We start from the raw sequence: 140,101 nt of genomic DNA on the forward strand, positions 1-140,101 counted from the left end.
TGGCGAGGAGAGGGTGCAAGGTGGGACTCTGCCAGTTCATTGCACGGAAGGAGGTTTCTGGGTCTCCTCTTCTTTCCAGGACAGGGGTGAGGTAAAAAGCATCCTTCCCTGTTCTGCTGTGACTTGTAGCTGAGCTCGCAGATGCCACAGACTGGTGAAAGTGGTCCAGGTGGGACCAGGAAAGGCTGGAAAGTGCATCATCCATGCAGTGAGGGCTCTTTTCCATGTGGTCCTGTCCCGGATCATCCTCGCTTGTGCTCCTTCTTTCTTTTCACCCCTGCACATTCCCAGGGGAAGCTGTGGACAGAGTCCCTAAAAGGCCTTTCATTTTTCACATCCCAAAATAGCCTACACTGTTCCCAGCTACCCCTGGTTTAGTGGTGCATGTCTCCAAGAGATACGCAGAGACTACCATGCTCCTGGCTGAAGGCCTCTGCTGATAATGGATGCCCTTGCATTTGATTTTCAGACAGTCCCAGAGGAAGTTGCACATCATACGCCACTGACACAGAGCGGGCGAGAGAGTGAGCACAGGGATTTTGACTGGTCCCTTCCTAGCCGTGGGCCCTTGACTGCCCCACTCAGCTGTGGGTCCCTCTGAAAGTCCATTATCTGGGGCAACACAAGGCCTTCGTAGCTGTGCCTCTGCTAACCCGGCAGCTGGTACAGTAATTCACACTGGCAGCTGCTGTTCCCACTATCAGCACTGCGATAATTGTCCCCTCCAGGCTGGTCCCGCTCAGGGCCATTAGCAGCAATATCGTTCTTTTATCATAATATATCTCATTCACATCTTGACAGCTACAGTAAATGTCTGTCTGTTACTGCCTGTGAGGACGCAAGGTCAAGTCGCCCTGTGGCGGGGGATAATTTAGACATGCTCACAGGTTGCTTGGAGTGTGGAGAGGGAGCGTATGTCTCCCATAGCGTATTGCAGACATGGGCCAGGGTCCCTCGTGGCAATGCTGGGGGGGGATGACATCCCTGCATCTTGCCTCCATCCCTGCCCACCCTTTCCTGCAGCTGTGCCACCCGTTCAGCAATGGAGCTTGTCTCTCTATGGTCTGTGTGTGTGCTGGGATGGGGGGAGTGGAGACATGGGTGATCCCTCCTTGATGCTGGAGATGCTGCTGATTTCCATTTAGATAGAGGAATTTCAATCTAAGCTTGATGTCTCTTTGCCACAGTGGAACTAGAGACCCAAATTTCCAATTTTCTTTCCCACACAAAGCCAGATGCTCTCTGTTGACTTGTGAACTGAAGTGCATTACAGATGCTACAGCACAGGCAGACAGTCAAGAGCATGAATGCAACTGATTATTCATGTGTAGCTCCATGGGGCAGCTGGCATGCAGGTGGCTGCATGGGTCCTTCCCTACACCCAAAGCTGCTGCACTTCCTAGGGCCCACAGGGCTTTTACCACCCCTCATTAACCCCTCTCTCTGCTACCCTCTGGGGCAAGGAGATAAATATCCAGGTAAAAGCACCCGGGGCTGGCCCCCAGCAATGCAGGAGCTAGATGACTTGGAGGACAAAGCATAGCCACACAAAGAGAAGTCACCCAGACAATCCTGACACAAAGGCAATGAAAACAACCAGCTTCTTTTCTCTTTCATCAGGAAAAATGCAAGAAGAAATTCAGCAAGGGGGTGGGGATGCCCCCATTTATTGCCTGTACCAGGTACATGTTTGAATGATCAGGGGTAGGCAGCTTAAAAGGAAGCTTGTGATCCTTGACATGGTCACCTTCATTGTGTATTTAGGTTCTCTATTCCTGTAGGAAGAGAAAAACACCCCACATCCACCACATTTTTGCTCAGCTAAAAATATGAAAGTTTGTGAAAAAGAAGCTAGAGAGGATTGCTGGGGGAGTTACAACCTTGCAGGCAGAACAGTGATGACCAACAACCCCAGTCTGGAGGTTCAGGAAAGGTGTCTACCACCAATGAAGAAAGCCTTGAGGAAGGAAGTTAAGGAAGCTAAACAGAAATGTAAGAGAGATCACCAAGAGTAAAAAGGCATCTTTCAATGAGCTGAGGTTGTATCCAAATGAAGAAAGTAAAAAGGAACATAAACTTGGGGAAGTTACATGTATGCACAGAGTAAGACAGGTCAAAAAAAATTTGAGGGACAACTTGAGGAAGACATCCAAAGTCATCATAAAGGTTGCTTTAGAGACGTGAGGAGCAGGAAAGCTGCTGGAGAGTCTGCAGACCACCAAAATATAAAAGCAGCACTCAGAGAAGACAAGGCTACAGTAGACTACTGCTAGTTCTCACTAAAAAGGGGGTGTAGGAAACCTGAGGAACCAAATAATTCCTGGGAGCCACGAATGAAAGCAAGGGGTGAGGAGAAGAAACAAAGATCAGACACTTCAAATAAGGATGCTGGAGGAAGAGATGGGGCAGAGTATTCCTGATAGCACCCTGACGGAGCCCAGGGGCCCATGGGCTATCAGTGCCTGTCTAGAGATGTGGATGAAAGAGCTGGAAGCAGGTCCTGGGGTGCCAGGTCCCCAGTGAGTGCACTTTCACCAGTGTTGGGAGTGGCCAGCTGAGCCTGGGCTAATGAGAGGGTCCCATGGTGTGGCGGGGCCTGGGACGGAGAAGCAAATGGGAAGGCTGGGGGGGAAATTGCAGCCAGAATGCAGGAGGTGGGTGTGGAGGAGAAGGAAAAGGGACCATCCCTGTGCAGGTGAGATGGATGAAGTGTGTGCCTCAGATCATCTCCTGAAGAACCTGGATCTGCTATCGAACAAAGGCACCTCAAGCCAGGCTCTCTGTGTCCTGCTCAGAGCTCATCCTGTGTCTGCTGACATTCTCTTGGAAAGACCCAGACCCCTGGGACAGCCAGCCAGGCTCCTTCAGCTCTCAGTTCTCTGCCTCAGTCTCCCTGACGCTGTGTTTCTAAGCTAGCTGGTCCTCCATATGCTGCCACAGCCCCTTCTCCATGCTTCTCTCCCTCTGGGCTGTGAGAGACACACCTCACTTTCTGCTGGGTATGCCACGGTCTCCCAAGGCCACTGTGAAGGTCATGTCTGCCGATAGGCTGTACTTGAAGGCACGGCAGCACCAGTTGCTGAAAAATAACAGCAATTGTCGTATGCATCAGGTGTTAAGGAAAGAGGTGGTCTGATGGTTGAGGAGTGAGCCTGTGGTAGGTTTGGGTTCAAAGGATGTGTGCTGCTGTGACCTGTTCTTCTCCCCAGTGTTGTTACCTCTTTCCCAGCTGAAAGCTCTTGGGTGTAATCCCCTGACTGGGGTCTACACGTGGTGGAAAGAGAAGGGGACTGGTGACCTCAAGGACAGGGATGGAGCTTGGAGCATTGGGTTGGGCAGATACCATGGTTGCAGGTGTGAGGGATGAGAGCTGAGAAGATCTCAGTCTCTTTGTCTCCATGGTCAGAGAAGAGCTTCTGTGCTGATGGGGACCAGGGAGATGCAGTGAGGGGAGCCATGGGGAAGCAATGCTGGGAGGGCTGGAGGGGTGCATCTGTGTGTGTGTTTTGTTTCAGCTCACAAGAAGCCAGGGGAGGTGGATGCTCTGTGAGGTAAGGCAAAAACAAAGGGGAATCCTAAAGGCTTTGCTCAGAGTCCCCCTCCCTCTATGTACCTCTTGGTGAGGACCTGTTTCTGCGGGCTGAGGGTAGCCAGATTGCCCAAAGGGTGGACTGTGAGAGGTTGAATGAAGAGTTGGTGTCCAGATGACTTCTTCCTCATGAGGTATGGGAGAAAGATATCTACTCAACCTAGATGAAATATGCTCCCCTCCATGAGGTTTGGGGGCAAAGAAAATAGGTACAGGCGTGCAAGTAAAGATGGCGCAGGCTCTGCATGCTCTGCAGCATGTCCAGGTGACCCATGAAGCAGTCCCATGAGCCTGAACCCACACTGCATGACAAACTCGGGAGGGAGCAAGTACTGCATGCTGCGGCCAGTCAGTTTTGGGCTGACTTTGAAATACTGAAAGAAATTGTTTGGCAAGGATTCCAGTGATGAACAAAACAGTAAAGGATTAAGACAAATATCAAAGCATTTGTGAAATGTTGTTGCCATCTACTGGACTTTGGTGAAAGGACTGGAGGAGCTTAGCCAAAATCAGGCCCAACAAGGTCTTGGTGGTTTCTGTACTGTCTCAGGCTCTGCTTTCGTACCCATCCCTCCCGATCTAGTTCTAGCTCTGCAACAAATAAGGAGTGGCACTGAGATGCGCTCTTTTGACAGCAACAAACTGTTGGAGCTGCTCAGCTTGTTCTGCACAACTTTGACACCTGGGGCTGCATGCCGGCACGTAGGGTCTCAGCTGGAGTGTGCAACAGCTGGTCAAAAGGAGATTCTGAGAACTGCCTTAGCATGGAGCTTCCTTTGCTTGCTCTTGGAGCACCTGCCAGGTCCTGACTGCTGACAATTGGAAAAATATCTATGTGATACCTGGTAAACATGCGCAATGCCATTAAAAATATTCAGGCACACAATCATGAGATGAAGGCACACAACAGCAAAGCATGGAGATGCACAGCTAATTTAATGCAAATGTCATGAGTTAATAAAGCGTAAAAAGATGTAACTTGTCCAGAAGCAGAACCTGTTAGTGAAATGCATGTGACAAAAAGGGAAATTACACCATTTTTAGCAATTTGGGAGTAGACATATCCTCCTCCTAGCCTGCAGTCTGTCTGAAGCCTGGTCTAGGTTATACATCTTTATATTCTTTATATATTTCTTTACGGAAGCCCCAAGTCAGCTTAGCAAAGGTGTATGTTGAAGCTAGTAAGATTTTAACTTGTATTATTCCATGACTATTACGAAACACCTCTTGAGTTAGTTTTGCTCCAGATGTTCAAGTCCATATGATTTTGCAAACCTTACAGTTTGCTCTATTTCCATGAGTTTCCTTATTTCCTTCCTGAGAGCATTACAATATTCAGCACCCCCTAAAACACCGATATGTGTATATCAGGCTGACTGAACACCTGCGTTATTTGCAATAAATTAAAAGATATGTTTGACAAGAGTAACTACAGATCCTGATTTGAGATATGCTTTTTTCTGGATGGGCTGCCCCGGTGTTGCCACTGTCATAGCTACAGGTACCTGAGGAGGCAGACATCAGCAGGATGTGAACCCCATGGCCCTCCGTATTGTCCCTGGGTGTCACGCCAGGTCCAGCCGCCCCAGCGTGGGGTGCCTTTAGTGAGCATGGTGATGACTGTCCCTGCTTTGGGATCTGGGAGCACAGGCTGCCCCCAGGGCACTGCCTCCCCAGGCGCTTGGCAAAGCACCACTGGGACAGGGGATGCACCTAACCACATCCCTTCGCACCCTGCTGCAGCCTGCCAGCATGGCATGGGGGGCCACGCGGGGGCATGGGGCAGGGCATGGAGGGGAGCAGGACTGGCCTGCCCTGGGCCTGCCCAGAGGCCCTGGGAGCATGGCCTGGGGCTGGGGTGTGAGGGGGCTGTGCAGGGGCCATGTGGGGGTGTGTGGGGCCTGATGGAGGGTGTGTGGGAGACAAGTGGGGGCTGTGTAGGGGCTGAGCGGGATCTGTGTGGGAGCACTGAGGGGGACTGAGTGGGGGCTGTGAAGGGACTTTGGGGGGGGCCTGTGGGACTCAAGTAGTGTTGTGTGGGGCTGAGGTGGCCATGTGGGTGCCATGTGGGGCTGAGCAGGGGCTGCGTGGGGCTGCATGGGGCCTGTGCGGAGCCATGTGTGGGGCAGCGTGGGGCCGCGTGCGGAGCCGTAAGGGAGGCTGTGTAGGGGTCTGTGTGTCGGCCCCCACCCGGCTTCCGCGCGCCCAGGGCGGGGGAGGAGCACGCAGACGGCAGGCCCAGAGCGGGGGCCGGGGCGAGCTCCGCGAGGGGCGGGGCCGGAGCGCAGGCTGTTGGGGGACGGGGTCAGGGTGCGAGGCGGGGCGGGGCTGGAGCTGTGGGGCGGGGCGAGCTCTGCGGGGGCGGGGATAAGGCAGCGCGGGGTAGCATGGCCGCCATTTCGGGGGTGGCGATGTCGGGCGCGGCTCTAGACGGGGCGCTGGGGAAGGCGGCGACGGCGACGGCGGCGGCGGCGCGGCCGCGGCGGAAGCTCCTAAGCGCGGAGGAGGCGGAGCTGTTCGATCTGGCGCAGGCGGCGGGTAGTGGGCTGGACCCGGAGGTGTTCAAGTGAGCGGCGGGGCGGGCGGGCGAGCGGCGACTCCGGCGGCGCCCCGGCGCCCGCCGCTCAGCGCCGTGTCCCCGCAGGGTGCTGCTGGACCTGCTGCGCATGAACGTGGCGCCGCTCGCCGTCTTCCAGATGCTCAAGTCCATGTGCGCCGGGCAGCGGCTGCCGGCGGGCGCGGAGGGCGGCCCCGCCGCGGCGCCGGCGCCGCTCCCCGCCGACACGCGAGGTAGGCGGCGGCGGGCGGGGGGCCCGGGCGGGGCCGGCGGCGCGGGCGGGCCCTAACGTGTCTGTGTCTCTCTTTGCCCCAGAGGCCCCCGCGGACAGTAAAATCCCCGCGCCGCTCGCCTTCGCCTCCGCCCTGCGGCCTCCGCGGCTCGGCGGCGCGAAGCTGGTGGTCTGCAGCCCCGCCGACGGCCGCCCGCCTCTCTCGCAAGGTCCCCCCGCGTCCTGCCCGCTTCCCCGCTGCCTGTCCGCTCCTCCCGCCGGTCGCGGTGCTCGCTGCACTCCGGGCTTGGCGCAGGCCGCGGCGGCGCCGGGGGCACGCGTGGGCGGGCCGGGGCTGGGGGCCGGGGGCGCTGCGGGGAGGGGGCCGCGGCCCGGGCGGCAGGGCCTGCGGGCGCTCGGGGGGCGCTGGGCCGCCGGCGGCGCCCGGGGGCCCCCTCCGCGGTCGGCGGCGGGGGGCGGTGGTGAGCGCGGGGCCCGCTCCGTGTGAGCCGCCGGCGAGGCCGCCCGCCCCGGCACCTGCCGGTGGCCCGGAGGAAGTGGTCAGGTTCAGCTCGTGTTTCAGCGAGGTTACCCTGGAGAACGCGTTGCTCCCCGCCAGGGTTTGAAACTGCTGCGGGTCAGCTGCTTTGTGGGCGTTACCTCTTCCCCCCCCCCCTTTTTTTGTTGTTTTCCCTTTTTTCTTAAGGCAGCACAGGTAGTAGCTTGTGGAGGAACCCGTGTGATGCGATCTGTCAGGAAAAGGAGGTTCTTAAAATCACTGCTGTTAGGTTTTGTACCTGGATGTGTTAAACCCCTGGCTCTGCCTTTCGAGTCTTTAAAAAACAAAACAAAAAACCCCCCTTTAATATCTAATATTAGCTAATGCTGCTTCAGTTGTATCTAACTTAAGAAAATAAAGTTTCTGAGATGTCAGGAATCACTAAAAGTAAGGGGAATTGTGATGCTTCGTCCGCTCCATCTGCAGGTAGCGTGGTAGCTTCGGCTGCTCATCTTACTGCTCTTCCAGTGGATTACTGTGTCTGGATGAATGGTATTTAGTGGGAACATGAGCACTCAGGGTCTTTTTCCATTTTCTGCCTGTTGCTCTAAAGCGCTCAGTGCACCTTGGATGAAATGGTATTGGAAAGCTCTGTGGAGCTGGCAGCTAAAATAGCGACTGCTTTTGAATATTTTTTCTTTAGTCCTCTAACCTCAGTGGACAGTAGCCAATTTAGCCCTGAAGTTGTGCCATTTTTTTTCCCAGTCCAGTTCTAATAAACCTTTTACTTGTTCTCTGAATCTTCCTGAAGTGACTTTTGGCTGGTAGCCTGCAACTTCTGGATATCTGTGGATTACGTCTAAAAGGTTTAAAAGAGGTAATTAAAATACACCCGTTGTCACTAAGCTTAAATTCACCGTAAAGGGCTTCTCATTTCTCTTCTGCTTAAAAATATAGTAAAAAGGCATAATAGTCAAAGCAATCAGATCTTGTGGTCATTGTTTGTGGTTGCAGAGAACGAAATTGCATGCCTAACAACACGTTTTCTGCACATCTTGACACTGCTATACCAGTAATGTGGGAATGCTTGTTCAACCAGTGGGAGCATTGAAATGAATGAGGTCAAGTTGAGTTTTATTGTTGTTTTGTTCTTCTATCCACAAAGAATTTTGTCACAAAACTGAAAAAGTAAACTTTGGTCAGCCAGGACTGTGCTGACAGCATGAGACAAGTGGGGGATGGGGGGAAGCTTTGCCAGCACACAACTGGGGAAAAACAGTAAGCTTTACTTGTCACGCTAGCATACTAGCACTTAGTCTAGTCCCATTGCCTGGACTGGCTTGGTGATGGGGAGCGTTTCCTCTGTATGGCAACTGCCTGTGCTTGTAAGCTTTTATATCTGATGGTGAGTCCTATAGATAGTGAAGTTCAAAGCATGATTCATTTGACCACGTACAGGGTTTTAGAATGAGATGACTTATACCATGATCCAAGGCGCCTTTACAGTAATGGAGCCTGCTAGCCCTGGTGGAGATTCCCACACAGTAAATGGGTGAGATTCACCTCACTGAGCGGCTGAGGGTGGCTGTACAGGGACTTGGGAAATCTGCTAACGCTTTAACGGAAATTAGGTGTAGAGTGTGCCGATAGTGTCTTGCACTTCACCTTGAACAGTTTCTTCTTTCTTGCTGAGTGAAAGAGGTGCTTTGGGTTAAGAATTCCCTGATGAGAGGTCATTTGTGGTAAAGAGAACAGCCAGACGTATGATTAAGAAGTGACTCTAAAGATGTACGGGGGAAAAAGAAGACACCTGGCTGACTATTTTCCTGAGCTAAGAAAGAGATACAGCACTTGCACATTTTAAGTAACAAGCAACATGCTGCTCCTGTAGTACATTGAGAGGAAATGTCCTCAAAAGAAAACAGGAGTTTTGAACAGAAGATGCTGTTAAATTTTGCTTTTTCTTCTCTCTTGATGCTTCAGGCGTGGTGGGACACTCAAAAACTGTGAACGAACTTTGGTAAGGTTTTTGTTCCTGTCTGTTTTCTAATCTGGAGTAGCTCTTGTTCCCTCACGTATGCTGGTTGTGTAGCACTTCCTGTCAAAATGAGATTTTTCTAGCACTGGGCTGCTGCTGTGATTCCAGTTTTGGCTGCTGGTAGGCTGACTCAGATTTGAAATTGCCAGATGGCCGCTTGTTTGATAACCATCGTTACATTTCTCAAGAGGAAAATCCAGAAACCTTTTGCTAGAGCTGCCCTGCCCTGAGCAGTTGCCTTCTACTGGCTTGCATTGGTACAAGTACCTTAGAAAGGCTGAGTTTCCAGGAATTGTTATGCTGTTTTGGGGGCTTAATTCAGTTGTCAGCTGAACCAACGGAGGTATGTAGTGAAGCTCAGAGAAAGATAGCATTAGTACTATTTTGCTTGTACTAAATGTTCACAGTATTAGTCTGGCCTTCTGTGTCTCTCATTGCTGCTTTATTTCACAAGGCTGAAGTGTGCCTGAAGTACCTTCAGGGCTAGTTGATGCACTGCGATTGCTGAGTGGACCATCCAGGCTTACGGGAGGATCTTGCCTGTCAAGCCACAGTTTTAATGTTTTACTGTATGTCTGCAGTGAATGTTGAACTTAGATCTCCATTTTTTTGCAGGGTGGTGCTTAGTACTGGTGATAGAGATGCGTGCTGGCCTCCTCTCTGTCATCAGGTTAAATCCTAACCAAATTCTGATAGGCAGCACTTGCCTGGTCTTGCTAGAAGGTTTGGTCTTCCCAGTTGTGTCGGTTTTCTTGTTTTCTGGAAGCTTCTGCTATGTTAGAGCAGCATCTCACTTAGGAACTAAAAAGAGAAGTTTTCATTCAATCAGCTCAAGTGACTTTGCTGTCATCTGGGGCCCACTGAAGTTAAACAGCAGCTGATCTTTATGTGAATGCAATCATTATTGAAAACCCAACTCTCTCAGAAAATTCTTTGGGCGGAACATATGCCCAGCAGTGGTTTATCACAATCTTAGTCCTGTACTCTCCTCTCTGTGAGTGTAAGGAGTGCCAGTCAGCTCTCGCTAGCATCAAGAAGAGCACTCACTTTCTCTGGATCAGCTTGTGAGGATGTATCTCTATAGCCTCTGGGCTGGTGGGGAGTCTCGTGCCTGCTTTTGCTGAATTAGTTAAAGAAATGGGTATATTAGCATAGTGCCCAGTCTGACCTAAAATGGGCATCAAGTGCAAGCTAACAAGTTGTGCCACTTTAATTGCAGCTGTACAGCTTTTGGCTAGCTTGTATCTGGCAGCACAGTGCAGTGTTGGTGCTTGGAGGGATGTGCCTGGCATGTCCAAGGGAAGATGTGTAGGATTGCTGGTTGAAAATCATGAAAACAAACTTCCTGAGAGATCTCCCAATTCGTGAGCTGGTAATGATGATGTAAAGCAGAACTGGATCATCAGTACCAGCCGTATCTGTGCTTTACTGGACCACCTGAGGCTCAACTAGGATTTGCACTATCTGTACCTCAAGACAGCAGCTTGTTTTACTAGAGCCCTTGGGGGAAATTGTGTAGCTGATGTAAAGATCCCATTAAATCGGCATATCTTCAACAGAGTAAGTTTCTCCTGTTAAATTGGGGAAATACCCAGTTAGCTCAAATTGAAGAGGAGGAGAAAGAATCAGTTTAGGTTTACTCCTCTTTCACTGAACTTTCTAGTTCTGCGCACAGTTCAAGTCCGTTATCAGTGCCTCAGTTCAGGAGTTGGAGACTAAGTGTTAATAGGCTGACTGGGGCTGTCTTCTGGGCTGGATCTGTTCTGCAGGAGTGTTCGCTTTGCCTTGCCTCCTTTCCCTCTAGGACCTGCTGCAGAGAAGGGGAACCAAAGCTGTATCTGCTATTGGCCCTGCCACCTCTTGTTGGAAGATGCCTCTTCTGTTTAAGAAGAGGATGGTGCCACTTCTGCATGGGACCAGGCATTTGGAGATGGGAGATGCTGCCTCTGTGTAACCAGGACTTGTTTGCTGATAAAGCCAGAACTCGCTGCATGAAGACAAAGAACAGTGATTGCCCTATATAAGCTTGCCTGCCTGCTTTGCACAGTGTCCTTCAGCTCTGCATATCTGCTCTTTCTCCTATGTTTCTTCCTTTGTCAGAAGACAGACAAATGGCTGAAGGAATCCAAGTTTGTCCTAAAGATTAGCCAACAAGACTGCTTCGCTCAAGTTCTGTCAGTAACAACGAGATACCAGTTTAGGCTTCTGAACTCATTGTGATGCAGGGAGGTTTGTTTGAAGCAGTTAATGACTGTTACAGCATTTCTGGTCAACAATATGAGGAAAAAAAACCCCAAACAAACCCAAAGTCACCCTTCTTTTCCCCTCTCCCCCCCCCCCCCCCCCAAAAAAAAAAAGTACAGTTATTTCGGCTTTTTAAAACTAAAGCTCTTAAGAAGCAGGGAATCTAATTTGAATGGCTTTGTTCTCTGTTTTCCCAGAGAATATAACCATGGTGTTCAGCCTGCAGCAGTGTTCGCTGGTGACTGAATTTCTGATAACTGGCTCAAAATTAGCTGGTTTTGAGCATTAGAGCATCCATGTGGCGTATATAGCTAGAAACAACTGCATGTAAGCTGTGCACAAACTGTTCATCACCAGTAATTGATTTGAGAGGAAAAGAGTTGATTTTTAAAGGCAAAGTATATCCTTTTGGCAACTTCCTTCTGTGGATGTGAGGGAGAGGTGCGTGAACCCCTTGGGACAGTGGTGCTGGTTTTAGTCTAGACTACTATGTACAGGCATACCTCGGAGATATTGCGGGTTCAGTTCCAGACCACTGCAATAAAGCAAATATCAAAATAAAGTGAGTCACATGAATTTTTTGGTTTTCCAGTGGATATAAAAGTTATGTTTACATCGTACTGTAGTCTATTAAGTATGCAATAGCATTATGTCTAAAAAACCAATGTACATACCTTAATTTAAAAATACTTTATTGCTAAAAAATGCTAACCGTCATCTGAGCCTTCAGCGAGTCGTAATCTTTTTGCTGATGGAGGGTCTTGCCTCGATGTTGATGGCTGCTGACTGATCAGGGTGGTGGTTGCTGAAGGTTGGGGTGGCTGTGGCAGTTTCTTAAAATAAGACAGCAGTGAAGTTTGCCGTATCAACTGACTCTTCCTTTCGCCAAGGATTTCTCTGTAGCATGCAATGCTGTTTGATAGGATTTTACCCACAATAGAACTTCTTTCAAAATTGGAGTCAATCCTCTCAAACCCTGCCGCTGCTTTATCAACTAAGTTTATGCAGTATTCTAAATCCTTTGTTATCATTTCAACAATGTTCACAGCGTCTTCACCAGGAGTAGATTCCATCTCAAGAAACCACTTTCTTCATCCTTAAGAAGCAACTCCTCATCTGCTAAAGTTTTATCATGAGATTGCAGCAATTCAGTCACATCATCAGGCTTTACTTCTAATTCTAGTTTTCTTGCTATTTCCACCACCTCTGCAGTTACTTCCTCCTGTGCTGAAGTCTTGAACCCCTCAAAGTCATTCATGAGGGTTGGAATGAACTTCTTCCAAACTCCTGTTAATGTTGATATTTTGACTGCCTCCTGTGAATCACGAATGTTCTTAATGGCGTCTAGAATGGTGAATCCTTTTCAGAAGGTTTTCAATTTACTTTGCCCACATCCATCAGAGGAATCGCTCTCTATGGCAGCTCTAGCCTTATGAAATGTATTTCTTAAATAATAAGACTTGAAAGTCAAAGTTACTCCTGTTAATGTTGATATTTTGACTGCCTCCTGTGAATCACGAATGTTCTTAATGGCGTCTAGAATGGTGAATCCTTTTCAGAAGGTTTTCAATTTACTTTGCCCACATCCATCAGAGGAATCGCTCTCTATGGCAGCTCTAGCCTTATGAAATGTATTTCTTAAATAATAAGACTTGAAAGTCAAAGTTACTCCTTGATCTATGGGCTGCAGAATGGATGTTGTATTAGCAGGCATGAAAACAACATTAATCCCATTGTACATCTCCATCAGAGCTCTTGCATGACCAGGTGCATTGTCAATAAGCACTAATATTTTGAAAGGAATCTCTTTTCTTCTGAGCAGTAGGTCTCAACAGTGGGCTTAAAATAGTCAGTAAACCATGTTGTAAACAGATGTGCTGTTATCCAGGCTTTGCTCTATTTATAGAGCATAGGCAGAGTAGATTTAGCATAATTTTTAAGGGCCCTAGGATTTTCGGCATGGTAAATGAGCATTGGCTTCAACTTAAAGTCACCAGCTGCATTAGCCCCTAATAAGAGAGTCGGCCTGTCCTTTGAAGCCAGCCACTGACTTCTCTCTAGCTGTGAAAGTCCTAGATGGCATCTTCTTCCAATATAAGGCTGTTTTGTCTGCATTGAAAATCTGTTGTTTAGTGTAGCCACCTTCATCAGTTCTCTTAGCTAGATCTTCTGGATAAATTGCTGCAGCTTCTGCATCAGCACTTATTGCTTCACCATGCGCTTTTGTGTTATGGAGATGGCTTCTTTCCCTAAACCTCATGAACCAACCTCTGCCAGCTTCAAACTTTTCTTTTGCAGCTTCCTCACCTCTCTCAGCCTTAATAGAATTGAAGAGAGTTAGGGCCTTGCTCTGGATTAGACTTTGGCTTAAGGGAATGTTGTGGCTGGTTTGCTCTTCTATCCAGACCACTAAAACTTTCTCCGTATCAGCAATAAGGCTGTTTTGCTTTCTTATCATTCGTGTCTTCACTGGGGTAGCGCTTTGAATTTCCTTCAAGACCTTTTCCTTTGCATTCACAACTTGGCTAACTGCTTGGCGCAAGAGGCCTAGTTTTTGGCGCCTCTCAGCTTTCGGCATGCCTTCCTCGCTAAGCTTCATCATTTCTAGCTTTTGATTTAAAGTGAGACATGTGCGGTGCTTCCTTTCACTTGAACACTTAGAGGCTGTTGTAGGGTTATTAATTGGCCTAATTTTAATATTGTTGTGCCTCAGGGAGTAGGGAGGCCTGAGGAGAGGAAGAGAGATGGGAAAGGCCAGTTAGTGGAGCAGTCAGAACACACACAACATTTATTAAGTTTGCTGTCTTATATGGGCGCGGTTCGTCATGCCCCAAAACAATTGCAATAGTAATATCAAAGATTGCAGATCACCCTAACAGATATAATAATGATGAAAAAGTTTGAAATATTGTGAGAATTACCAAAATGTGACACAGAGGCAGGAAGTGAGCACATGCTGTTGGAAAAATGGTGCCAAAAGGCTTGCTTGATGCAGGGTTGCCACAAACCTTCAATTCGGGGGGGGGGGGAACACAGTATCTGTGAAGTGCGGTAAAACGAGGTATGCCTGCATATAGTTTATGGCTGTTAAATATGCCATTTTCCTACCCATGGTTTCCTGTCAGCCCACCAACAAGCTGCTGGTGCTTCCCCTGCAGTTTTCTACTTCTACTGCATGTGCCAAAGCCTTGCCCTTTCTTTCCAGGCTAATGAATGCCCTGTCATGCTCCTCTTGCCCTCCGCACTTCCACTATTCTTTTCTTCACGTTTCCCTTCTTCCCCATCCCATGTGTATTCCATAACTTTATTTCCCAGAGCTTCCTCCCCAGCTACCTCTTTATACCCCATGAGTTGCTGATGTGACCTTGCTTTTCAGAATCCTGTCCCCATTTCGGGTTTCTCACTTGACTTATTAATTTTAAGGCTACCATGGACCATTGCAGCCTTCTAGTCTGCTCTGCACAGCAGAGATCAGAGCACTTTCCTTCCCCATGAAATTCTATGTCATGCTTGGGTGCCTGTTTGAAATGCCACGGAGTCCACCCCCAGCTGTGGGCTCAGTGAAGGGTTTGGTGGGTGAGTTTTCCTTGTCTGAATGTAAAATTGTGCTTCTGAGATTCATAAGTTCTTTTTCTGCCTCTGCATTTGTAAGTACTTTCTTGTGTAAATATTTAAGATATGGTGATCGAGTTCTCTTCTGAGCATCGATATTCAATTATTTCCTAAATATCCCTCTACCTACTCCGTTGTTTGTTGCCAGCTTTGTCCTCTTTATCTGTTCTACCTGCCGTCCTTGTATTTTACCACCATCTCTATTCATCCTTTGTCCCACTTTTTATTTCTTGCGCTTTCTCTATGTTGTCTGCCTTCAGCTGTGGTCAGCATTTCATGGTGACAGGTACTACTGCAAGGACCCCAAGTAACTATTACTGCTCTGGGGTATAGCTGGCTGGCCATGCTAGCTGCACTGCAGTCTTTTTGTACCCACCTTCTACTTATCCAGCCTTGCATTATCTCAGGATTCATCTTGATGCTGGATTTGTAATGCAGGCTTCTCTATTAAGGAGATATAGCAGTTGGCAAGGATAATGCTGTGTGGAGCTCAGACATGATGCAGGGAATGCCCCCACAGATACTAAGGACTTCCCTTTAAATGCACTTAATCTCTTTTGTATTCACTATACAGTGTATTTTCATATTGGTTATGCTGGCTATTGTGCTTTGGATATATGGTATATTGTTATTTTTAGGTTAAATATATCCAGGAGGTTTAACCATTAGCAACACATTCTTAATTCATGCTATGTACCTGCAAATACTGTATTCAAACATTTGATGCATATCTTCCTTGAAAAATTCTGTAGGACGTCCTATAGATAATCCGGAGGACTGATCAAAGGACTAATGTACTTCTGATCATGATTTTCTCATGTAGTGGCTTCACTCACTCAAGTTTTCCAGCACTTCATCAGTACCATTCCAATAGCTGGATTTCCTTTGACTTACATTCGTTAAAGAGCAGTCAGGTTGCACTCCAAAACAGATCTTTAACTTGTAACTCTCACACCTCTCTCTTGTAATGCTTTCTACCAAAACAGTGCAATTTAAGCTCTTTGGAATTAGAGGCCTCTATTCTTATTTTGTGAAGTGTGGTGAATGTGATAATTCTACAGGGCAAGAAGTTTTGTTTTTGGCACTTTACTGCTGTGGAGTTGCTGTATCTTTTTTTTTCCCCCCGAGGTCCCATTCCAGCATGTACTTTTTGTTTTTACTTTTTTGGATTGTAGGCATTTCGGTATTCTATCAGCAACTGAATAGCTTCAGTTTATAGAAGATAAGTAGACCACCTTGTTCATCTTGTGGGACAAGGGTTACAAAATAGTGTTGTCTGGATTTCAGATGTTGATATCGGTTGTTTTGTAACTGACTAAATTTGAAAACTTTCTCAGTAAGCTGTGCCATACTTTGTTGGATGGTTTTAGGCCCCTTAGTTAAAAATTCTAGCTTCTTTCCCCTCCCAGGAGGTGTGTGTGTATGTGTGCACGCCAGAACAAACATGCAAAAAGTTTGGGCTGGAGCACTGAAACCTTTCATGGACCTAGTCCTAAAAGAATAGGTGGCTTCGTTGTTCCCCTGAAAATATATTTTGCTCCAAGTAATGCACTTTGAAAGCTGAAGTCTAGATATACTTGTCTTTTAGTGAATCTTTAACTTTTTGGATGGAAAGAGCTATACTGGATGCTGTGACTCAGTCTGCACTACTGTATTTTGGGGAGGAATCTGTTAAAGACTCCTTCCCATTTCAGTAACTCTTAAGGAAAGATAATTGCCTAATCTGGGATGTACAGGCTTCTTCCATTCTTCTGTTCTTTTAAGTGTGCTATATTCTTTGCAGTGCTACATATATAGTAGGAGTCTGATATATAAACTTGCCAAATAATTTGGTCACAAGTATTGCGGCTATGTCTGCTGAAGAAGCTAGGCCACAATTCAGTAGGAGAGCCAGTCTAAAACTGTATTCCCTGAAAGTATTGGGGTCCCCTGAGTAGCCTGGGCTGCACTGTGTAACGTTTTTACATATACTCTAGGTATGATGGACATGGGTGGATGGCTAAAACCAGGAATTTTCTGGAACTGACAATGTTGTCAACATGGAAAAGATAGCAGAGACAGTTGGCAATCTCTGGTCAGTATGGATGTGTCTGTCCTCAGTCACAGTTTTGGCACAGAAGGTTTTCAGTTTTACATGAGGCTGTAAGGCTTTCTCTGTGCTGGGTATTTGAGCTAATTCCCTGCTGTACTGGGAGTTAGCTAAACACTACACTGGGATCATTTTTAATATCTTTTTCAGGATTATTTTCAAGCTTTTTTTCTTTTCTTTTTTTTTCTTTTTTTTCTTCTCTCTTGCTCTATGAGGCAAGACTCCAAAAACTAACAGAGAGATGGGATTTAGAGGAGTACTCTAAATGCCAGGCTTGTCATGCATGGCTTTGTGGAAAAGTAATGAGATGTGAGTACATCATGAGCAGCAACTAATTTTCTTTCTCTCTCTCTCTCTCTGTCCAAAAAAAATCCAGAAAATCTTGTGTGTAATGGAATGTAGCCACAGTAGGAGCCAGGAAAACAGACTGAGAAAAGCTCCCTGAGAAAGATGAGGAACATCTCCATCTTTCTATGTAATCTACATGCAAGAGAGGAGGAGGAGGAGGAAGAAATTAGGTTATCCCAGGTGTGGGGAGGAAAACCAATCAAATGAGAAACAAACAGCACATGAGTCTGGGGTAGATTTGTAGAAAAAGACTGGTGGTTTTATGTTGATTAGTAGATGGGCAATGATCTCCAGTGGCTCAGCTGAGCAGTGTCAAAGGGAGCCGTCTCAAGAGTGGGAGATATGGATGAAAACCTTTTCTAAGGTAAACCAGGTACTGTTTGGGTGGTTAAGTTGGTAGCCTCCCAAGGTAACATAGATACTAGAGTGGTAAGGGAGAAATTCATCATGCAGATAGAAATGGAGGAAGTACCGTTTCAGAGCTTTTTAGAGAGTCTGCTTGGAAAAGGGATGTTGTATTCATCAGACTAAGGCAGACCTCTGCTCTCGGACCTGGGGAGTTGCTTCATACCTTAACCCACCTTCAGATGTCTGAAATTTAGGGGATTCTTACTGCATGTGTTAAACTGAGTTGCTTGAGCAACTAAGGAGGCTTGTCAGTGTGCTGAAAAGGATCTGAGAGTTATTTTGTTAACTTACTCTTCTTCTGTAATCTCTTCTAGTGATGTAGTTGAATACATAACCTTTTTTAAGTAAACAGGATGTTTGAGAATAAAGGAGGATAAAAGTTTTCTGCAGGTGACTTACGGGCCTGTGTAGGTCTCAACTCTTTTGTGTTCTCTTCTTTCTTCAAATTCTTTTCTTCAGATAAGTGCATGTAAAAGAAAACGCACATACTTTGCCTTAGTGCATAGTTAAGGTCTTAGTTAACTGCTTTGGACGGTGCATTTAAAAACCATCCCCCTATTTTGCCTCTTCCTGTGTTTGAAAACTGTTCAGCTGGATTTGGTGAGACATGTTCTGCCATTCTTAACAGGCCTTCTTACTGGGTCCTCTCAGGGAAGCTGCTTTAGCAAGGGTTGTGTTTAGCTCTGGGAGGAGCCTGACGTGTCATACTTGTGTGTATTAGCTGTTAAGAATATCTCAGCAGCTTTGGAAACCTGAGAGCCTACCAGTTTGTGTTGCAGAAGAGGACTGCTTATGATATTTGTATAGGGATGTGAGCAAGACTTTCTGCAGAGCAAAGCTGGGAATCCAGCAAAGCATTGATTATAGCAAGCCACAATCACATCTTTGGGTTGCTTTTGAAAGTGAGATCTAGCTGTGGCTGTTTGAGATTTTTCCACGGCTGGGAAGTGAGGAAATTTGAAGCGAGTCCCATCACTGTGCCATCTTCAATGGGTGGTTAAAAATGTCTGTCTTTTAAACCTTGTAGATAACACGTAGTGATTGTAAGAAGGAGAGACTTCTGCTATTGCAATTTATTTTCCTTTCAGGCCTACAATTGAGTCTCTGCCCTTTTAGAAAGGCCAGCTGGTTTATTGTGCCCAGTGTAAGACTTCTTGTGAGACAAACAGGAGCAGGGTGTGAGAGAACTGAAATAAACTCACTGTTGCTCTAGCCCTTCAGCCCTGCCAATACTTATTTTGAGAGATGTTTCAAAACTGTTGCAGTCCTGATATCCCAGGCCTCCCTGACTGTGTTCCAAGTAATAATATCAGCAGCTGAAGGCCTCTTTTTTTTTTTTTTTTAAACCCTATGAGAAAAGAAAAATGCTCCAGATGCAGGAGGATCTGCAGTTCCTGTTACTGCTCAGAAACAGTAAAGGATCCCCTGGAGAAGGCTGTAGGTTGAGCAGAAAGGAGGCTGAAAGAGACGGGCTTAGGATTTCCACTTCTACAAGGATGTCTGGGGTGGGGGTGCTTTTTCTAAATCTGATATGATCTGCAGGCTGCAGTCTCTGAATCTGGTGAAGACTCCTTCTGTCTCCTTCTAGAGGTGGCAGTAGCTCTTCAGTCTTCAGTTCTGTCAGAGATGATCAGCATTAATGTGTCCAGCAAGTAGCCAGAGAAGAGATGTGCTGGTACTTTAGATGGGGAGAACTAACAATCAGAGGAAGAAAGGGCATGCTGCCGCCACTGCTTGCATGCATATACCCATTCTTTTCAAACTTTGTCAGGTGCTTGAGCAGATCTGCATGTAACTGCTGGTTTTTGAGTCATCTTTGGGCTGGGAGGTACTTGATTCGGTTCCCTTTTGACATGACTCTTAGGTTTGCATCCGTAACTATTTGGCCTGCAACTGTATTGTGGCAGCCAGACACATCCAAGATAAGGGCATCTCGTGTCACCAAGACAAGTATCAGTAGAATCCTTTTGCTAGTCTCTACTACTTGAATTGCAGAAAAGCTGTGGTAGCTTAACTTCTGTGCTTTGCTCTTGTGGACCCTGATATCTCTGATACTCAGACTTGCAGACATGCACAACCTGTACCTGTCCTTGCACATTTTGTGAGCTATTCTTGATTGATTCATGGGTCTAGATATGATGCTTCCAAAAGCATGGTTGGATCTCATGCTGTTGAAATGACTGGTTTGTTTTACTGTGACTTACTGTGGAGGGCATTTGTTTTATCTGAATATGGCTTCTTTTTACAAAGTGATTCTCTTTTCCCAAGTAGTTTCAGGTAGGTCAGAAGATCAAGGGCCTGACTCCCTGTAGCACTTAATGGTACAGTTGTTTTGTATGTGCACATGGTTAGAGTCATGTTGTACACAGGTTGGGGACCTGTACTATTACTGGATATGTGCATGTAAGGAAGGGGAGGTCATTCACCTATATAGATGTAATGGGTTGCTAAAAGCATCATGGTGAACTCTAATGCTCTGTTCCTGCCAATTTTTCACTTAAATGGTGTGAGATCATGTATTGCCATTGTGCAATTTGTTTGTTTTTCATGGACAACACTTGCATTAATAAAAATTGCTTAAGTGCTTACGAGCTTGAGCTAAGAAGAAAAATTGCAAGGCTGGCTGGCTGGCTTGGGCTGATAACTGCTGGCAGATCACTGGTGTGGTTTACAATAATAGACTTTAAGCACACCTGACTTAGCTGGGATAAGTGAATTTATTTCTTTTGCCACCTTAGTCTGTCAAATGTTACAGATATGAAGCGGGCCACATATGCTTATTTGGAAGCTCTCAGGGTGTCTTTCCAGTGCTGCAAGGTGTTAATTTATGGTTTTGACATGAGTCCTATTGTCAGACAGTGCTTCAAGGAGGGAGGATAGTTTGGTAAGTAAAACAGACATATATCTATGGTCTGCTGTCCTGTCAGTAGCACAAATGATCCAAGACGATGATTTCCAAACCAGGCCCATGGAGAGTCCCCCATGTGGAGTAGCTACTGGTATTCTGGAAGTTGCTCTGATACAATTACCAACGTGTCACTCTCCATTTTAATTGCATTCCTGTAACTACAGATATTCAGGAAAAAACAACTTACTGGATCCCTGGTTTTGCTTCCTCCTTACTGGTATTCATTTTTTTGTGATTCTTCGTGGAACTTGCTGTCTTTTGTAAAAGCTGTGGCCATTTCACCTTTCTGCTTCGAGCTTCTTTGTCCTTTTATTTCTGTTTTCTTTCCCAAAGCAAGTGCTATTTTTCATCTGAAGTAGTTCTCTCCAGTGCCAGGAAAAGTCAGACTTGCTCACTTCACCTCTTGCTCAGTTTTCCCCACCTACCTTTTGTTTGCAGCACAGCTTACTCTGTCCCTTTTTCTCTTCAGGCTGAATATGGCAGGATGGGTGGATGCCCCTTGCCTCCCCCAGTTTGCGCCTCTCTACCCATTGCTTCTCTCTGCTGTCATATTTCATTATAGAGATGGTCAGCTGTGCCTACAGAAAGGCAACTCTATCACATTCTGAGCACAGTAAGGAAATCTGTGAGTAGCTGGTCCTGTATGGGATTTGGAGCTGTTGGGAAACTGCAGAAAATGATAGGAAACCCAGACTTGCTCATCAGGTTGCAAAAGTGACTTGAACAGATGGGTTTCTGATGTGACTGCAGGCTTCAGAAAGAAGTGGACACTGGCACATCAGTTCACTTATCCCAGCTACGAGGTGTTAGATGCTCTTCCTTTTCTTCTTGAATTGCTGTCTGCAGTGCTGGTGTTCCTGTGCAAAATGAAAGCAATTGTATTTAAAGAACAAAGTGGCTGGTTACTTTGTGGATTAAAATTGATGACAATTAATAATGTTCATACCGCAATGCGTTTTGACTTCGTGGCCCTGATATCTGTTGAGCTGAATCCACAAATTTGCTTTGTGTTGGATGCTGGATAAATTTGCGACATCTAATAAAACTTTGCCTTTTGCATGAGTTCTCAAGGAACACTTGCAGCTTAGATGCAGTGTCATTGACATATGGGGCTGGGATTTCAAAATTAATGTGTGTATTTGTTCATTCAGGGAGAAATAAAACCAGTTCTGCGGTCAGCGGGACCCAGGTTCTAGCCGAAAGGAGCAGCCGGGAAGGATCTGCCCAGAGGATGCCTCGACAACCAAGTGCTAGCCGGCTGCAGAAAGCAGGAGCTTCTGGAAAGAACAGTGGAGGCAACAGTACCTAAATAAGACACTAGCTCTGATGTATTTTGGTGCTTGAAAATGTATATAATCTATTCTGTAAAACTGCATGTTTTGTATGTATTTGTCTTACAAATAATATTTGTAATATCTGGAACTGAGCTGTTTCTTATTTCCAAAACTTCCTTTGGCAACTCAGATTATGAGGAGTTGCCTAAAGACACCTGGGACAAAGAAAGAGGTGTGAAGACTAGAAGGACTTGCAGTAGTGCTCAGTTTTCTCTGGGGAGGTCAAGACTCATATTGCAAGGCAATGCTCCATGCTTCTTCCTTCCCTGAAATCCAGTTTGACACATTCACAGCAGCTGGAGCAAAATAGCTGAATTATGGGAGATGGATAGTGTTGATACAGGTCTCATATTGGTAAAGGAAGAGCCTTGCAGTGATGGTATTTTGCACTGGAAACTTGAATGTCTGATAGGGGGTGTCTTTGTACTTGGAGATTGCCCTGTCCCCTTCACATGCATGGTCAGGTAGGGCGTTAACACCCTAATCTGAAAACCAGTTTGACCTAATTGTGTAACATCTAGTCCTTCTGGTGCTGATTCTAATATGTGATTTTTTCATTTATAAAGGGTTGCAGAGCCTTTTGTGTAATGAGCCAGGTTAAATGAGAAATTATACCAGATAAGGGAGAGAATAGCTTCATCACTTTGTGTAAGATACAAGCAAGTAGCTGAAATGGATAAATGGATTTGTTAGAGCTGTAGTATTGTCATTCATCATGCTGTAGTGTCTCCAAGCAATGGGCTTACTTGCTCTGTCCTCTCTAGCTCAGGAGCTCTTAGTGAAATCCATTTCTCTGAATTAGGAGAAAGTACCTGCTCCTGTTAGCTGCCTCTGTTCTTTGAGGGGGATTAATAGCATTTCCTAGACTCTGGGAGATTTCACAAGCCTGGTGAAACAGGTGCTAAAATCTTTTTCTGAGCAAGATGAAAAATGCTGGAGAGGAAAACTTGTGCGAAATCTTAATGATGGTCAGATACTTCTTCCTTATTTGATTCTTCTCTAACAATATTGCAGATTAATTTACTCTTAATATATTAAGTCATTTTCCTTTTTCTCTGCCTAGGCCTGAGACTGTTCTTAGTAGGAAGTTGACATGCTCACAGCATATGGCAGCTGCTGACCTAATTGTGGGCTGACACTTTAGATTACCTTCAGCCCAGTCTAGTTCAGGGATTTTGTTAGTGTTGGTGAATGTATGAAACTCATGCTTGAAGAACTAGCTGTGGGGGCTGGAGGACTGCAACCCCATCTATGGCGATCAGAATTTTTTAAGGGTGGGAGTTAGAAAATGGAAATGAGGTAGTTCATGGCTTGCAATCATACACCCTGGAGCTCTGCTGTTGGAAAGGCATTCAAATGAGAGTTTGAGCTTAACAGCATCAGCAAAGTCTAGCTATCTCCTACTCTGATACCTGTGCAGGAAAGTGTACAAGTTTGTCTTTAAAAACAAACAAAAAAACAAAAACCCAACTAGGATGCCTAGGAGAGGGAAATGTTTTATTTGCTGTAAGAGTTGTATTTGTTGGTGAAAAGGAGCAGCTCAAGGTCTACTGTTCTTAGAAGAATCAGTAGTGCTCTTTGCCCTGGAACAGGAGTGAGTAGGCTTGAGATGTAGCTGAAACAATCTGTGAGGGATATTGAGCTTTACTGAGAATAAACAGTACCTAACAAAGATGGTTCTTGCCTGCCTGCTTGCCTCCCCCTCTTTCTTCAGCTAGTTCCACATCTGCATTTCTTTTGCCATTTATCCTTCTACGTTTCTAGCTTGGAATACCTCCTACATTGCACCTACCCATCCATCTCCAAGTCCAGATCTTCCCCCACCATGTTCTCTTGAGCTCTGCTGCACACTCCACAATCTGCAGCTCTGCATTTCTCCCTTCCTGGTATCCAGTTTTCTTGGACCTACTGTCCTGTACTTCCTTCTGTTCCATTTGGATGAATAAAAGTGCTCAGCGCGTGCTTTTGTATCCTGTTCCTTCAAAACATTTGCTGTTTTGAACATGTGTGTGGGGAGGTGGTGGTGCCCAGCAGGTGAGGCACCCCCAGACCTGGTGTTGCTTTTGTGTTCCTGGAGCACCTTGATGGAAGAGGGGTTCTCTGCTCTTCCCTTCTGCCCGCCCTGCTTGCTTTCTGTGGTGTGATGACTGCCTTGGTGGATGATGTGAGAACAGTGGATGTAATTTTCCTTGACTTTAGGAAGGCTTTTCAGTATGGTCTCCCATGGTGTCCTTGCAGCCATGTGGGGGAGATATGTCTGAATGGGTGGACTACAAGATGGGTGGAAAACTGGCTGGACTGCTGTCCTCACATGTAGTGGTCAGAAGTTGGAAGTCCACCTAGCTGACAGTTGCATATGGCTTTCCTCACAGTTGGTGCTGCTTAACACCATCAGTAAGGGGCTGCTTGGTGGAATTGAATGTGGTATGAGGTCGGATGGTCATGGATTAGTGTCATGAGGCCTGTACTGACAGACCACAGCCTAGGCTGTGGTGCGGGAAAGGTCACCAGAACGGTGTGAGATCTGTGGTGTTTCCCTGGCATGGTGGGAAGGGCAGACAACCTTCTGTGATCACAGTTGTCCCTGTTGGGGTTTCTCTGGAAGTGGGGAGCAGCTTCTTCCCAGATCATCGTTGAAATGCCTGGGCCTCAGCCCAGTAGCACATAGCCCTTTTACCTCCAAGTCCTTTCCAGTTGCCCTGCTCCTGCCCCATTCATGGAAAAGGAGCACTCAGCAACTGGGGAGAGTGACACAGATCTTTGGTTCTTCAGTTTTTTGTTTAAAAAAAATAGTGGGGAGGTCTTGGACAAAGTGGTGCAAATGCTGAGGTCTGCTCTCTGCTGGCTCAATTTTTATCACCAAGGGCCTATGACCTTTATGCTGAAGAGCCACAAAAAGAGTGGTTCTTCTGTAAGATCACCAAGAGGGGAATCTGGCATCTTCCTGGATCACAGGTTAGGATTGGTAGGCAGAGTTTTGTTTGCTTGACTCATTTCTCTCCCTGGATGGCCCTAAATCTCAGACAGCATCTGCAAAATAACCATCAAATGTTTCTCCAACTTGATGAACAAGTAATGAAGCCTTCTCGCTGCTTGTGGGCCCCCTTGAAGTGCTTCAGGCTTTGCAGGCACAAATGAGGATGACGTAAGTTTGCTTGATGTAAGAGAACTGCATTGCAGGTGTGTGGACATACAGAAATTCCCCTGTTCTCTGTGATGGTTATAGTGACCTTTTTTGCGAAAATGCAGGGCTGGCAGGGTTGGCTGCTGAGCAGTTGGATTAGCAACAGCACTCAACATTAAACCATGCTAGCATAATCATGGTACTATGGGGGAATGAGTTTAATGCATGGATTTGGGTATCTAGCAGAAATTATAAGTTTAATTAACAGTCAAATGTTTGGGGAATGAGTAAGCATGAAGAATACTTTATTGTTTCAGGGTGGCTCCTTCAGACTTGTTTTCCAGGAATGATGTGCTGAGACACTTGGATTTTAGCAATACTGATAGTTAACCCTGTCTCTTCTGACCAAAACCATTGTTTTGCAATAATTTTGACAGGGTTCCTCAGAAAGGACCGTGGCAAAGGAACGAGCAGGTCTGCATCTTGATCCAGCATGAACAAGCAAGCCCCTTTAGCAGTGGGGGTGCATGTGCAGCCCAGCCCTGCTGTATCCTGGCCCCAATGCTTCCCCACTCCCAGTGCTAGGGTGCCCCAGGGCCCTGGGATGGCAGCGCTGGGTCCTAGTGGGGATGCAGCATCATGGGTTGTCACTGGTAGGCAATGAGGCTGCTCTGTGCTGTGGCTGGGCCAGTATTGCTGCAGGGGAAAGTCCTTCAATAATTTTTCCCAGTGTCCCCAGCATGATGGCCTTGGGTGTGTGGGAGGTGGGTGAACTATGTTACCCTAACCCATCCCAGCCTCTTGCCCAGGAGCGTTCAAGCCTCCCTGCCTCTTTCCAGCCTGCCTTAGGGCTGGGCAGCTGAAAACCATGCCGGATCCTTGGCCCCGGGATCTGTGGTCTGGGGAAGGTAGAGGGAGCTGCAGGGATCGGTTATCTTTGGGGACCCTCTCAGAGACAATGGGGATATCTACAGCTGTCCTCCCGGCCTTGTCTGGGGCAGGGAGGTGATGGGTGATTTCCTCCCTACTCCATTCCCATGTCTGACCCATGGGACTGACTCCCAGACCTGTGTCTGACCTTCAGCTGCACATCTGACCCCAGTTGTGGCTGCATGTCCACATCTGGCCCCCAGCCCCATCCGTGACTGACTTCCAACCACATCCCTGAACCCCTCAGAGCTGTGTGCCCATGTCCGACCCCCAGCTCCATTTCTGACTCACAGCGCCATGCCTGACCACTCTCACAACCCCATCCCCATTTCCTCCTGGGCCTGTGGAGCTGCGGGGGCTCCCTGTTTGTGGCGAGGCCTCAGTGCCAGCGTGCTGGAGCTACGGGTGCTGGTGTTGCTGTGAGAGGCGCTCTGGCAGGGACAGGGCAGGATACGGGATCGGAGTGTCGGGGTCCATCCTGGCCGGCAGAGAGCAGGGCAAGAGGGGTGTGTAGGGGCAGGCCAGTGCTGGTCCGTCCAGTTCCCTCCCAGAGCTGCCACTGTGGAGCACCACGTGGGGGAGAGGCAGGGCTCAGGTTTTGTTGCAGAAGGTGCCAGGGGCTGCTCCCCTCCCCGCCGGCTGTCGGGGGCTGTCTGTAGGTCGCTGCGGGGGTGGCTCCTGCGGGGCCTCTGCAGGAATCGCTCACAGAAGCGGGGGGGGGGGGGGGGTGTGCAGAGGGCATGTGCACCACTTTCTCTATAGTAGGCGGTGGAAAAACGTATTATAAGTCAAGCAGAGTGGCGCAGCGGAAGCGTGCTGGGCCCATAACCCAGAGGTCGATGGATCGAAACCATCCTCTGCTAGTAATTTTTTTTTCTTTTTTCCTCCTGCCCTGCTGCTTCCGCGCCGCTCTTACCGCACACCCCAGGGTTGCGGGGCGTCGGTGAGGGTCGTGCGGACCACTGCACTACGGCGGTCGGCAGTGGCTGCGCGAAGCGGAGGAACGGTCGTGAGGAGAGGAAAAAAAACAAAAGTACAAGTGGCCCGTACGGGGATCGAACCCGCGACCTTGGCGTTATTAGCACCACGCTCTAACCGACTGAGCTAACCGGCCCTCTTAAGGTTTTTTTCTTCAGCCCACCCTGCAGTGCTGTCCGGGTGCGGCGCTGCGCAGTCAGGGCGTGAGAGCGGAGTAGCGGCGCCCTCAGCTGTAAAAGCGACGTGGGGTGGGGTGGGGGGTGGGGGGGAAACCCCGCTTAGCGGAGGATGATTTTGATTCATTGACCTCTGGGTTATGGGCCCAGCACACTTCCACTGCACCACTCTGCTACCTTTCCACCCCCTACTAGAAGTTTGCCCTCCCCACCTACACCCCCAACCTAGGACTTGCATGGGGGTGTGGTGAGGCTGGGTGAACAGTGGTGACACCATAACAGCCCTGGTGTCTCCCCAGCAGGCCATAGGCAATCACATGAGCATGCAAGTGGGTAAGTGGCTACCTTGGGTGGCTGCCCATCTGCTGGGAGTAACAGCTCTGAACTCCTCCCAGAGAAGGGAAACAAAGGGTCCCTGTGTCCCTGAAAGCCAAATCCAGAAGATGCCTTTCTGGGATGTTGTCCTGTGGTAGCTGTCATTTGCCTGTTGGATACAACTACCTCTGTATAGGCTTGTAGGAAAATGAACAAGTTCCTGGTGGGGAGTGTAAAAGAATGACAGTGGGTATGTTTTTGTGCAGGTGTCTTTCAAATTCTAGGACCTGGTTTGCAAATGCCAAAAATGCTGGCAGTTGGCAGAGTTAAAGATTTTTTTGGGGAAAAAAAAACAAAACAAAAGAAAATGAAAAACCTGGGGAACCGCACTGCTCATCACCTCACACACTTCAAATCCACCTCAAAGTGCATCAGCTAATTCACACCAGTTCCATGGAGCAAGACTTGGTTGTGGAAGGAGGACACCCTGCTGGTGCAGAGGTTTGGCTTCCTTTCTGGAGAAGAAGCTAAGACTGTCACCTGTGCAGCTTTTTCAGTGCAGAGCCCGTTTGGCCTTGCAAAGAGTGTGCAGCAATGACTGCCCTTCTTCCTCTGTTCTCACTCCCAAAGCTTTGGTTTCAAATGGGTGCAAGGAAGTGTGGGGGGACCTCCTCGAGACTGGTGTTACGCCACATCAGTAGTCCACAGATCTTTTGACTAAGCCCTTTCCTCTTCTTGTCTCCTGGGATAGCTGTCCCCAAGAATTGCTGACTTTGTTGAGATGTTCCTGCCTTGTAGCATGTCTCTGCTTGAGGCATCTTGACAGACTTTGCTGCTAGCATAGCATCATGCCAGTGGTGTAACAGCCAGAGCTTGTCCTGAAGCCAGTCAGGCCCATCACCAGCCACTTTTGTGCCCCCCTTGTCCTGCCTGCTTAAGCCACCTGGGAGTGCAGGACCTGCTAGGGCTCTGCACCAAGCTCCTCTTCAGCTAAGCATCATGTCACACATGCTTTGCCCTGGACACCCAGAGACATGGAAGGCAGCCAGTCAAGGACCTGAGAAGGGCTTGACAGGGCTTATACCTAGTCCAGGTCATGGGGCTCTTGATGCCTGTGTGGGGAGAGTCTGGACCTTGTCCCATGTTGGCATACTAAGGTTCTGGGCATGTACTGGGGCCCTGCTCAGAGAATGTGGCTTTTCGTGCTCCACTGCTGCATCCTGGCATGCTGTTTTTCTTTGTACCCATGGTCCATACTGCCAGATGGGTCTGGCATTGCACCTGCCCTTGCTCTCTGATTTGCTTTTGAGCTGTTTTTGTGCAATTCTTCCTGGTGTTGTTTTGCAGTTCAGTAGAGCAGCAATATTCAGTTCTGGCAGCATGTGGAAACATCTCATGCAGCACAGTTCCTAAACATTCCCCATGCAGCAGGGTATGTATCATGCTCATCTCTCCAAAAGAATGATGGATAAGGGACACGGAGACTGGATGCAATTTCCTAACACTTGGCAACTGGAGGCCTTTTGGGTTACCCACACAGTGCCTAAACATCCCTGTGGGGTTTGCTGTGGTGAAATAAGTGACTTGTTGATGAACTATGTTGTGAGACAATGACTGTGATAAACGACGAAAAGTCCAGAAGGACTTGAAAGACGTAGTAAATTTTAACCTGAACCTTGAAGGAAGAACACCAAGGACGGATGGTGAACCTTGAAGGAAGAACGCCAAGGATGGATGGTAAAGGAAGAACGCCAAGGACGACTGGATTGTTTATCCAGGATGTAGAGCATCGCCAAAAGATAAATGGACTGAGAGTTCGGGATGTAAATAGCATTAAAGACCAGCTGGATTATATTAAATGTCATATTGATAAGCAAATAGCGAACTAGGTAATTAGTAAACAATGAATCAGCATATGGAGTCAGAATACAAAAGTGTGATTCTGCTTACAATAAAGTGGACATGCGTAGCATTCATATTGAGTGTATTGCCGTGTCTCGTCTTCACTGCAACACATCCCCTGATTAAATTGCCCACATAGGCATGACTTGAAATATCCTTGGGTGTCTGCAATCCCCATGGTTATTTCTTTTACATTTGGGCTGGCAGATATAACACAGACTTACGGGAAACACACCTTTTTTGCACTGAAAGCTGGAACTAGAATAGGATGACCTAGAATGTTTCTAGCAGCGCTAGATACCTATGTTCAAGCAACCAAATCAAGCTCCTCTCAGCTATCAGCTGAATCACTCCTTAAATGCTACTGATTGTATTGACTAAATTGTGATTGACTTTGATGGGCATGTAGGCACTAACTTACATATAGATACCTACAGTTAGATGTTTTAATCTTGAACTGAGTCCTATCCCTATACTCAGTCAATTAAATCTCTCTCCTTACTCTTTACTGTCTGGCAGGAGGAACTAATTACCATGGGATGAGTTGTACTGATATGCCAGCAGTCACTTAGCATATTTTCCATGAAAATATTCATGACCTTTTTTTCCAGACTTTTCTGGAATTTTGCTGCATATTAGATTTTTTTTGTATGCTGGAGCCATGTTTTCTTATGACAATAATTAATTTTATACACTCTTGAAAGTTAATCATTGAGTAGAAAAAGGGCAAAAGGTTTAAAGACACTGTAATTAATGTACAGAGTTTATGGCTCAGTTTTGTAGCCTATGTAATATTTTGGAAACTTACATTAAGTATACTTATTAATTCAATACATAGATGATTTACATTTCTTAGTATTTTCCAATAAAAGTTAAAATGACCAAACTCTTTAAAGGCTTTGAGGAACACTAATTCATTGATATTTAATGTTTCAAGTGTGAACAATTGTCAGAAAATCAGTGATACTATCTGGTCAGAGACATCTTGCTGAAGAACTGTCTCCTTCCAAATGTCTTCCTCAGAGCATTTTTTACTTCTTTGTTTCGTAAGCTGTAGATGATTGGGTTCAGCATAGGCGTTACTACTGTGTAAGAAAGAGCCACAAATTTCTTGCTGTTTAGCGAAAGACTGGACTTTGGCTTTAAATGGATCAGGCCAGCTGTGCAATAGAACAGTGTCACCACCACGAGGTGAGCAATGCAGGTGGAGAAAGCTTTGCGCCTTCCTTCAGCGGATGGCATTTGGAGGATGGCACAGATTATCTGGATGTAAGATGCTGCTATCAAGATAAATGGGATCAAAACAATTATAACAGTGGTGATGAACACAACAAGCTCGAACAAGTATGTGTCTGAACAAACCAGGTCCAGAATGGGGGAAATATCACAGAAGAAGTGCTCAATCTCCTTTGAGCTGCAGAAAGGGTAGCTGAACAGCCAACCAGTAAGTCCTACAGCGAATGGAATACCAGAAACCCAACATGCAATGACCATATGAAGACACACTCTCCTGTTCATTGTGGTGGCATAATGCAAGGGATGGCATATAGCCACGCATCGGTCATATGCCATGGCACCCAAGAGAAAACACTCAGAAGTGGCAAAGAATATGACAAAGTAAAGCTGTAGGGCACAGGCAGAAAAGGAGATGACCCTCCTCTCCAACAACAAATCTACAAGCATCTTGGGCACTATGTTTAATGAAAAGCAAATTTCAATCAAAGACAAGTTTTTGAGAAAATAGTACATAGGAGTGTGCAAGGCAGGGTCAGTGGTTGTAATTACAACGATGAGAACGTTCCCTGTCATTGTGATCAAGAACATCAAAAGGATTCCCTCAAAGAGGAAGACCTGAAGGGTGGCAAGGTGGGAGAACCCTTGCAAGGTGAAATAGGTCCAGTTTCTGAGCCATGGTGCTTCGGCAGCTTCCATCTGAAAGAGGTGTTCCTCAGAGGGTTCCCAACTCAGCCTGCATGACCCAACATGGAAGAAATAAAGAAGAAAATGTTTATAGGGATGAAGATATAATAGTTGCTGTGAAAACAGTTCCATTATTTCAGTAGGCTGGGTGATCAACTATAGATGGGCAAATAACACCCATCTATAATAAACTCAATAAAAATCCTTATGATAAAAACAAGGAAATAAGAAAAACAGTCATATTAAATGCAGAAGAACTAGGCTTTGCCCCCTTTGTTTTGCTTATAATTTGCTTGTTTTCCTTTTAATTAAGCTATGATGTTGCATGTCTAGTTGGCATTTCAGGTCAACTGATTTTTTTGGAAAAAATATTTTCATCAACAATGTATGTGTTTTACTTTGTGTGTGCAAAATGTGGGTTTATTTCCTACAGAACTGTAATTTAATTATTTGCTTTATTTTTAAAAACAAATATTTTCCCTTGTTTTCACACACATATACACACATGTATGTATGTATGTATATATATATATATATATATATCTTAAATTAAACATGGAAAATAAATTTGTTGATGGTACATTTGTATTTTTGACAGTTTGAAGAGTGGACAAGCATATATTTGGCTATTTGGTCTAATCGCTACTAAAATATAATGACATGCTAAATTTATGTTTTTTAGTTATCATCATTCTTTATTCAGCTCCCTGAACAATTGCTTATTGATTCCAGGTTTAAGAAACCTTCTTCCTGTAGACCTCTACAATCTACCTGTCCATATTTAAATGTTTGCAATGTAGATAGCCATATCTGAGGTAAATGTTTAAATTACCTTTGTAGCTGGTGTAAAGACAAGTAGATTGAGATGGTAAGTCAGAAACCTAGATTGTAGTTCTCACTTTATCCAGGTATCTGCATGGTTATCACTGCCTGGAAGAACCTATTTCCCTCTATTCCTTATCACAGAAAGGAGCAGCCACATGCATTGCAGAGAGCAATATTAGCTGAGAAAGGTTTTGCCTGACAGTTTGCAGTTAAGGGACCCTCCAACTTGCATTTTGATCACCAGCACTAGTTGACTTTTCTATGTTTTCTCATAGTAAAACAAAGCTCTAAGTCTGCATTCTTATACAACATAACCCCTTTCATTATGTTTTTCCAACACACTTGTTTTCTAGAATGTGTCTTGCCACCACCTGCAAGGCAGGAATGAAATTATAAAATTAAACAAGCCATCACATCAGTTGTTTTTAAAAATACAAATGAGATATTTCCATTCTGATGTTTTTGCAATTCCAGTTCCATCAGCTGAATAATTGAAACATGGTTCACTTAATACACCACTTCTTAATTTGATGTATTCTTTTTCTAAATGTTTTTGTTTAATTACTTGAATGAGGTATATGCAATTCCTACTTCAAAAATGAGTATGAGAGTAAGATGGTGTTTGAAATATGCTACATAAAACAATATAATCTGAAATGTGAGAGCTTAGGTTAGGTGAGCTGAATCCTTCCATTGAGACGTGAAAATTTGTATTCAGTGTAAAATGACAATGCTAATTCTTGGTGATGTTTTCTTGTCTTCCAGTGAGGTGAAGATTTTCACAGGCACATACACAGTCAAACATACAGCTTAGAGTGAAATTCAAAGAGATCACCTCCTAAACTTCCTTCAGCAAGTTTGAATAGTCTAATGTATAACTGTAAAGAAATTATGAAATGGGATTTTTTTTTCTCCAAATTACATGGATTAAGTACTAAAAAATATGTACTTTTGAATCGTAATGTATCAATTATTCTCAAATTTGAAGAAGTGTATAAAATTATATGAAATCAATGACTTCTAAAATAACAATATCTCAATGAAATTTCTATTAAAGGGGAAGGTAATACAAACTTGGACACTTTAGGGATATTACTATTATGAGTAGCCATAGTACTATTATTAGGACAACTGTAGTAAATAGTATTCTGAATATTTTGCAATAATAAAAGGATAACTAAAAAATCTAATATGTGATGGTCCATCATATGATGGCATGGCTCTGAGAGATCATATGCAATTATTACAGTTGCATGTGAATTTTTTCTTTCCTCCTTGAAAAAGAAAAAAGAAATGGGAAAGTAATTCAAAGAAAAGCCATAGTTTGGAGTAGAAGTGCTTTTGTATTGTCCATGGCTTAAAACTCATTTGAAGCCTTTCAAAAATTTCAAGAATTGTAGAATCATAGAAAAACTTGGGCTGGAAGTGAATCCTGGAGGTCTGTAATTCAATCTCCTGTTCAAAGCAGGGCTAATTTCAAATGTATATGGAATTGTTCAAGACCTTGTCCAGCTGAATTTTGAAATCCCCAAAGCTGGGGACTCCACAGCCTCCCTGGGCCCTGGTTCCAGTTCTTAACCTCTCTCTCTTTTTCAATTTTTTTAGTGCCCAGGTAGAATTTCCTTAGCTGCAACTTCTGCCCATTGACTTTCTTTTCACTGTGCACTGTTCAGTAGATCTGGCTCCATGTCTTTTATAGCCAGCCTTTATGCTGAAGGCAGCAATGGGATCCCCCCTTTTGCCTTCCCTTTGGCAGAAACCCCGTTCTTTTTACCTCTTCTCGCATGTCCTATGCTCCATCTGACCATCCTAGCAGCCCTCTTCTGAACGCTCTTCAGTTTCTCAATCTTTCACTTGTATGGGGAACCCTGAAATTGGATGCTGTTCTCCATAGGCGGCCTCACAAGCACCAAGCAGAGGGGAGTGGGTGCTTCCCTCAGCTTGCTGGCTAGCTCTTGCTAGATGGTTATCCCTCACCACCTCACGAATGCACTGCTGGCTCATGTTTGACTTGCCCTCCCCCAGGACACACACATCCTTTTCTGCAGAACTGCTCCCCAGATGGCCAGTCCTCAATCTGTACCGATGCATCTTTTGTCCCAGGGTCAGGCTTTGGCATTTGTGTCGGCTGAACTTTATGACGTTCCCGCTGACCCATTCCTCCAGCTTCCTGAGGTTCCTTTGAAAGGCAAACCTGCTCTTCAGTATATGGACCTCCATCCCTGTTCCCAAATCACTGTCATCTAGAAACTTCTGAGGAGGTTCTCCATTCTATCATTCCAGTCACTGATGAAGATGTGAAACAGTATCAGTCCCAGTAACGGACTCTGAGGAATGCCTCTCTTAGCCAACTGCCAGCTAGATTTCAGACTGTTGACCACTACTCTTTAAAGTCTGATGGTCCAGATAATTTCTTTGCCTACCTATTAGTATTCTCATCCAGTCTATATCTTTACAATATATCTACATGGCTACTACAGGAGACTGTCAAAAACTCTGCTGAAGTCAAGATGAATGACACTCTCTCCTCACTCACTGAACCAGTCATCTCAGCACAGAAAGGTATCAAGTTGGTCAGGTATGACTTGTTTTGGTAAATCTGTGTTGATACACACCCCTTCTTGTCCTTCATGTGCCTGGACATGATGATTTGATCCATATTCTTCCTAGAGGCTGAGGTGAGGCTGACTAGTCTGTCATCCATCTTCTTTCTTGGCCTTCTTGAAGATAAGTGCAATATTTGCTTTTTTTCTGTCATCAGGAACCTCCTCAGTGGCCATAGCCTGACAAAGATGGCAAATAGCAGTCTCACAATGGCATCAGCCAGTTCCTTCAGCACCCTCTGCCTCATCATGTCCAGTCCCTATGGATTTGTGTGAGTTCAGTTTACTGAAGTACTCTGTAACTTGACTGCACTGCTTTGGGTAGCGCTTCTCGCTCCCAAACTGTGCGGCTACTTTGTTACTTTACAAAAAGGTTCATTTCAGACCATGGAGGAGGTTTTTCTAAAGAAATCCATATTTTTAGCAAATAAAGATGTTTTCCTGAATGATAAAAGCTTTTGTGTTGTTATCTGCAAACACCCATATGGTAAGCATCAGCAGCTGAGCTACTCATTTACATTTCCCTTAGAGCCTGGAAAGAAATAAACGCTTTTAGATGTTATTTGTGTCATCCTTCAGAAGTAATATAAAATAGGCTAAATGCCAGAGTGCTTGATTTTCTTCCATCTCAAAGGAGTCTTAACATTTAGCTCAGACATGAATGTGTCCATTGCAGATGTCTAGAGTTCTCACATGCATTCTGTCCTGCCCTATAAAAGTACAAATACATTTTTTCTTGAGCCATCTATACTAACACACATTTTTCTTGCCAATTTCTGTTACCATAAAGTCTAGAAAATAATGGTATACCTCAATTTTCATGAGAAGCAATCGAGAGTTTTTGATATGATGCCTTTGTTCCTTATTTCAGATACTAGGATATCTTTTTCCCCTTTCACGCAACACTTCACATCTGAGAAGAGAGCTTCATGCAGGATCCTGAAGAGTCAGTGAGGTTTGCCTGTTTTTCCTGACCTGTATTTTATCTTACATGTCCTTCTGAGTTGGGAAGCCCTCTCTGTGTTCATTACCAAGTATACTCAGAAGACAAAACATCTCCCTTGGTATTGTAGCAGACAGTGAACAACTTAAATTAGTGAAAGTCAACTATTCTTTTTTTTTCTTACACGAGTACAAACAATAAAATTAAGAATAATTAAGTTAAAAGTTAAAGTTAAAATAGGGAAAAGTGTGATTTTCCATTGGAATGTAACGGGATGAGGGAAACACCTGTAGCTAGATGCCTTTTTTGAATTGTTAATGAAGTCTGTCTTGATGGAGAGAAACAAAATCCCAAACAAATCAAACCATTTGTTTTAGACAGTGATCTGAGGATGGGTAAATTGCCTTCTGGAAACAACTCTCTCTTTATTAACATGAAGGTAGCAGAGCATGTCATTTAGTGAAAATGTCTACATTTGAATGGACAAGCTTAGGTGAAATGGTTCCTACAGCCGTTCAGAAAATTATAAATTCATGCTTCCAAAACTAAATTTTGAAAAGTGTCTGAGATCCACATTGAAAATAATATTCTGTGAAAACTTAGGAAACCCATTAGCAAGTAAAAGAGGAATTCACCATACCTAACTTCAGACATTCGTAATCCAGTGTTTTGATTGTTGCTCACACACCTAGTGGTGTTTGAAATGCTCTGGAGTATCCAAGACATCCACATAAAGCTAGCAAATATGATACTGATTTGTCTTATAGGTCTCCTGTAGGAGACCTGTCCCCTTCTGGAACATTACTGGAGGCCAGCTAAGATACTCCCAGGTATTTCAAAGGGCACTGAAGGTCTGTGTTTGGCAAATGATTTGACCTCTAAATATTGACAGCTGAGCCTGTCATAGAATCACTCCCTCCATAGTCAATAGAGAGGAACAGACACTTCTAAGACAATCCATCATATGCTAAGTCCAAAATGTCATAGTATAGAAATGTCTTTTTTTTCTCCAGTGAGTATGCTGGGAAACTAGGCGACTAGCACATATGGAGAATTTCTATTGCAAGTATCTAAGTGTTAACTAGTTTTCTACACATCCATTATAGTAAATGAAAAGATACAGACATTTCTTGATCTGGTAAATTTGACCTACTGTAGATATGTGCTACATTAAGATGAATGCTCTCCTGTGTTCTTAAGCTAGGTACTAAGTGCCTAAAATTAGCCAAGGCATGGGAAGGCTCTTTCAGTCTCATACAGCTTTAGTTGTCATATGGTACCATTTCTTCCTATTTCTGCTAACCACCTCTCCAGCTGTTCCTTCCTCCAGACCCCAGGGGTGTTCCCACTAGCCTTTTCTTGCTTTGCCCTGCTAACTGCTCTCAAGAGACACATTTCCGTGCCATGATGGCCACCCCTGCTCCTATGCTTCACTTCTTACTTCACTCTCTTCTCCTGCTGACTGTTCTCTATTGCTCATTTCACTGATACACACTATAGAGAAATGTGAAGCTTTTCTAGCCATAATATTTCTTTACTTTTTTAACCATGTTAAATCTTAGTAAGAACACACATAGCAATCACAATTCTATAACCTATAGAAGATCCCTAAACTGCTCTTCCTATTTCACAGCTCACAGAAAACTCTTCCTCTAGGTTTTTGGCCCTTCTTATTTTTCAACGTTTCTGCTGTTTGCATCCTAGCCTTGGAAACAACTGCTTTAGATTAGGGTGGTCACTTGAATCTCATTCACTTAGTTATTTACCTTAGACTTCTGTATACTGCTACACTAGAAAAGGTTTTCCTAACTAATGCTTTGACTCCTGTTCCAACAGAAATTGTTCTCAAGGAGAATAAAGCAACATATAAAAAATGAACTAAGTTCAAGTTGGTGAAAATGGTCCTTTCTATTTAACTCCTCTCCTCTCCACTAAACTTCAACAGGGCATGCATTCCTTTTTGGAAGTTGTTGTGATGATGTGGGAGTTTTTCTTTCACTTTAAGGTTTCAATCACCAATCCAAATATGGGTAGGATTTAAGTAATTTTAGATTGTCTACATTGTATGTTCTCCCATATGAGTTGGCTGTCTAAACGCCCTTAATTCTTCAGTGGAATGAATTGAGCCCTTCAAGAACATTGTTTATACTACCTCAAAACAGACATTCAAAACAGATCAGATGAATCAAGTTCAAGAAAATGTTCCTCTCTCTCTTCATTTGCAATGAAGGGAGTCCAGATAACTAGCTCGAACACAGACGTCTACACTGTAGATGTAAAAACTAAGATTAATCCAGAACATAACATTATAAAGAATGGTCTACCCACTCTAAATTACGTTTCAACTCATTCTGAACTGAATTTCAGTTGTAGTGAGAAGAAAAAATGGAAAGAAGGCAGCCAGGCAGGCAAGAAGATATAATATGCAATAATGCATTTACAATAATAAGTATGGATTTATTTTGCTTAATTTGTGATGTTGATTACATTGCTTAATTTCCAATGTTTACTACATTCATTGTCTTTCTCCATACGCCCCAAACTGATAGTGATGTTATGTTACTTATTTCTTTCTTTGCTTATTTATTTTTAAGATGCATAGCTATGCATTCCCAAGTTTTATTCAAATTAACTATATTCACATGCCATGTAGTTGTGTCTGAACCTTTAACTCACTATGGATTATTTCCCCTTTTTTAAAATACAAAGCAATTCTCTGAAATTCAGTAATTTACTTGTCTGTTTTTGCAGAGCTTCCTTTACTTCTTTGTTTCTCAAACTGTAGATGAGAGGATTGACCAAGGGAGTGAGAATGGTGTAAAAGGCAGAGAAGACTTTGTTCAGAGATATTTGAGTATTGTAATGAGGAAATACATAGACAGTTAATATTGACCAGTAAAAAAGTATTACCACAATAAGGTGTGAGGAGCAAGTCGAAAAGGCCTTTTTCCTTCCAGTGGCAGAAGGAATCCTCATGACTATGACAATGATGGACAAATAGGATGAGAAGGTCAACAGAAATGGAGGCAGTGAGCATATGCCTGCCACAACAGAAGTGACAAGTCTTGCCACATGAGTGTCACTACAGGAGAGTTTTATGATTGGGAAGGAATCACAGAAAAAATGTTCAATTTCATTGGGACCACAGAAATCTAAATTTGAGATCAGGAACGTCAATATAGAATTAGACAGAAAGCCACTTATCCAAGATGCAGCGCCAAGCTGTAGACAGAGCTTGCCATTCATACAGATTGGATAGTGCAGGGGTCTGCACACTGCTAGGTACCTATCATAGGACATCACTGCTAAGAGATAACACTCTGCAGCTGCTAAGCAACCAAAGAAATAGTATTGTGTAAAACATCCATTGACTGAAATACTTCTGTCTCCACCCAGATAACTAAACAGCATCCTCGGCAAGATGTTTGAACTGTAGCAGATTTCCAAGCAGGACAAATTGCCCAGGAAAAAGTACATTGGGGTGTGAAGGTGCCGATTAGCCATGACCAGCAAAATGATGGAGATGTTCCCGGTTATGGTCACAATATAGATTGCCAGGAACATCAGGAAGAGAAGAGAATGTAGTTCAGGACCATTCCCGAATCCCAGGAGGATGAATTCTGTAACAGCTGTTTTGTTCTTCCACTCTAGCTGTGACATAACTTTCATTCTAGTGAAAAAAGGAGCTGTTAGCACCAATGAAGACCTTGACAGTTAAGACAGAAGAAAGGCACGCTCAAGCAATGAATATTTCTTAATAGAAGAGAGGAGCAAAGAGAAAAAAAAGTCCTTGCATTATGAGACATGTCCTCTGATATCTATGCAGATTTCTCATTCACTAGGACTCACAGGGTCAATCTTTTTATTGCAGGTACTGAAAAGAGCACTTAAAACTGAAGTAATGCACCCATGCTTCTCCTGTGGGGCAAGGAGTATTTCTGACAAGTTTTCAACCTGTGTAAGCAAATTAAAAATTAACTTCTTTTTACATTAGAAACCATCACAGATTTTGCCATATTCCATTCTGGTGTGAAAAAAAAAGCATTTGGTCTGATTGCTCTAATAGGAATAGAGCCATATTTCTATTGCTAATATGCATAGATGCATATTGTATGGTCATTATATGTAACTATGTAACCATCTTTTAATGTGTTGATTTTTCTTATTTGAAGGAGGCTAAAAGAGAATAGAAGTTGTAGAATCATGAACTAATGTGGATGGCAGGGAATTTAAGAAATTGTGAAATCCAACGGCCTCCAATGGAAAAAAGTACGAAGAACATCTATACCCTCATCAGCATATGTTCTTCTACCTATCAAAAAAAACCAAGACACACAAACACCTTCCAGTTGTCTCAGCATCCAGTATTGTCAGTGGGTGGAATGAAGGACTCCAGACTAAAGGAGTCGCATTCACCCTACTATGAACAGGATGAATCATCTTCTGAAAGTAATGTCTCTTTTCACTCATACCAGAGAGAGTTTAGCGGACTAATTTTTATCAGACACTTAATTGAAAAAGTATAGTTTAGTTGAATCCTATTGTTTGTCATAGTGCCCTTCTTGATTTTCTCTCATATGTACCGAATTACCTCAGTCCCTCTAAATTTCCTTAAAAAATTCCATTTTCCAAAACTCTTGTGGTTTTGGCTGGTCTTTTCTGCATTTTTTAAAGTATATTCTTAAAATTCAGTGGCCAAAACCGGACACAGTACTGTGATTAAGGTCATACTAGCAAAGGAATTGAACAGAAAAGTTACTTCTCTTTTCTTCTGTATAGACTCTTCTTGTCACCTCTGCTTTTACCCATATAGGTGTGGAGTTGGAAGAGGTATTAACAACCTTATAGCATTAATGGGGTGTGTTTTTTAAATCCATGCGGCTGGCAACACAAATTCCAACCATGACCCTCTGTAGACTGGAAGGAACAATCTTCCACCCTGGGGCTCCCTAAACACATCCACTGTTAGATACACAACCTAGGTTTTTTTCCACCCCACTGTCTTCCCAGATACAGCATTCCAATTTAGCAGTGTCTGTTTGAGTCTTCTTCAGTAGTATCACAGTCACCTAACTCGAAATATCTGCAGTGTAGACATCTGCATCTAAACTACTCACCTCAGACTCCTTTTATAGTCTACATAGCACTTTAGATTAATTCACCCAGTGTTTTAGATATCTACATTGTAAGAGCTTAATCATCCAAGGAAATTATCTATTTCCTTCCATTAACAAGAGCAGGAGTTCAGATATAGACGTTGACTGCTGCAATGCAGGCTGCACTCCCATTTAGATATTATTCACCACATGTGTGCACTGTAGGGAGGTGACCAGACACTATAATAGTGAATGCCATATAAAGGCAGTCATCCAATCACTTGTAACAGGACCACTTTTGGTAGCATAACTCTGTAAGATTTTCACAGTTCTTTCCATAGATGTAATTTAAAATTTTGCATTAAATCTTATTTGTTCAAAACTCCAATGCTGAGCTGATTTACCAGCATCTGACAACTGAAATCACTGAAAGTGTGTTCCATTTCTGTGCCAATTAACAAACTTTTTAGAGCAACACTATTTCTTACCTGAAACCACAGGAGCATTGAAACCTGATCCAACAATCTTTCATTTCTCAAGGTTTGGTACCCCGCTTTATTTTCTTTAGAAATTGGATTTTCTCATGGAAAAAAAAAAAGTTACAGCACTTTTCTTGGCAAAGAAATCCCATAAAATCGTTCTCATCTTTTTCTTTTGTTACCAGCTGAATATATCAACTCCCCTTTTCTGTTCTGACAGACAGAGTGTTCCTCCCTTCACCTCCTCCTTAAAAACATTTTCAGAGCTGAGTCTGGTGAACCACCCTAGGGGATAATCGAGCAAACAAAAGCCTAAGAGATGTTGATTCATCAGCCTCATATGCACATAAATAGCTATTCTCTTCATGCACATTCAAGTTGTAATGCATTTTTTAGTCTGAATTTTGATTACTTTGGTGACTGGATGGAATCATATTGATAGATACCATGACAGTTGAGTAAAAGATTACTATGGTGGTCATCGTTGCTATCAGTTCAGCACTCCCTTTGGATTCTACAGAAGTTCCTAAGTCTAAAACTCACTAGGGCCTGGATTCAATATCAGGCAGTTATCTGAGTGCCAGCTATTTCAGTCAGCCTCTGAAGATGCTGCTCTATCTACTCGTAATGTAAGGTGACTGTGCTCCTAACTTTGGTATCACAGATAAGTAAGATTGTTCCATGGCCCCGGTCTTTAACCTCAGCTTCTCAGCTTGCATTAGAAGGCCAGGTGGACTGCAGCTCATCTGTTAGTCAAGGCTCAGACTGCTTAGTCTCCAAGGCCAGACAGAAACAGGCTCTTGAATAAACATCGCTTGGCTTTGTTGTTATTTACCTCTGTACATGCATTCTCTGGAAAACAGTGGCCTAAATCAAATTTAGTTTAATATTCACTTTATCAGGCACAATGATGAAATGAGTTTCTTCCAGTGAATACTATCTTAAAACAGAAGCAACATTCACATATTGGAAAAAAATGTAATAAGGGAAACACAGTCAGAAGGCAGCTAAAAACATGCACCCAGTCCATGGTGGACCACCTCCAGGTGGGAGGGAAGGACCCATATTGTTCAGGGCTAGGACCCTTTAAAAGGCAACATACAACTCCACACAGGGTAACACCTGGTTCAAGTCTCTTTTGGGCCCTGTTTGGTGCCCTGTGGTGTTAAAATGTGTGAGTATGCACATGCACACGTGCTTGTGTATAAGTGTATACTTTCAGTTCACAGTATGTTAAATAGTGGGGAGCCCATGAGGGCGCAATCTGACAGAATAAAAGTCTTAATAACGCCAGAGAGTATGAGCTCCACGTTCTGCGGCCTGGTGTGAGGGATTTGTGTCTTGGATACCAACACACACAATAACTGCTGTTATAGTGTTAGAGGTCAGTATGGGGTGGAGGAAGCCCTGGTGCAATTTCATTGAGCCAGCTAACCGGAAGAGGTTACTGGAGCAGCGGCAACAAGAACCATGCCTTAGCTTTGTCTTGGTGGGTATTATTGGATTAACTCCAAAGCAGAGCCCAGGAACAAGCAAACCTGCAAACGGTGTGGGAGTTTTGGCACCAGCATCCAAGGATAAGCTGGAAGCTAAATTATTTAAAAACACACATGAATCCACTATGAATGTGCAGAGTGGCAAGTTTAGTTCCCTAACTAAGAGAGACTTCTGACACATCTTCAGGTATCTTTGTACTGTCAAAGACCTTCGGGGCATGTCCCAGGCATATGGCATGCCTCATGTCATGCTATGAAACTTTACTCTGACAGATTGTGACATAGCCCTCTTATTTCAAGCACTTTGAAAAAAAAAATCACACGAAGTAACTGTGGTTCACATCCATAAGGATACCAAAGATGGATAAGAGCAGATCTAGGCCAAAGGATGTAGTGTTGGTGTGGCAAATCCACTTGGGGAGCAGCCCAGAGAACTCTGTGGAACAGCTCTGAGAACTGTAAACACAGCCCTGTCCATATCAATTGTTCGTCAGTCAGATTTCTCTCCCTGGCATGACAAGACAGACATAATGGTGGTTGCAAGAAATAAGAGACAAGGACTGTTTTGAGTCAGCTTGATAAGCCTGGAAAAGACAAAACATAAAAGCATGGCGCAATTCAAAGACCACAGGGTCCAATAAAGAGGAAAGGAGAGTTGTATTACATGCCACTAGATGGGAGTGTAGTCAATCCAAAACACCAATTTCTATCCCAATAACTTCTGCTTTCAGCAGGTGCAGAGAGGGTGCTAACTGAACAGCAGGGACTGAATGCCATACATTTTGACTGCTCATGTGAGATGAAATAAATTTGCCTCAAACATCCAAAAATCTACCTGTTGACTTTCACATGGGATACCCTTGGATTCCTGCCGAACGTTGGCTCTGTCAATGACAAGACAGAGTTAAAAAAATGCCTGTGTTCAGCCAACAAAAGTCTCAACCACATCGTTGCCATGATCTGTGTATGGGCATGCCCTTTAGAGGCTCTAGTTTGGAGGACAAGGCACATCAGAAGACAAATCTCTGTTCTTGGTGCCAGAAGACCTCCATATAATCAATTCAAAAATTATTAATTTATACCTAGCCTAGGATGGCTATTTACAGACTCCATCTGGAAAGTGAAGGGAGAATAGCTACTGAGTAGTGTGAGTCATCCAATCCCCAAACTGTCATCTGAAGAGGCTATGGAAACTCTCAGAAGTGTCTCTCTCTCTTCACTGATCATATTGAGAATCTAACTGACTCCTTAAAATAGTCAAATATTCAGGGGACTAAATTTGAGTGAGATGACTCCAGCTTCAATGTGTCTAATGAGATTTCTATCCTCCTTTTCTAAATTTAGAGAATCATTACAGTATTTGCTCATTAAGTAAAATAACTGAGTCCTAACTGTCATGTAGCTCAAAGGGTTATTACTCACAACTCCCTTAACTACCAGAGGGCATCCTAATGCCTAGGCTACAGGATGGCTCGTAATAGGTTTTCCTCCATCTGCCTTACTGTATTTTGCAGTGGGGTGGAAAGTAATGCAAGGTTCATGAGTGGCGAGAGGGACTCAGCTAGGGACTGTCCCACAGTGATATTACAGTGATATTTTATGTATATTGTCTTCAATGCAAAATGCATTATCTGCTGCTAGGGGAAAAAAGCAGGCCAGCAGAAGAGAATTCTGCACATCTCAGATCAGTACCAACATCTGTGTACATAGAAGGCTTTTAGCGGATGCTCTTGTGAATTAAAGAAGAAAGAACAAGATGAAGATTTTATGAATGATGATTTGTCAGACACATTCATATTCTAATCAGATAATCCTAACTCTGAATAGTTATTGTAAATCATTTAAATAGGTGGCCCTCCAGCATTTAAGCCAAGGAGCATCTTGCAAAAACAGGTGACATCTTTCTTGTGGATTCATTCCAGAAATTTCAGTTTGCTTTTGGCTAGACAATCACTTGAAGTACAGAGAAGCCACATTGGCCATTAGCAATAAGTAGGCACTGGAGACATGGAATAATAGTGAATGCTTTTAGGCTGTACAGAAAAGGGGTCTCAGAGAGAGGTAGAAAAGCTTTTCACTCTACCTTTTGGAAATGGGTGGAAATATTTGCAGAGATAAACTCAAAGAAAAGCATATAACCACAAACAGGATTACTGCTCACCTAAACCTGAAGATTATGGCTCCATCTGGACAAATCTGACACTATCAGGGGGTTCAAATAAACTTTGCTCTACACAGTGCTTTTTCTCTTCCTTGAGAGTGAACGTATAATATGCATATTGAAAATAAGATTCATTTGCCTAAACCTATGTGTCCAATGCCATTTTAGGTGGATTTGAATTTCTTATCTTGTCTCTAGCTGCTGCTTAAGAAGGGTGCAGGTCTACCATAGGTATTGTGTCATATCTGCCAGCACCCTACAGATGTCTCAGAGAGAGTAAGATCTGTGTTGAAGCAGCTGAACCCTGCACTCAGCTCCAAAATGAAACACTTACATTGCAGCGCCTACCATGTAGGTCTCTACACATGATTGGGATGTCTAAGCTTCCATTATAGTCAGTGGATATTTGGTCAATACAGCCTGGGGAGCTATTCAGCTCATGAACTTACAGCAGGATTCAAGTGCATAAATATAGGAGCCAAGTACCAGTTCAGATACTCTAGAGTATCTTAGACATCCTTACAAAAATGGCAGATGTGGCATAGGGTCTGTGAGAGACCCTTCTGGAGTGATGGGTGGATGCTGGATATTGTTGGGTATCTAAATTAGTACTAGATGAGTATGTTTAGGCAGTTAAATGAATCTCCTTACTCACAGGGAGACACCTGAATTAGAGATATCTAGAATTAGATATTTGAATTTGAGTTTCAGTTCTACCCCAGCAGATTTTTTTTCCCCAGGGCTATGTGCACATATTATCATCCCTGGAGGAAAAATGGAGCTGCAGAGATGTGAAAGAAATCCTCTCCAAAGATGAGGACTTAATCAATAGTCTGTCTTTAAAAGCTGGAATACACAAAGACAGTGCTGAAACTGCAGTGATGTGCCATTCATACTTGGAAAACAAGTATAGGAATGAGCTACCTTGTTTTAGACAGCTAGTGCTAGACAGCTAAATGGAGATCTTCACTGTAGGTCCCCTTCGCATCCTGGAGAGAGAAAGAGAAAACATGCTGAGAAAATATGTGATTCCTCCACCCTCTGGAACTGCCTCTTTCCCTTCAGTGACTATGGTGGGAACCCAGAATTACTATTTTGGATTCCTGACTGGAAAGAAATCAGTCTCTGTTTGGGACTGCATCACCCAATATTATTTCTTTGGCTCTGTGGCAGTAGAGGGATGTCATGTTCTAGCAGCAATGTCTTATGACTGGTATTTAGCCATATGTAAACCTCTCCGCTGTCCATCCCTTATGAATGGCAGAATTTGCACCCTGTTAGTCACTTGATCTTGGGCTGCTGGCCTTTTGACTAATACTGTACTAATACCTTTCCTTTCACCACTGACATTTTGTGCCCACCTCAAAACTGATCATTTCTTTTGGGATTTTACTCAAGTGATCCTAGTCTACTGCAGTGACCCTCACCAGATGGAACTTGTACTTTCTACTCTGGCCTCTTTCTGTATCCTGCTCCCATTTGTATTCATGGCAACATCATATATGTCCATCATTTTCACCATCCTGAAAATGCCTTCTACCACTTGAAGGCAAAAGGCATTTTCTACCTGTTCCTTCCACCTCAATGTGATTATCATTTTCTATGAAACCATTATGATTTTGTAAATATTACCAAGCACAGATTCATGGTGAACAGTGAATAATATTGTTTTCTACACACTTTAGAATCCCATGATGAGCAATCTTATTTATTAATTGAGAAACAAAGAGGTGAATGAAACTGCAAGAACTTTTACAAAAATGCTGAAGTATGAAATGAAACATCAGTAAAAAAAAAACCTAATTAGGGAGAAAAAAAACAGGAAAGTAATAGGAATTCAAGATGGAATTTCTTGCAGCCTACAGAATAACCACCTAAATATGAACCAGATTTCTAAGTAAGCTTTATGGCCAGTGGAGATCTGTATTTCTACAACATTGATCCTGAAGGCAGCATCTTAAACTTATAAGGTGGAACACACTTTAGAAATGTGTGCTTCTTCCCTTTGACTGTAATGGCAGTCTGGACAATTAGTTCAGATGTTGCTGAAGATAGCTAAAGTTCATGGACTGAATCACACCTGAAATGTGTGTCATTTGTAAGAGTCAAGACAGTGCTTTTGTGTGAATTATCATCACAATTACAGGTTAATAAATGAGTTCCCTGAGTTATGAGGAGCACTCTCATCTCTGCAGATGCATGTGGACCTATTTATCTAGTCAAGAGGTCTGCAGTAAGGATAAGCTGGTATTTTGATACAGTTCCCTGAGGACGGGTACACACTCAAAACCAGATCATGCTCCCATAATCACGAACACCAGAGACTGCCTGGCTCTGTTCCTCTTCAGCTGGTCAGGGTTGATATGTGCTGCGTTTCACACACACATACATGCATGCACCAGCTAGTCCAGCTTGAAGTTTGCTTAGAATGGGAAGAACACTCATGCAGAAGATAGTTAGAAATAGGATTTAATAAGTATTATGGAAAATCAGGCTCGCCGGCCTCCATAACAGGGTCTGACCCTAGGTTCCTGCTGAGGCAGAAGTTCAATGCAGAAATTTAAGACTCACCCTCTCGGTGCCTCCCGTTGCCAAAGATCCCAGGTGAACTCACCCGATGGCGCCAGATGATTGTTTGGAGACGAGAGGCCCCAACGGTGATCGCCTAGGGTCTCATCTGGGTTGCCAAACTGTTATGGAAAATCAGGCTCGCCAGCCTCCATAACAGGGTCCGACCCTAGGTTCCTGCTGAGGCAGAAGTTCAAAGTCAGATTGAAGGGAAATAAAATTTAATGATACAAGTGCGGTAATTACAGCTCGAGCTGGGTGCCTCCGAAGAGGGACTCCAAACAAAGAAATCCCTGGGCAATTATACCCTTACAATCTAAATTCCCCACCCCTTAAGCGATAGTTTGGACCAATAGTAATAGTTAGGTCTGGGTTCTTCCCCTTCTTCCTTGGGCCCCTTCATTGTCTCTAGGCAGGCTGCTTCTTATCTTCAAGGTTGGCTACTCCTGCTGTCTGTGTAACTTCTTTATCTCTCCAGCTTGAACCGGCTCTGGGGCCCCCTTTTACTTATCTAAGTAAAAGTTCACAGCCTGAGGCCTAAGGCTTCAGCAAATTTAGCTACTAATGCTAAGCAAGTTATGCTAAGCAATTAATTCTAGACAGCTTCAGTCCGATATTCTCTAACAATAAGAATACAGGATCAGCTAAGGTGATCAAGAATAGGGCCCAGTCAGACAGGTGTACTGACCAGCGCCTTGCTTGCACACGACTGACTCCTTTAACCCCTTTTCTATTTTCCCATGTTTTTTCCTTCTCAGTCCACTTTGATCCCTCCCTTTCCCCACCTTTTGTCCTCCTCCTAAACAAACCATAATAAATTTTTCACTATCCCCCACTCCCCTTAAGACATCCCATAAGATATTTTACACAGTCCCCAAATTCTCTCTGCTCTGGCCCAAACGTCTCTTCTTCCTGTGTACAGTAATAGGCCCTATACCCTTTTAAGCCATATGCTCCTTAATTTGCATGGCATTTTGGAGAAAAAGTTCCTTTCTTTTGCTCATCTTGGTGGGTTTGTACCAAGGACAATGGCCTAGTGGGTCTCCTTCAGTGGTCTTAGAAGTAGCCAATTCTGTGCCATATTTGAAAACCTAGGACATCCTGCCTAGCCTCCAGTGCTGCCTCAGGAGGGTGTGGGTGTCCCAGGGACCCCAGGAGATACCTGCTGCTCCTGTGTGGATGTCTCAGATACTCCAGAGCATCTAACAGGACACTAGATGCCCCCCTTTAGGTGTTGGAATCTCACTGCTAACTCTTAGCACATCAATGCTACGTGCAGAAAACACAGCCACTGCTAAAACGATGCACTTTGGGTGTCTCATGGGAACAGCTGAATAATTGGATTCATTTCAGCTTGTTGGCAGGCAAAAACTGAAGACTGAAGTATAGGAAAAAATATGGCACTTCAAATTTTTCAAGTTTCTGCCCCATTTTTAATTCTATGCCTGATATTTGGCATGCGTTTGACACTGAAGCCAAGTGGGAAAAGCACTCAAGAGAGCTGGACTATAGCCCAGACTGTGCGATACCCTCTGTCCAGCTTGGCCTGTAGACTAAGCAGGGAGCACTCATGGTTTGGAGTCAGCCAGGACCCATGCTAGGAGTTAGTGCGTTTACAGTGTTGATTTGGTTTACTCTGTCTTTCATCCCGGGGTGTCAGTGCTTCTTATAATCCTCACTGCCCACCTATTTCTATGTTTTTGTCTTCTTTCTGGAGCTATCCATCTATTCCCCTCGCCCAGAGAGAACTCAGGCAGAATTGATAGGGTGCTTTTCTCAATGGTTTACTCTAGATTGGGAATCTGACTGTGGAAAGCACCAGTTGTGATTTGATGCAGAAGCAACTGTTCTCTGAAATGTTACTGCATGCCCTCATGCCATACATGAGTGGCTGCATCAAAGGCCTTTAGTGTCACCCTATAAAGTCATCTTTCAGCTGGGTTGTGATACAGTCCCCTCTTATTTGGCATAACAGGCACCCAGCTCACATCAAGTTCATGGGATATCTAGGTGCTTTTGGAAAATGGAATATAATTGCAGATAATATGTGTGGGAGAGGGAGAAATAAATTTTTATTATTAAATGTAAGTGTAGTGTTAACATATAAGCTTTCTGTGAGAATGTTATTGAGAGGTTTTCAATCAATCTATAAATTAAAATATTTATAATTCCCATTAGTAAAACTGTCAAAAGAGATTTTGCATTCATATTAGAGACCATATAATGAGTCACAGGGGCCTTCTGGAGTTTGTTTTGGCTCTAGTAAATACAGAGATTTATTAAGGGCAAATTTAGAAGATGAAATTCTTGGCTTTCATGTAAAGATGATGAGAAGAGAAGACAGCCTGCAGAATCCACACTGCATCCCACAAATGGTGACTGGGGATGGTGTATGAGAAATCCCAACTAATAACTGGCTTGCCATGTAGATAGTGCTGTCAAAGGAAAGTGTTCAGATTTGGGGAGAAGCGGAATGAAGAACTGATGAAAAGATTGATTTGCTACTGTCCATGGAAAGCTTTTCGCTCAGTGGAAATAACCAATGTACTGAGCTGTAAAGCTCAGCAGTGACTGACATGATTTTATTATGCCAGTCACAGCTTTGTCTGAATGCCCCAATATTTTTCAAATGATTTCTTTGAACAAACTGGTCTGGAGAGGAAGGGTTTTTTTGTTTTTTGTTTTGTTTTATTTTGCTTTGTGTGAGTGTGTCTGCATAAGTTTGTGTGTGTTTTTAAGATAAAACCCAATTACATTATGCTCTTCTCCCCATCAAGATCTGTTTCTGGATCACTTAGACTACATTTCTGTTGCTTTCAGTAGCTGTACTCAGTATTGCATTCAAACGTAAGTCAAATGGCTTCCAAGATTTGAACTCACTTTGTCTGTAGAGCATAGCCCTAATGTGAGACAGTCCTTCCCCATATCTGAATTCTACCTACCTTGTAAGTCAATCAGGTCGCCCAAGATCCAGAATATGAGAAAGTTTGTGTGCAGGATGGCTGGCTGGAGAAGCTGATCTGATGTGACCACAAGCTTATATGACAGCTCAGATGTAGAGAGATGTGAATATCTTTCACCACTTTGGCATAGTTGGGTGATGTACAAAGAAGCATGAGTATGTTAAAGCATATCCAGAGCACAAAAAATAAGAACTGGGGTATGTATATTCAAGAAAAGGAAATAGGCCAAGACACAGAGCCAAAAAATGGCATGTGATCATCCTTACTTCTTAGAAAAGAAGAAAAAAAAATTTAAACTCCTGTTTCCTCTTGTCCCTAAGGCATACCAACTGTGAATGAGAAAAAGTGAAATAAGGCAATTTGTTTTTTCATAGCAAATATTGATGAAACATTTTCAGAGCTGGAGTGTTAGTTAAGTTACCAGGACATAGAGATTGGATCAAAGAATGAATTTGAAAAGTGTATTTTTACAGACATGCTTTGAAAATAGCTTTATTATTTTTCACATTACATTTTAGTGTTTGCTCTCCTCAAGATTCAGCACAATGTCAGCTATAGGAAAGCAAAACCAAAGCTACCTTACGGAATTCATCCTCCTGGGATTTGGGAATTTCCTTGATCTTCAGCCTGCTCTGTTCCTGTTCTTCTTGGTGGTCTACATGGTGACAATGACAGGGAACATCCTCGTCTTTGTGCTGGTGGTGGCTAACCAGCATCTCCACAAGCTGATGTACTTCTTCCTCGGCAACTTGTCTTGCTTGAAGACTTGCTACACCTCTACCATCCTGCCCAGGTTTCTGGCCAGCTTCCTGACAGGGGACAGAAGTATTTCTTACAGCAGCTGCATGACACAGTTTTTCATATTTGCTTTTCTCGTTGGTGTAGAGTGTTATCTCCTGGCAGTGATATCTTATGATCGATACTTAGCAGTATGCAAACCTTTGCATTATGTCATTTTAATGAATCATAAGTGTTGCATAGCACTAGCTGCTGGGGCCTGGGTAAGTGGTTTTATGATTAGCTTTGTCATCATATTGTTGATGTTGCAAATTACTTTTTTTGATTGCAATGAGCTTGACCATTTCTTCTGTGATTTCACACCTATGATAAAATGCTCCTGCAGTAACACATTCTTGATAGAAATTGTAACTTCTTTGATGTCTGCTGCATGTACTGTGCTGCCATTTCTTTTCACTGTAGCATCCTATATTTTAATTGGCATTGCCATCTTAAGAATTCCTTTGGCTACAGAGAAGAAAAAGGCGTTTTCCACATGCTCCTCTCACCTCATTGTGGTCACTATTTACTATATAACTCTCATCCTTGTCTATATGTTACCAAAAACTTACAATCTCACAGCTTTTAACAAGTTTTTCTCTGTCTTCCACACTGTCGTGACACCCATGGTGAATCCACTTATCTACACCTTAAGGAATGAGAAGGTCAGAGAAGCCCTGGGGAAAGCACTCTAGGCATTTATGGATTTATATAAATGACATATCAAGAGCTATGCTTTGTGGGGCTTTTTTGGCCAGACTGTAAAAATATAAACTATTGAGGATGGCTTCCAAAGCAAGTGTATGGTTGCTGGTGTGGTGATTTGCCTAGTCACAAGTGAAAATAAATTAAATTGCTTTCTTTGGCTGTGTGGTTCTTTGAGAAAAAAGAAGAGAGAAATACATTTTTGGTTAAACTGAAATGGGCTTCTTTTAGAAAGAATGGTAAAACCAAAATGTAAATACATCCCTTCCCCCCAATTTTTGATTGAACTCAAAACATTTTTGTCATGTTTTCATATTATTTCAGTCACTTAGGAATCAAAAGCCACAAGAAGAAAAAGTATTTCTTATGGCTACAGGCACTCTCCATGGGGCATAGACGAGGACCCTGGCCAAGTGCCATGCCGTGTGTAAAAGAAAGGTAGGATTCATCTGTCCAGATGTAAATATACATTATCCTTTTAGATGCTGTGGGAATGCCTTCCTGGACTGTGTCTACTGCTCTAAAAGCACACAGGTCTATCCTAAGGCACAGGTCGTATCTGTCAACCTTGCGAAGATGTCACATATATCCCAGGGCTTCTGCTGTGACACTGGATGCCTTTGTTCAGCCCACCTGTGCCAGAGGGGGCTTGCAGCAATGTGGATGAGAGCCAGGCTGCACTATCTGTCCAGAGGTCAGGTATCATTTCCTGAGGAGCTACCTTTAGCAGTGTAGATGCTGTCAATGCTTCCCAAAGGACAAAAATGATAAAGACATCTGTATAGCTTTAGTAACGCTATAAACAGGAATCTAAAAATTAAAGATCTATGTCTGTTCTCATCTTGGTAGCTAGGGCTACCGTTGAAGTTCATGGAAAGAAATAGGCATTGCCAAGAAAAGAACATTCATCTCATCTGAAGATTGATGATATGAATTGCACCTTTAGGCATCATTTAGATGTCTAAAGTAAAGAGACAGGAATCTTTTCTCGCTGTGACACTACCACGTGGGTCAAACCTCACCTAAATTTAACAGCCGAAAATTTGCAACATAATCTGTGTTAGGTGTTTTGGTTCCCTCACGGAGAGAGAGAGGGAGCTCCCCATTCCATAACCCCAGTAGTGCCAGTCTCTCTTCACCAATTATTTGGGGACTGTGAGGGAGCTGAGCATTGTAGTTGCCAGGGATGGCTGCCTTTTCTACTAAGTTTAGCCTCTTGATAAAGAAGAGCCATGCCAATGCGGGGAATGCAGGGTCCCTCAGGAGTCAATGGGAAGCCACAAACACCCCTCCAGCATGATTCCTCATGTTCTCAGGTATGCATCTTGGTCAGAAGGGACTAGTCATCCTCCGGAGGTGCTTATTTCTTTTCCCCTGACTGTAAAAAGATATAAGGTATGAATCTTAAACTTAGAGAGCTAACCTGTGATCTTCTTAGGTATGGTAAAATTAATATGAGAAATATTCATTTAAGCTCTTTTCCCTTTGGATCACCATTCTTTCTAGTATTCCCCATCACTTACTGTGCCACCTAGTAATCCTTCCTCCAAGGTCAACACACTGTTGTTTTCTGAAGGCCACTCTACAGAAGAGGTGTCCATTCTGTCCTTCTCAGCTGCTCCTGCGCTGAAATGCCAACTATATATTACAATTGCATCTTTCTCACACCTTACTGCACTCCTTTTGTTCCAATGTTACATTATATCAGTTCTTACTCCTCCCTACCTCCTTTATATTCCTAAAGAGGTGTGAGAGAGTCAGTCCAATTCATTGTCTTCCAATGTTAACAGAAAGGTGACTGTAATCTGGGTTCATCTCACCTAGCTCTGTGTCTAAAAATTCAGGCTCTGAGCTAAGCAAGTTCCCTAGGTTCCTTTTATGGCCAATGTTGAGAACCAGTTACTTCCAGAAGAAAGATGATCTATTCTAATGGTCTGCCCATCAGGTAGGTCAGAGCTACTTTTTCTATCCAGTGACTCCAAAGGGAGTCAAGATGACTAGCTCAGAACTTAGGTGTCCAATTTTTGTGTCTAAGAGCACAATCAATGAAGCTTATACCCGTGAACAGCTTATATTTAAACCATTAAGTTTCAGCCACCCCTTGTGAAATTCTTGCCATCTAGACTGTAGGCATTTCTAATGAAAGTGAGAAATAATTGTCTAAACATAGATATCTGGTGCTATTTTAGCTACCTTAAAGTATCCTGTAGCTCTCTTGTCTTGGTCATATCTATCAACCCTGTGCTGACATCAGTGCTACCCTAGGTCACCCCAAATGGCACAAGATGCCTATGTTTGGGTATGTGTTCTTTTATCATGAATGGAGAGGCATTTCTAATGAATTTCTGTTCTCCCTTACCTTAAAATGAGTTGGGTCAAGGCAGAAGCTGTATGCTTAGTTTAGACTAATGCAGGGTTCATTTGGGCTGGCTTTAGCTATCTGAAAATTAGTATTGGAACTGATCTCAAAAAACTTTAAACATCTGCTATATAGGTGTTTACATCTAAGTTAGTTGCTTTTGGCTCTCTTAATATCCAATAATCAGAAAAAGGTACTTTTAGGGTGAAAATCAGCTGACCAAATGATGTCTTCTCTAGGAGAAGTTGAATCTTATTCCAGGCTGTGTTCACTGTACTGACTTTATCTTATCTGACCTAAAAGGGGCCTGAGGGCCTGATACAGACACCTATGCCATAGATACCCATAGTGTATTAAATAAATCTTTCTAAATTAGTCAGCTAGACTTCATCCCTTGTCCCTTTGATAAGCAATAGCCATGACAACAGAGACTGATCCCATTGCAACTTTCAGGCAGCCTAAAGGAGTTGATAAGCAATCCAATTTCACTTTCCATTTCTGGAAATGTAGGAGAATGGTGTTGGGGGTGTGTGTGTGTGGAAGCTCAGGGATGATAGGGGCAGGTATTAAGTACTGCTGCCTGTGATTTGTGACTGAGAGGCACCACTCAAACAGTGGGGTTTGGTGGGGCAGGGAATAGGTCTGGGTCTGGAGTGGCTCTGTGTGGAGAAGCTGGCTACAATCTCTATGGGGTCAGACTGCTGGGGGCCTGCAGGCTAGGCTTGAGGGGTATCAGGTAAACTGAGGTAGCGAGGGCTATATTTCAGATCTGAGCTACAGTCCTTGAGCCTGGGGAGGCTGGGGGAGGAGGGTAGCCCCAGGGTGATGTGTGGGCCAGACTGATATGAACGTGTGTGCTTGTGTGTGTCAGAGATGTAATAAGAGTCACAGGGGGTGTTGTGGGGGTATCATCAGGCTGTACCGTGACAGGGAGGTCTGTCCTGTTCACTGCCCCTTGGCTGATTTCTGCCACGGTGACCTGGAAAGCAGGAAGAGGTGTCTGTTCAGACGCCTTTGCTGTGCTGCCTCTGCTCCCTCCCAGGAGCCTGGATATGCAGAAGTGCTGTGTTGCTGCAGCCCCTCTGCATGCCCCACAAATCACATCAAGCAGAGAGAAACCTCAGGCAGGTGAGGGCTGAAAGCATCATCTTCAGATGGACTGAAAAGAGCTACTTGATAAGAAAGTTTGTTACTTCTTTTGTCTTCCTGCAACCATGTCTCCGGTTTTCTGGTCTAATCAGCCTCTTGGGAGGGACACTTGCATTTCCTGTTGCTGCTCCACCTCTAACACCTCTCAGCAGGCCCCATTAAAACTCCAGGAAACTTTACTTCTTTGTCTGCCCTTCACACTGCATCACTCTTCTCCAGGGGCTTGTTAGAGTGAGGAAACTATAATGAGCTTTTTGTTGCCTCTAATTCTCTGTGCACTCATCGGGTGACTAATAGGAGAAATTGGCTTTCGGGAAGAGTTTTGCTAAACTTCAGGATTTTTAATGAGCACATGACATAAGAGAGGATTTTTTTGTTTCTTATTTTTAAGCCTAACAATGTTAAATTAATATGCTCCAAATGAACTTAATGAATGCCTGTTTCCAGTAGGAGCTGACAATGTCAGACAAAAATGAGCATTATCTTTGTTGTCAAGCATCTTGTGGACTGTCTGTCTCTGGCTATTTTTCTCATGAGTGCCAAAGGACTAAGCTGTCACTGATAAAATCTTCCCTCTTACCAGCCCCTTCCACAGCAGAAATAGCACTGCCTTACAGTCCTTCAAGAGCTCCAGTTCCCTCTGGAGCTGTTCTTGTAAAATTACCTGCACACTCGGTTGGGTTGTATAATCCTCTAGTTACAAAAAATCATGGCATGTATAAAATTATTAAAAAGCTGAGTAACATTTTTTAACATTTTGAATATGTTTTTTTTAAACTCTTTCACTTGACTGTAAGATGTACCAACGGAACCAAGCCTTGCCCCATTGCTAGAGACAGGCATATGATCAGGAGACGCAAACGAATACGTAGACATGAGCACAATAAGATGACAGAAGGAAGAGCAGAGAATTAGCGGGAATTAGTGATGAGAGTCTTTATTGGTATTTGTCCAAGAATTAGACAGATAAATATAAGGTAGAACCAATAAATATCAGACTGATGGAAAAAATGCTTGATAAGTAGACAGGCGGGCAAATAGGCAGCTGGACATATTAGTGTATAAATGAAGAAAAAGGCAGAAGAAAACTTAGTTGTATATTTAGGTAACTAAAGTATTAAGAATACAAGTGTGTCTCATGCAGACCCAGACTTTTTTTTTCTTTCAACAAATGAAAAATATAATTATAGAACATTATAGAAGTGGGGGGAATATTTGCAAGGTGTGGATCAATTTTAGAGAATGATTTTGTGCAACAAAATTAATTGATTAAAACTTGTGGAAATTGTTGACATTTGTGGAGTTCGTATATATTTGTAATTTCCCAACAGCAGCTTTTGTTTAAGAAGTGGGCCAGATTTATTTTTTGGAAAAAAAAAAAAGTCTTAAAAAGTTAAGCAGGTATAACCAAGACAAAACATTTTGTTTCAGGATGAATGACAGCAGCTGCTCTTAGTCCAAAATTAAACTGGTGAATGATATGATTTGTCAAAAAAGACACAGAGGAATGGGTGGACAGACTAGATTTCCTCTTGAGGCCACTTCCATGCTGTTTTCTCTAACATGGCTTCAATTGTAGCCCATAGGACATATAGACATAAGTAACTGGGGTGCTTCCCACAAAGTGAAATGGGGGTAAGACAATTTTGTGGGACAGGAAATCACTTGTTTACTCAGATACGCATTTAAAAATGCAGATAGTCAAAATCTGAATGGTGATATATAGTTAGGTGAATTGATCCTCCTGTGTCCAGAAGTGAGGTGGGTGGAAAAACACTTGATTGCTACAGAGGAAAATGCTATTCTGGTCAAAATGATGTAAATCAGGTATTAATCACACAAACTGAAAGGGAAAATGCTGCTCAGATACAAGCAAGACCAGGTCTGGGGTTGAAATTAGAAGGAATAAGAGAGAAAATAAAAGCACAAGCCACACTTCACTTTAATGAACACTCCTTCTGACAGGCCGGAAAAAGGATCAGACAGAAAGGGTTAGGTTCAAATGAGTTAAAAATAAATCCCCTCCCATAGCTTTCTTTCAGCATACCTGAACAGGGAAGTACTTCCTAGAAAGCTACTGCAGCTGGCTGGAAATGTTTCAGTTTACCATTTCTGTTTAAAAATGAGCAAGTCACCTGCTACATTGGGAATGAGATCTTTGTTTTGAGAGAAAAAAATCAGATCAAGTCTAGACTTGAACCGGGTCTCTCTCATCAACGGGAAGGACACTTTCAGGAGTTACAGCTCTCTTCTTGCAATCATAAGATACTAATTTGTTTCTCATCTCATTATTGAGGTTTTTTTTTTAATGTGAAAAAGGTTCCAGGCTTTCACTTTTACTCTGATGGAGGAGTAAAACATTTTTTTTCAAGCAAGATGCTTTTTGTACTTATGGACATACAGGCATAATCATGGGAGATGATTCATCTCATTGAATTAGAATTTTATAATGAAGACATTCACATTTTAAATATTTCAACACTGAGTCAGGTTTGCTTATTTGATTGCAAGGCCAGAGGTACAATCACAATAATTCATTCTAATATGCCAAGTAAAAAAAGGTCAGATATTTTATGTTTTTAGTAACAAAGGACTGCTAAAAGGGCACAGATATTTTTGAAAGGTATTCCACTTTATTTAAAAATTCCATTAAAAATTTGTTATTAGGGGACCAATTATTTCTAAATCTACAAGGAATCCCTCATCCAGATAGAAGAAAAATGGCAAGCTGCTTCATAACTAATCTTCTGTCAAAGCATCTCCTCAGGCTTTGCTTGACTTCCTGATTTCTCAGGCTGTAAATGATGGGGTTCAGCATGGGGGTGACAACTGTGTAAGAGAGGGAAACCATTTTCTTCATGTTGGATGAGAGGTTGGATTTGGGTCGCAGGTGAATGATGCCAGCTGTGCTGTAGAAAAGAGTTACTACCACGAGGTGGGCTGCACAGGTGGAAAAGGCCCGCTTCTGGCCCACACCTGAGGGTATCTGAAGCACAGCATGGATAATGCAAAGGTAAGAGATGGCTATTAGTGAAAAAGGGATCATCACTATTATGACAATAGCAATAAAAATCAGTAGTTCAAACAAGGCTGTATCTGCACATACCAGCTTCAGAACAGGAGAAACATCACAGAAGAAGTGATCAACCTTGTTTCCTCCACAAAAAGGCAAGGTAAATAACCATGTGGTGAAGCCCACAGCCCCAGGGACACCAGAGAGCCAAGACCCAATAGCCATCTTGACACAGAGGTTCCTGTTCATCATTGTGCTGTAGTGCAATGGATGGCATATTGCCACTTGCCGGTCATAAGCCATTGCGCCTAACAGGAAACACTCACAGGTGACAAAAAGTACAACACAGTTGAGCTGCAGGGCACAAGCTGTGAAGGAAATAGTTTTTCTTTCCACCAGCAGAGTCATAAGCATCTTGGGGACAATGCTCAAGCTGTAACAGATCTCCGCCAAGGCGAGATTCTTTAGGAAGTAGTACATGGGCGTGTGTAGGGCAGGGTCAATGGCTGTGATCACAACAATAAGAGAGTTGCCTATCATGGTGGCCAGGAACATGAAGAAAATTGCTGTGAAAAATAGAAGCTGCATCTTGCCATGGAAGGCAAACCCCAAAAGTATGAAGTGGGCAATGATGGTTTGGTTTCCTGGCTTCATTTCCTCAACAAGTTGCATCCTAAGACAGAAAAAACACACTACAAAAGGATTAGTAGCTTGGGACAGACTTGTGGTCTCAGAAATAGCTACAGCTGCAGATAAATTGGGGTTTAAGATACAAGATGAGGCATGGATATGGCAGTGACCCCAGAGTAAAAGAGCTCAGCTGGGGAACCTGTACAAGATGATTTTTAACAGTCACAGGCTGAGATTTATCTTCTCTAAATTAGATGAACAGAAGATAGACATACAAATTTGAAATAGCCTTCCTGTGTTAATTTTATATAGAAAAAAATGGACATCTTCAAAGGACAGGTTATCTTATCATAAGAGGCATCTATGATGAGCCAGAAGAATTTCACTTTTGATAGGTTGGATGTCTCTCACTTAACTTCAGCATCTAGATACAGACATTTACAGGTGAGGCAGTCATCTTAGAAACACTCTGTATTTAAGGAATAGATCACAGTACAGAAGCACAATTTGTTCCCATTTAAGACAGATGTCAAAGGAATGCCAGTATTGACTAATAATGAAGTGAGTATATGATTACCAATTTTTAGATAGCTGAAATTAACTGAAATTAATTTCACTCTTGGTGCTTAAAGCTAGGTGATATGAAAATCCTTGTGGCTCCCCACCTACTGGTTTGATTTGTGGGCAGAGATGACCTACCTATGTTAGAATTATTTTCATTAGTTAACCTTACCTGCAAAAGTACAGTCCAAATCTAGCAAAGATGAAATTAATGAAAGTGTTATGCACTTACACATATTTCATCAAATCTTACAAAATTTGTATCCTAAATTTTAATTTAAGTTTTGAGAAGTAAGAAGATGTTTACTATACAGATAGCTGCCCACATAAAAGAGGTCACCAACATCTGCATCTTGCTGCCATTTTGTGGGAATTTATCCCTCATGAGCTCTACTAATGGAATTATTTGTCTGGGAATCTTCTTGGACTGTTTTAGCCAAAATATACTTGGCTGAGTTTGAGTGTGCTGGATTGAGAAATGATCACTAGTTTCATTTCATCAGCTGTTGCATGGAAGGTAAATCTCCAGAAGTTAACATCAAACTGCTGGAAAAAGTAACATCCTGAAAGGCTGTATTGATTTGCTAAAGGTCTCGGGGTGGGATTCAACTGTTAATTCCAGCTTTGTAAAAGTAAGGTATCTGGGCAAGATAGTTATGCTCCTTTGGTTATGAGGAAATAACAAATAACAAATGGAAATAGCCTGCACAAGAATGTGCTTCATTTGAATTGATTTACCTGTCTTATGATTTAATGAATCACTTTTTCTGTGAATTTTTAATAAAGAGAAAGTTTTACTAACTTAAACTAAGAGACCTAACAGCTATGCACTGGAAACTAGGTAAGATCAATGCCATTCCTTACAAGTACAACACCGTGCAGAGTAGAGCAATGAAGAGAGATGGCAAAAAGACAGCAAGGCCAGATCATAGAGTCTCACTAAATGTGGATGATTACAATGCACATATCTGTTCTAATTTTCATTTTATTATTAGGAAGAAAGAGGTGCTTTTAAGGCATGAGTAACCTGTTAAATTTTAAAGAAGACTTTAAAATTATATTAATTTTGCCAAACTGTCTGTTTCTTTCCACTTACAAAGAAAAGATAGCTTAGATATAGATGTCTATACTGTAGAAATTTAAGATTAAGCAGGATAAATCCCAGCTTGCAAATTAGGAAAGTCACAGCCATACTGTGACAAAAAGAGAATAATACAAAACATTTTTCCTATATTTACAACATTGCTATTGAGATCAGAATCTGGCCCACAGGATCTGGACTGCAGCTTTGCAAAATGGAACTAAGAATTAGCATTTCTTCTTCAGGATTTACATGCATGAGATCAGGATATACAAGTGCAACAAAAATTCCAAACTAATAATGGGAAACAGATTGCTTCGACTACCATGAAGATATCTGTATGTCTGGTGGGAATTTGGCTTCAACCTATAGATTAAGAAAGACTCTTGCTACTGACACAATAGTGAAACTGTATCATTAATAACCATTTCAATTATACAAAATGGCTTAAGATTTTGGGGGCTTTGAGTTTTCAGAATTTCTGAAAACGCTTTTTTTTTTTTTTAACCTTAGCAATGATGAAAGAGAAAATGAGTAGATCAGAAGGCTAGAAAGAAATAGATAGATAGAAAGAAACAGTGTATTTCATATGTTCAATATAATTACGATCAATATAGGTAGCTACAATTGCCAATTATAGATGATAGAAATAAGGAAGGATTTTCTGGGTACAGTTAATCTTTCTCCTCCATAGACATCTAAAATAGTACAAATTGCTCATGCTGTGGAGGTTCCTATTTCTCTCAGATGACCAAGTGAATAATTCAGAAGTAAAAATCTGCATTGCCAATGTGTAAAGCTAGGCGGGATGGACACCACTTGTATATCCTAATAGTAACTCTGGGTTCCAGTTGGAAAAATAAACTATGGAAACACACTTATGTTTTGTTTTTGTCTTAGAAATCCACTAACTATGAAGAACAGAAATTGAAATATTACCTTATGTTACTAAAACAGATAGAATTTTATCTCTTTCTTCAGTAGGGGCAGAAAGGAGGAGAAATTGTGAATACAGAGTTGAAAGAAAACAATCCCTTTTTTTCCCTCTGTAAGAAGCAACATCTCCCCTCTGACTTCAAAGGCTCCTAGAGCTTGTGGGTGGAGGTATTTGAATTTTCTTGTGCTCCCAGTAGGACAGGGTCTCCAGATAGTGATTTGCTGTTATGATGAAATCATAAGTTAAAATGACCTTTTTTTAAATCCATGGACTATATAACTATGCAGTATATTTTAAGAGATACTAGAAGTCTAAATATACTATAAGTAATGTTTCTTTCCACATATTCAGAGTTGCACAAGTAACTGATCTAATTGATATCAGTAATTATACCACTAATAAAAATATAATTTCTTTTTCTTATTCTTATTCAGTTTACTAATACTAGACAAAATGGAATTTAGCATGTGTTGGTTTCCAGTAGTTATATTTTCAAGAGATTATAGAAACAAATGCTTGGATAAACAGTGGTATTGTGAATATGGAATATTGCAATATGAGACCAATGTAACACATAGCACTAAACAGTACAAGAATAACAGCTATTCTGATAACATTTGTTTATTGTTTTTGTCCACCTAAGTCTGGAAATGACAGATTGTTATCATTTGATGGATGTCCGCTTCAGTCATCTGAAGCACTTTTGATGAGGGTGTGGTAACTCAGTGTAAGGCAGAGGTGAAGGATTAGGTGATAAGAATTCAGGACCAAAGGACTTAACAGCTGATCAATTCCAGTAAAATTTGGGTTTGTATCCTGAAAAAGCTAGAAATGCAAGTTGTTGTACCAGTGCATCACAAATGGGAACCATCACAGAGGATTCATTAATACTCTCCTGTTGCAGAAGGGCTCAGACTTGGGCCCTGACTCCCTGACTACACAGAGCATGCTAGGACTCATCCTGCTTCTGGCCTGGAATGAGTTAGGTGGCTCTCTTGGCATTAGTGTGAATGCAAATGTCTTTGGCATGTCATACGGCAAGCGTAAGTTCACCTGAAGATACAGCCAAAACAAACAGTACAGCCACAGCTAGTGCGATGCTTCCTTCTTTGTACAGAAGGATTGTGATAGAATAAGGAAGTTCTCTCATTTAACTCTCATTAAATGTGTCTGTAGGGATTTTTGATGACTGATTTTCAGTTATGACTGATTTTTAATACTATCCAAGTTTCTTTTGATTTTTTCCAAAAAAAAATCTCACTATTAAGATTTTCAAAAGAAAATTATTTGTCTGCCAAGGTCCTCGCATGACTTCATAGTCATCACAGTAAAGTAATTTACAGCTAGGTATACTTTAGTCATCACAGCACCCTCATGAATAGGAAGGAGACAGTTCCATATAAAAACAATGAGGACACTACACAAACTCACAGTCTCCAGTGCATCAGGAAGCTGACGACTGAACCAGGAGTAGCAGCCCTTCTCAGCACTGTTTCCAGAGGACTAGGTGTCTTCTGCTACTGTCTTTCTACCTCTGTCTCCTTGGCCTATGTACTTGTTAAACAGTGTGCAGAGAAGTCTGTGCCTATGGTCTTCCTCAGAATGTCTTTCACCTCCTTATTCCTCAGACAACAGGTCACAGGGTTCAATGCTGGAGTCAACACAGAATGAAAAAAAGATTACCATATTGAAGTTGAATGGATGGGTCCTCTTGGGCTTGGTGTACATGAAGATATTGATGGAGAAGCCAATGACCTCAGTGAGATGGGAGTACAAGTGGAGCATGCTTTGCTCCTTCTCTGGGCGGAGGACATACCCAAGATGGTGGACATGATACAGCTGTAGGAGATGACAATGAGGAAGAGGGGAATCAACAGGACAACCAGGACCAGTGCAAAGCTTGCTGTCTCTACCAGAGATATGTCAGTACAAGAAAAGTTCAGCACTGGAGAGATGTCACAAAAAAAATGGTTGATGACCATTGATGGTTGATTCCCCCTCAGTCTTCTCTTCTCCAGGCTAAACAGCCCCAGGGCTCTCAGCCTCTCCTTGTATAAGAGATGCTCCAGTCCTTCATCATCTTTGAGGCCCTTCACAGGGCTCACTCCAGGATGTCCATGTCTTTTTTGTACTGTGGAGCCCAGAACTAGACACAGCACTCTAGGTGTGGCTTCTCCAGGGCTGAGTAGAGGACAGGGATCACCTCTCTCAACCTGCCGACAATGGTCTTCATAATGCAACCCAGCATACCATTGGCCTTCTTTGCCATAAGGGCACATTGCTGGCTCATGTTCACCTTAGAGTACGGCAGGACTCCCAGGTCCTTCTCTGCAGAGCTGCTTTCCAGCAGGTCAGCCCCCAGCCTGTACTGGTGCATGGGGTTATTCCTCCCTAGGTGCAGGACTCTGCCCTTCCCTTTGTTGAACTTCATGACGTTCCCTTCTGCCCATCTCTCCAGACTGTGGAGGTCCCTCTGAATGGCAGCACAGCCCTCTGGGGTATCAACCACTCCTCACAGTTTTGTGTCATCTGCATTTCATTTTTATCTGTCAATTTTGACTGTACAACCTGTGACACTGGGTAAGTCCAGTCATATTGTTTTTGCACTCCTCTATCTCTGCCAGTGACAAACACTGTATTAGGCAAGAATTTTCATGTTCATATAGCTTAGGGCAGAACGGAAAGGACAGAAGGGATGTTATGACTTTAGTCATTGCACTTACCCCTAGAGAACTATTGGAATATCCTTAAAATGTCATCTAGTTATCTAGGCTCCTCCTGTAGTCAAAGGAGGAAAAAATAAAGGAAGATTACTAATCCAGATGGAAAAGATTTCATGCCTAGAGAAGATATGTGTGTGTGATTCATCTAGTGTAATTTAGCCATGTAAAAAACCATGACATAGCTCACACTCTGGAAGTGCCTGCTTCTCTCTAGTGTCTATAAAGGGAGCTTGGGCTTCTGAGTTAAGATGTAGATATAGCTATTACATTTTATATGGGACACAGGCTAGTACAAATACCATGTGGGAAGCACAAGGAACACCCCTTCAGCTGGTACTTTTTTTCTCTCACCCAAGACCAATAACAGCTAAGGAAGTCCTTCCTTTCCTGTCTGGAGCAACATTGGGTCAAAGAAGTTAATTTAAATCACAGTTGATTGATTTTAACTAGGAAGAGGAGAAGACCTCACACAGCTAGACATCTCTCCTGTTCAGGAGGTGATGAGCAGCAGCCCTGCTTCCCAGCCTCCTATCAGGTCCAGGTACCTCTGCTGAGAGCAATGCTTCTTCACACAAGCCCGTCTCTTCTGCCCTGCTCCCATGGTGGTTTAAACTAATCTCTCTGACTTCCCGGCAGTGCACTAGGATGAAGGAGAACTGATAGCATCCCAGATACTGGTCTCAACTGGGAGGTGAAAAATTTGCCATGCTCAGTAGAGAATGGTATGTATTGTTGGACATGGACAACAGATGAAGCAGAGCAAAGAAGCAGCTATGCAGTGTAATGAGCACTGTGGGCTGCAGGTGATGGAAAGGGAGGTAACACAGTCTGTTATACAGAATGGGAAGTGGAGAAGAAGGGTTTAGAAGGAGAAAGGATGTCTACATTAAGGAAGATTGATGCCTGCCTAAATCCTAATGAGAAACCAGAACTCAGAAAAGTAGGATTCATTACACCTTCCTGACTGTCTGAAAGCATAAAGGTTTAAGCAATTATCTAGTCATAGGTAAATCCAGAGATCAATGCTACTTAGTAAAAGTAAAGGTTTCTAAGGTATCTAAGATGACTTTTTCCCCTGGTGCTATCCGCTTTTCATTATTGACTATAGATTTCAGATGACCAGCTTAGAGCTGGTAAATTTTTCTGGGGTATTTAAATATGAGATGGACTACAGAAATGAAGTTGCTGCAGAATTATATGTTTATAACAGGATTATATGACATAATTCCTATAGTATCAGAGCAGTGGACATAACAACCTAGTTATTTTCACCCAAGCCTTTGCTTTCTGAACTGAAGTGCAGGAGTTGGTTTGATTACCTTTTTGTTTAATTTTTGGTGGATTATTACTATTATGCAACATGTTTGGAGACATCTCTTGTCTTTGCTAGGGCAGTCCTGAAAACCTCATGAACTTTCCTGTTTCTCAGGCTGTAAATGAAAGGATTCAGGAATGGAGTTACTACACAGTAGGAAACAGACACTACTTTGTCAGACCTAAAGGTATAACTCACTGATGGCCTCACGTACATATAAATGGTGGACCCATAGCGTACAGCCACCCCAACAGGTGAGCTGTGCAAGTGGAGAAGGCTTTGTATTGCCCTGCAATGGATGGCATCCTCAGGACAGCATAGATAATATGTACACAGGACGCCATTATGAGCATGAAGCAGCCCAACACCACAGTCCATGTGCATGAAAGGAAGCTGATTTCATTAATGGAAGTATCTGTGCATGAGAGCTGCAAAACAGGAGCCAAGTCACAAAAGAAATGATCTATCTTATTGGGGCCACAAAAAGACAGTTGGTAGAGAAAGACTGAGGGGAAAAGGGGAACAAGGAATCCACTCATCCAGCAACCAAAAGCCAGGTGGCCACAGACTCTGGCATTCATGACAGTTGCATAGTTCAATGGGTGGCAGATGGCTAAGTAATGGTCATAGGCCATGGCCACCAAAAGGAAGTTCTCAGTAGCCCCAAGGAAGATGTTGAAGTAGAGCTGTGTAATGCAGCCTAATGCACTGATGGACTTCCTCTCCGCCAGGAAGTCCACTAGCATTTTGGGAATAGTGTTGCTCATATGCCCAGTCTCCATCATGGCTAGGTGGCTTAGAAATAGATACATGGGGGTGTGAAGCTGCTGGCTTGTCTGAACTATGACAATAAAAGCAATGTTCCCTGTAATGGTGAGCATGTATACCAGTGAGAGGAGGACGAAGAGAAAGAGCTGGGTTCCATGGGAATTGGAGAAGCCTAAGAATATAAATTCAGTCACAGAGGTCTGGTTCCCTGAGAACATCTCTTCCTCTTCCTCCAAGATACTGAAAAAAAAAAAAAGATGGAATTATATGCAGGAAATTAGGCTTACTATGGCGTAGGAAAATGTTCCTTATATGTTAAAGGAGACAAAAACAGGAACATGTAGTCATGGGACTGGATGCTGAGAAAAGAATTATAGGAATAGCTGGACTGGGTTTTCTGGGGTTTATTGTTCATCTTAAAAAGTGTAGAAGTCAAGAGGATTCTGTCTACACCCCAATAATTTCCACAACCAAATCTAGAGAGTTAAACAAAAGGCATATGTTTTGGGTGTGAAGTAAAACCTTATGTCAGTTATTAAATAAAAACAATTAGAAATTATGAATGAAATAATTACAAAAATTATGGAGTTGCAAAAATATACTTTTAAAAATAACCTGGATATAAATGCTATTCCAAAAAGACAAAATTCTGTTCTGAACTGAGTGATCATAGGAAAGAGCTACTCCATGCCTCATATATGAATATTATTGCAAACTAAATGATAGGTGGGCTTCATTTTGACATTAAGATAGCTGCATTTTGGTGTTTTCCATCTAGACGTCGACATGTAACTATCATTACAGGCAGATATGGAATGAGATTTTTTTCAATGCCCAAGTATTACCAAAACATCCACATGAGTCTGAAATATAGGATTTAGGAAAATACAACATTTTTGATCTAGAGATCAAGTGAGATGCTCCACATAATCCAAAATAACAAGAGATGACAATGTTTAGTCAACAAAATCCCACTGTAACAGCATGATCCAAAGAGATATTTAGGACATCACTGCTGGAATGTGGGTTAGATCAGTTTAGAGGCGCAAGTTCTTGACTGCAGTAGAAAATGTCTCACCAGTCTGAACTCACCTTGCTGCAAGTGTAGCATACCAATTTTTTTACTCTTATAAGGCAACATTGCTATCATTCCCAAGCCACAGTGAAATCCACAGTGACATTAAAAGAATAAAAATCAGGCGTACTGCCTTGAACTGATTCCAGAGTGCTAAACTAACTGTTTATAGCTACCAAATTCAATGGATTTTTCAAGTGTTGCATTTACCATCAGCTAGCTGGGACTTAATCTATTACTGGTACAATTTCCAGCTATTTCATCAGAGTATTTAACTCTGCAAAATCCTGAACATAAAAGGATGAAGGGCAGTCCTCCAAATATTTCTGCATGGAGATGCTCCACTCACATGAGTTTTCATCCTGAAGTCACATAGTTTATAAATGTGATTATCTACTTGAAAGATAAGGGATGCCATTATTAGTGGTACCATTTTAGCTATCACTGTTATTATGAGAAGTATTACTGTATGTTCATCATTAGAGTTTTAAATAAATATCTAAATAAATAGATTCATATTTTGAAATATGCATATGTGTTTCTATTATGAGGAAAACAATGGAAAAAAAAGATAACATGAGGAGGAAGAATCCAAGCTGACATGTACATCAAACTTCTATTTACTTACAAAGAATGAGATTTTAAAAAACAGGGATAAGAACTAGGTTATGAAGTTATGCAGATTTTTTAAACAACTATTCTTGACCCTTGATAAACTGCATGTGTCTTTGAAAATCTTGCCTTTATTTAAGAAAAATGTACCCAGTGGGAAATCATTCTGGGTTCAGAACTGGACCCTTGTCTATCTCTGATTTTTGGAGTTCTGGTGTCTCTCTTACCTTCCTTTCTTGCCAAACATTCTCCTACCTTGAGTGATATTCAGTTAAATTCTATTATTTCCAGGCATTACAAGTTTTTTAGAAGTTGCAGACTGTATTTCATACTGGTTTTTACCAGAATAAATTTCCATTACTTTCTGACTGTTCCTGCTCGAGAAGAGTTGACTATCTTATCTCATCTTCTTTTTCAATGATCCTTTACTATTTGCTCTCCATTTTCACATCAAGCAGAATTTATGTTTACATTCTTGGATCTCTTTCAAAAACTAGCTTATTTTTGACTCTCTTGACCCTAACTTACTGCTTTTATGTAAGCACCAAGTAAACATTTCTATGATCACTTTTTGTAGCCTACCCATGGGCTTATAAGAAATAACCCACAAGAGGTTCAGACTACCTCTGGGATGCCATTTATTATCTATTTAAAACCATCTCATTATATTTTCTCTGATGCTGCTAGTTATGCTTAGCCATTACTTAATGATTATGGGATTGGATAACCCCATAACTATGATAAGTGCAGCTAACAGAGGCAGGCAACAGATGCATCAATTTGTACAGCAGTCTCTAGGCTCTGCTTAGATCTTCTGGGGACTTTGTTGGAGATTGTGGGGGATTCCGGGGAACCCTGTGAGGAGCTAGATGGTGCTTGCTGCTGACAGGTAAGGAGACCCAGGCAAGGACAGCCATAGGAGGCCTTAATTTCTGAGAAGCTCTAACAAGCTCTAGAAGCTGCTAAAGAGCTCAGTGGGTTGCCCCCCAACTGGAGGGAGCTGGGGCCTTTGTTCCAGCTGACACCTGACTAGGTAGGGTCAAGCACCCTTTTAGCCAGCGTTACGGAGAGGCCTATAAAAGATCCAGGTCCAGAGTGCAGCTAGCAGATGCAGTAGTTTGCACGGCAGTTAGTGCAGAAGGGTGAAAAGAAGAGGTCCTCATTTCAGTTCAGATCATCACGCATGTCCTCAGGTATGGTGCTGACATGTCACAGGGCATGTTCCCCAGCAGCTGTTGCAGCAGCTGCCCCTGCCATGTCAGAGGCTTTGACCCAGACAGAACTTCAGATGGAGGATGCAACTCTGCAAGTCTCAGGCTGAAGAGTGTCTGGAGCCTCTTTCTGAGGCTGGGGCAGATGGCCCTCTTTCCTGCTGGAGGTCTGCCGTTGTTGAAGAGCTGTGTTGCCAAGTGAAGACTGGGTATGCATGTGTGGTTGCAAGCGAATATGAGACCAGGCTAGCGGTGAATAGGTGAAGTGGTTTGGAAATCAGGGGGGTGTGGGGTGTGTGTGTGTGTGTGTGTGTGTGTGTGTGTGTGTGTATTTCTGAGGGTGAGGCACCTGGAGGAGCTGGCTACCGGAAGGACCGGGGATCCCAGGTAACCGTGGAAGAGACTGTAAGGTCTGGGGGTTGACTGAGAGATCCACTTGTATATGTGTCTGTGTGTGTGTCTCTGTGCAGGAGGCAACTGGGGACAAGAGGATCCACGGGCCATCTCTGGGGAGACTGAGTGTCTAAGCCCACCTACTGTGGGATCCTCCCTGCATGTGTAGGTGGGTGATAAGTGAAGGGGGCAGGGAGGGGTGTGTTTGTGCATGTGTGTGTGTGTGTGTGTACCAGGAGCAGGAGAGGGGCTGCAGGCCCTGGGGGCTCACGTGCCCAGGTTACCAGCAACTGGGGAGAGTGAGGATCTGGGACAAGTTACTGGGAGACTTCAGTGTCTAAGCCCAGGAACTGAAGGGATCCACATTGTATAAATGAATATATTTCCCACTAATGGACCTTTCTTCTGATAAGCCAGAGGAGGGAAGAGAGGGGGGCTGTTGGTGCTATTTGTGCCTTGTGTGCGTGCTGAGTGTGTGTCACAGAATCAGAGAATCACAGAATGGTTGAGGTTGGAAGGGACGTCTGGAGATCATCTGGAAGAATCCCCCTGCTCAAGCAGGGTCACCTCGAGCACGTTTCCAAGGATTGTGTCCAGACGGCTTTGAATATCTGCAAGGATGGGGACACCACAACCTCTCTGGGCAACCTGTTCCAGTGCTCTGTCCCCCTCAAAGGAAAGAATTTTTTTCCTTAGCTTCAGATGGAACTTTCTGTGTTTCAGTTTGTGCCCGTTGCCCCTCCCTTCAGATATTTATACGCATTGATAAGATGCCCCCTCAGCCTTCCAAGAGCCCTCCGCTGGACTTGCTCCAGGAGCTCCATGTCTCTCTTGTACTGGGGAGCCCAGAACTGGATGCAGTACTCCAGATGCGGCCTCACCAGGGTTGAGTAGAGGGGGAGGATCACCTCCCTCGACCTGCTGCCAATGTTCTTCCTCATGCAGCCCAGGATACCATTGGCCTTCTTGGCCACAAGGGCACATTGCTGGCTCATGCTTAACTTCGCGTCCACCAGCACTCCCAGGTCCTCCTCTGCAGAGCTGCTTCCCAGCAAGTCAGCCCCCAGCCTGTACTGGTGCATGGGGTTATTCCTCCCTAGGTGCAGGACTCTGCCCTTCCCTTTGTTGAACTTCACGACGTTCCTCTCTGCCCTTCTCTCCAGCCTGTTGAGGTCCCTCTGAATGGCAGCACAGCCCTCTGGTGTATTGGCCACTCCTCCCAGTTTTGTATCCCCAGCAAACTTGCTGAGGGTGCACTCTTGGTCACTGACATCCAGGTCATTGACAAATAAGTTGAACAAATACTGGATGCAGTACTGACCCCTGGGGAACACCACTACCTGCAGGCCTCCAAATAGACTTTGCACCACTGAGCACGACCCTCTGAGCTCGGCCATTCATCCAGTTCTCAATCCACCTCACTGTCCACTCATCTAGCACACACTTCCTGAGCTTGCCTATGAGGACGTTATGGGAGACAGTGTGAAAAGCCTTGCTGAAGTCAAGGTAGACAACATCCACTGCTCTCCCCTCATCTACGCAGCTAGTCATCCCATCACAGAAGGCTATCAGATTGGTTAAGCAAGCTTGATTTCCCCTTGGTGAATCCATACTGACTATTCCTGATCATCTTCTTATGCGTCCAGGACGGGTCCATGTGCCTGGCTGTGTGTACATGCACACATGCACTGTGTGCATGCTGACTATGGAGCATGCATGTCCGTGTGCCCAGCCTTGTGTACGTGCATGTGCATGTCTGTGCAGGACTGTGGGCTTGGTTGTGTGTCTGTGCATGCACACACTGTTCATCCATGAGTGCCCCTATGGGCACAGCACTCCCCCTGCTGCTGTGGGACCCAGGCACTGCAGCAGCAGCTGCTCCTGCCAGCAGGACTGGGCTGGGCTGGGCACCTCCCAGACCCTCGAGTCCACCAAAGTCCCTCACCGAGGTGCCATCGGCTCTGCATCAGGTGGCCTCTGGATCCCGGAGGCCCCCGCAAAGGCTGTCCTGCACGCAGTGCTCCTAGCCAGAGGCGTCCCCCCAGCACATGGGCTTCAAACTGTGGGAGCCCAAAGATCGGCTGGGCTGCAACCTGCCTTGATTCACTGGCCCACCTTGCTTGTGAGGAAGCAGACAAAGAGGTCCGTGGGCTCTACGCGTACTGCTGCCCCTGTGTGGAGACATTTCATTTCTCAGCTCTGGCGGTGGCAATGGCAGAATCCCTTCTACATACTCTGCTACTACAGTCACCCCCTCTAATCCTTCACAGGAGCAGGACATCTCTTGAGGTTCTCCTCAACCCGACACTTCTTCCGTAACACAAGCATCAGCTTTTGCCCTCTCCTTCCTACAACGGAAGGACATTTGTTCCAGTCTGCCATCATTCCAAGTTAGGCTGCCCAGTCAGTCTCCAAGGCAGCTTACATGCAGCCGTGCAACCATGGGATTCTTGCGTATGTGTTAGACTTCTGCATGTCCTTAAAAACAGAGACAGCTCAGTAAGAGTGCAGTTTAACCATGCACTTTCTTAGGAAAGGAGCAAAAAACAAAAGAGAGGATAACTCTGCATTGCATTTGTGCCGTTCATGACAACTCCTTGACTTCAATCCCCAAAACAATAGCCATGAGGAAAACTAACTTTGTAACAGATGTCACTGCAGCTGCTGAATGTATCCGTTCAGGGAGCTGCACCCAAGCTTGGCAATGCCCCATGCTTACAGGTAGACTCGCTGCGATGGGAGAGGGGAGGTTTTTCCCTCCTCAGCTTCCAGCACAGAGAGGTAAGCTCAGGACAGAGGGGAATGCTTTTCCACACAGAGCGGGCAGCTAACGGAGGCTGCAGGAGAAAGAAGCACCACAAGTCTCCAGCTATGCTGCACAAGGTCTTTTTAGAGAAAGAAGGAAAATAGGTAGTGAAACAGTACGGAGACCAAGACACACGTTTCCAGGGTTCAGTGAGACACAGAGAATTGCCCATTTCCACAGGACAAGTGCCATGCAAAGCGCTTGCCTTTTCCCGTTCCAAATCTGCATTGTGGCAATCACATCCCCCCAAGAGCAATTCCTAACCCTGATACCCACCCTCCCCCCGGCGTGCAGGCTCTGTAGGACAGCTTTTGACACGGTCTCCTGTAACGTCCTCATCAACAAGCTGATGAAGTGCTGGTAGATTAGTGGACAGTGAGCTGGACTGAAAACTGGCTGACCATCTGGCTGAGTCTCAGATGGTTTTGATCAGTGGCATAAAGTCCAGCTGGAGGCCAGTCACTAGCAGTGTACGCTAGGGGTGGATACTGGGTCCAGTGCTGTTCAGCCTGCTGGCTGCACTCTTGCCAGTGCAGCCCAGGATGCAGCTGGCCTTCCTCGCAGCAAGGGCACACGGCTGACTCACATTTGACTTCTTGTTTGCAGATGATACAAAACTGGGATTTGGGGTAGCAACAGCATTGCGGTGTTAAAAGCCCCCCTCCCCTTCCCCCCCCCCCTTGGTGTCCCTTGCCAGCCCCAACACAAGTCCAGCTTTGCCTTTCTTAACACCATTGCAGCATGCCCTGGCAACGTGGCTCTGTTCCTGCTTTCTCGCCTATCCCTGTTCTCACCTCCTGCGTCCTTCCTGTCTGCTTTGGAGCTCCCTCACGAGTTCCCCTTTTAGCCAAGCCTGTCACCTGGAACGTCTGCTCTTTTACTGAGTATCAGGGTGGACTGTGCTCCTGCTTGGGGGAGGTGGTCCTTAAAGACCTGCCAGCTCTCCCCAGGTCCTTAGCCTGTCAGAGCTGCTTCCCATGAGGCCCCACCCACCTGTTCCCCGAATACGCTGGCGTCGGCTCTCCTGAAGCCTGGGCTCCGTACTCTCTTACTTGCCTTCCACTCTCCTGTCTCCACAACTAGACAATTTCATGGTCGCTCCAGCCAAGGCTGCCATTGATTATTATGTCCCCAGCCAAGTTTTCCTAGTTCATGAGGAGCAGAACCAGCCTTGGCCCTCCTTGGCACATCCAGAGGACGTGCTAAGAAGTTATCCCCAACTCCGCAAGCCCCCAGGGTTACCTGAGTCCCAACGTGTTGCTCTCCTGGCAGGGGCTGGAGAGTGGAAAGTCCCCGTTATAAGAACTGACTGCAACCCGGAAACCACCTTGAGCTTTTACAGAAGATTTTGCCCCCTTCTCATCATGAGTGGGTGGACCGTGACAAGCTCCCACCACAGCACGACTTCCTGCTGCACCAAGCAGGAGGAAGAGAGACAAGGGGTGCCAGGGCAGAAACGCAAGAGGGCTACCGCTCTCGAGACACCGATGTCTAGAAGAACGGGGCCCTGCCTGTGTCAGCCACAAAGGCCCCCAGGGCCAGCCTGGTGCCCAGGGAGCTGGCCACCGGTGCCAGGCAAGGATGGAGACTGAGCGCTGCTGCAGCACAACAGCCCTTCCCGGGGAGAGAAATACAGACCTGACGGTCTCTGGGGGCCCTCCTCCCCTTTCTGTAAGGGAGCACCGTAAGGACATGTGAAATGTAAAGTATGCATGGGATGAGGTCCTGCAGATGCCTGCAGCATAAGGACATTGCTGTCAGGGGAAAGAGCAACTTTGTATGGGACTTTGGAGGGGGCTTGTGGGATAATGTTAAACAACTTCTGAGCTGTTTTGATGGGAGTGTGGGGGTGTGCATGCAAAACTTATAATGGGATAGTTCAGGGAAGGCCCAAAGATGGGGAAAAAGAGGGATGGAGGTGGACTGGGGTGGGGCAAACGTGGGAAACTGACCCTGCTGGTCAGTACGCTTGTCTGGACAACTCCAGTGCCTGATCACTGCAGTGTCCGCTATCTTTTTGTTAAACTCTACTCTGAATTTTTTCCTGTCTGACCTTTCTCTCTGTTCTCTGTGTGTGTGCGCAGGTGTATGTCATATGGTCCAAGAAACCTCAAGCTGGACTGGCTGATGACTAGGGGGGACCAGCATCAGGGAAGACCCAGCGTCAGAGAAAGAGACTAGATGAACAGAGATAGTCAAAACCTGACAGGACACGGTCCAATGCAGTCAGACCTGCTTTGGCTGACACTGCTTTGAGTGGGGGGGTTGGACTAGATGATCTCCAGAGGTTCCTTCCAATCTCAATGGTTTTGTGATACTGTGCTTCTGTGACTTGCCTTTGCCTTTGTCAGACTCCAGGCGGTTCCTGTCAGCCCCTTTCTCCCGCCTGTCGAGGTTTTCCTAATACCAGCGCTGCCCTCCAGTCTCTCGGCTGCATTGCCGCAGACTGGTCTCTCCTACAAAAGTGCTGAAAGTTCCCTCCGTCCCACTGTCCAGGTTGCCCATTAAGACATTAAAGCCTGTTGGTACCCAGAGCGATCCCTCAGGGATGCCACTGGTAAGCAGCCACCAGCTGGTCTTTGTACCGCTGAGCACAAGCCTTTGAACCCAACAGCCCGGCTTGTTTTCCACCCATGGTAGCATCCAGGTCTCCTCTCCATTCCTCGCCAAACTTTCTTTAAGGATACTATGAGATCATGCCAAAGGCTTTGCTGCAGTCAAGGTAGCCTTGCTGAAGTCAAGGTAGCCTTGCTGCAGTCAAGGTAAGTTAGGGTAGCAACAGTGTTCCAGTGGTAAAAAGCTCTTCTTTTTGCCCTTGATGTCCCTTGCCAGTCCCGACACAAGTCAAGCTTTGCCTTTCCTAAGACTATCGTGGCATGCCCAAGCAATGTGGCTGTATTCTTGCCATTGATTATTAAGTCTCCGGCCAAGTCTTCCTTGTTCATGAGGAGCAGGTCCAGCCTTGACCTTCTTCGGCATATCAAGGGGATGTGATAAGAAATTAACCCCTGGCTTCCTAAGCTGGTCAGAGCAAGAGCCTGAACAAACAGGGCCCACACCTCTGACTCTGGTCAGACCTATGGTCTGGGCTACGATTGAGAGTCCTGTGGGTGTGCATGTGAATCTGGATCAAGAGAGGAGGGCGTGCCTCTGTTCACGGTGGAACTCCATTTCTGACCAGCCCGAAGGAAGAAAAGCATTGGGCCATTTGTGGTGGTGACGCCAGTGTGAGTGCCACCGGTGTATCTACAAGTGCTTGCAAAAGCACTGCTCTGTCTGCATTCATACATGTGGCCAGGTCATGGGTGTGTATTCTGTGTGTGTGTGTGTGTGTGTGTGTGTACGTGTGCCCATTGTGAAAGCTTGCTCAGCCTTGCCCCTGGCTGGACCTACAAAAGAGAGTGGCAGCCAAGAGATCAGGAAGGAGAAATCCCCCAGGTGTTCCAGGCCGCTGGATTTGTCTTCCCTGAACAAGCACCAGCCTTCACCTCCTCCCCACCTGCAGAGCGGTGAAGGTGCCTGCTTGCCACCAGGAAGCTGGGGATTTAGCTCCCTGAAGGGAAGGAAGAAACAGCTTTGTCCCCAGGACACACACACTCTTGTGGGGGGACCTCTCTGCGGTCTGCTGCCTGGTGATCCACAGCCTTCTCTGCTCCTCAGGCGCACTTTGGGAGGTCTGGATGCTAAGAAAGCAAAGGAGAAGGTGGGGGAAGATGCTAAGAAAGCAAAAGAGAGGGCAGGAGCAGCACAGGCAAGGGGCTGAGGAGCAGGACAGCCACCACCACCCCTGGCCAGAGACCTGGAGCACAGCACTGTGGGGAGTGCTGGTGGAAGTGTCCAAAGCGAGAGGCCCCAGCTGGGAGGGGAGTGGGAAAAAAAGGGCCTTAGCAGAGGATGGTTTCGATCCATCGACCTCTGGGTTATGGGCCCAGCACGCTTCCGCTGCGCCACTCTGCTCCCCCCCAGCAGCTCTGTGGAGAGCTTGTGGAGCCCTCCCTGCCGCTCCCAGGCACTGACAACACCAGTGCTTGGGCTCGGGGGGAAGCCCAAAACCTGGGCTGAAGCCCCCTTGGTTTGCCCTCCTGACCTCAACTCCTGCCCATCACACACAGCGGGGAAAGGAGGGGTGCTTGTGTTTGCCCAGCTGAGCCGCCTCTGCAGGGGAGGACAGAAAGCCCAGAGTGAGGGGGGAGCCTGCCTGCCTGTGTTGTGCTCAGAGCACCTGCTTCCCAACGAGCTGATGAGAGTCTGCTGCACTCAGGGCCAGGAAAAGAAAGGCTTTTACTCCCCTCCACCTGGAGTCACATGCATCTCCTGCATGCAGTGCTTTCCTTGTGCAGGCTTGGCAAGCCCTGGGAGCCCGGGGCTCCCGGTGGCTTTCGGCCCCGGAGAGGCGGCTTCCACTTCTGCTGCTGACCAGCTGCTGAAACACTTCCTCAGAGCAGCTGCCCGGGCCAGCCCTGGACAGCTGGGCTAGAGTGACCCCTGAGTCCAGTGGATGCTCTCTTGCTGCCATCCCGTGGACATTTGGGGCACCTCCATTTCGGTCTGCAGCAAGGGAAGGAGGAAGGCCCAAACCAACTCAATCCCGCTGGCCCCTTGCTGCTCCACATGCTTGTGTTGTGGCACGGCATGCTGCCAAGGGGGAATGCCCCATCACCTGGAAGGACTCAGGGAATGGCTCTGTCTCTTGCAAACTGCCATGTGCTCACCAAACACAGGAGCTGCAGCGGTTTACTACAAACCAGTGCTGGAAGTAGGAGCAGGGAGGGGAGAGGAAGGGAGGAGTTAAGTGATGTTAGGGAGGAAATGGAGCAGGCTAGAACAATGATTCCCAGGCACTTTCCTGGCAGTCCCCTCTTTCCCAGGGCCCCGGACTTTTCTCCCTTGACAAAGCTCTGCTTCAGATGTGCCTTCCAGGCCTGCCAGCCTTGGAGGAGTGGCAGGGCTCCGTGGCCTTGCTGGTGAGCTGACTCGCAACTGTGTTCGACACGGTGTCCCCACAGCTGTATCCAGCAGAGTGTCCAGGCACTCTGGACTGGGGCCCAGAGGTGTGCCCCCACCCCATGGAGCCCGTAGTCTTCCTGGGTGGGAAGGAAACCCTGGCCTCCTTGCAGGACATGTAGTGGGGCAAGAATGAGAGGATCTTATGGTCATCATCCAGACAAAACTGTGCGCAGGCAGACCTCTACAGTGGTTCATACTCAGCCATAAAACTTTCTCTTTCCCCCCAGTTATCTCCATCCCTCCAGTTCCCTTCACCTCACCATTTGCCCTTCCACATAGCTCACCCCTTCTAACGCCTCCCCTGAGTTCTTTCTCCAGCTCTCTAGAGAGCCAGAGTGCAGCCACACCAGCAGACAGTGCCATTTGTGTGTTTCCTGTTTCCACTGTCTCAAAACTTCAAGACTGGGGTCCTTGGGTTCCTTGCAGTCTTTCCTCTTCAGCTCCTACTCTTGGGCTCTCTGATTTCTCCTCCGTCTTAAGAGACCTGACACATTTGCACTCCACCATCACGGGATGACTCACAGAGCTCCCTTCCCTTCCTTCCCTCCAGCCACAGAGATACCAGAGGGAGAGTCAAATGATGCTCCGGTGTCAGCATATCCCAGATGCCACCCTGACGACCAGGCGCTGGGAGCTGCAGCCGTAGCCCTGGGGTTATGCCTCTGAAACCCTGGATGCAGGCACTTCTCCTTCACAGTGCAGGTCCCAGCCCTAGTGCTTAGAGCCCCCAGGCCTCAGAGGCAGACAGGGAGAAAAGACTCCTCACCCTGGGGAGGCAGCTGGAGCTCCGGGACTTGCCCGGCTCTGCTTCCTCCCCAGGGCTGGGCATCTGGGGGCACCTCTTGTCCAGTCCACCTCACTTCACAGCAGGGACTGGGAGGTAAGTGAGACGCCTGGCCCAGAGTCCCACGTGTGGTGAATGCGCTCTGAATGCACTCATCTGTTTGTGGGTGCCCAGCTGTGGTGTGTCCAAAGCGTGGAAAGGAAACCCCCCAGTGCAGCCTGGCCCTGAAACTCACAGCAAGCCGGATGACATTGCACAGGGCACATGATCACTGCTGCCAAGAGGTTTGGGGCAGGTAGCTGTGGCCGAGAGGGGAAGGCGATGGATGCGAAATCCCACACAGGTTCCAATCCTGCCAGCTACAGGGCACCGTCCCCTTTTGGGCTGCCTGGAGCGACGACGCTCCAGCCCTGGACAAAACCCCACAACCGCAGTCCCTCCAGCTGCACAGCATGCCCAGCGAACCCTCCGTCCCTCTAGTCATCCTCAGCTTCCACCAGAATCGCCAGGGTGCGTGGGAACCACCTTCCTCCTTTCCCAGCCACACCGGCTCACAGCTTTCCTGACAGACGGATGCTCACCTATGGGGACGGGTGGATTTTCTTCTAAGGGGCATGTTTTCCCACGGAGCCTGAGCCGAGATGTGTGTGCGTGCTTCTGTGATGGGAAGGGAGGTCCCTGGCCTACATGGAAACATCTGCAAGTTTTTGCAGCAGCAGGAGAAGAGGCGGGGGAAGGGAAAGACCCTATCCAAATGCCGCTTCCTATTCTTTTTCCTTCTGCTGCATCTTTCTCCCCTTTCAGACTCCTGGGATAATCTTGAAAGCTCAGGGAGGGTCAGATAGCACCTGGGAGGAGCAGGAGGCCAGCACAGAGGCCTGCATGCGTTGGTGGTATAGTGGTGAGCATAGCTGCCTTCCAAGCAGTTGACCCGGGTTCGATTCCCGGCCAACGCACGCGTGCTTTTCTTCTTCCAGGCGCCTGCAGGGGCACTTCCATCTGCTGCTGGGAAAGAGCCCAGCTTGCACCAACAAGTTCATGTTCCCTAGGGGAGCCACTCCCTTTACTGCATGCACAGGCAGGATGGGGCACCCCACAGAGCCCAGGAGAGACAGGCCTGGCTTCAGCAATGCCTGCCTTGGTGAAAGCACATGCAAGAGACTGAAGCAGAAGAGCGGTTGAGGGTGGAGGTTACGGTAGTTACACTGGCTGGGAGTCAAGCACAGACCAGCTGCTTGGCAGGCAGCTGTGCTCATGACAGTGAAAGAAGTGCTCGCAGGCACATACCTCTGCCCCACTTCTCCCAGCGCCCACATCAGTCCTGCCTCCCCCTCCCTGCACACAGCCTCTGGCAACTCCTCCACGTTCCCCACCCCAAGCATCTCTGCCTGCTCCCGGGCCTGTAGGAGCGGAAATACCCCAGCCCTGCTGCTGGTTCCCACACGAACACACCACCCAGGGACTTCTGTTGAGACATTCTGCAGGCTGCACTGGCTGTCCCGGGATCTGTGCCTGTCCTGAGAGATCCGAGAACACTGCAGCCCACCCATGGCTTTCCGATCATGAACATGCAGTCCTGTCGGAGATCACCCTCAGGGCTGGTGTGAGCAGCACAGCGCAGAGGGAAGGCGTTGTCCCCACAGCCCTGGGGCAGATGCACCAGCCTCTGCAGCTCTGCCCCTTTCCTCCCTCCCCAGACACCTGCCTTGGCTCCTCTTGGCAGAGTCTCTCCATGGGCCATCTCCTCACCCATGGATGGGAGAGCCCTGTCTCTTCACCCATGGGGCTCCACGCTTCCTCTCCCAGGGCCTCTAGATGCGGGTGCTTCTGAAGAGAAGTGCTGATACGGCACCAGCTACTTGGGGCAGCTAAGGGCTCCCAGCTGAGACCAGCGCTGACTGCCTGCTGAGGAGGGGCTCTGTGCTGGCGGCCTCTCTGCACTGCTGACACACAGGCCAGAGGAGAGGGATTTCCTGCCTCGCCCGGAGCTCAACCTGCTGCTGTTGGACGTTGTACCTGGCAAGAAGAGGACTGCTGTCCTGGAAGGTTAAGGATGAGGATCGATAACAATGGCTAGGAAAATCACTGCGAGGAGTACAGTCTCAGAGGGGTGAGCACTTCCTGGCAAGCCTTTTCCAGTGGGGCACTGGGTCAGGGTGCAGTACGCACGCAGCAGCACTAAAGCAGAGAGAGGCTGAGGCTCTGTGAGTTCAAGCCTCACCCAGAGCAAGGGCTTTTAAATTTCACTCTAAGCCTTTTCTTCTCAAGTGCAATTTGGAGCCCATGTTTATGTTGGGCTCAGTCGAGCCTTTTTGAGAGAACAACATCACTGTGTGGGTTTTTTGTTTGTTTTTTTTTGTGTGTGTGCGTGTTGGGGGGGGGGCGGTTGTTTGGCTTCCTTCCTTCCCTGGAAGGGTGGGACAGTGTAAGAAGTGCAAATGAAAGAGAGGTGGGCGGGGGAAGCTTCCTCAGTGGGTGTTGAAGCCCTGAAGCAGGTGCCCAGGGAAGTTTGGACTCTCCTTCCTTGGACAGCAAATTCAAATTTTGTCAGGGCCAGGCACTGAGCCACCCGCCCTAGCTTTGGCGCTAGTCCTGCTCTGAGCGGGCAGTTGAATTAGAGACCTCCGGAGATCCCTTCCAGTCTATCTCATTCCAGGAATCCACAGCTCCCAGAGAGCGCTGCGCTCTCCTCCCTCCTCTGCACCACGGCAGCAAGCGAGCCTCTTCCCCACAGGAACTAGAGCTCAGTCGTTGCTCAGCGCTCGGCTCATGTCCTGCCCTCTCTCTTTGGCTCCCCAGCCCCTTTCCCACACACACACACTCCTTCAGACTGTCACAGCCTCCCCCAGGGGTTACTCTGGTGGAGCGCTCCCTACCCAGCCCTCCGGTCCCCAACCAAGGCACAAAGAAGCCCTCTTGTTTCCCCCAGCAACAGGCCATGGTGTGGCATTGCAGCCAAAGTCTTTGGCTTCTCGGTTCATCAGCCTTTGAAGGGAGTGGGAAAGACACGTGTACTCCTGCCATGACGCTTGAGCACCGTGACAGCATGTTGGCTTGTCCAGAGCAAGAATGAAGAGCTCAGATGTGCTGAAATCAAATCACACTTTCCAAGTCACACTTTCCTCTCCATTCCCATGGAGAGAAAGACATCTTTGTCCTCCAAGGGCAGAGCCTGATTTTTCTGAGTCATTGCGTTGAGTTTCTGGGTTCTTGGAGAGCAGTGGGGGGGTGGGATTGGGACATTGTTCAGTGAGACCACGGGGCTATGTTGGGACCTCTTCCTGCCTGCTCCTGGCCCTGGTGAGCAGAGAGAGGGACCACCCTCTGTCAGGGCCCTGAGGGCCCTGATAGGCTCTAATGACCCTGACCAGCCTTGCCTGGGACCCCCTCCCATGCACCCTCTTCCCGTGGGCCCAGGAGCCCTATTTCAGCTCAGCCCTGGGCCTCTTTCTCTGACTGTGCTATGTTGTGGGAGTACTGGTCTTTGGCTCTGTCACAGCCATGTCCCTGCCTAGCCATGGACCCAACTGATCTGGACCCTGGCCCGTGGTCTGACGTCCCAGCCTGACCTCCGACCCGCCTTTTCACCACGGACCTGCCTGGTGATCACTGGACTGTGTCTGACCCTCATCACCCTTGCCAGACCTGATTCTGATCCTGACCCTGACCTGCAGATTTACTTCCCAGCTTGGCCTCAGACGTGCCTCATCACCATGAACTTCCATGGTGATCTGTACTCTTTGCTGAACCCTGCTAGCATCTCCAGGCCTGCCCTGTTCACCTTGCTCGGCGGCGGTGGGAAGGGGCCCTGGCAGGCAAGGTCCTTGCCCTGCCAGCCGTGTTATTGCGCTCGGCTCCCCATTCCTTAGGGATCAGCCGGCACTTGCTGCTCCCTGACACTCAGGCTCCTCTAAGAGGCTGGAGCAGCAGGGGCTCTGATTGGTGAAAAGCTTCTAAAGAAGCTCTGAAGGTGGCCGTCTCTTTCCTTGTAGACCTTGGTTTTGTCTACAGTACATGAAAACAGTGTAAGATGCCACGCAGAAAGCCACTTCTTGGAAGCTATTCCCCTCTGTTTCTTGGTTCTGCAGAGTGGCCTGCAATGCTCCAGCTGTGGTAAATCCAGTTGCAGAGAGCCTAATGGAGCTGGCCCCTGGCCTGCCGCCGTGGTGCCTGTGTCGAGGGGTCCGGTGGTCTCCCTGGTCCCCACTTGCATAATCAGGGCACGCAGGCCCACATCCTGGGGCAGCAGGAGGTCAGCAAGCCCTCAGTTTCCTGTCTGCTTGCAGAGATGTTTGTGGCTGGCAGAGCCTATTTTGTGCATGCGCAAGTCAGGGCTTGTCTGAAAGCGTGGCTCACTCGCTTGCGCATTCAGCGCATGGTTTGACCCTGCAGAAAAGCCGGCTGGACAGGAAAGTGCCCTGCAAAGGCAAAAACCTCTCTGTTTCTGGCCATGTCCTCTCTCTGCTTCCCTCGTGCTTTCTCCAGTGCTTATGTGGCCCCATGATGAGTCACCTCACGGAGCTACACCGGGAGAAAATAACTCCCCACATAAATTAATAGTTCCCAGCCAGCATCACTCTCTACATCAGCTCCCTGTCAGGAAAGTGTCAGAGCCAGCGCGAGGGACAGGCTGGGATTGGGACAGCGGGGCACATGGCCATCCCTTTCAGCAGCAGCTACTTGTGGGACTGGCTCAGCTACAGCACGGCCTTGTCCTGTATTAGCAGGACTCACCGTTTCAGGAGTCACTAGTGATAATCACTCTCATTGAGCCAAGCTTGCCTGTACAGTCTCTGTAAGTGTGTGGGTGGGTGTCTGTGCGTGTGTGCATGGGTGGGCGGGGGCGGGGGGATGAGGGGGCTTGGCAGTGTTCCTTTACAGTGCAAGAAGGGAGATGTGCCCACAGGCTCGATTTGCACCCCAAGCTGTGCGGGGAGGGGATGTTCATACAGAAAAAAAACAGAGCCAGGCATGGGGGCTGTCCACGGTGCCTGATCTACACTCCCAGCCCTAACACACTGCCTCTGCCCACCCAGAGCATCCAGGGGGCTGGGATATTTCCGAGGCAGGAAAAGGTGGCCCTGAGAGGCCCTCTGTGGGCAGCTCTGCGGCACCAGCCGGGAGGACATCTGGCTGCTCCCCAAAGCCTGGTGGTCTGAGCCCACCCCAGGATGCCATTCTGCTGGCAGCGGAGCTGGGGAGGTGGTGCTTCCTGACCCACCAGGTTCTGCCCAGCTTGCGCTTCCCCAGCCCCCAGCCAGGTCAGCTTTGGAGGTGGGCAGGAACAGGAGAGCAGGGGCAGACCTGGAGCCAGCAGGAAGGCTGTGGGGCAGGAAACATCAGGAACCAACCCCCTGGTCTCCCGGGAAGAGGCAGCCAGGGACAGGCTCCAGAGGAGAAGGCCTTCAGGGCAGGAGCTGCCTTCCAGATGGCAAGGCCACTGGTGGAACGGAGCTGTCCCCGGTCTTCTGGGGTTTGCACCTGCCCGAGGAAGGACTGGCAACCTTCCTGCCCAAAGAAGGGCTGTCTCCTGTGCACAGAGACAGGCTTACCAAATGGCACAAGGACCTGCACGTGGGTGCCCAAGCAGGCACATGCACGGAGAGAGAAAGAGGCGGTGGCAGTGCCTGAAGCCATTGGGGTGTAGTGGGTCTTGCAGGCAAGAAATCAAAGGCGCCAAAGCGTGCTGCTGGGACCTGCAGACCCACGAGTTTCTTTTGGTGTCCTCGTTGGTTTACAACAATGGCAGAGCCGTAAGGAGCCAGGAGCAGGTGAGTGTGGGCATCTTGAACCCCCCCCCCTCCCCCGACAGTTCCTTTGGTTCTGCCATTGAAGAATTCCCTTTCCCATTCTCACAGCTGGAAGAAGTTTCCTGCCCATGTGCCTTGGGCCCCTCTGCTCCCTGCTCTGAAATGCCTCCACCTCCTGCTGTTGCCTCCCAAAAGCCCCAATGCCACGAGGGAAAGGTTGCTGCCAGCAGCCAGCTCTCCATGCCCCAAGCACAGGAGGAGCCTGAATTACCTGCCCTGGCTCAGGCAGGCTCTAGGGACACAAGCCAAGGTTGGCAGGGAGGTCAGGATGGCCGAGCGGTCTCAGGTGCTGCGTTCAGAGCGGTCGTAGTCTCCATGGGAGGCATGGGTTTGAATCCCACTCCTGGCAGGCTTCTCTCTGCCTCTTTTCCTTTCCCAGACTGGCAGCGGAGAGCCTCAGGCCAGGACTTTCCTCCTGGAAATCCTTCTCTGCATGCTGTGCTCTCCAGTCTGTGCCCTTCAGAGAAGCCCATGGCTTGTGGTGAAGGAGCAAGGGGAGTCCCTAGGGTTGCGATCAGCTGCCTGAACTGGCTCTGGGGTTGATGGGATTTGCGCCTCTGCTGTCCCCAAAGAGGTCAGGGCCTCTGGGCTGACACCCCTTTCAACTCCTGCCTACCTATTGGCTCTCATCCTCCCACCTTTCCGTAGGTACTCCAAGGCTGCCATTAGATTCCCCCCAAAGCCTTCCCATCTCACGGCTAAACAAGGCCAGTCCCCTCAGCTCCCGCTCACAGGGCCAGGCCCCACCCTGGCAGGCTGCACTGCCAATCCATGCCTAGCCTACCGCTCACAAGGACCCCCAGGGCCCATCCAGCAGAGCGGCTCCCCACCCAGTCAGTTCCCAGTGCAGGGGAACTAGTCCATGGAGTCCAGCACGGACTTTGCATTCCTCCTTGTGGAGGTCCACCCACACAGACCATGACGTCCCAACTTGGATACAAAGATGCTGTGGCAGACCATGTCCAAAACCTTGCTAAGGACAAGCCAGACAACGCCCCCTGTTGTCAGTTCATCCATGGATGGATATAGCGAAGAGGACTTGCTTCGCGGCCTTCCAAGGGCCTGAAGTGAGGCTGAGTGGCCTGTGCTTCCCCAGAGAGCCTTTCTTCCCCTGTTTAGAGACTGGTATCCCTGCTATGCCTGAGGCCAGGACGCCATCTCCACCAAAGTCAACAGCAGGCTGACTCACGTTTCCCTGGAGTTCAGGGATTTTCCCAGCTCTTCCACAGCACGCTGGCTCCCAGCTGCTCCGGGAGACCGATCCAACGTTGCGCTGCAGTGAAAAAGCCTTGAATGGGCCACGCCATCCCTGACCCAGGAGAAACAGCCGTGAGCTTGTGGCTCGCTGCTCCGAGCCACTCCTAAAAAGCCGGCCATGCAGGCTTTTGGCCTCCGCGATGAACTTGCTGGGCAAAAGAGGTCCATTTGGGTGTGGGTCACTTTCAGGGCAGGACGCAGGAACTTCTTTCATCTCCCGCCTACACCTTGATCTGCTTGTTTGCACGAGATTCTCCACTGCCCAAGCAGAGCGCAGAGCCCCGGCTGGAAGAAGCATGAAGGCCCACTCAAGCCCCCTACGCACATGGCTATGCAGATCCCAGGGAGTGACCGCTTGCCCTTTCCACACTGGAGGGGACCAACCCGCTCTCTGGCTTCGTCCTCCTCGTCAGGAGCCTGCCTTCGTTCCCAGGCTCCAAGGCAGCCAAAACGGGCTGGGGCACAGCCTCACCAGCACCAGCACCAGCACCAGCAACCTCATCACAGCGCTCACTCCTGCCACAAAGGCGCTTGCCTCCAGCTCGCAAAGGTCCTTCCTTGCTGTTGAGCTTTGCCACGTCCCTGGAGACCTGAGTCTCTTCTCCCTTACGGGCCTGTGCAGTCTTCACGTTCTCCCTGAACTATCCTAACTGTGTCCTGAGCGTCTGCCATGAGCTGTGGCGAGAGATGTCTCTCAGGGTCAGCCTGAGTCCCTCCACTGAAAGCACTCGCGAGCTGGCTTGAGCTGTCCTTCACGGCCAAACGTCACCATGGCTGATGGCCACGCTCACCATGAAGAGGCGCGTGAGCCAAAGGCAATCCACCTGACGCAAATCTACTTAAAATCTTCAGGTTAGATTCACCAGCAACACCGTGCTGTGCAGCACACAAGCTGGACTGTGCAGCATGCGTCCTCACTCATGCAGCTTTTCAGCCCACAGAAGAAAACTCTCCTTTGGGTTCAGAGAGAATCAATGGCAGTAGGAACTACCCCTCCAATGTAGCGCTCAAAGGAGGTGATCCAATAGATGTACTTCTGGGAAAGAAATCCTGAATACCAACCACCACTCTGGTCTCTAGTGCTTGGCACCTCCGTTTCCCAGCTGACCCTCACGGTGCTGTTCCCCATGCCTACTACGGGGGGAATGCTCTTGTGTTAGTTCAGCCTTTGTCCACGTTACGCAATATGTCCCACAGTCACTCCACAGGCAAGCAAGCAATCTGTGTAGCTCTGGCCTCAAAGCTTCCCCATAGGCCTGTGAAGGCTCCAGCTGCTGGCTTCTGAATTCATCACCGTTAGCTAGCTTTGCAACTTTACAAGCCACTTCCCACTCCCCTTGCGCACTGTTCCTTTTGAGGTTAGTATAAGGAGGTACTGGGTCAAGAGAAACCCAACACTCTCAGTTGGGAGGTGGATGATGAGACAGAGGTGGGACTTCCTTCCGAGCACAAACCAAGGAATGACAATTCATAACATTCAAGAGATCTGCCTCTTTCATCGCCTACATCTACGTGAGTAATTTGAATGTGCCAGGGAATGTTCCTTCCCTTTCTCTGAGAGGGCAAGTCCTTCGGCCTCTCTGCTGTGCTCTACTTCACACTTACCAGCTCATTTTCTTTCAAAAATGACAGCTACGTGAAACACTGAGCAATTTTCTCCATTTGTATTTCACTTTGAAAGCTAGCACTCCTATTTCAGGCCTGGAGGCGGTTTGTGTGCTTGAAAGTGTTTCTCCTTTTCAGGCTGCACCAGTTGGTCTAATAAACAACGTAACCTCTGCCTTTTGTCTTTGTCTGGCCTAGGTTTGGATAACTTCTGGCCAAACTTCCTATCCACATGGCCTCCCAGCAAGGCTCAGCCTGGCCTGTAACAGCTCCCAGTTCATTCCCAGGGGCCTCACTGGTGACCTAAGCAGAGCCAGCTTGGGGAGCGCTTTTTTGCCATGTGTGCCATCGACTCAGGACCCACTAAGCCTGGCTAGGAGGATGGAAAGCAGCTGTGCCACAGAAATGACTTTCTCTCTTCAATGAAACTGGCTGAATTTAGTACAATGATTGACAAATGAAAGACTGTGTTACACATTCAGCAGTAAAATGAGATATCCACCACTTAAATGTCATGCTACAAATACTGAGATACGAATCTTACACATCAGCTAGTTTAGGAAATAACAGAAGTAAGGTCATCTATGTATCATCTTACTGCAGTTCTTCCTACACATTATTTCTTAATTATACGGCTATATCCTAGCTTTCTGTACAGCCCAGAAAGGGGCAGGAGCAAGGCGTCACTCCCAGGCCTCCCCATACAGAAGGTGGTCCTTTACAACTTGAGGTAAACGAGTAATTTTTTTCCTCCTGGAAATCCTTCTCTACATGCTGTGCTCTGCAGTCTGTGCCCCTCAAAGTGTAGGAGGGAGATGAAGGAGGTTCCTGCGTCCTGCCCTGAAAGTGACCCACACCCAAATGGACCTCTTTTGCCCAGCAAGTTCATCGCGGAGGCCAAAAGCCTGCATGGCCGGCTTTTTAGGAGTGGCTCGGAGCAGCGAGCCACAAGCTCACGGCTGTTTCTCCTGGGTCAGGGATGGCGTGGCCCATTCAAGGCTTTTTCACTGCAGCGCAACGTTGGATCGGTCTCCCGGAGCAGCTGGGAGCCAGCGTGCTGTGGAAGAGCTGGGAAAATCCCTGAACTCCAGGGAAACGTGAGTCAGCCTGCTGTTGACTTTGGTGGAGATGGCGTCCTGGCCTCAGGCATAGCAGGGATACCAGTCTCTAAACAGGGGAAGAAAGGCTCTCTGGGGAAGCACAGGCCACTCAGCCTCACTTCAGGCCCTTGGAAGGCCGCGAAGCAAGTCCTCTTCGCTATATCCATCCATGGATGAACTGACAACAGGGGGCGTTGTCTGGCTTGTCCTTAGCAAGGTTTTGGACATGGTCTGCCACAGCATCTTTGTATCCAAGTTGGGACGTCATGGTCTGTGTGGGTGGACCTCCACAAGGAGGAATGCAAAGTCCGTGCTGGACTCCATGGACTAGTTCCCCTGCACTGGGAACTGACTGGGTGGGGAGCCGCTCTGCTGGATGGGCCCTGGGGGTCCTTGTGAGCGGTAGGCTAGGCATGGATTGGCAGTGCAGCCTGCCAGGGTGGGGCCTGGCCCTGTGAGCGGGAGCTGAGGGGACTGGCCTTGTTTAGCCGTGAGATGGGAAGGCTTTGGGGGGAATCTAATGGCAGCCTTGGAGTACCTACGGAAAGGTGGGAGGATGAGAGCCAATAGGTAGGCAGGAGTTGAAAGGGGTGTCAGCCCAGAGGCCCTGACCTCTTTGGGGACAGCAGAGGCGCAAATCCCATCAACCCCAGAGCCAGTTCAGGCAGCTGATCGCAACCCTAGGGACTCCCCTTGCTCCTTCACCACAAGCCATGGGCTTCTCTGAAGGGCACAGACTGGAGAGCACAGCATGCAGAGAAGGATTTCCAGGAGGAAAGTCCTGGCCTGAGGCTCTCCGCTGCCAGTCTGGGAAAGGAAAAGAGGCAGAGAGAAGCCTGCCAGGAGTGGGATTCAAACCCATGCCTCCCATGGAGACTACGACCGCTCTGAACGCAGCACCTGAGACCGCTCGGCCATCCTGACCTCCCTGCCAACCTTGGCTTGTGTCCCTAGAGCCTGCCTGAGCCAGGGCAGGTAATTCAGGCTCCTCCTGTGCTTGGGGCATGGAGAGCTGGCTGCTGGCAGCAACCTTTCCCTCGTGGCATTGGGGCTTTTGGGAGGCAACAGCAGGAGGTGGAGGCATTTCAGAGCAGGGAGCAGAGGGGCCCAAGGCACATGGGCAGGAAACTTCTTCCAGCTGTGAGAATGGGAAAGGGAATTCTTCAATGGCAGAACCAAAGGAACTGTCGGGGGAGGGGGGGGGGTTCAAGATGCCCACACTCACCTGCTCCTGGCTCCTTACGGCTCTGCCATTGTTGTAAACCAACGAGGACACCAAAAGAAACTCGTGGGTCTGCAGGTCCCAGCAGCACGCTTTGGCGCCTTTGATTTCTTGCCTGCAAGACCCACTACACCCCAATGGCTTCAGGCACTGCCACCGCCTCTTTCTCTCTCCGTGCATGTGCCTGCTTGGGCACCCACGTGCAGGTCCTTGTGCCATTTGGTAAGCCTGTCTCTGTGCACAGGAGACAGCCCTTCTTTGGGCAGGAAGGTTGCCAGTCCTTCCTCGGGCAGGTGCAAACCCCAGAAGACCGGGGACAGCTCCGTTCCACCAGTGGCCTTGCCATCTGGAAGGCAGCTCCTGCCCTGAAGGCCTTCTCCTCTGGAGCCTGTCCCTGGCTGCCTCTTCCCGGGAGACCAGGGGGTTGGTTCCTGATGTTTCCTGCCCCACAGCCTTCCTGCTGGCTCCAGGTCTGCCCCTGCTCTCCTGTTCCTGCCCACCTCCAAAGCTGACCTGGCTGGGGGCTGGGGAAGCGCAAGCTGGGCAGAACCTGGTGGGTCAGGAAGCACCACCTCCCCAGCTCCGCTGCCAGCAGAATGGCATCCTGGGGTGGGCTCAGACCACCAGGCTTTGGGGAGCAGCCAGATGTCCTCCCGGCTGGTGCCGCAGAGCTGCCCACAGAGGGCCTCTCAGGGCCACCTTTTCCTGCCTCGGAAATATCCCAGCCCCCTGGATGCTCTGGGTGGGCAGAGGCAGTGTGTTAGGGCTGGGAGTGTAGATCAGGCACCGTGGACAGCCCCCATGCCTGGCTCTGTTTTTTTTCTGTATGAACATCCCCTCCCCGCACAGCTTGGGGTGCAAATCGAGCCTGTGGGCACATCTCCCTTCTTGCACTGTAAAGGAACACTGCCAAGCCCCCTCATCCCCCCCGCCCACCCATGCACACACGCACAGACACCCACCCACACACTTACAGAGACTGTACAGGCAAGCTTGGCTCAATGAGAGTGATTATCACTAGTGACTCCTGAAACGGTGAGTCCTGCTAATACAGGACAAGGCCGTGCTGTAGCTGAGCCAGTCCCACAAGTAGCTGCTGCTGAAAGGGATGGCCATGTGCCCCGCTGTCCCAATCCCAGCCTGTCCCTCGCGCTGGCTCTGACACTTTCCTGACAGGGAGCTGATGTAGAGAGTGATGCTGGCTGGGAACTATTAATTTATGTGGGGAGTTATTTTCTCCCGGTGTAGCTCCGTGAGGTGACTCATCATGGGGCCACATAAGCACTGGAGAAAGCACGAGGGAAGCAGAGAGAGGACATGGCCAGAAACAGAGAGGTTTTTGCCTTTGCAGGGCACTTTCCTGTCCAGCCGGCTTTTCTGCAGGGTCAAACCATGCGCTGAATGCGCAAGCGAGTGAGCCACGCTTTCAGACAAGCCCTGACTTGCGCATGCACAAAATAGGCTCTGCCAGCCACAAACATCTCTGCAAGCAGACAGGAAACTGAGGGCTTGCTGACCTCCTGCTGCCCCAGGATGTGGGCCTGCGTGCCCTGATTATGCAAGTGGGGACCAGGGAGACCACCGGACCCCTCGACACAGGCACCACGGCGGCAGGTCAGGGGCCAGCTCCATTAGGCTCTCTGCAACTGGATTTACCACAGCTGGAGCATTGCAGGCCACTCTGCAGAACCAAGAAACAGAGGGGAATAGCTTCCAAGAAGTGGCTTTCTGCGTGGCATCTTACACTGTTTTCATGTACTGTAGACAAAACCAAGGTCTACAAGGAAAGAGACGGCCACCTTCAGAGCTTCTTTAGAAGCTTTTCACCAATCAGAGCCCCTGCTGCTCCAGCCTCTTAGAGGAGCCTGAGTGTCAGGGAGCAGCAAGTGCCGGCTGATCCCTAAGGAATGGGGAGCCGAGCGCAATAACACGGCTGGCAGGGCAAGGACCTTGCCTGCCAGGGCCCCTTCCCACCGCCGCCGAGCAAGGTGAACAGGGCAGGCCTGGAGATGCTAGCAGGGTTCAGCAAAGAGTACAGATCACCATGGAAGTTCATGGTGATGAGGCACGTCTGAGGCCAAGCTGGGAAGTAAATCTGCAGGTCAGGGTCAGGATCAGAATCAGGTCTGGCAAGGGTGATGAGGGTCAGACACAGTCCAGTGATCACCAGGCAGGTCCGTGGTGAAAAGGCGGGTCGGAGGTCAGGCTGGGACGTCAGACCACGGGCCAGGGTCCAGATCAGTTGGGTCCATGGCTAGGCAGGGACATGGCTGTGACAGAGCCAAAGACCAGTACTCCCACAACATAGCACAGTCAGAGAAAGAGGCCCAGGGCTGAGCTGAAATAGGGCTCCTGGGCCCACGGGAAGAGGGTGCATGGGAGGGGGTCCCAGGCAAGGCTGGTCAGGGTCATTAGAGCCTATCAGGGCCCTCAGGGCCCTGACAGAGGGTGGTCCCTCTCTCTGCTCACCAGGGCCAGGAGCAGGCAGGAAGAGGTCCCAACATAGCCCCGTGGTCTCACTGAACAATGTCCCAATCCCACCCCCCCACTGCTCTCCAAGAACCCAGAAACTCAACGCAATGACTCAGAAAAATCAGGCTCTGCCCTTGGAGGACAAAGATGTCTTTCTCTCCATGGGAATGGAGAGGAAAGTGTGACTTGGAAAGTGTGATTTGATTTCAGCACATCTGAGCTCTTCATTCTTGCTCTGGACAAGCCAACATGCTGTCACGGTGCTCAAGCGTCATGGCAGGAGTACACGTGTCTTTCCCACTCCCTTCAAAGGCTGATGAACCGAGAAGCCAAAGACTTTGGCTGCAATGCCACACCATGGCCTGTTGCTGGGGGAAACAAGAGGGCTTCTTTGTGCCTTGGTTGGGGACCGGAGGGCTGGGTAGGGAGCGCTCCACCAGAGTAACCCCTGGGGGAGGCTGTGACAGTCTGAAGGAGTGTGTGTGTGTGGGAAAGGGGCTGGGGAGCCAAAGAGAGAGGGCAGGACATGAGCCGAGCGCTGAGCAACGACTGAGCTCTAGTTCCTGTGGGGAAGAGGCTCGCTTGCTGCCGTGGTGCAGAGGAGGGAGGAGAGCGCAGCGCTCTCTGGGAGCTGTGGATTCCTGGAATGAGATAGACTGGAAGGGATCTCCGGAGGTCTCTAATTCAACTGCCCGCTCAGAGCAGGACTAGCGCCAAAGCTAGGGCGGGTGGCTCAGTGCCTGGCCCTGACAAAATTTGAATTTGCTGTCCAAGGAAGGAGAGTCCAAACTTCCCTGGGCACCTGCTTCAGGGCTTCAACACCCACTGAGGAAGCTTCCCCCGCCCACCTCTCTTTCATTTGCACTTCTTACACTGTCCCACCCTTCCAGGGAAGGAAGGAAGCCAAACAACCGCCCCCCCCCCAACACGCACACACACAAAAAAAAACAAACAAAAAACCCACACAGTGATGTTGTTCTCTCAAAAAGGCTCGACTGAGCCCAACATAAACATGGGCTCCAAATTGCACTTGAGAAGAAAAGGCTTAGAGTGAAATTTAAAAGCCCTTGCTCTGGGTGAGGCTTGAACTCACAGAGCCTCAGCCTCTCTCTGCTTTAGTGCTGCTGCGTGCGTACTGCACCCTGACCCAGTGCCCCACTGGAAAAGGCTTGCCAGGAAGTGCTCACCCCTCTGAGACTGTACTCCTCGCAGTGATTTTCCTAGCCATTGTTATCGATCCTCATCCTTAACCTTCCAGGACAGCAGTCCTCTTCTTGCCAGGTACAACGTCCAACAGCAGCAGGTTGAGCTCCGGGCGAGGCAGGAAATCCCTCTCCTCTGGCCTGTGTGTCAGCAGTGCAGAGAGGCCGCCAGCACAGAGCCCCTCCTCAGCAGGCAGTCAGCGCTGGTCTCAGCTGGGAGCCCTTAGCTGCCCCAAGTAGCTGGTGCCGTATCAGCACTTCTCTTCAGAAGCACCCGCATCTAGAGGCCCTGGGAGAGGAAGCGTGGAGCCCCATGGGTGAAGAGACAGGGCTCTCCCATCCATGGGTGAGGAGATGGCCCATGGAGAGACTCTGCCAAGAGGAGCCAAGGCAGGTGTCTGGGGAGGGAGGAAAGGGGCAGAGCTGCAGAGGCTGGTGCATCTGCCCCAGGGCTGTGGGGACAACGCCTTCCCTCTGCGCTGTGCTGCTCACACCAGCCCTGAGGGTGATCTCCGACAGGACTGCATGTTCATGATCGGAAAGCCATGGGTGGGCTGCAGTGTTCTCGGATCTCTCAGGACAGGCACAGATCCCGGGACAGCCAGTGCAGCCTGCAGAATGTCTCAACAGAAGTCCCTGGGTGGTGTGTTCGTGTGGGAACCAGCAGCAGGGCTGGGGTATTTCCGCTCCTACAGGCCCGGGAGCAGGCAGAGATGCTTGGGGTGGGGAACGTGGAGGAGTTGCCAGAGGCTGTGTGCAGGGAGGGGGAGGCAGGACTGATGTGGGCGCTGGGAGAAGTGGGGCAGAGGTATGTGCCTGCGAGCACTTCTTTCACTGTCATGAGCACAGCTGCCTGCCAAGCAGCTGGTCTGTGCTTGACTCCCAGCCAGTGTAACTACCGTAACCTCCACCCTCAACCGCTCTTCTGCTTCAGTCTCTTGCATGTGCTTTCACCAAGGCAGGCATTGCTGAAGCCAGGCCTGTCTCTCCTGGGCTCTGTGGGGTGCCCCATCCTGCCTGTGCATGCAGTAAAGGGAGTGGCTCCCCTAGGGAACATGAACTTGTTGGTGCAAGCTGGGCTCTTTCCCAGCAGCAGATGGAAGTGCCCCTGCAGGCGCCTGGAAGAAGAAAAGCACGCGTGCGTTGGCCGGGAATCGAACCCGGGTCAACTGCTTGGAAGGCAGCTATGCTCACCACTATACCACCAACGCATGCAGGCCTCTGTGCTGGCCTCCTGCTCCTCCCAGGTGCTATCTGACCCTCCCTGAGCTTTCAAGATTATCCCAGGAGTCTGAAAGGGGAGAAAGATGCAGCAGAAGGAAAAAGAATAGGAAGCGGCATTTGGATAGGGTCTTTCCCTTCCCCCGCCTCTTCTCCTGCTGCTGCAAAAACTTGCAGATGTTTCCATGTAGGCCAGGGACCTCCCTTCCCATCACAGAAGCACGCACACACATCTCGGCTCAGGCTCCGTGGGAAAACATGCCCCTTAGAAGAAAATCCACCCGTCCCCATAGGTGAGCATCCGTCTGTCAGGAAAGCTGTGAGCCGGTGTGGCTGGGAAAGGAGGAAGGTGGTTCCCACGCACCCTGGCGATTCTGGTGGAAGCTGAGGATGACTAGAGGGACGGAGGGTTCGCTGGGCATGCTGTGCAGCTGGAGGGACTGCGGTTGTGGGGTTTTGTCCAGGGCTGGAGCGTCGTCGCTCCAGGCAGCCCAAAAGGGGACGGTGCCCTGTAGCTGGCAGGATTGGAACCTGTGTGGGATTTCGCATCCATCGCCTTCCCCTCTCGGCCACAGCTACCTGCCCCAAACCTCTTGGCAGCAGTGATCATGTGCCCTGTGCAATGTCATCCGGCTTGCTGTGAGTTTCAGGGCCAGGCTGCACTGGGGGGTTTCCTTTCCACGCTTTGGACACACCACAGCTGGGCACCCACAAACAGATGAGTGCATTCAGAGCGCATTCACCACACGTGGGACTCTGGGCCAGGCGTCTCACTTACCTCCCAGTCCCTGCTGTGAAGTGAGGTGGACTGGACAAGAGGTGCCCCCAGATGCCCAGCCCTGGGGAGGAAGCAGAGCCGGGCAAGTCCCGGAGCTCCAGCTGCCTCCCCAGGGTGAGGAGTCTTTTCTCCCTGTCTGCCTCTGAGGCCTGGGGGCTCTAAGCACTAGGGCTGGGACCTGCACTGTGAAGGAGAAGTGCCTGCATCCAGGGTTTCAGAGGCATAACCCCAGGGCTACGGCTGCAGCTCCCAGCGCCTGGTCGTCAGGGTGGCATCTGGGATATGCTGACACCGGAGCATCATTTGACTCTCCCTCTGGTATCTCTGTGGCTGGAGGGAAGGAAGGGAAGGGAGCTCTGTGAGTCATCCCGTGATGGTGGAGTGCAAATGTGTCAGGTCTCTTAAGACGGAGGAGAAATCAGAGAGCCCAAGAGTAGGAGCTGAAGAGGAAAGACTGCAAGGAACCCAAGGACCCCAGTCTTGAAGTTTTGAGACAGTGGAAACAGGAAACACACAAATGGCACTGTCTGCTGGTGTGGCTGCACTCTGGCTCTCTAGAGAGCTGGAGAAAGAACTCAGGGGAGGCGTTAGAAGGGGTGAGCTATGTGGAAGGGCAAATGGTGAGGTGAAGGGAACTGGAGGGATGGAGATAACTGGGGGGAAAGAGAAAGTTTTATGGCTGAGTATGAACCACTGTAGAGGTCTGCCTGCGCACAGTTTTGTCTGGATGATGACCATAAGATCCTCTCATTCTTGCCCCACTACATGTCCTGCAAGGAGGCCAGGGTTTCCTTCCCACCCAGGAAGACTACGGGCTCCATGGGGTGGGGGCACACCTCTGGGCCCCAGTCCAGAGTGCCTGGACACTCTGCTGGATACAGCTGTGGGGACACCGTGTCGAACACAGTTGCGAGTCAGCTCACCAGCAAGGCCACGGAGCCCTGCCACTCCTCCAAGGCTGGCAGGCCTGGAAGGCACATCTGAAGCAGAGCTTTGTCAAGGGAGAAAAGTCCGGGGCCCTGGGAAAGAGGGGACTGCCAGGAAAGTGCCTGGGAATCATTGTTCTAGCCTGCTCCATTTCCTCCCTAACATCACTTAACTCCTCCCTTCCTCTCCCCTCCCTGCTCCTACTTCCAGCACTGGTTTGTAGTAAACCGCTGCAGCTCCTGTGTTTGGTGAGCACATGGCAGTTTGCAAGAGACAGAGCCATTCCCTGAGTCCTTCCAGGTGATGGGGCATTCCCCCTTGGCAGCATGCCGTGCCACAACACAAGCATGTGGAGCAGCAAGGGGCCAGCGGGATTGAGTTGGTTTGGGCCTTCCTCCTTCCCTTGCTGCAGACCGAAATGGAGGTGCCCCAAATGTCCACGGGATGGCAGCAAGAGAGCATCCACTGGACTCAGGGGTCACTCTAGCCCAGCTGTCCAGGGCTGGCCCGGGCAGCTGCTCTGAGGAAGTGTTTCAGCAGCTGGTCAGCAGCAGAAGTGGAAGCCGCCTCTCCGGGGCCGAAAGCCACCGGGAGCCCCGGGCTCCCAGGGCTTGCCAAGCCTGCACAAGGAAAGCACTGCATGCAGGAGATGCATGTGACTCCAGGTGGAGGGGAGTAAAAGCCTTTCTTTTCCTGGCCCTGAGTGCAGCAGACTCTCATCAGCTCGTTGGGAAGCAGGTGCTCTGAGCACAACACAGGCAGGCAGGCTCCCCCCTCACTCTGGGCTTTCTGTCCTCCCCTGCAGAGGCGGCTCAGCTGGGCAAACACAAGCACCCCTCCTTTCCCCGCTGTGTGTGATGGGCAGGAGTTGAGGTCAGGAGGGCAAACCAAGGGGGCTTCAGCCCAGGTTTTGGGCTTCCCCCCGAGCCCAAGCACTGGTGTTGTCAGTGCCTGGGAGCGGCAGGGAGGGCTCCACAAGCTCTCCACAGAGCTGCTGGGGGGGAGCAGAGTGGCGCAGCGGAAGCGTGCTGGGCCCATAACCCAGAGGTCGATGGATCGAAACCATCCTCTGCTAAGGCCCTTTTTTTCCCACTCCCCTCCCAGCTGGGGCCTCTCGCTTTGGACACTTCCACCAGCACTCCCCACAGTGCTGTGCTCCAGGTCTCTGGCCAGGGGTGGTGGTGGCTGTCCTGCTCCTCAGCCCCTTGCCTGTGCTGCTCCTGCCCTCTCTTTTGCTTTCTTAGCATCTTCCCCCACCTTCTCCTTTGCTTTCTTAGCATCCAGACCTCCCAAAGTGCGCCTGAGGAGCAGAGAAGGCTGTGGATCACCAGGCAGCAGACCGCAGAGAGGTCCCCCCACAAGAGTGTGTGTGTCCTGGGGACAAAGCTGTTTCTTCCTTCCCTTCAGGGAGCTAAATCCCCAGCTTCCTGGTGGCAAGCAGGCACCTTCACCGCTCTGCAGGTGGGGAGGAGGTGAAGGCTGGTGCTTGTTCAGGGAAGACAAATCCAGCGGCCTGGAACACCTGGGGGATTTCTCCTTCCTGATCTCTTGGCTGCCACTCTCTTTTGTAGGTCCAGCCAGGGGCAAGGCTGAGCAAGCTTTCACAATGGGCACACGTACACACACACACACACACACACACACAGAATACACACCCATGACCTGGCCACATGTATGAATGCAGACAGAGCAGTGCTTTTGCAAGCACTTGTAGATACACCGGTGGCACTCACACTGGCGTCACCACCACAAATGGCCCAATGCTTTTCTTCCTTCGGGCTGGTCAGAAATGGAGTTCCACCGTGAACAGAGGCACGCCCTCCTCTCTTGATCCAGATTCACATGCACACCCACAGGACTCTCAATCGTAGCCCAGACCATAGGTCTGACCAGAGTCAGAGGTGTGGGCCCTGTTTGTTCAGGCTCTTGCTCTGACCAGCTTAGGAAGCCAGGGGTTAATTTCTTATCACATCCCCTTGATATGCCGAAGAAGGTCAAGGCTGGACCTGCTCCTCATGAACAAGGAAGACTTGGCCGGAGACTTAATAATCAATGGCAAGAATACAGCCACATTGCTTGGGCATGCCACGATAGTCTTAGGAAAGGCAAAGCTTGACTTGTGTCGGGACTGGCAAGGGACATCAAGGGCAAAAAGAAGAGCTTTTTACCACTGGAACACTGTTGCTACCCTAACTTACCTTGACTGCAGCAAGGCTACCTTGACTTCAGCAAGGCTACCTTGACTGCAGCAAAGCCTTTGGCATGATCTCATAGTATCCTTAAAGAAAGTTTGGCGAGGAATGGAGAGGAGACCTGGATGCTACCATGGGTGGAAAACAAGCCGGGCTGTTGGGTTCAAAGGCTTGTGCTCAGCGGTACAAAGACCAGCTGGTGGCTGCTTACCAGTGGCATCCCTGAGGGATCGCTCTGGGTACCAACAGGCTTTAATGTCTTAATGGGCAACCTGGACAGTGGGACGGAGGGAACTTTCAGCACTTTTGTAGGAGAGACCAGTCTGCGGCAATGCAGCCGAGAGACTGGAGGGCAGCGCTGGTATTAGGAAAACCTCGACAGGCGGGAGAAAGGGGCTGACAGGAACCGCCTGGAGTCTGACAAAGGCAAAGGCAAGTCACAGAAGCACAGTATCACAAAACCATTGAGATTGGAAGGAACCTCTGGAGATCATCTAGTCCAACCCCCCCACTCAAAGCAGTGTCAGCCAAAGCAGGTCTGACTGCATTGGACCGTGTCCTGTCAGGTTTTGACTATCTCTGTTCATCTAGTCTCTTTCTCTGACGCTGGGTCTTCCCTGATGCTGGTCCCCCCTAGTCATCAGCCAGTCCAGCTTGAGGTTTCTTGGACCATATGACATACACCTGCGCACACACACAGAGAACAGAGAGAAAGGTCAGACAGGAAAAAATTCAGAGTAGAGTTTAACAAAAAGATAGCGGACACTGCAGTGATCAGGCACTGGAGTTGTCCAGACAAGCGTACTGACCAGCAGGGTCAGTTTCCCACGTTTGCCCCACCCCAGTCCACCTCCATCCCTCTTTTTCCCCATCTTTGGGCCTTCCCTGAACTATCCCATTATAAGTTTTGCATGCACACCCCCACACTCCCATCAAAACAGCTCAGAAGTTGTTTAACATTATCCCACAAGCCCCCTCCAAAGTCCCATACAAAGTTGCTCTTTCCCCTGACAGCAATGTCCTTATGCTGCAGGCATCTGCAGGACCTCATCCCATGCATACTTTACATTTCACATGTCCTTACGGTGCTCCCTTACAGAAAGGGGAGGAGGGCCCCCAGAGACCGTCAGGTCTGTATTTCTCTCCCCGGGAAGGGCTGTTGTGCTGCAGCAGCGCTCAGTCTCCATCCTTGCCTGGCACCGGTGGCCAGCTCCCTGGGCACCAGGCTGGCCCTGGGGGCCTTTGTGGCTGACACAGGCAGGGCCCCGTTCTTCTAGACATCGGTGTCTCGAGAGCGGTAGCCCTCTTGCGTTTCTGCCCTGGCACCCCTTGTCTCTCTTCCTCCTGCTTGGTGCAGCAGGAAGTCGTGCTGTGGTGGGAGCTTGTCACGGTCCACCCACTCATGATGAGAAGGGGGCAAAATCTTCTGTAAAAGCTCAAGGTGGTTTCCGGGTTGCAGTCAGTTCTTATAACGGGGACTTTCCACTCTCCAGCCCCTGCCAGGAGAGCAACACGTTGGGACTCAGGTAACCCTGGGGGCTTGCGGAGTTGGGGATAACTTCTTAGCACGTCCTCTGGATGTGCCAAGGAGGGCCAAGGCTGGTTCTGCTCCTCATGAACTAGGAAAACTTGGCTGGGGACATAATAATCAATGGCAGCCTTGGCTGGAGCGACCATGAAATTGTCTAGTTGTGGAGACAGGAGAGTGGAAGGCAAGTAAGAGAGTACGGAGCCCAGGCTTCAGGAGAGCCGACGCCAGCGTATTCGGGGAACAGGTGGGTGGGGCCTCATGGGAAGCAGCTCTGACAGGCTAAGGACCTGGGGAGAGCTGGCAGGTCTTTAAGGACCACCTCCCCCAAGCAGGAGCACAGTCCACCCTGATACTCAGTAAAAGAGCAGACGTTCCAGGTGACAGGCTTGGCTAAAAGGGGAACTCGTGAGGGAGCTCCAAAGCAGACAGGAAGGACGCAGGAGGTGAGAACAGGGATAGGCGAGAAAGCAGGAACAGAGCCACGTTGCCAGGGCATGCTGCAATGGTGTTAAGAAAGGCAAAGCTGGACTTGTGTTGGGGCTGGCAAGGGACACCAAGGGGGGGGGGGAAGGGGAGGGGGGCTTTTAACACCGCAATGCTGTTGCTACCCCAAATCCCAGTTTTGTATCATCTGCAAACAAGAAGTCAAATGTGAGTCAGCCGTGTGCCCTTGCTGCGAGGAAGGCCAGCTGCATCCTGGGCTGCACTGGCAAGAGTGCAGCCAGCAGGCTGAACAGCACTGGACCCAGTATCCACCCCTAGCGTACACTGCTAGTGACTGGCCTCCAGCTGGACTTTATGCCACTGATCAAAACCATCTGAGACTCAGCCAGGTGGTCAGCCAGTCTCTAAGGGTGGAGACAGCGCAGTTTCTCTGGGTAGCCTGTTCCAGTGTTCAACCACACTCACAATAAAACAGCTTTTCCTTCTGTTCAGATGGGATTTCCTGTGTTTCAGTTGTGCCCATTGCCTCTTGTCTTGTCGCTGGGCACCACTGAGAAGAGTCACGCTCTGACTTCTTTACACCTTCCCAACTTGTTCACGTTGATAAGATCCCCCCTGCAGCCCAGGATGCTTTTGGCCTTCTCTGCCACGAGGGCACCTTGCTGTCTCATGTTCAACTTGCTGTCTGCTTGGACGCCTGGCTCCTTCTCTGCAAAGCTGCTTTCTTGCTGGTCAGAGGCAAGCCTTTACTGCTACATGGGGCTATTCTTCCCCAGGTGCAGCACCTTGCATTTGCCTTTGTCAAGCCTCAGGAGGTTCCTTTCTGCTCATTTCTCCAGCCTGCCAAGGTCCCTCTCAATGGCAGCACAGCCACCTGGTCTATGAGCCACGGATCCCACTTCCGTAGCATGCTCAAACCTGCTGAGGGTGCACTCAGTCCCATCACCCAGGTCATTAATGAAGAGGTTAAACAGTATTGGACCCACCTCTTCAATGCAAGCAGCTGAGGGAAGGGATCGAGAACAGCAAAAGGGCAAGAGGCAATACTGGCAAGGTGCAACAAGGCAAAACCCAACCGTCTGAAAGAAAAAACAAGTCACAGGGAGCATGGTGAAGCCGTGGAACAGGCTGCCCCAGGGACAGCCACATCTCCTTACACGGCACTCTTCAGAAACTGACTGGACAAGGTGTGGAGCCTCCTGATGTGGCTGGGAAGTCTGGCCAGTTTGGAGCAGGACGTTGGCCCTGAGGACAATTTAAGCAGGACCTTCCTCCTTCAACTATTTTGATGTGCAGGGGTAGGATGGCGAGAGGTGGGGGGCAGAGGCCGTAAGGGAGCGTGCCAGGAAGGGTGGCAATAGGTATTTTCAGCAGTCAGCAGCTGTGCCCTTGCACGAGGGAATGAGGTCCCTCCAAACGAGACAGATTTGGTGAGTCCTTGCGTCCTCTCCGAACTTCAGCATCCCGTCAGATGTTGCATCTCCTGAGAGTGACGCTTGTGTCAGGAAGGGAAGGCAGACCTAAAGGTGCGATTAGTGACGAGGATGAAAGGCGTGGCAGCAAAAAAGGGAAGTGGGCTCTCAGCTGAGTTGTGGCGGGCACCTTCAGCGACAGGCAGGGGGAAGTTGCCCTTCTGAGTCCGAATCTCGGCTAGAGTCCTGGCATTCCTTGGGGAATCAGATACAAAATTGAGACACAGAAAAATTCATCTCAGCATAAGAAAAAACTTGTTAATGGTGAGGGTGGTCAAGCACTGCAACACACTGCCCACAGAGGCTGTGGAGTCTCCATCACGGGAGCTATTCAAAACCTGACCGGACAGTGCTCTGGGCAACTTGAACGGTGCGACAGGGTACTTTCAGTACAGTTCTACAAGAGGCCAGACTGGGGGCCTGCAGCCGACACACTGGAGGCCCGGGCTGGCATTCAGGGAAAACTCACCAGGCTGGAGAAAGGGGCCGACACGAGGTGCCTACAGTTCAGCAACGGCAAAGGCTAGTCCTCCCCTGGGCTGAAACAACACAGGGCAGGCTGGCGGCTGACCGCCTAGGAAGCAGCTTGCTTAAAAGCGCCTCGGCGGGGCCAGGTGGACAAGAAGCCAAACGTGAGTCAGCAGTACGCTCTGGCTGCGAGGACAGGCAACCGCCTCCTGGGCTGCGTTGGCAAGAGTGCAGCCAGCAGGGCGAGGGCAGGGACCCTTCCCCTCTCCTTGCCACCTGGGAGACCGCGTCTGCAACAGCGCGTCCAGTCTTGAATCTCCAGGACTGCAAAGGCCTTGCCCTTGCCCTTGCCCTTGCCCTTGCCCTTGCCCTTGCCCTTGTGGAGCAAGTCCCGGGCAGGAAGAGAGGGTCACCAGGGTGACTAGGGGGCTGATGCATGTGACATACGAGGAGAGGCTGGGAGGCCTAGTTTTAGGCAGCCCTAGGAAGAGAAGGCTCCGGGGAGATCTCATTCCTCTCTGCAGTTGCCCCACGGGAGGAGAAAGAAAGGAAAGAGCTGGACTCCTTCTGAAGGTCCCGGGGATAGGACAAGGAGCGAAGGACGCAAGCTGTAACCCTGTAACATCCAGCTAGACGTAACATAGATTAAGATCAAGAATCTTTTGCATCATGGGGGTGCTCAAGCCTTGGAAGAGCGTGGTTCTTGGATTGCCGTTCTTGGAGAGAGGAAAAAGCTTGCCTACACACATGCCTGAGCAGCCCCATGTAGCCGTCACTGCTTCGAGCAGGGGGTTGGACTAGCTCGCTCACAGAGGTCCCTGCCAACTCAAACGGTTCAACGCGAGCTGAGCAAAGCGATCGATCCTCTTCCCTTCTCACTGCTGGGGCAACACCTGAATTGCAGGGCCCAGTTTGGGTCCCCCAGCACCAGAGACAAGTCAAAAACCTGGAGAGAGCGACAGGCCCGGGGCCAGCCCGAGTCGGTTGGGGCTGAAGCACATGCCATAGGAGGAGAGGCCGAGGGCACTGGCTTTGTGCAGCCTGGAGGAGAGAAGGCCAGGAGGGGAGGAGGGGAAGGGAAAACCCAGCCGTTGCAACGGAAAAACAAGACTCAGAGAGCACGGTGCAGCCCTGGAAGAGGCTGCGCGAGGGACACTGGCATCTCCGTGCGTGTCGGTGCTCAGCCCCTGAGCCTCCTGATGTGGCTGGGAAGTTTGGCCCGTTTGGAGCAGGACGTTGGCCCTGAGGACCTTTTATGCAGGACCTTCGTCCCTCCACTATTTTGGGATGCGCTGAGTCACACGGGCCCTTGACCAGCCACAGAAAGCCTGGAAGGCAGGAGCATGTCATTGCATAGAGGCACCAGTGGTTTCAGCAATAACGCAACCCGTTTGGAAATGCCCTGCAGGAAAGCAGCACTTCAGGAAGAATGAGGACGTGAGCTCGGTATTCCTGGCACGCCTGAGGCCAGGACGCCATCTCCACCAAAGTCAACAGCAGGCTGACTCACGTTTCCCTGGAGTTCAGGGATTTTCCCAGCTCTTCCACAGCACGCTGGCTCCCAGCTGCTCCGGGAGACCGATCCAACGTTGCTCTGCAGTGAAAAAGCCTTGAATGGGCCACGCCATCCCTGACCCAGGAGAAACAGCCGTGAGCTTGTGGCTCGCTGCTCCGAGCCACTCCTAAAAAGCCGGCCATGCAGGCTTTTGGCCTCCGCGATGAACTTGCTGGGCAAAAGAGGTCCATTTGGGTGTGGGTCACTTTCAGGGCAGGACGCAGGAACCTCTTTCATCTCCCGCCTACACCTTGATCTGCTTGTTTGCACGAGATTCTCCACTGCCCAAGCAGAGCGCAGAGCCCCGGCTGGAAGAAGCATGAAGGCCCACTCAAGCCCCCTACGCACATGGCTATGCAGATCCCAGGGAGTGACCGCTTGCCCTTTCCACACTGGAGGGGACCAACCCGCTCTCTGGCTTCGTCCTCCTCGTCAGGAGCCTGCCTTCGTTCCCAGGCTCCAAGGCGGCCAAAACAGGCTGGGGCACAGCCTCACCAGCACCAGCACCAGCACCAGCAACCTCATCACAGCGCTCACTCCTGCCACAAAGGCGCTTGCCTCCAGCTCGCAAAGGTCCTTCCTTGCTGTTGAGCTTTGCCACGTCCCTGGAGACCTGAGTCTCTTCTCCCTTACGGGCCTGTGCAGTCTTCACGTTCTCCCTGAACTATCCTGACTGTGTCCTGAGCGTCTGCCATGAGCTGTGGCGAGAGATGTCTCTCAGGGTCAGCCTGAGTCCCTCCACTGAAAGCACTCGCGAGCTGGCTTGAGCTGTCCTTCACGGCCAAACGTCACCATGGCTGATGGCCACGCTCACCATGAAGAGGCGCATGAGCCAAAGGCAGTCCACCTGACGCAAATCCACTTAAAACCTCTGTGGACAGCTAGCCTGAGACCTCCGAGTTCACGGGCCCTAGGAGTCCGGAGTGGTGGCTGCGGCGCAGGTTAGTCATTCCAACGTCAACTCCTAAGAAGTGGGAGCAAAACATTTCAGCTGAGAGAGGCAAGGGCTTAATCACCAGCGAGAGCTCTGCAAGCAGCAGCAACTACCAGGTGCTCAGGTGCTTCATGAGCAAGGAATGTTTTGGGCCCCCTGGGGCTCTGGGACACAGCATAAAAGCCTGTGCTGCGCCAGGCTCTGCCATCCTCCTCTCTTTGCCTCACTTCCCTTGGGGAACTAGGTAAGCCCGGGTCCGCTCCCGCTCCTCCTGCGGGCTGAATTGCTGTCAGGCTGGCTACTCAACTTTGATACGTGGCTGATACGCTTGGCACCTGAATAGAAATGTTTAAGGTCCTTTACCTCTTTCTCTTTTCGAGGGGGGTGGTGATGGAGAGCTGGCAAGAGGAGGGTTCTTTCAAGCAGAAGGGGGATCTCGGGGTTCAGCTGTGGGCGTGCGAGTACCCCAGAATTTCCACCTGCAGCAGGTCGTCTCTAACCAAATAGCCAAGCGCATCCTCTGCCATCTTGAACGCAGAAACGTTTGTTTCGGAGATGTGGTATGAGCGGTCTTTCCACAGGTGCTTTAAGCCCACTCTAACGGATTCCCTGTGAAAAGCTGGTCAGCATTCTCATGCTGTGTCACTCGGGGGGCACGCGACCGTGCGTCCTGAGGTCACTCTGAAAGCAGGAGTGAAGGGAGCCCTCAGCAGCCTCCACCCGCTCTCAGGGAGGAGGGCAGGCGTGAGAAGAGGGAGCAGAGCTCTTCCAGCTCGGCGGTTTCTAACAGGACAGCTACAGGGGAAGGCCTGCGTGGCATGGCGGACCAAGGGGAAGGGGAAGGCATTGCGGGCTTGCCCAAACCATGTCTGCAGCTCCTTGCGGGTTCTCGTCCGAGCATGGGGCTGGCCTTGCTGAATCGGTTCTGCTCCAAACTCAGGCGCGGGGCAGTTGCCACGCGCTCTGCGTTATCCGGGGTCCTCCAGCTTCTGCCCTGTTTTCCCTCCCCTGCTCTGTGTTTCAGCTTTGCCTCCCTCGCAGAGAGATGTCTTGCTTCAGACCCTGCCTGCCACGCCCCTGCGGCCCCTCTGGCCCAACCCCGCTTGCAAGCAGCTGCAGTGAGCCGTGCGTCGCCCGCTGCGCTGACTCGACAGTTGCCATCCAGGCCTCCCCGGTCGTGGTGACCCTGCCTGGCCCCATTCTCACCTCCTTCCCTCAGAGCACAGCCGTGGGATCCTCTCTGTCAGCTGCTGTTGGGAGCTCCCTCAGCACTGGGGGGGTGCCCATCACATCTGGGGGCTCCCTCGATCTGGGGGCGGTGGGACTGTGCCTGCCTCCCCCACGCTGCGGTCTAAACTGCTGAAGCCAGCCGACCATTCGCTCCCTTCGGAGCCACCACCCAGGAACCCGGAAGGAAATGGGGACCCGAGACTGCAAGCATGGCCACGGCTTGCAGACGAGCTGGGTACCCCCATCCCACCGGGGACGAGGGAACGGTGCCCGCTGCTCCTCGCTGCATGGCCGCTCTGGCCATGCTGCCTCTGGCTCTGCTTTACTCTGAGCTCCTTGAGGGAGAGCTCCTGCTCTTCCACTTGGCTGCATCTCCTCTTGATGGGCGGAGGGTATCGGGGTTAGGAACTGCTGTTGTGGGGATGCGATTGCCACAAGGTAGAGGGGGAATGGCAAAAGGCAGGCACTTTGCACGGTGCTTGTCCTGGGGAAACGAGCAATTCTCTGTGCTTCCCCGAACCCTGGAAACGTGTGTCTTGGTCTCCGTACTGCTTCACTGCCTTTTTTCCTCCCTTCTCATTAAAGACGTTGTGCAGCATAGCTGGAGACTTGTGGTGGTGTATCTTTCTCCTGCAGCCTCCGTTAGCCGCCCGCTCTGCGTGGAAAAGCACTCCCCTCTGTCCTGAGCTTCCTTCTCTCTGCCGGGAGCTGAGGAGGGACTACCTCCCCTCTCCCATCGCAGCGAGTCTACCTGTAAGCGCGGGGCACTGCCAGAGTTGGGTGGAGCTCCCTGAACGGATCCCAGAGCACCAAAAGTAAGCAAACCGGCTCAGAAAGGCAGAAGACCAGGACTATCAAGGCCACAGGCAAAGGGGAGATTTCAGGCTCTGTGGGCCTCAGAGGAACAGAGCAGGACTCTGTTGCCTGCTCATGCCGGCACCCTGATGTCTCTCAGGGTCAGCTGGGAGGCCCTCCACCGAAAGCCCTCGCGATCTGACTTCAGGGGTCTTCATTTTCCTCTGCCAACGTACCCGGTGGGTCTTGGAGGTGTCTTAGGAATTGTGCTGAGCTGCCACCGTATTTCCATGCGTCGGAAGCCCACCAGGCAGCCCATTGCCCTCGAGAAGGACGCGAAGTTGGAGCCCTTCTGCTGCTTGCAGGTGAACCTGTCTCAAGCTGCTTGCTGTGCTGCTGTGCAGGGGCAGGATGGCGAGAGGTGGGGGGCAGAGGCCGTAAGGGAGCGTGCCAGGAAGGGTGGCAATAGGTATTTTCAGCAGTCAGCAGCTGTGCCCTTGCACGAGGGAATGAGGTCCCTCCAAACGAGACAGATTTGGTGAGTCCTTGCGTCCTCTCCGAACTTCAGCATCCCGTCAGATGTTGCATCTCCTGAGAGTGACGCTTGTGTCAGGAAGGGAAGGCAGACCTAAAGGTGCGATTAGTGACGAGGATGAAAGGCGTGGCAGCAAAAAAGGGAAGTGGGCTCTCAGCTGAGTTGTGGCGGGCACCTTCAGCGACAGGCAGGGGGAAGTTGCCCTTCTGAGTCCGAATCTCGGCTAGAGTCCTGGCATTCCTTGGGGAATCAGATACAAAATTGAGACACAGAAAAATTCATCTCAGCATAAGAAAAAACTTGTTAATGGTGAGGGTGGTCAAGCACTGCAACACACTGCCCACAGAGGCTGTGGAGTCTCCATCACGGGAGCTATTCAAAACCTGACCGGACAGTGCTCTGGGCAACTTGAACGGTGCGACAGGGTACTTTCAGTACAGTTCTACAAGAGGCCAGACTGGGGGCCTGCAGCCGACACACTGGAGGCCCGGGCTGGCATTCAGGGAAAACTCACCAGGCTGGAGAAAGGGGCCGACACGAGGTGCCTACAGTTCAGCAACGGCAAAGGCTAGTCCTCCCCTGGGCTGAAACAACACAGGGCAGGCTGGCGGCTGACCGCCTAGGAAGCAGCTTGCTTAAAAGCGCCTCGGCGGGGCCAGGTGGACAAGAAGCCAAACGTGAGTCAGCAGTACGCTCTGGCTGCGAGGACAGGCAACCGCCTCCTGGGCTGCGTTGGCAAGAGTGCAGCCAGCAGGGCGAGGGCAGGGACCCTTCCCCTCTCCTTGCCACCTGGGAGACCGCGTCTGCAACAGCGCGTCCAGTCTTGAATCTCCAGGACTGCAAAGGCCTTGCCCTTGCTCTTGCCCTTGCCCTTGCCCTTGCCCTTGCCCTTGCCCTTGCCCTTGCCCTTGTGGAGCAAGTCCCGGGCAGGAAGAGAGGGTCACCAGGGTGACTAGGGGGCTGATGCATGTGACATACGAGGAGAGGCTGGGAGGCCTAGTTTTAGGCAGCCCTAGGAAGAGAAGGCTCCGGGGAGATCTCATTCCTCTCTGCAGTTGCCCCACGGGAGGAGAAAGAAAGGAAAGAGCTGGACTCCTTCTGAAGGTCCCGGGGATAGGACAAGGAGCGAAGGACGCAAGCTGTAACCCTGTAACATCCAGCTAGACGTAACATAGATTAAGATCAAGAATCTTTTGCATCATGGGGGTGCTCAAGCCTTGGAAGAGCGTGGTTCTTGGATTGCCGTTCTTGGAGAGAGGAAAAAGCTTGCCTACACACATGCCTGAGCAGCCCCATGTAGCCGTCACTGCTTCGAGCAGGGGGTTGGACTAGCTCGCTCACAGAGGTCCCTGCCAACTCAAACGGTTCAACGCGAGCTGAGCAAAGCGATCGATCCTCTTCCCTTCTCACTGCTGGGGCAACACCTGAATTGCAGGGCCCAGTTTGGGTCCCCCAGCACCAGAGACAAGTCAAAAACCTGGAGAGAGCGACAGGCCCGGGGCCAGCCCGAGTCGGTTGGGGCTGAAGCACATGCCATAGGAGGAGAGGCCGAGGGCACTGGCTTTGTGCAGCCTGGAGGAGAGAAGGCCAGGAGGGGAGGAGGGGAAGGGAAAACCCAGCCGTTGCAACGGAAAAACAAGACTCAGAGAGCACGGTGCAGCCCTGGAAGAGGCTGCGCGAGGGACACTGGCATCTCCGTGCGTGTCGGTGCTCAGCCCCTGAGCCTCCTGATGTGGCTGGGAAGTTTGGCCCGTTTGGAGCAGGACGTTGGCCCTGAGGACCTTTTATGCAGGACCTTCCTCCCTCCACTATTTTGGGATGCGCTGAGTCACACGGGCCCTTGACCAGCCACAGAAAGCCTGGAAGGCAGGAGCATGTCATTGCATAGAGGCACCAGTGGTTTCAGCAATAACGCAACCCGTTTGGAAATGCCCTGCAGGAAAGCAGCACTTAAGGAAGAATGAGGACGTGAGCTCGGTATTCCTGGCACGCCTGAGGCCAGGACGCCATCTCCACCAAAGTCAACAGCAGGCTGACTCACGTTTCCCTGGAGTTCAGGGATTTTCCCAGCTCTTCCACAGCACGCTGGCTCCCAGCTGCTCCGGGAGACCGATCCAACGTTGCTCTGCAGTGAAAAAGCCTTGAATGGGCCACGCCATCCCTGACCCAGGAGAAACAGCCGTGAGCTTGTGGCTCGCTGCTCCGAGCCACTCCTAAAAAGCCGGCCATGCAGGCTTTTGGCCTCCGCGATGAACTTGCTGGGCAAAAGAGGTCCATTTGGGTGTGGGTCACTTTCAGGGCAGGACGCAGGAACCTCTTTCATCTCCCGCCTACACCTTGATCTGCTTGTTTGCACGAGATTCTCCACTGCCCAAGCAGAGCGCAGAGCCCCGGCTGGAAGAAGCATGAAGGCCCACTCAAGCCCCCTACGCACATGGCTATGCAGATCCCAGGGAGTGACCGCTTGCCCTTTCCACACTGGAGGGGACCAACCCGCTCTCTGGCTTCGTCCTCCTCGTCAGGAGCCTGCCTTCGTTCCCAGGCTCCAAGGCAGCCAAAACAGGCTGGGGCACAGCCTGACCAGCACCAGCACCAGCACCAGCACCAGCACCAGCAACCTCATCACAGCGCTCACTCCTGCCACAAAGGCGCTTGCCTCCAGCTCGCAAAGGTCCTTCCTTGCTGTTGAGCTTTGCCACGTCCCTGGAGACCTGAGTCTCTTCTCCCTTACGGGCCTGTGCAGTCTTCACGTTCTCCCTGAACTATCCTGACTGTGTCCTGAGCGTCTGCCATGAGCTGTGGCGAGAGATGTCTCTCAGGGTCAGCCTGAGTCCCTCCACTGAAAGCACTCGCGAGCTGGCTTGAGCTGTCCTTCACGGCCAAACGTCACCATGGCTGATGGCCACGCTCACCATGAAGAGGCGCATGAGCCAAAGGCAGTCCACCTGACGCAAATCCACTTAAAACCTCTGTGGACAGCTAGCCTGAGACCTCCGAGTTCACGGGCCCTAGGAGTCCGGAGTGGTGGCTGCGGCGCAGGTTAGTCATTCCAACGTCAACTCCTAAGAAGTGGGAGCAAAACATTTCAGCTGAGAGAGGCAAGGGCTTAATCACCAGCGAGAGCTCTGCAAGCAGCAGCAACTACCAGGTGCTCAGGTGCTTCATGAGCAAGGAATGTTTTGGGCCCCCTGGGGCTCTGGGACACAGCATAAAAGCCTGTGCTGCGCCAGGCTCTGCCATCCTCCTCTCTTTGCCTCACTTCCCTTGGGGAACTAGGTAAGCCCGGGTCCGCTCCCGCTCCTCCTGCGGGCTGAATTGCTGTCAGGCTGGCTACTCAACTTTGATACGTGGCTGATACGCTTGGCACCTGAATAGAAATGTTTAAGGTCCTTTACCTCTTTCTCTTTTCGAGGGGGGTGGTGATGGAGAGCTGGCAAGAGGAGGGTTCTTTCAAGCAGAAGGGGGATCTCGGGGTTCAGCTGTGGGCGTGCGAGTACCCCAGAATTTCCACCTGCAGCAGGTCGTCTCTAACCAAATAGCCAAGCGCATCCTCTGCCATCTTGAACGCAGAAACGTTTGTTTCGGAGATGTGGTATGAGCGGTCTTTCCACAGGTGCTTTAAGCCCACTCTAACGGATTCCCTGTGAAAAGCTGGTCAGCATTCTCGTGCTGTGTCACTCGGGGGGCACGCGACCGTGCGTCCTGAGGTCACTCTGAAAGCAGGAGTGAAGGGAGCCCTCAGCAGCCTCCACCCGCTCTCAGGGAGGAGGGCAGGCGTGAGAAGAGGGAGCAGAGCTCTTCCAGCTCGGCGGTTTCTAACAGGACAGCTACAGGGGAAGGCCTGCGTGGCATGGCGGACCAAGGGGAAGGGGAAGGCATTGCGGGCTTGCCCAAACCATGTCTGCAGCTCCTTGCGGGTTCTCGTCCGAGCATGGGGCTGGCCTTGCTGAATCGGTTCTGCTCCAAACTCAGGCGCGGGGCAGTTGCCACGCGCTCTGCGTTATCCGGGGTCCTCCAGCTTCTGCCCTGTTTTCCCTCCCCTGCTCTGTGTTTCAGCTTTGCCTCCCTCGCAGAGAGATGTCTTGCTTCAGACCCTGCCTGCCACGCCCCTGCGGCCCCTCTGGCCCAACCCCGCTTGCAAGCAGCTGCAGTGAGCCGTGCGTCGCCCGCTGCGCTGACTCGACAGTTGCCATCCAGGCCTCCCCGGTCGTGGTGACCCTGCCTGGCCCCATTCTCACCTCCTTCCCTCAGAGCACAGCCGTGGGATCCTCTCTGTCAGCTGCTGTTGGGAGCTCCCTCAGCACTGGGGGGGTGCCCATCACATCTGGGGGCTCCCTCGATCTGGGGGCGGTGGGACTGTGCCTGCCTCCCCCACGCTGCGGTCTAAACTGCTGAAGCCAGCCGACCATTCGCTCCCTTCGGAGCCACCACCCAGGAACCCGGAAGGAAATGGGGACCCGAGACTGCAAGCATGGCCACGGCTTGCAGACGAGCTGGGTACCCCCATCCCACCGGGGACGAGGGAACGGTGCCCGCTGCTCCTCGCTGCATGGCCGCTCTGGCCATGCTGCCTCTGGCTCTGCTTTACTCTGAGCTCCTTGAGGGAGAGCTCCTGCTCTTCCACTTGGCTGCATCTCCTCTTGATGGGCGGAGGGTATCGGGGTTAGGAACTGCTGTTGTGGGGATGCGATTGCCACAAGGTAGAGGGGGAATGGCAAAAGGCAGGCACTTTGCACGGTGCTTGTCCTGGGGAAACGAGCAATTCTCTGTGCTTCCCCGAACCCTGGAAACGTGTGTCTTGGTCTCCGTACTGCTTCACTGCCTTTTTTCCTCCCTTCTCATTAAAGACGTTGTGCAGCATAGCTGGAGACTTGTGGTGGTGTATCTTTCTCCTGCAGCCTCCGTTAGCCGCCCGCTCTGCGTGGAAAAGCACTCCCCTCTGTCCTGAGCTTCCTTCTCTCTGCCGGGAGCTGAGGAGGGACTACCTCCCCTCTCCCATCGCAGCGAGTCTACCTGTAAGCGCGGGGCACTGCCAGAGTTGGGTGGAGCTCCCTGAACGGATCCCAGAGCACCAAAAGTAAGCAAACCGGCTCAGAAAGGCAGAAGACCAGGACTATCAAGGCCACAGGCAAAGGGGAGATTTCAGGCTCTGTGGGCCTCAGAGGAACAGAGCAGGACTCTGTTGCCTGCTCATGCCGGCACCCTGATGTCTCTCAGGGTCAGCTGGGAGGCCCTCCACCGAAAGCCCTCGCGATCTGACTTCAGGGGTCTTCATTTTCCTCTGCCAACGTACCCGGTGGGTCTTGGAGGTGTCTTAGGAATTGTGCTGAGCTGCCACCGTATTTCCATGCGTCGGAAGCCCACCAGGCAGCCCATTGCCCTCGAGAAGGACGCGAAGTTGGAGCCCTTCTGCTGCTTGCAGGTGAACCTGTCTCAAGCTGCTTGCTGTGCTGCTGTGCAGGGGCAGGATGGCGAGAGGTGGGGGGCAGAGGCCGTAAGGGAGCGTGCCAGGAAGGGTGGCAATAGGTATTTTCAGCAGTCAGCAGCTGTGCCCTTGCACGAGGGAATGAGGTCCCTCCAAACGAGACAGATTTGGTGAGTCCTTGCGTCCTCTCCGAACTTCAGCATCCCGTCAGATGTTGCATCTCCTGAGAGTGACGCTTGTGTCAGGAAGGGAAGGCAGACCTAAAGGTGCGATTAGGGACGAGGATGAAAGGCGTGGCAGCAAAAAAGGGAAGTGGGCTCTCAGCTGAGTTGTGGCGGGCACCTTCAGCGACAGGCAGGGGGAAGTTGCCCTTCTGAGTCCGAATCTCGGCTAGAGTCCTGGCATTCCTTGGGGAATCAGATACAAAATTGAGACACAGAAAAATTCATCTCAGCATAAGAAAAAACTTGTTAATGGTGAGGGTGGTCAAGCACTGCAACACACTGCCCACAGAGGCTGTGGAGTCTCCATCACGGGAGCTATTCAAAACCTGACCGGACAGTGCTCTGGGCAACTTGAACGGTGCGACAGGGTACTTTCAGTACAGTTCTACAAGAGGCCAGACTGGGGGCCTGCAGCCGACACACTGGAGGCCCGGGCTGGCATTCAGGGAAAACTCACCAGGCTGGAGAAAGGGGCCGACACGAGGTGCCTACAGTTCAGCAACGGCAAAGGCTAGTCCTCCCCTGGGCTGAAACAACACAGGGCAGGCTGGCGGCTGACCGCCTAGGAAGCAGCTTGCTTAAAAGCGCCTCGGCGGGGCCAGGTGGACAAGAAGCCAAACGTGAGTCAGCAGTACGCTCTGGCTGCGAGGACAGGCAACCGCCTCCTGGGCTGCGTTGGCAAGAGTGCAGCCAGCAGGGCGAGGGCAGGGACCCTTCCCCTCTCCTTGCCACCTGGGAGACCGCGTCTGCAACAGCGCGTCCAGTCTTGAATCTCCAGGACTGCAAAGGCCTTGCCCTTGCTCTTGCCCTTGCCCTTGCCCTTGCCCTTGCCCTTGCCCTTGCCCTTGCCCTTGTGGAGCAAGTCCCGGGCAGGAAGAGAGGGTCACCAGGGTGACTAGGGGGCTGATGCATGTGACATACGAGGAGAGGCTGGGAGGCCTAGTTTTAGGCAGCCCTAGGAAGAGAAGGCTCCGGGGAGATCTCATTCCTCTCTGCAGTTGCCCCACGGGAGGAGAAAGAAAGGAAAGAGCTGGACTCCTTCTGAAGGTCCCGGGGATAGGACAAGGAGCGAAGGACGCAAGCTGTAACCCTGTAACATCCAGCTAGACGTAACATAGATTAAGATCAAGAATCTTTTGCATCATGGGGGTGCTCAAGCCTTGGAAGAGCGTGGTTCTTGGATTGCCGTTCTTGGAGAGAGGAAAAAGCTTGCCTACACACATGCCTGAGCAGCCCCATGTAGCCGTCACTGCTTCGAGCAGGGGGTTGGACTAGCTCGCTCACAGAGGTCCCTGCCAACTCAAACGGTTCAACGCGAGCTGAGCAAAGCGATCGATCCTCTTCCCTTCTCACTGCTGGGGCAACACCTGAATTGCAGGGCCCAGTTTGGGTCCCCCAGCACCAGAGACAAGTCAAAAACCTGGAGAGAGCGACAGGCCCGGGGCCAGCCCGAGTCGGTTGGGGCTGAAGCACATGCCATAGGAGGAGAGGCCGAGGGCACTGGCTTTGTGCAGCCTGGAGGAGAGAAGGCCAGGAGGGGAGGAGGGGAAGGGAAAACCCAGCCGTTGCAACGGAAAAACAAGACTCAGAGAGCACGGTGCAGCCCTGGAAGAGGCTGCGCGAGGGACACTGGCATCTCCGTGCGTGTCGGTGCTCAGCCCCTGAGCCTCCTGATGTGGCTGGGAAGTTTGGCCCGTTTGGAGCAGGACGTTGGCCCTGAGGACCTTTTATGCAGGACCTTCCTCCCTCCACTATTTTGGGATGCGCTGAGTCACACGGGCCCTTGACCAGCCACAGAAAGCCTGGAAGGCAGGAGCATGTCATTGCATAGAGGCACCAGTGGTTTCAGCAATAACGCAACCCGTTTGGAAATGCCCTGCAGGAAAGCAGCACTTAAGGAAGAATGAGGACGTGAGCTCGGTATTCCTGGCACGCCTGAGGCCAGGACGCCATCTCCACCAAAGTCAACAGCAGGCTGACTCACGTTTCCCTGGAGTTCAGGGATTTTCCCAGCTCTTCCACAGCACGCTGGCTCCCAGCTGCTCCGGGAGACCGATCCAACGTTGCTCTGCAGTGAAAAAGCCTTGAATGGGCCACGCCATCCCTGACCCAGGAGAAACAGCCGTGAGCTTGTGGCTCGCTGCTCCGAGCCACTCCTAAAAAGCCGGCCATGCAGGCTTTTGGCCTCCGCGATGAACTTGCTGGGCAAAAGAGGTCCATTTGGGTGTGGGTCACTTTCAGGGCAGGACGCAGGAACCTCTTTCATCTCCCGCCTACACCTTGATCTGCTTGTTTGCACGAGATTCTCCACTGCCCAAGCAGAGCGCAGAGCCCCGGCTGGAAGAAGCATGAAGGCCCACTCAAGCCCCCTACGCACATGGCTATGCAGATCCCAGGGAGTGACCGCTTGCCCTTTCCACACTGGAGGGGACCAACCCGCTCTCTGGCTTCGTCCTCCTCGTCAGGAGCCTGCCTTCGTTCCCAGGCTCCAAGGCAGCCAAAACAGGCTGGGGCACAGCCTGACCAGCACCAGCACCAGCACCAGCACCAGCACCAGCAACCTCATCACAGCGCTCACTCCTGCCACAAAGGCGCTTGCCTCCAGCTCGCAAAGGTCCTTCCTTGCTGTTGAGCTTTGCCACGTCCCTGGAGACCTGAGTCTCTTCTCCCTTACGGGCCTGTGCAGTCTTCACGTTCTCCCTGAACTATCCTGACTGTGTCCTGAGCGTCTGCCATGAGCTGTGGCGAGAGATGTCTCTCAGGGTCAGCCTGAGTCCCTCCACTGAAAGCACTCGCGAGCTGGCTTGAGCTGTCCTTCACGGCCAAACGTCACCATGGCTGATGGCCACGCTCACCATGAAGAGGCGCATGAGCCAAAGGCAGTCCACCTGACGCAAATCCACTTAAAACCTCTGTGGACAGCTAGCCTGAGACCTCCGAGTTCACGGGCCCTAGGAGTCCGGAGTGGTGGCTGCGGCGCAGGTTAGTCATTCCAACGTCAACTCCTAAGAAGTGGGAGCAAAACATTTCAGCTGAGAGAGGCAAGGGCTTAATCACCAGCGAGAGCTCTGCAAGCAGCAGCAACTACCAGGTGCTCAGGTGCTTCATGAGCAAGGAATGTTTTGGGCCCCCTGGGGCTCTGGGACACAGCATAAAAGCCTGTGCTGCGCCAGGCTCTGCCATCCTCCTCTCTTTGCCTCACTTCCCTTGGGGAACTAGGTAAGCCCGGGTCCGCTCCCGCTCCTCCTGCGGGCTGAATTGCTGTCAGGCTGGCTACTCAACTTTGATACGTGGCTGATACGCTTGGCACCTGAATAGAAATGTTTAAGGTCCTTTACCTCTTTCTCTTTTCGAGGGGGGTGGTGATGGAGAGCTGGCAAGAGGAGGGTTCTTTCAAGCAGAAGGGGGATCTCGGGGTTCAGCTGTGGGCGTGCGAGTACCCCAGAATTTCCACCTGCAGCAGGTCGTCTCTAACCAAATAGCCAAGCGCATCCTCTGCCATCTTGAACGCAGAAACGTTTGTTTCGGAGATGTGGTATGAGCGGTCTTTCCACAGGTGCTTTAAGCCCACTCTAACGGATTCCCTGTGAAAAGCTGGTCAGCATTCTCGTGCTGTGTCACTCGGGGGGCACGCGACCGTGCGTCCTGAGGTCACTCTGAAAGCAGGAGTGAAGGGAGCCCTCAGCAGCCTCCACCCGCTCTCAGGGAGGAGGGCAGGCGTGAGAAGAGGGAGCAGAGCTCTTCCAGCTCGGCGGTTTCTAACAGGACAGCTACAGGGGAAGGCCTGCGTGGCATGGCGGACCAAGGGGAAGGGGAAGGCATTGCGGGCTTGCCCAAACCATGTCTGCAGCTCCTTGCGGGTTCTCGTCCGAGCATGGGGCTGGCCTTGCTGAATCGGTTCTGCTCCAAACTCAGGCGCGGGGCAGTTGCCACGCGCTCTGCGTTATCCGGGGTCCTCCAGCTTCTGCCCTGTTTTCCCTCCCCTGCTCTGTGTTTCAGCTTTGCCTCCCTCGCAGAGAGATGTCTTGCTTCAGACCCTGCCTGCCACGCCCCTGCGGCCCCTCTGGCCCAACCCCGCTTGCAAGCAGCTGCAGTGAGCCGTGCGTCGCCCGCTGCGCTGACTCGACAGTTGCCATCCAGGCCTCCCCGGTCGTGGTGACCCTGCCTGGCCCCATTCTCACCTCCTTCCCTCAGAGCACAGCCGTGGGATCCTCTCTGTCAGCTGCTGTTGGGAGCTCCCTCAGCACTGGGGGGGTGCCCATCACATCTGGGGGCTCCCTCGATCTGGGGGCGGTGGGACTGTGCCTGCCTCCCCCACGCTGCGGTCTAAACTGCTGAAGCCAGCCGACCATTCGCTCCCTTCGGAGCCACCACCCAGGAACCCGGAAGGAAATGGGGACCCGAGACTGCAAGCATGGCCACGGCTTGCAGACGAGCTGGGTACCCCCATCCCACCGGGGACGAGGGAACGGTGCCCGCTGCTCCTCGCTGCATGGCCGCTCTGGCCATGCTGCCTCTGGCTCTGCTTTACTCTGAGCTCCTTGAGGGAGAGCTCCTGCTCTTCCACTTGGCTGCATCTCCTCTTGATGGGCGGAGGGTATCGGGGTTAGGAACTGCTGTTGTGGGGATGCGATTGCCACAAGGTAGAGGGGGAATGGCAAAAGGCAGGCACTTTGCACGGTGCTTGTCCTGGGGAAACGAGCAATTCTCTGTGCTTCCCCGAACCCTGGAAACGTGTGTCTTGGTCTCCGTACTGCTTCACTGCCTTTTTTCCTCCCTTCTCATTAAAGACGTTGTGCAGCATAGCTGGAGACTTGTGGTGGTGTATCTTTCTCCTGCAGCCTCCGTTAGCCGCCCGCTCTGCGTGGAAAAGCACTCCCCTCTGTCCTGAGCTTCCTTCTCTCTGCCGGGAGCTGAGGAGGGACTACCTCCCCTCTCCCATCGCAGCGAGTCTACCTGTAAGCGCGGGGCACTGCCAGAGTTGGGTGGAGCTCCCTGAACGGATCCCAGAGCACCAAAAGTAAGCAAACCGGCTCAGAAAGGCAGAAGACCAGGACTATCAAGGCCACAGGCAAAGGGGAGATTTCAGGCTCTGTGGGCCTCAGAGGAACAGAGCAGGACTCTGTTGCCTGCTCATGCCGGCACCCTGATGTCTCTCAGGGTCAGCTGGGAGGCCCTCCACCGAAAGCCCTCGCGATCTGACTTCAGGGGTCTTCATTTTCCTCTGCCAACGTACCCGGTGGGTCTTGGAGGTGTCTTAGGAATTGTGCTGAGCTGCCACCGTATTTCCATGCGTCGGAAGCCCACCAGGCAGCCCATTGCCCTCGAGAAGGACGCGAAGTTGGAGCCCTTCTGCTGCTTGCAGGTGAACCTGTCTCAAGCTGCTTGCTGTGCTGCTGTGCAGGGGCAGGATGGCGAGAGGTGGGGGGCAGAGGCCGTAAGGGAGCGTGCCAGGAAGGGTGGCAATAGGTATTTTCAGCAGTCAGCAGCTGTGCCCTTGCACGAGGGAATGAGGTCCCTCCAAACGAGACAGATTTGGTGAGTCCTTGCGTCCTCTCCGAACTTCAGCATCCCGTCAGATGTTGCATCTCCTGAGAGTGACGCTTGTGTCAGGAAGGGAAGGCAGACCTAAAGGTGCGATTAGTGACGAGGATGAAAGGCGTGGCAGCAAAAAAGGGAAGTGGGCTCTCAGCTGAGTTGTGGCGGGCACCTTCAGTGACAGGCAGGGGGAAGTTGCCCTTCTGAGTCCGAATCTCGGCTAGAGTCCTGGCATTCCTTGGGGAATCAGATACAAAATTGAGACACAGAAAAATTCATCTCAGCATAAGAAAAAACTTGTTAATGGTGAGGGTGGTCAAGCACTGCAACACACTGCCCACAGAGGCTGTGGAGTCTCCATCACGGGAGCTATTCAAAACCTGACCGGACAGTGCTCTGGGCAACTTGAACGGTGCGACAGGGTACTTTCAGTACAGTTCTACAAGAGGCCAGACTGGGGGCCTGCAGCCGACACACTGGAGGCCCGGGCTGGCATTCAGGGAAAACTCACCAGGCTGGAGAAAGGGGCCGACACGAGGTGCCTACAGTTCAGCAACGGCAAAGGCTAGTCCTCCCCTGGGCTGAAACAACACAGGGCAGGCTGGCGGCTGACCGCCTAGGAAGCAGCTTGCTTAAAAGCGCCTCGGCGGGGCCAGGTGGACAAGAAGCCAAACGTGAGTCAGCAGTACGCTCTGGCTGCGAGGACAGGCAACCGCCTCCTGGGCTGCGTTGGCAAGAGTGCAGCCAGCAGGGCGAGGGCAGGGACCCTTCCCCTCTCCTTGCCACCTGGGAGACCGCGTCTGCAACAGCGCGTCCAGTCTTGAATCTCCAGGACTGCAAAGGCCTTGCCCTTGCTCTTGCCCTTGCCCTTGCCCTTGCCCTTGCCCTTGCCCTTGCCCTTGCCCTTGTGGAGCAAGTCCCGGGCAGGAAGAGAGGGTCACCAGGGTGACTAGGGGGCTGATGCATGTGACATACGAGGAGAGGCTGGGAGGCCTAGTTTTAGGCAGCCCTAGGAAGAGAAGGCTCCGGGGAGATCTCATTCCTCTCTGCAGTTGCCCCACGGGAGGAGAAAGAAAGGAAAGAGCTGGACTCCTTCTGAAGGTCCCGGGGATAGGACAAGGAGCGAAGGACGCAAGCTGTAACCCTGTAACATCCAGCTAGACGTAACATAGATTAAGATCAAGAATCTTTTGCATCATGGGGGTGCTCAAGCCTTGGAAGAGCGTGGTTCTTGGATTGCCGTTCTTGGAGAGAGGAAAAAGCTTGCCTACACACATGCCTGAGCAGCCCCATGTAGCCGTCACTGCTTCGAGCAGGGGGTTGGACTAGCTCGCTCACAGAGGTCCCTGCCAACTCAAACGGTTCAACGCGAGCTGAGCAAAGCGATCGATCCTCTTCCCTTCTCACTGCTGGGGCAACACCTGAATTGCAGGGCCCAGTTTGGGTCCCCCAGCACCAGAGACAAGTCAAAAACCTGGAGAGAGCGACAGGCCCGGGGCCAGCCCGAGTCGGTTGGGGCTGAAGCACATGCCATAGGAGGAGAGGCCGAGGGCACTGGCTTTGTGCAGCCTGGAGGAGAGAAGGCCAGGAGGGGAGGAGGGGAAGGGAAAACCCAGCCGTTGCAACGGAAAAACAAGACTCAGAGAGCACGGTGCAGCCCTGGAAGAGGCTGCGCGAGGGACACTGGCATCTCCGTGCGTGTCGGTGCTCAGCCCCTGAGCCTCCTGATGTGGCTGGGAAGTTTGGCCCGTTTGGAGCAGGACGTTGGCCCTGAGGACCTTTTATGCAGGACCTTCCTCCCTCCACTATTTTGGGATGCGCTGAGTCACACGGGCCCTTGACCAGCCACAGAAAGCCTGGAAGGCAGGAGCATGTCATTGCATAGAGGCACCAGTGGTTTCAGCAATAACGCAACCCGTTTGGAAATGCCCTGCAGGAAAGCAGCACTTAAGGAAGAATGAGGACGTGAGCTCGGTATTCCTGGCACGCCTGAGGCCAGGACGCCATCTCCACCAAAGTCAACAGCAGGCTGACTCACGTTTCCCTGGAGTTCAGGGATTTTCCCAGCTCTTCCACAGCACGCTGGCTCCCAGCTGCTCCGGGAGACCGATCCAACGTTGCTCTGCAGTGAAAAAGCCTTGAATGGGCCACGCCATCCCTGACCCAGGAGAAACAGCCGTGAGCTTGTGGCTCGCTGCTCCGAGCCACTCCTAAAAAGCCGGCCATGCAGGCTTTTGGCCTCCGCGATGAACTTGCTGGGCAAAAGAGGTCCATTTGGGTGTGGGTCACTTTCAGGGCAGGACGCAGGAACCTCTTTCATCTCCCGCCTACACCTTGATCTGCTTGTTTGCACGAGATTCTCCACTGCCCAAGCAGAGCGCAGAGCCCCGGCTGGAAGAAGCATGAAGGCCCACTCAAGCCCCCTACGCACATGGCTATGCAGATCCCAGGGAGTGACCGCTTGCCCTTTCCACACTGGAGGGGACCAACCCGCTCTCTGGCTTCGTCCTCCTCGTCAGGAGCCTGCCTTCGTTCCCAGGCTCCAAGGCAGCCAAAACAGGCTGGGGCACAGCCTGACCAGCACCAGCACCAGCACCAGCACCAGCACCAGCAACCTCATCACAGCGCTCACTCCTGCCACAAAGGCGCTTGCCTCCAGCTCGCAAAGGTCCTTCCTTGCTGTTGAGCTTTGCCACGTCCCTGGAGACCTGAGTCTCTTCTCCCTTACGGGCCTGTGCAGTCTTCACGTTCTCCCTGAACTATCCTGACTGTGTCCTGAGCGTCTGCCATGAGCTGTGGCGAGAGATGTCTCTCAGGGTCAGCCTGAGTCCCTCCACTGAAAGCACTCGCGAGCTGGCTTGAGCTGTCCTTCACGGCCAAACGTCACCATGGCTGATGGCCACGCTCACCATGAAGAGGCGCATGAGCCAAAGGCAGTCCACCTGACGCAAATCCACTTAAAACCTCTGTGGACAGCTAGCCTGAGACCTCCGAGTTCACGGGCCCTAGGAGTCCGGAGTGGTGGCTGCGGCGCAGGTTAGTCATTCCAACGTCAACTCCTAAGAAGTGGGAGCAAAACATTTCAGCTGAGAGAGGCAAGGGCTTAATCACCAGCGAGAGCTCTGCAAGCAGCAGCAACTACCAGGTGCTCAGGTGCTTCATGAGCAAGGAATGTTTTGGGCCCCCTGGGGCTCTGGGACACAGCATAAAAGCCTGTGCTGCGCCAGGCTCTGCCATCCTCCTCTCTTTGCCTCACTTCCCTTGGGGAACTAGGTAAGCCCGGGTCCGCTCCCGCTCCTCCTGCGGGCTGAATTGCTGTCAGGCTGGCTACTCAACTTTGATACGTGGCTGATACGCTTGGCACCTGAATAGAAATGTTTAAGGTCCTTTACCTCTTTCTCTTTTCGAGGGGGGTGGTGATGGAGAGCTGGCAAGAGGAGGGTTCTTTCAAGCAGAAGGGGGATCTCGGGGTTCAGCTGTGGGCGTGCGAGTACCCCAGAATTTCCACCTGCAGCAGGTCGTCTCTAACCAAATAGCCAAGCGCATCCTCTGCCATCTTGAACGCAGAAACGTTTGTTTTGGAGATGTGGTATGAGCGGTCTTTCCACAGGTGCTTTAAGCCCACTCTAACAGATTCCCTGTGAAAAGCTGGTCAGCATTCTCGTGCTGTGTCACTCAGGGGGCACGCGACCGTGCGTCCTGAGGTCACTCTGAAAGCAGGAGTGAAGGGAGCCCTCAGCAGCCTCCACCCGCTCTCAGGGAGGAGGGCAGGCGTGAGAAGAGGGAGCAGAGCTCTTCCAGCTCGGCGGTTTCTAACAGGACAGCTACAGGGGAAGGCCTGCGTGGCATGGCGGACCAAGGGGAAGGGGAAGGCATTGCGGGCTTGCCCAAACCATGTCTGCAGCTCCTTGCGGGTTCTCGTCCGAGCATGGGGCTGGCCTTGCTGAATCGGTTCTGCTCCAAACTCAGGCGCGGGGCAGTTGCCACGCGCTCTGCATTATCCGGGGTCCTCCAGCTTCTGCCCTGTTTTCCCTCCCCTGCTCTGTGTTTCAGCTTTGCCTCCCTCGCAGAGAGATGTCTTGCTTCAGACCCTGCCTGCCACGCCCCTGCGGCCCCTCTGGCCCAACCCCGCTTGCAAGCAGCTGCAGTGAGCCGTGCGTCGCCCGCTGCGCTGACTCGACAGTTGCCATCCAGGCCTCCCCGGTCGTGGTGACCCTGCCTGGCCCCATTCTCACCTCCTTCCCTCAGAGCACAGCCGTGGGATCCTCTCTGTCAGCTGCTGTTGGGAGCTCCCTCAGCACTGGGGGGGTGCCCATCACATCTGGGGGCTCCCTCGATCTGGGGGCGGTGGGACTGTGCCTGCCTCCCCCACGCTGCGGTCTAAACTGCTGAAGCCAGCCGACCATTCGCTCCCTTCGGAGCCACCACCCAGGAACCCGGAAGGAAATGGGGACCCGAGACTGCAAGCATGGCCACGGCTTGCAGACGAGCTGGGTACCCCCATCCCACCGGGGACGAGGGAACGGTGCCCGCTGCTCCTCGCTGCATGGCCGCTCTGGCCATGCTGCCTCTGGCTCTGCTTTACTCTGAGCTCCTTGAGGGAGAGCTCCTGCTCTTCCACTTGGCTGCATCTCCTCTTGATGGGCGGAGGGTGTCGGGGTTAGGAACTGCTGTTGTGGGGATGCGACTGCCACAAGGTAGAGGGGGAATGGCAAAAGGCAGGCACTTTGCACGGTGCTTGTCCTGGGGAAACGAGCAATTCTCTGTGCTTCCCCGAACCCTGGAAACGTGTGTCTTGGTCTCCGTACTGCTTCACTGCCTTTTTTCCTCCCTTCTCATTAAAGACGTTGTGCAGCATAGCTGGAGACTTGTGGTGGTGTATCTTTCTCCTGCAGCCTCCGTTAGCCGCCCGCTCTGCGTGGAAAAGCACTCCCCTCTGTCCTGAGCTTCCTTCTCTCTGCCGGGAGCTGAGGAGGGACTACCTCCCCTCTCCCATCGCAGCGAGTCTACCTGTAAGCGCGGGGCACTGCCAGAGTTGGGTGGAGCTCCCTGAACGGATCCCAGAGCACCAAAAGTAAGCAAACCGGCTCAGAAAGGCAGAAGACCAGGACTATCAAGGCCACAGGCAAAGGGGAGATTTCAGGCTCTGTGGGCCTCAGAGGAACAGAGCAGGACTCTGTTGCCTGCTCATGCCGGCACCCTGATGTCTCTCAGGGTCAGCTGGGAGGCCCTCCACCGAAAGCCCTCGCGATCTGACTTCAGGGGTCTTCATTTTCCTCTGCCAACGTACCCGGTGGGTCTTGGAGGTGTCTTAGGAATTGTGCTGAGCTGCCACCGTATTTCCATGCGTCGGAAGCCCACCAGGCAGCCCATTGCCCTCGAGAAGGACGCGAAGTTGGAGCCCTTCTGCTGCTTGCAGGTGAACCTGTCTCAAGCTGCTTGCTGTGCTGCTGTGCAGGGGCAGGATGGCGAGAGGTGGGGGGCAGAGGCCGTAAGGGAGCGTGCCAGGAAGGGTGGCAATAGGTATTTTCAGCAGTCAGCAGCTGTGCCCTTGCACGAGGGAATGAGGTCCCTCCAAACGAGACAGATTTGGTGAGTCCTTGCGTCCTCTCCGAACTTCAGCATCCCGTCAGATGTTGCATCTCCTGAGAGTGACGCTTGTGTCAGGAAGGGAAGGCAGACCTAAAGGTGCGATTAGGGACGAGGATGAAAGGCGTGGCAGCAAAAAAGGGAAGTGGGCTCTCAGCTGAGTTGTGGCGGGCACCTTCAGCGACAGGCAGGGGGAAGTTGCCCTTCTGAGTCCGAATCTCGGCTAGAGTCCTGGCATTCCTTGGGGAATCAGATACAAAATTGAGACACAGAAAAATTCATCTCAGCATAAGAAAAAACTTGTTAATGGTGAGGGTGGTCAAGCACTGCAACACACTGCCCACAGAGGCTGTGGAGTCTCCATCACGGGAGCTATTCAAAACCTGACCGGACAGTGCTCTGGGCAACTTGAACGGTGCGACAGGGTACTTTCAGTACAGTTCTACAAGAGGCCAGACTGGGGGCCTGCAGCCGACACACTGGAGGCCCGGGCTGGCATTCAGGGAAAACTCACCAGGCTGGAGAAAGGGGCCGACACGAGGTGCCTACAGTTCAGCAACGGCAAAGGCTAGTCCTCCCCTGGGCTGAAACAACACAGGGCAGGCTGGCGGCTGACCGCCTAGGAAGCAGCTTGCTTAAAAGCGTCTCGGCGGGGCCAGGTGGACAAGAAGCCAAACGTGAGTCAGCAGTACGCTCTGGCTGCGAGGACAGGCAACCGCCTCCTGGGCTGCGTTGGCAAGAGTGCAGCCAGCAGGGCGAGGGCAGGGACCCTTCCCCTCTCCTTGCCACCTGGGAGACCGCGTCTGCAACAGCGCGTCCAGTCTTGAATCTCCAGGACTGCAAAGGCCTTGCCCTTGCCCTTGCCCTTGCCCTTGCCCTTGCCCTTGCCCTTGCCCTTGTGGAGCAAGTCCCGGGCAGGAAGAGAGGGTCACCAGGGTGACTAGGGGGCTGATGCATGTGACATACGAGGAGAGGCTGGGAGGCCTAGTTTTAGGCAGCCCTAGGAAGAGAAGGCTCCGGGGAGATCTCATTCCTCTCTGCAGTTGCCCCACGGGAGGAGAAAGAAAGGAAAGAGCTGGACTCCTTCTGAAGGTCCCGGGGATAGGACAAGGAGCGAAGGACGCAAGCTGTAACCCTGTAACATCCAGCTAGACGTAACATAGATTAAGATCAAGAATCTTTTGCATCATGGGGGTGCTCAAGCCTTGGAAGAGCGTGGTTCTTGGATTGCCGTTCTTGGAGAGAGGAAAAAGCTTGCCTACACACATGCCTGAGCAGCCCCATGTAGCCGTCACTGCTTCGAGCAGGGGGTTGGACTAGCTCGCTCACAGAGGTCCCTGCCAACTCAAACGGTTCAACGCGAGCTGAGCAAAGCGATCGATCCTCTTCCCTTCTCACTGCTGGGGCAACACCTGAATTGCAGGGCCCAGTTTGGGTCCCCCAGCACCAGAGACAAGTCAAAAACCTGGAGAGAGCGACAGGCCCGGGGCCAGCCCGAGTCGGTTGGGGCTGAAGCACATGCCATAGGAGGAGAGGCCGAGGGCACTGGCTTTGTGCAGCCTGGAGGAGAGAAGGCCAGGAGGGGAGGAGGGGAAGGGAAAACCCAGCCGTTGCAACGGAAAAACAAGACTCAGAGAGCACGGTGCAGCCCTGGAAGAGGCTGCGCGAGGGACACTGGCATCTCCGTGCGTGTCGGTGCTCAGCCCCTGAGCCTCCTGATGTGGCTGGGAAGTTTGGCCCGTTTGGAGCAGGACGTTGGCCCTGAGGACCTTTTATGCAGGACCTTCGTCCCTCCACTATTTTGGGATGCGCTGAGTCACACGGGCCCTTGACCAGCCACAGAAAGCCTGGAAGGCAGGAGCATGTCATTGCATAGAGGCACCAGTGGTTTCAGCAATAACGCAACCCGTTTGGAAATGCCCTGCAGGAAAGCAGCACTTCAGGAAGAATGAGGACGTGAGCTCGGTATTCCTGGCACGCCTGAGGCCAGGACGCCATCTCCACCAAAGTCAACAGCAGGCTGACTCACGTTTCCCTGGAGTTCAGGGATTTTCCCAGCTCTTCCACAGCACGCTGGCTCCCAGCTGCTCCGGGAGACCGATCCAACGTTGCTCTGCAGTGAAAAAGCCTTGAATGGGCCACGCCATCCCTGACCCAGGAGAAACAGCCGTGAGCTTGTGGCTCGCTGCTCCGAGCCACTCCTAAAAAGCCGGCCATGCAGGCTTTTGGCCTCCGCGATGAACTTGCTGGGCAAAAGAGGTCCATTTGGGTGTGGGTCACTTTCAGGGCAGGACGCAGGAACCTCTTTCATCTCCCGCCTACACCTTGATCTGCTTGTTTGCACGAGATTCTCCACTGCCCAAGCAGAGCGCAGAGCCCCGGCTGGAAGAAGCATGAAGGCCCACTCAAGCCCCCTACGCACATGGCTATGCAGATCCCAGGGAGTGACCGCTTGCCCTTTCCACACTGGAGGGGACCAACCCGCTCTCTGGCTTCGTCCTCCTCGTCAGGAGCCTGCCTTCGTTCCCAGGCTCCAAGGCAGCCAAAACAGGCTGGGGCACAGCCTGACCAGCACCAGCACCAGCACCAGCACCAGCAACCTCATCACAGCGCTCACTCCTGCCACAAAGGCGCTTGCCTCCAGCTCGCAAAGGTCCTTCCTTGCTGTTGAGCTTTGCCACGTCCCTGGAGACCTGAGTCTCTTCTCCCTTACGGGCCTGTGCAGTCTTCACGTTCTCCCTGAACTATCCTGACTGTGTCCTGAGCGTCTGCCATGAGCTGTGGCGAGAGATGTCTCTCAGGGTCAGCCTGAGTCCCTCCACTGAAAGCACTCGCGAGCTGGCTTGAGCTGTCCTTCACGGCCAAACGTCACCATGGCTGATGGCCACGCTCACCATGAAGAGGCGCATGAGCCAAAGGCAGTCCACCTGACGCAAATCCACTTAAAACCTCTGTGGACAGCTAGCCTGAGACCTCCGAGTTCACGGGCCCTAGGAGTCCGGAGTGGTGGCTGCGGCGCAGGTTAGTCATTCCAACGTCAACTCCTAAGAAGTGGGAGCAAAACATTTCAGCTGAGAGAGGCAAGGGCTTAATCACCAGCGAGAGCTCTGCAAGCAGCAGCAACTACCAGGTGCTCAGGTGCTTCATGAGCAAGGAATGTTTTGGGCCCCCTGGGGCTCTGGGACACAGCATAAAAGCCTGTGCTGCGCCAGGCTCTGCCATCCTCCTCTCTTTGCCTCACTTCCCTTGGGGAACTAGGTAAGCCCGGGTCCGCTCCCGCTCCTCCTGCGGGCTGAATTGCTGTCAGGCTGGCTACTCAACTTTGATACGTGGCTGATACGCTTGGCACCTGAATAGAAATGTTTAAGGTCCTTTACCTCTTTCTCTTTTCGAGGGGGGTGGTGATGGAGAGCTGGCAAGAGGAGGGTTCTTTCAAGCAGAAGGGGGATCTCGGGGTTCAGCTGTGGGCGTGCGAGTACCCCAGAATTTCCACCTGCAGCAGGTCGTCTCTAACCAAATAGCCAAGCGCATCCTCTGCCATCTTGAACGCAGAAACGTTTGTTTTGGAGATGTGGTATGAGCGGTCTTTCCACAGGTGCTTTAAGCCCACTCTAACAGATTCCCTGTGAAAAGCTGGTCAGCATTCTCGTGCTGTGTCACTCAGGGGGCACGCGACCGTGCGTCCTGAGGTCACTCTGAAAGCAGGAGTGAAGGGAGCCCTCAGCAGCCTCCACCCGCTCTCAGGGAGGAGGGCAGGCGTGAGAAGAGGGAGCAGAGCTCTTCCAGCTCGGCGGTTTCTAACAGGACAGCTACAGGGGAAGGCCTGCGTGGCATGGCGGACCAAGGGGAAGGGGAAGGCATTGCGGGCTTGCCCAAACCATGTCTGCAGCTCCTTGCGGGTTCTCGTCCGAGCATGGGGCTGGCCTTGCTGAATCGGTTCTGCTCCAAACTCAGGCGCGGGGCAGTTGCCACGCGCTCTGCATTATCCGGGGTCCTCCAGCTTCTGCCCTGTTTTCCCTCCCCTGCTCTGTGTTTCAGCTTTGCCTCCCTCGCAGAGAGATGTCTTGCTTCAGACCCTGCCTGCCACGCCCCTGCGGCCCCTCTGGCCCAACCCCGCTTGCAAGCAGCTGCAGTGAGCCGTGCGTCGCCCGCTGCGCTGACTCGACAGTTGCCATCCAGGCCTCCCCGGTCGTGGTGACCCTGCCTGGCCCCATTCTCACCTCCTTCCCTCAGAGCACAGCCGTGGGATCCTCTCTGTCAGCTGCTGTTGGGAGCTCCCTCAGCACTGGGGGGGTGCCCATCACATCTGGGGGCTCCCTCGATCTGGGGGCGGTGGGACTGTGCCTGCCTCCCCCACGCTGCGGTCTAAACTGCTGAAGCCAGCCGACCATTCGCTCCCTTCGGAGCCACCACCCAGGAACCCGGAAGGAAATGGGGACCCGAGACTGCAAGCATGGCCACGGCTTGCAGACGAGCTGGGTACCCCCATCCCACCGGGGACGAGGGAACGGTGCCCGCTGCTCCTCGCTGCATGGCCGCTCTGGCCATGCTGCCTCTGGCTCTGCTTTACTCTGAGCTCCTTGAGGGAGAGCTCCTGCTCTTCCACTTGGCTGCATCTCCTCTTGATGGGCGGAGGGTGTCGGGGTTAGGAACTGCTGTTGTGGGGATGCGACTGCCACAAGGTAGAGGGGGAATGGCAAAAGGCAGGCACTTTGCACGGTGCTTGTCCTGGGGAAACGAGCAATTCTCTGTGCTTCCCCGAACCCTGGAAACGTGTGTCTTGGTCTCCGTACTGCTTCACTGCCTTTTTTCCTCCCTTCTCATTAAAGACGTTGTGCAGCATAGCTGGAGACTTGTGGTGGTGTATCTTTCTCCTGCAGCCTCCGTTAGCCGCCCGCTCTGCGTGGAAAAGCACTCCCCTCTGTCCTGAGCTTCCTTCTCTCTGCCGGGAGCTGAGGAGGGACTACCTCCCCTCTCCCATCGCAGCGAGTCTACCTGTAAGCGCGGGGCACTGCCAGAGTTGGGTGGAGCTCCCTGAACGGATCCCAGAGCACCAAAAGTAAGCAAACCGGCTCAGAAAGGCAGAAGACCAGGACTATCAAGGCCACAGGCAAAGGGGAGATTTCAGGCTCTGTGGGCCTCAGAGGAACAGAGCAGGACTCTGTTGCCTGCTCATGCCGGCACCCTGATGTCTCTCAGGGTCAGCTGGGAGGCCCTCCACCGAAAGCCCTCGCGATCTGACTTCAGGGGTCTTCATTTTCCTCTGCCAACGTACCCGGTGGGTCTTGGAGGTGTCTTAGGAATTGTGCTGAGCTGCCACCGTATTTCCATGCGTCGGAAGCCCACCAGGCAGCCCATTGCCCTCGAGAAGGACGCGAAGTTGGAGCCCTTCTGCTGCTTGCAGGTGAACCTGTCTCAAGCTGCTTGCTGTGCTGCTGTGCAGGGGCAGGATGGCGAGAGGTGGGGGGCAGAGGCCGTAAGGGAGCGTGCCAGGAAGGGTGGCAATAGGTATTTTCAGCAGTCAGCAGCTGTGCCCTTGCACGAGGGAATGAGGTCCCTCCAAACGAGACAGATTTGGTGAGTCCTTGCGTCCTCTCCGAACTTCAGCATCCCGTCAGATGTTGCATCTCCTGAGAGTGACGCTTGTGTCAGGAAGGGAAGGCAGACCTAAAGGTGCGATTAGTGACGAGGATGAAAGGCGTGGCAGCAAAAAAGGGAAGTGGGCTCTCAGCTGAGTTGTGGCGGGCACCTTCAGCGACAGGCAGGGGGAAGTTGCCCTTCTGAGTCCGAATCTCGGCTAGAGTCCTGGCATTCCTTGGGGAATCAGATACAAAATTGAGACACAGAAAAATTCATCTCAGCATAAGAAAAAACTTGTTAATGGTGAGGGTGGTCAAGCACTGCAACACACTGCCCACAGAGGCTGTGGAGTCTCCATCACGGGAGCTATTCAAAACCTGACCGGACAGTGCTCTGGGCAACTTGAACGGTGCGACAGGGTACTTTCAGTACAGTTCTACAAGAGGCCAGACTGGGGGCCTGCAGCCGACACACTGGAGGCCCGGGCTGGCATTCAGGGAAAACTCACCAGGCTGGAGAAAGGGGCCGACACGAGGTGCCTACAGTTCAGCAACGGCAAAGGCTAGTCCTCCCCTGGGCTGAAACAACACAGGGCAGGCTGGCGGCTGACCGCCTAGGAAGCAGCTTGCTTAAAAGCGCCTCGGCGGGGCCAGGTGGACAAGAAGCCAAACGTGAGTCAGCAGTACGCTCTGGCTGCGAGGACAGGCAACCGCCTCCTGGGCTGCGTTGGCAAGAGTGCAGCCAGCAGGGCGAGGGCAGGGACCCTTCCCCTCTCCTTGCCACCTGGGAGACCGCGTCTGCAACAGCGCGTCCAGTCTTGAATCTCCAGGACTGCAAAGGCCTTGCCCTTGCTCTTGCCCTTGCCCTTGCCCTTGCCCTTGCCCTTGCCCTTGCCCTTGCCCTTGTGGAGCAAGTCCCGGGCAGGAAGAGAGGGTCACCAGGGTGACTAGGGGGCTGATGCATGTGACATACGAGGAGAGGCTGGGAGGCCTAGTTTTAGGCAGCCCTAGGAAGAGAAGGCTCCGGGGAGATCTCATTCCTCTCTGCAGTTGCCCCACGGGAGGAGAAAGAAAGGAAAGAGCTGGACTCCTTCTGAAGGTCCCGGGGATAGGACAAGGAGCGAAGGACGCAAGCTGTAACCCTGTAACATCCAGCTAGACGTAACATAGATTAAGATCAAGAATCTTTTGCATCATGGGGGTGCTCAAGCCTTGGAAGAGCGTGGTTCTTGGATTGCCGTTCTTGGAGAGAGGAAAAAGCTTGCCTACACACATGCCTGAGCAGCCCCATGTAGCCGTCACTGCTTCGAGCAGGGGGTTGGACTAGCTCGCTCACAGAGGTCCCTGCCAACTCAAACGGTTCAACGCGAGCTGAGCAAAGCGATCGATCCTCTTCCCTTCTCACTGCTGGGGCAACACCTGAATTGCAGGGCCCAGTTTGGGTCCCCCAGCACCAGAGACAAGTCAAAAACCTGGAGAGAGCGACAGGCCCGGGGCCAGCCCGAGTCGGTTGGGGCTGAAGCACATGCCATAGGAGGAGAGGCCGAGGGCACTGGCTTTGTGCAGCCTGGAGGAGAGAAGGCCAGGAGGGGAGGAGGGGAAGGGAAAACCCAGCCGTTGCAACGGAAAAACAAGACTCAGAGAGCACGGTGCAGCCCTGGAAGAGGCTGCGCGAGGGACACTGGCATCTCCGTGCGTGTCGGTGCTCAGCCCCTGAGCCTCCTGATGTGGCTGGGAAGTTTGGCCCGTTTGGAGCAGGACGTTGGCCCTGAGGACCTTTTATGCAGGACCTTCGTCCCTCCACTATTTTGGGATGCGCTGAGTCACACGGGCCCTTGACCAGCCACAGAAAGCCTGGAAGGCAGGAGCATGTCATTGCATAGAGGCACCAGTGGTTTCAGCAATAACGCAACCCGTTTGGAAATGCCCTGCAGGAAAGCAGCACTTCAGGAAGAATGAGGACGTGAGCTCGGTATTCCTGGCACGCCTGAGGCCAGGACGCCATCTCCACCAAAGTCAACAGCAGGCTGACTCACGTTTCCCTGGAGTTCAGGGATTTTCCCAGCTCTTCCACAGCACGCTGGCTCCCAGCTGCTCCGGGAGACCGATCCAACGTTGCTCTGCAGTGAAAAAGCCTTGAATGGGCCACGCCATCCCTGACCCAGGAGAAACAGCCGTGAGCTTGTGGCTCGCTGCTCCGAGCCACTCCTAAAAAGCCGGCCATGCAGGCTTTTGGCCTCCGCGATGAACTTGCTGGGCAAAAGAGGTCCATTTGGGTGTGGGTCACTTTCAGGGCAGGACGCAGGAACCTCTTTCATCTCCCGCCTACACCTTGATCTGCTTGTTTGCACGAGATTCTCCACTGCCCAAGCAGAGCGCAGAGCCCCGGCTGGAAGAAGCATGAAGGCCCACTCAAGCCCCCTACGCACATGGCTATGCAGATCCCAGGGAGTGACCGCTTGCCCTTTCCACACTGGAGGGGACCAACCCGCTCTCTGGCTTCGTCCTCCTCGTCAGGAGCCTGCCTTCGTTCCCAGGCTCCAAGGCAGCCAAAACAGGCTGGGGCACAGCCTGACCAGCACCAGCACCAGCACCAGCACCAGCACCAGCAACCTCATCACAGCGCTCACTCCTGCCACAAAGGCGCTTGCCTCCAGCTCGCAAAGGTCCTTCCTTGCTGTTGAGCTTTGCCACGTCCCTGGAGACCTGAGTCTCTTCTCCCTTACGGGCCTGTGCAGTCTTCACGTTCTCCCTGAACTATCCTGACTGTGTCCTGAGCGTCTGCCATGAGCTGTGGCGAGAGATGTCTCTCAGGGTCAGCCTGAGTCCCTCCACTGAAAGCACTCGCGAGCTGGCTTGAGCTGTCCTTCACGGCCAAACGTCACCATGGCTGATGGCCACGCTCACCATGAAGAGGCGCATGAGCCAAAGGCAGTCCACCTGACGCAAATCCACTTAAAACCTCTGTGGACAGCTAGCCTGAGACCTCCGAGTTCACGGGCCCTAGGAGTCCGGAGTGGTGGCTGCGGCGCAGGTTAGTCATTCCAACGTCAACTCCTAAGAAGTGGGAGCAAAACATTTCAGCTGAGAGAGGCAAGGGCTTAATCACCAGCGAGAGCTCTGCAAGCAGCAGCAACTACCAGGTGCTCAGGTGCTTCATGAGCAAGGAATGTTTTGGGCCCCCTGGGGCTCTGGGACACAGCATAAAAGCCTGTGCTGCGCCAGGCTCTGCCATCCTCCTCTCTTTGCCTCACTTCCCTTGGGGAACTAGGTAAGCCCGGGTCCGCTCCCGCTCCTCCTGCGGGCTGAATTGCTGTCAGGCTGGCTACTCAACTTTGATACGTGGCTGATACGCTTGGCACCTGAATAGAAATGTTTAAGGTCCTTTACCTCTTTCTCTTTTCGAGGGGGGTGGTGATGGAGAGCTGGCAAGAGGAGGGTTCTTTCAAGCAGAAGGGGGATCTCGGGGTTCAGCTGTGGGCGTGCGAGTACCCCAGAACTTCCACCTGCAGCAGGTCGTCTCTAACCAAATAGCCAAGCGCATCCTCTGCCATCTTGAACGCAGAAACGTTTGTTTCGGAGATGTGGTATGAGCGGTCTTTCCACAGGTGCTTTAAGCCCACTCTAACGGATTCCCTGTGAAAAGCTGGTCAGCATTCTCGTGCTGTGTCACTCGGGGGGCACGCGACCGTGCGTCCTGAGGTCACTCTGAAAGCAGGAGTGAAGGGAGCCCTCAGCAGCCTCCACCCGCTCTCAGGGAGGAGGGCAGGCGTGAGAAGAGGGAGCAGAGCTCTTCCAGCTCGGCGGTTTCTAACAGGACAGCTACAGGGGAAGGCCTGCGTGGCATGGCGGACCAAGGGGAAGGGGAAGGCATTGCGGGCTTGCCCAAACCATGTCTGCAGCTCCTTGCGGGTTCTCGTCCGAGCATGGGGCTGGCCTTGCTGAATCGGTTCTGCTCCAAACTCAGGCGCGGGGCAGTTGCCACGCGCTCTGCGTTATCCGGGGTCCTCCAGCTTCTGCCCTGTTTTCCCTCCCCTGCTCTGTGTTTCAGCTTTGCCTCCCTCGCAGAGAGATGTCTTGCTTCAGACCCTGCCTGCCACGCCCCTGCGGCCCCTCTGGCCCAACCCCGCTTGCAAGCAGCTGCAGTGAGCCGTGCGTCGCCCGCTGCGCTGACTCGACAGTTGCCATCCAGGCCTCCCCGGTCGTGGTGACCCTGCCTGGCCCCATTCTCACCTCCTTCCCTCAGAGCACAGCCGTGGGATCCTCTCTGTCAGCTGCTGTTGGGAGCTCCCTCAGCACTGGGGGGGTGCCCATCACATCTGGGGGCTCCCTCGATCTGGGGGCGGTGGGACTGTGCCTGCCTCCCCCACGCTGCGGTCTAAACTGCTGAAGCCAGCCGACCATTCGCTCCCTTCGGAGCCACCACCCAGGAACCCGGAAGGAAATGGGGACCCGAGACTGCAAGCATGGCCACGGCTTGCAGACGAGCTGGGTACCCCCATCCCACCGGGGACGAGGGAACGGTGCCCGCTGCTCCTCGCTGCATGGCCGCTCTGGCCATGCTGCCTCTGGCTCTGCTTTACTCTGAGCTCCTTGAGGGAGAGCTCCTGCTCTTCCACTTGGCTGCATCTCCTCTTGATGGGCGGAGGGTATCGGGGTTAGGAACTGCTGTTGTGGGGATGCGATTGCCACAAGGTAGAGGGGGAATGGCAAAAGGCAGGCACTTTGCACGGTGCTTGTCCTGGGGAAACGAGCAATTCTCTGTGCTTCCCCGAACCCTGGAAACGTGTGTCTTGGTCTCCGTACTGCTTCACTGCCTTTTTTCCTCCCTTCTCATTAAAGACGTTGTGCAGCATAGCTGGAGACTTGTGGTGGTGTATCTTTCTCCTGCAGCCTCCGTTAGCCGCCCGCTCTGCGTGGAAAAGCACTCCCCTCTGTCCTGAGCTTCCTTCTCTCTGCCGGGAGCTGAGGAGGGACTACCTCCCCTCTCCCATCGCAGCGAGTCTACCTGTAAGCGCGGGGCACTGCCAGAGTTGGGTGGAGCTCCCTGAACGGATCCCAGAGCACCAAAAGTAAGCAAACCGGCTCAGAAAGGCAGAAGACCAGGACTATCAAGGCCACAGGCAAAGGGGAGATTTCAGGCTCTGTGGGCCTCAGAGGAACAGAGCAGGACTCTGTTGCCTGCTCATGCCGGCACCCTGATGTCTCTCAGGGTCAGCTGGGAGGCCCTCCACCGAAAGCCCTCGCGATCTGACTTCAGGGGTCTTCATTTTCCTCTGCCAACGTACCCGGTGGGTCTTGGAGGTGTCTTAGGAATTGTGCTGAGCTGCCACCGTATTTCCATGCGTCGGAAGCCCACCAGGCAGCCCATTGCCCTCGAGAAGGACGCGAAGTTGGAGCCCTTCTGCTGCTTGCAGGTGAACCTGTCTCAAGCTGCTTGCTGTGCTGCTGTGCAGGGGCAGGATGGCGAGAGGTGGGGGGCAGAGGCCGTAAGGGAGCGTGCCAGGAAGGGTGGCAATAGGTATTTTCAGCAGTCAGCAGCTGTGCCCTTGCACGAGGGAATGAGGTCCCTCCAAACGAGACAGATTTGGTGAGTCCTTGCGTCCTCTCCGAACTTCAGCATCCCGTCAGATGTTGCATCTCCTGAGAGTGACGCTTGTGTCAGGAAGGGAAGGCAGACCTAAAGGTGCGATTAGGGACGAGGATGAAAGGCGTGGCAGCAAAAAAGGGAAGTGGGCTCTCAGCTGAGTTGTGGCGGGCACCTTCAGCGACAGGCAGGGGGAAGTTGCCCTTCTGAGTCCGAATCTCGGCTAGAGTCCTGGCATTCCTTGGGGAATCAGATACAAAATTGAGACACAGAAAAATTCATCTCAGCATAAGAAAAAACTTGTTAATGGTGAGGGTGGTCAAGCACTGCAACACACTGCCCACAGAGGCTGTGGAGTCTCCATCACGGGAGCTATTCAAAACCTGACCGGACAGTGCTCTGGGCAACTTGAACGGTGCGACAGGGTACTTTCAGTACAGTTCTACAAGAGGCCAGACTGGGGGCCTGCAGCCGACACACTGGAGGCCCGGGCTGGCATTCAGGGAAAACTCACCAGGCTGGAGAAAGGGGCCGACACGAGGTGCCTACAGTTCAGCAACGGCAAAGGCTAGTCCTCCCCTGGGCTGAAACAACACAGGGCAGGCTGGCGGCTGACCGCCTAGGAAGCAGCTTGCTTAAAAGCGTCTCGGCGGGGCCAGGTGGACAAGAAGCCAAACGTGAGTCAGCAGTACGCTCTGGCTGCGAGGACAGGCAACCGCCTCCTGGGCTGCGTTGGCAAGAGTGCAGCCAGCAGGGCGAGGGCAGGGACCCTTCCCCTCTCCTTGCCACCTGGGAGACCGCGTCTGCAACAGCGCGTCCAGTCTTGAATCTCCAGGACTGCAAAGGCCTTGCCCTTGCCCTTGCCCTTGCCCTTGCCCTTGCCCTTGTGGAGCAAGTCCCGGGCAGGAAGAGAGGGTCACCAGGGTGACTAGGGGGCTGATGCATGTGACAAACGAGGAGAGGCTGGGAGGCCCAGGTTTAGGCAGCCCTAGGAAGAGAAGGCTCCGGGGAGATCTCATTCCTCTCTGCAGTTGCCCCACGGGAGGAGAAAGAAAGGAAAGAGCTGGACTCCTTCTGAAGGTCCCGGGGATAGGACAAGGAGCGAAGGACGCAAGCTGTAACCCTGTAACATCCAGCTAGACGTAACATAGATTAAGATCAAGAATCTTTTGCATCATGGGGGTGCTCAAGCCTTGGAAGAGCGTGGTTCTTGGATTGCCGTTCTTGGAGAGAGGAAAAAGCTTGCCTACACACATGCCTGAGCAGCCCCATGTAGCCGTCACTGCTTCGAGCAGGGGGTTGGACTAGCTCGCTCACAGAGGTCCCTGCCAACTCAAACGGTTCAACGCGAGCTGAGCAAAGCGATCGATCCTCTTCCCTTCTCACTGCTGGGGCAACACCTGAATTGCAGGGCCCAGTTTGGGTCCCCCAGCACCAGAGACAAGTCAAAAACCTGGAGAGAGCGACAGGCCCGGGGCCAGCCCGAGTCGGTTGGGGCTGAAGCACATGCCATAGGAGGAGAGGCCGAGGGCACTGGCTTTGTGCAGCCTGGAGGAGAGAAGGCCAGGAGGGGAGGAGGGGAAGGGAAAACCCAGCCGTTGCAACGGAAAAACAAGACTCAGAGAGCACGGTGCAGCCCTGGAAGAGGCTGCGCGAGGGACACTGGCATCTCCGTGCGTGTCGGTGCTCAGCCCCTGAGCCTCCTGATGTGGCTGGGAAGTTTGGCCCGTTTGGAGCAGGACGTTGGCCCTGAGGACCTTTTATGCAGGACCTTCGTCCCTCCACTATTTTGGGATGCGCTGAGTCACACGGGCCCTTGACCAGCCACAGAAAGCCTGGAAGGCAGGAGCATGTCATTGCATAGAGGCACCAGTGGTTTCAGCAATAACGCAACCCGTTTGGAAATGCCCTGCAGGAAAGCAGCACTTCAGGAAGAATGAGGACGTGAGCTCGGTATTCCTGGCACGCCTGAGGCCAGGACGCCATCTCCACCAAAGTCAACAGCAGGCTGACTCACGTTTCCCTGGAGTTCAGGGATTTTCCCAGCTCTTCCACAGCACGCTGGCTCCCAGCTGCTCCGGGAGACCGATCCAACGTTGCTCTGCAGTGAAAAAGCCTTGAATGGGCCACGCCATCCCTGACCCAGGAGAAACAGCCGTGAGCTTGTGGCTCGCTGCTCCGAGCCACTCCTAAAAAGCCGGCCATGCAGGCTTTTGGCCTCCGCGATGAACTTGCTGGGCAAAAGAGGTCCATTTGGGTGTGGGTCACTTTCAGGGCAGGACGCAGGAACCTCTTTCATCTCCCGCCTACACCTTGATCTGCTTGTTTGCACGAGATTCTCCACTGCCCAAGCAGAGCGCAGAGCCCCGGCTGGAAGAAGCATGAAGGCCCACTCAAGCCCCCTACGCACATGGCTATGCAGATCCCAGGGAGTGACCGCTTGCCCTTTCCACACTGGAGGGGACCAACCCGCTCTCTGGCTTCGTCCTCCTCGTCAGGAGCCTGCCTTCGTTCCCAGGCTCCAAGGCGGCCAAAACGGGCTGGGGCACAGCCTCACCAGCACCAGCACCAGCACCAGCAACCTCATCACAGCGCTCACTCCTGCCACAAAGGCGCTTGCCTCCAGCTCGCAAAGGTCCTTCCTTGCTGTTGAGCTTTGCCACGTCCCTGGAGACCTGAGTCTCTTCTCCCTTACGGGCCTGTGCAGTCTTCACGTTCTCCCTGAACTATCCTGACTGTGTCCTGAGCGTCTGCCATGAGCTGTGGCGAGAGATGTCTCTCAGGGTCAGCCTGAGTCCCTCCACTGAAAGCACTCGCGAGCTGGCTTGAGCTGTCCTTCACGGCCAAACGTCACCATGGCTGATGGCCACGCTCACCATGAAGAGGCGCATGAGCCAAAGGCAGTCCACCTGACGCAAATCCACTTAAAACCTCTGTGGACAGCTAGCCTGAGACCTCCGAGTTCACGGGCCCTAGGAGTCCGGAGTGGTGGCTGCGGCGCAGGTTAGTCATTCCAACGTCAACTCCTAAGAAGTGGGAGCAAAACATTTCAGCTGAGAGAGGCAAGGGCTTAATCACCAGCGAGAGCTCTGCAAGCAGCAGCAACTACCAGGTGCTCAGGTGCTTCATGAGCAAGGAATGTTTTGGGCCCCCTGGGGCTCTGGGACACAGCATAAAAGCCTGTGCTGCGCCAGGCTCTGCCATCCTCCTCTCTTTGCCTCACTTCCCTTGGGGAACTAGGTAAGCCCGGGTCCGCTCCCGCTCCTCCTGCGGGCTGAATTGCTGTCAGGCTGGCTACTCAACTTTGATACGTGGCTGATACGCTTGGCACCTGAATAGAAATGTTTAAGGTCCTTTACCTCTTTCTCTTTTCGAGGGGGGTGGTGATGGAGAGCTGGCAAGAGGAGGGTTCTTTCAAGCAGAAGGGGGATCTTGGGGTTCAGCTGTGGGCGTGCGAGTACCCCAGAATTTCCACCTGCAGCAGGTCGTCTCTAACCAAATAGCCAAGCGCATCCTCTGCCATCCTGAACGCAGAAGCGTTTGTTTTGGAGATGTGGTATGAGCGGTCTTTCCACAGGTGCTTTAAGCCCACTCTAACGGATTCCCTGTGAAAAGCTGGTCAGCATTCCCGTGCTGTGTCACTCGGGGGGCACGCGACCGTGCGTCCTGAGGTCACTCTGAAAGCAGGAGAGAAGGGAGCCCTCAGCAGCCTCCACCCGCTCTCAGGGAGGAGGGCAGGCGTGAGAAGAGGGAGCAGAGCTCTTCCAGCTCGGCGGTTTCTAACAGGACAGCTACAGGGGAAGGCCTGCGTGGCATGGCGGACCAAGGGGAAGGGGAAGGCATTGCGGGCTTGCCCAAACCATGTCTGCAGCTCCTTGCGGGTTCTCGTCCGAGCATGGGGCTGGCCTTGCTGAATCGGTTCTGCTCCAAACTCAGGCGCGGGGCGGTTGCCACGCGCTCTGCGTTATCCGGGGTCCTCCAGCTTCTGCCCTGTTTTCCCTCCCCTGCTCTGTGTTTCAGCTTTGCCTCCCTCGCAGAGAGATGTCTTGCTTCAGACCCTGCCTGCCACGCCCCTGCGGCCCCTCTGGCCCAACCCCGCTTGCAAGCAGCTGCAGTGAGCCGTGCGTCGCCCGCTGCGCTGACTCGACGGTTGCCATCCAGGCCTCCCCGGTCGTGGTGACCCTGCCTGGCCCCATTCTCACCTCCTTCCCTCAGAGCACAGCCGTGGGATCCTCTCTGTCAGCTGCTGTTGGGAGCTCCCTCAGCACTGGGGGGGTGCCCATCACATCTGGGGGCTCCCTCGATCTGGGGGCGGTGGGACTGTGCCTGCCTCCCCCACGCTGCGGTCTAAACTGCTGAAGCCAGCCGATCATTCGCTCCCTTCGGAGCCACCACCCAGGAACCCGGAAGGAAATGGGGACCCGAGACTGCAAGCATGGCCACGGCTTGCAGACGAGCTGGGTACCCCCATCCCACCGGGGACGAGGGAACGGTGCCCGCTGCTCCTCGCTGCATGGCCGCTCTGGCCATGCTGCCTCTGGCTCTGCTTTACTCTGAGCTCCTTGAGGGAGAGCTCCTGCTCTTCCGCTTGGCTGCATCTCCTCTTGATGGGCGGAGGGTATCGGGGTTAGGAACTGCTGTTGTGGGGATGCGATTGCCACAAGGTAGAGGGGGAATGGCAAAAGGCAGGCACTTTGCACGGTGCTTGTCCTGGGGAAACGAGCAATTCTCTGTGCTTCCCCGAACCCTGGAAACGTGTGTCTTGGTCTCCGTACTGCTTCACTGCCTTTTTTCCTCCCTTCTCATTAAAGACGTTGTGCAGCATAGCTGGAGACTTGTGGTGGTGTATCTTTCTCCTGCAGCCTCCGTTAGCCGCCCGCTCTGCGTGGAAAAGCACTCCCCTCTGTCCTGAGCTTCCTTCTCTCTGCCGGGAGCTGAGGAGGGACTACCTCCCCTCTCCCATCGCAGCGAGTCTACCTGTAAGCGCGGGGCACTGCCAGAGTTGGGTGGAGCTCCCTGAACGGATCCCAGAGCACCAAAAGTAAGCAAACCGGCTCAGAAAGGCAGAAGACCAGGACTATCAAGGCCACAGGCAAAGGGGAGATTTCAGGCTCTGTGGGCCTCAGAGGAACAGAGCAGGACTCTGTTGCCTGCTCATGCCGGCACCCTGATGTCTCTCAAGGTCAG

At 50.4% G+C, this 140,101-nt stretch overlaps 4 protein-coding genes and 6 non-coding genes across 22 annotated transcripts; 5 read left to right on the forward strand and 5 right to left on the reverse strand.

Annotated features, from left to right (window-relative positions):
- Positions 1 to 5,957: 5,957 nt before the first annotated feature.
- Positions 5,958 to 21,925, forward strand: LOC136993404 (mitotic-spindle organizing protein 2B-like). Of its 4 annotated transcripts, none has more exons than XM_067305318.1 (5): positions 5,958 to 6,155; positions 6,234 to 6,379; positions 6,462 to 6,587; positions 7,668 to 7,733; positions 21,655 to 21,738. In XM_067305318.1, the coding sequence occupies exons 1-4, from the start codon at positions 5,977 to 5,979 to the stop codon at positions 7,682 to 7,684; spliced, it is 468 nt and encodes a 155-aa protein (XP_067161419.1). In that variant the 5' UTR covers positions 5,958 to 5,976; the 3' UTR covers positions 7,685 to 7,733; positions 21,655 to 21,738. The 4 variants fall into 4 exon arrangements, with proteins under 4 accessions (XP_067161419.1, XP_067161420.1, XP_067161417.1 ...); XM_067305319.1 differs by lacking the exon at positions 21,655 to 21,738 and adding an exon at positions 10,699 to 10,770; XM_067305316.1 differs by lacking the exon at positions 7,668 to 7,733 and having other exon boundaries at positions 21,655 to 21,925.
- On the reverse strand, positions 14,148 to 47,740 carry LOC106487982 (olfactory receptor 10A7-like). Of its 10 annotated transcripts, none has more exons than XM_067305311.1 (4): positions 47,400 to 47,740; positions 45,710 to 45,774; positions 41,138 to 41,413; positions 28,187 to 31,231 (listed from the first exon to the last, which is right to left on the reverse strand). In XM_067305311.1, the coding sequence occupies exons 3-4, from the start codon at positions 41,179 to 41,181 to the stop codon at positions 30,229 to 30,231; spliced, it is 1,047 nt and encodes a 348-aa protein (XP_067161412.1). In that variant the 5' UTR covers positions 41,182 to 41,413; positions 45,710 to 45,774; positions 47,400 to 47,740; the 3' UTR covers positions 28,187 to 30,228. The 10 variants fall into 10 exon arrangements, 9 of the variants coding, with proteins under 9 accessions (XP_067161412.1, XP_067161411.1, XP_013802250.1 ...); XM_067305310.1 differs by having other exon boundaries at positions 47,357 to 47,740; XM_067305312.1 differs by lacking the exon at positions 28,187 to 31,231 and adding an exon at positions 35,424 to 39,223 and having other exon boundaries at positions 47,357 to 47,740.
- TRNAM-CAU (transfer RNA methionine (anticodon CAU)) lies at positions 26,683 to 26,754 on the forward strand. Its single transcript has one exon. It is a non-coding gene; the product is annotated as a tRNA-Met (tRNA).
- TRNAI-AAU (transfer RNA isoleucine (anticodon AAU)) lies at positions 26,932 to 27,005 on the reverse strand. The gene has a single exon. It is a non-coding gene; the product is annotated as a tRNA-Ile (tRNA).
- Positions 47,741 to 50,861: 3,121 nt separating the features above from the next.
- On the forward strand, positions 50,862 to 51,788 carry LOC106487971 (olfactory receptor 6Z7-like). The gene has a single exon (XM_013946786.1). The coding sequence runs from the start codon at positions 50,862 to 50,864 to the stop codon at positions 51,786 to 51,788; it is 927 nt and encodes a 308-aa protein (XP_013802240.1).
- A 6,219-nt stretch (positions 51,789 to 58,007) lies between these two features.
- LOC106487972 (olfactory receptor 10A7-like) lies at positions 58,008 to 58,991 on the reverse strand. Its single transcript, XM_013946787.2, has one exon. The coding sequence runs from the start codon at positions 58,989 to 58,991 to the stop codon at positions 58,008 to 58,010; it is 984 nt and encodes a 327-aa protein (XP_013802241.2).
- A 17,325-nt stretch (positions 58,992 to 76,316) lies between these two features.
- On the reverse strand, positions 76,317 to 76,388 carry TRNAM-CAU (transfer RNA methionine (anticodon CAU)). The gene has a single exon. It is a non-coding gene; the product is annotated as a tRNA-Met (tRNA).
- Positions 76,389 to 79,106: 2,718 nt separating this feature from the next.
- On the forward strand, positions 79,107 to 79,178 carry TRNAG-UCC (transfer RNA glycine (anticodon UCC)). Its single transcript has one exon. It is a non-coding gene; the product is annotated as a tRNA-Gly (tRNA).
- A 14,851-nt stretch (positions 79,179 to 94,029) lies between these two features.
- Positions 94,030 to 94,101, reverse strand: TRNAG-UCC (transfer RNA glycine (anticodon UCC)). Its single transcript has one exon. It is a non-coding gene; the product is annotated as a tRNA-Gly (tRNA).
- A 2,718-nt stretch (positions 94,102 to 96,819) lies between these two features.
- Positions 96,820 to 96,891, forward strand: TRNAM-CAU (transfer RNA methionine (anticodon CAU)). Its single transcript has one exon. It is a non-coding gene; the product is annotated as a tRNA-Met (tRNA).
- The last annotated feature ends 43,210 nt before the right edge of the window (positions 96,892 to 140,101 follow it).

The sequence above is a fragment of the Apteryx mantelli genome, chromosome 15 (assembly GCF_036417845.1).
Source record: "Apteryx mantelli isolate bAptMan1 chromosome 15, bAptMan1.hap1, whole genome shotgun sequence".
Lineage (NCBI taxonomy): Eukaryota > Metazoa > Chordata > Aves > Apterygiformes > Apterygidae > Apteryx > Apteryx mantelli.

Bases quoted from the DNA above. Each gene is read 5' to 3' on its own strand.
- LOC106487971 (XM_013946786.1), top strand. From the start codon at position 50,862: ATGTCAGCTATAGGAAAGCAAAACCAAAGCTACCTTACGGAATTCATC.
- LOC106487982 (XM_067305311.1), bottom strand. From the start codon at position 41,181: ATGAAAGATTGTTGGATCAGGTTTCAATGCTCCTGTGGTTTCAG. The intron at 31,232-41,137 runs GTAAGAAATAGT...TGGGTCATGCAG, and splicing joins CAATGCTCCTGTGGTTTCAG to GCTGAGTTGGGAACCCTCTG.
- LOC136993404 (XM_067305316.1), top strand. From the start codon at position 5,977: ATGGCCGCCATTTCGGGGGTGGCGATGTCGGGCGCGGCTCTAGACGGG. The intron at 6,380-6,461 runs GTAGGCGGCGGC...TCTTTGCCCCAG, and splicing joins GCTCCCCGCCGACACGCGAG to AGGCCCCCGCGGACAGTAAA. The intron at 6,588-21,654 runs GTCCCCCCGCGT...TTGTTCATTCAG, and splicing joins CCGCCCGCCTCTCTCGCAAG to GGAGAAATAAAACCAGTTCT.
- LOC106487972 (XM_013946787.2), bottom strand. From the start codon at position 58,991: ATGCAACTTGTTGAGGAAATGAAGCCAGGAAACCAAACCATCATTGCC.